The sequence below is a fragment of the Loxodonta africana genome, chromosome 11, assembly GCF_030014295.1.
Source record: "Loxodonta africana isolate mLoxAfr1 chromosome 11, mLoxAfr1.hap2, whole genome shotgun sequence".
Classification (NCBI taxonomy): domain Eukaryota; kingdom Metazoa; phylum Chordata; class Mammalia; order Proboscidea; family Elephantidae; genus Loxodonta; species Loxodonta africana.
The window spans coordinates 94,879,867-95,024,045 of NC_087352.1; the positions used below are offsets into that span (position 1 = coordinate 94,879,867).

Below are 144,179 nucleotides of genomic sequence, written 5' to 3' on the forward strand. Positions count from 1 at the left end.
CACTAAAAATAAAAAAAGATTGCTACATTTGGATATTAAAAACTAGAATTTCTGTTCACCAAAAGTCACCATAAAAAGAATGAGAATACAAACCACTGTATGGGAAAAGATATCTGTAACACATAGAGCCATCAATGAACTACAATCTGAATTACATGCAGAATCCCTACAAACGAATAAGAAAAAGACCAACGAATCCAATAGAAAAAAATGGGCAAAAGTTTGAACAGGTCCTTCAGGAAAGAGGAAATCAAAATATCAAAATGCGGCTTGTGTCTAAGGCAGAGAGCAGATCGTGTTGAAGACGAATGGGCGGCAACAGCAGAGCCAAAATCAGAGCCAGCACCTGAGGAGAGAGGTTTCCAAGAGGAAATGTAACTTCATACATCACCACCCCTGAAAGCAGAGGCTGATCCAACCGCAGAGATGGCAGCTGAGTCATTGCCCTTCTCTTCCAGGACCCTGTCCAGCTGAGAGCTGGAAGCCTAGAATGGGGAAGGGTTTGCGGTGGATAAAAAGAAAGGGTCTCAGCTTGTATATAGAGACTGTGCATTTATTTCATACCACCCATATCCATTAAAGTGACTTCCTATGGGAAAAAAAATACATCAAAAAACTATGAAAAGGTGCTGATCTCATTAGTAATCCAGAAAACGTAAGTTAAAACCATATTGAGATACCATCATACATCCACAAGATTAGCAAAAATTATAAAGTTTAACAGTATCAAATGCCCACAAAGAACAGGAATTCTCATACACTGCTGTGGGCATACCGTGGCAGCTTTGGTGGAAATCGTTCAGCATTCTCTAATAAAATTGAGGAAATTCATAAACTACAACCCAGCAGTTCCACAGAAAAACTTTTACTTGTGTCCCAGGATAACAAGAATGTGCATGCTGGCATCGTTCAAATATCCAAAACCTGGAAAGGATCTAAATATACAACTGCAGTAGAATGTATTTTTTATTGTATATTTTTATATAATTGCGGTATTTTCATATAGCAATGAAAATTGACAAGTTACATCTACTAACAACATAACAACATGGATGAATTACTCACAGTGTTAAGTTAAAAAGCAAAGCACAGAATATATATATATATATAGAATGGTTCCATTAATATGAAGTTCAAAAACAGGTATAATTATAAGCTATATTGTTTAGGAATACATGCAGAAGTGGTTAAAAAAATTAAAAAGCAAATAATAATAATGACAAAATCAGGAGAGTGGTTACCTTTGGGGTGAAGAGGGGTTTATATATGGAAGTCAAAATGCAGAGGTGGTGCGAATTGGGAGCTCCTGAGTGCTGACTGCATCCTGTATCTTAGCCTGGATGGTGGTTACACAGTGTTCATTTTATAATTATTCTTTAAACTTTTATGTATATATGAATATTGCAGGGAGAGAGGAACACCCTCAAAAATATATATATGGAGATAAACTTTGCTTTTTCAAATTGCATAAACTAACGCCCTCTCAACTTTCTTCCCCCTCAGGATTCTGAAATGCTCTCCTATTGGAGAACCAAGGGAATAACGTTTAGGGCTGTAGAGTTCCTCCTAGAGCCACTAGATGTGGCAGCAAGTGTGCTCTGGCCATCACTCCTGCCCCGCAGATCAGTACTGGAGGGAGAACAGTGGAAAACTTAGAAAACATTCGGATTGAACAAATCCACTCACTCATTTACATGACTGAGATCTGGTCAGTGTTTTGCCTGAGATCCAAAGCCCTATAACTTTTCCAATCTGTTCTTCTCAAAAACATATTTCTATGGGTGGCGAAAACAGTTGGGTGCTCTACTCCTAGCCAAAAGTTTGGTGGTTCAAACCCACTCAGAGATGCCTCAGAAGACAGGCCTGGTAATCTGCCCGAAAACCCTATATGGCTTTTCTACTCTGCACATATGGTGTCACCATGAATCGGAATCTACTCGACAGCAGCTACGTAACAACAATATTGGTGATCACACACCAGAAACAATCCTTAAAAATGTATTAATGCTAATAAAATATTAGAAAGCTTTTTAAGGGAGACCATGTAATACTTTCAGAGATAAACTTTTAACAGCTTTAATGAGATATAATACACATACCATAAAATTCACTCATTTAAAGTATATGATTCAATGTGGGTTTTTTTTCATAATTTATTTTTGTTGTTGTTGAGAGTATACACCGCAGAACATAATACCAGTTCAACAATTTCTACATATACAATTCGGTGACATTAATTATGTTCTTGGAATTGTACAACCATTCTTATCCTCCTTTTCCAAGTTGTTCCTCCTTCATTAACATGAACTCACTACCCCCTACCTTTCCTATCTTTCGAGTTGTTCTTGTCAATATGATCCCATAATAATAGATCTTAAAAGAGCACAGTGCTCAAGGCAGACATCCATTACTATTAAGCTATTGTTTAGTTTTAAGACTTAAGGGGATATTTTCAGCTTAAGGTTTAAAGATTATCTCAGCAATGGTTTCAGGGGTTCATCCAGCTTCCATAGCTCCAGAAAGACTGGATCCTATGGGAATTTGAAATCCTCTTCTACATTTCCCCCTTTTACTCAAAGATCCTCCTATAGCATCCTTGATCAAAATGTTCAGTAATGTTAATGAGAAGCTAGTTTGTTCTGTAAACCTTCATCTAAAGTATAATAATAATAGTAATAAAGATTAGACAAGCTATAAAACAGAAAATAATACACCTGAGGAGTGTGCCTACCAGTTCAACCTGATACACGAGACGCCAATGGGCAGCTCCTGTCTGGAGACAGAATGAAAAGGCAGGAAGGAACAGGAACTGGTTGAATAGACACAGGGAACCAGGGATGGAAAGGGGGAGTGTGCTGTCACATTGTGGGGATTGCAACTAATGTAACAAAACAATGTGTATAAATTTCTATATGAGAAATTAACTTAAACCGTAAACTTTCACCTAAAGCACAATAAAAAAGGGAAAAAAAAACTGTTCAGTAATAGTAGCCAGGTATCACCCAGTTCTGATTTTATGGCAAAGGAGGCAGTTGTTCATGGAGGCAGCGAGCCACACATTCCGTATCATCCTTCTATTCCTGGCGCTCCTTCTTCCTCTGTGGCTCCAGGTGAATGGAGACTGATTGAATACAATTCAGTGTTTTTTTAATATGTTCACAGAGTTGTGCGATCATCTCCACAACCTAGCTGAGAACATTTTCATCACCCCAGTTTGTAATTGCTCCTCATGCCCACCCCCAAACCTAGGCAAACACTAATCTACTTTCTGATTTTCAGAATTAAAATGAATGCATTTGGTTTAACTACTAAACTAATTTCTAATGTGAAGACTTGAAGTTGCCCAAAGTCTAGCCTCCTGAAAATAATTTGCTGATTTAGCTGATAGTTTTCTGTTTGGGGGCTTTGTTTGACCAGTACCGTCTTGATGAACTGTCCTCTTACTGAGCAGCTCCAAAGCCATGTGCTTTATCTGAAATGGTCTCGCCTTACCCAGAAAGGCACGCACAACATCTAACAGGGTGTGAGGACAAAAAAACACTGTGTGTGGGTCTTTGTGGAACACATCCATTCTTTTATAACCTTCTGAATGGTGATCAAACTGGGCAGTTATAAAATCATGAGCAATATAAAGTCTAGAGGGAGATTTCTATGGAGAGTAAAGCCTGCTCCAGGCAGAGGACAGAAGCACCTTCTTCTTAGGAGAGAGCACAGGTACAGATCCTGCCCGGAACCCCCGGGAGGTGGAGGGGAGCAGGCTTCCTTAGGCATACACTTTAGGCAAAGATTCAAGGACTCACCACTTTGGTTTTTGCGCTTTGCATATTCTGTGTGTGGTGGCTCTATTTTGCCCTCTGGAAGCCTCTGTGGAAGGCCATTATTTTTGTCTTTTAGGACTGGGAGGGGAGTCTCTGGGTGGCCCTAAAGGTTAAGGGCTAGTTTGGTGGTTAGAATCCAGCCAGAGGGCCCTGGGAAGTCAAAGCTAGCAAATAACTCGAAGGCAACCAGTTAGGACTGGGGGGAGGAGCATTCAGTGAGAGCCGCCCGGGTCTCTACAGTCTTTTGATTACGTTACGTTGTTGCTCTTGAGCTACCTTTAGGTGCATAAAGCCAGGAATAAAATGTAATATATGACCAAACCTTCCCTTTTTTAAAGAACCCTAGTGGGGCAGTAGTTAAAGTGCTCAGCTGCTAACCCGCTCCTCAGGTGACAGATATGGCAGTTGGCTTCCCTAAAACTTACCAAAACCCTTTGCCCCCTTGCCGTTGAGTCGATTCCCACTCATAGCGACTCTACAGGACGGAGTAGAACTGCCCCATAGAGTTTCCAAGGAGTTGGTGGTGGATTCGGACTTAAGACCTTTCGGTTGCGGCGGAGCTCTTAACCACTGCGCACCAGAACTCCCCCTGAAGATTACAACCTTGGAAACACTATGGGGCAGGTCTCCATCCTGTAGGGTCGCTGTGAGTCAGAATCGACTCTATGCCAACAGGTTTGGGGTTTTTTGTTTGTTTGTTTGTTTCGCCAGAATTTGAATTAAAAAGGAAGAAGGATTATTCTCCATCTCCCCGTTTCACCTATTCTTTTGCACAGTCTTTATGATGACTTTGGAGGACAGCTTGATTCTCTAAAATATTAAACCATTTCTGTGGGAAAAAAAAGTTTTTTTTGTTCTCCATGTAAGAAAGATGCGACTTAAAGTCTGTGTGATATGAGTGTGCCACAGCGTGCAGTATAGCCTTGAGAAAATGACACGGCAGAAACTGAAGCCCAGACGTGCCAAGCTGTGCCCTTTGAAATTCCGAGGCTCGCCCAGCCCTTTGGTTTCCTGGAATACTTTCATGACAGCGTCAGAGGAAAAAGCCTGCGGCGGCCACTACTGCTGAGCCGGGTTTACACCGCATCTGCCATTAGGGGGCAGACGCCAGCGAGCGGCTCACAGGCAGACGGGGGCTGTGCACATGCGCAGTGACAAGGACAGAGTGCCCGGGCGCACCCGGGGCTGGCTGCCGCCTCTCAGATCTTGTGCACAAACGCACGGCTCATACGCGACTCACAGACACCCAGGCGGTGGCTCAGACTTCCCAGCAGCCGGACAGGAGTTACTTCATGTGTCATGTGTGGGGTGGGGCCGTGGAGATCGGGGAAAGTCTGAAAAGCACCGGCATTTCATTAATCTCATCTCAAATGGTGTCACTCACCCAGAAAGGTCCTAAATGTGCCTTACTTCCGCTTCTGGAGTGGGTGGAATGTGGTGGCAGCTGTCCGAGTGATAAGAAGGAGGAAAAGTCCCTGATCCAGCTGACCTGTGGAAGGAATGCAGGCTAGGACAGCAGACATACCTGCCGGACGCCCCTGCTGGATGCCCACGCAGCTCAAAAAGTTGCACTAGGTGTGAAACAGTGAGAAGTGTTCATTTTATGAATGGCTTTTCCTTTCACAGAGCCCTAGTGGCGCGGTGGTTGAGAGCTAGGGCTGCTAATCAAAAGGTCAGCTGTTCAAATCCACCAGCTGCTTCTTGGAAACCCTATGGGGCAGTTCTCCGTCCTATAGGGTCTCTATGAGTCGGGATTGACTCCACCTCAACGGGTTTGGTTTTGGTTTTCTTATTTTTCACGGAGTCCCTGAGTGAGGCAAACAGTTTGCTCACAACTACTAACCAAAAAGTTGGTGGTTATAACACACCCAGCAGCACCCCGGAAGAAAGGCTTGGCAATCTGCCTCCTCTTCAGAGTTTACATCCAAGAAAACCCTATGGGGCAGTTCTACTCTGTAACACATGAGGTCACCACGAGTCCAGTCAAGTCAAGGAGCTCGGATTTTTGTTTTCCGTTTTCACAGAGCGTTGTGCCTTGAAGAACCTCATGGAGAAATGTTAGCAGAACTTATATATGTGAATCTTTATGGTTTGGCCAATCTGTAGCCTGGATACAGGAGATTAATATTATGGCGGGTACAAATAGAAATAGCTCTTGATTGCAATTGATAACATCAAATGCAATTAATAACAATAGCATTAAACATTTACTTTGTTGGAGGACCTACACTAGGACTTTTACGAATATTATTTAATCCTCTCAACAACTCTTACTGGAGAGATATGTCCTGCATGCCCATTTTACAGATGAAGACATCAAGACTCAGGGAGATTAAGCACCCAATATCACCCAGCTATGGCTGCTAACCAAAAGGTTGGCAGTTTGAACCCACCAGGCGCTCCTTGGAAACTCTATGGGGCAGTTCTACTCTGTCCTATAGGGTCACTATGAGTCAGAATCAACTCAGCGGCAATGGGTTTGGCTGTTTTTTAATCGCCCAGCTAATATGTTGCAAATCCAGGGCTCAAATCAATGTCTATTGGATTCCAAAGCTTTTAAGCTGTGGCTGAAAGAGATAACCTCAGTCCTCTTTTCAAAACTTTATACTTTCAACTAGAAAGTCGAAGACTGCCTCAGGCAGGTAAGGAGTTGGGAAAAGGTGAGAGGAAATAACCAGTCATTCTGCCTGCCCCAGGCTGAGACTGGTGTACATGACAGGGCAGGTGCACTGTCATCATGATCCTGGAACATTCCTTGTCTCTACCACAGGAACGGGCTATGAGAATGGAGTGGGGACTGAGAAATAGTGTGAGGACTTGTGGATTCAGCCCATGGAAGCTGAATTCTGGGCTCCTCACCTCCCTTATTCCCCCGGCAGAGCCCATCTTTGGGAGGATAACTTTGCCCATCTTTCCAGATTCCAAGCCAAGCATGAATCATGAAATAACCAGTTTAACTGTAGATTCAATAGGAGCACATGCGCCTCTAACGCACACATACCGTACACTTACATGAAAGGGTCTACAGGTACCCTTTGCTTGTGAAGAGCCAGCCCAGGTCACCTTATTTTTATGATGAAACTTAATGCCTCAGAATCCCCTGGAGGGTTTTTAAAACCAGATGACTAGGCTGCATTCCAGAGTTCGAGATCCTGTAGGTAAGGGGTGGGGCCCAGAATTTGCCCCACCAGTTCCCAGGTGATTCTGACACTGCTAGTTGGGAGAACACACTCTGAGAACCACTTTAAGGGATGGAAGCTCTGACTTAATCTCTTAGTTATTTGGGGGCACTTATTCATTGCCTATTTTAGCAGTTGTTATCAATATTGTTCAACCTTATAGAGGTGCAGTGAGTTTCTCTTCATATATGGCCTTTCTGGCCCTAGGTTTATAATTCTGCCAAAAATAATCAGTTGGACTGCAGCCTGCCCTGCAATTTGTCTATTTTGCACGTAGCTTGCAGGGATTGGTCAGGCTACTATGTAAATAGGGTGTGTAAAACTACCCAGTAGGATTAAGTAACCTTGCAGGACTTGGTCAGTTACTATGCAGATTAAATGCCTATGGCCTATCAAGGGGATTGGTCAGTTCCTGGTCCTGGTGGGAGGACCACGACTTGAAATTGACATGTAGTAGGATCAAGATGCAAACGTTGGAAACAAAAAAGGATCAGTAGTTGGAAAATATGGCCTTGGTGATAGAAACAATGCCAGATCAAATTATAGAATTTTGCAAGTCCGATGACCTAGTCATTGGAAATACCTTTTTTCAGCAACATAAATGGCTACTACACACGTGGACCTCACCAGATAGAACACACAGGAATCAAGTCAACTACATCTATGGAAAGAGAAGCCAGAGAAGCTCAATATCTTCAGTCAGAACAAGGCCAGGGGCCAGCTGCAGAACAGACCATATATTGCTCATATGCAAGTTCAAGTTGAAGCTAAAGAAGAATTAGAACAAGTCCATGAGAGCCAAAGCACAACCTTGAGTATATCTCACTTGAATTTAGAGACCATCTCAAGAATTTTTTTTTTTTTTTTCAAGAATAGATTTGACACACTGAACACTAAGGGCCAAAGATCATACAAGTTGTGGGATGACATCAAGGACATCGTACATGAAGAAAGCAAAAGGTCATTAAATAGACAGGAAAGAAAGAAGAGACCAAAATGGATGTCAGAAGAGACTCTGAAATTTGCTCTTGAATGTAAAGTAGCTAAAGCAAATGGAAGAAATGATGAAGTAAGAGAGTTTTAAAGTCAGGAAAGGTATGCGTCAGAGTTGTATTTTTTCATCATACTTATTCAATCTATAAGCTGAGCAAATAATCCGAGAACCTGGTCTATGTAAAGAAGAATGTGGCATCAGGACTGGAGGAAGAGTGATTGACAATCTGCAATATGCGGATGACACAACCTTGCTTGCTGAAAGTGAAGAGGACTTGAAGCACTTAACTGATGAAGGCCGAAGACTACAGCCTTCAGTATGGATTGCACCTCAACCCAAAACAAAAATCATCACAACTGGATCAATAAGCAACATCATGATAAATGGAGAAAATACTGAAGTTGTCAAGTATTTCTTCTTACTTGTATCCACAATCAACTTCCATGGAAGCAGCAGTCAAGAAATCAAAAGACACATTGCATTGGGCAAATCTGCAAAAGACCTCTTTAAAGTGTTAAAAAGCAAAGCTGTCATCTTGAAGACTAACATGTACCTGACCCAAGGCATGGTACTTTCAATTGCCTCATGTGCATGCTAAAGCTGGGCAATGAATAAGGAAGACCAATGAAGAATTAATGAATTTGAATTGTGGTATTGGTGAAGATTATTGAATATAGCATGGACTGCCATAAGAACGAACAAATCTATCTTAAAAGTACAGCCAGAATGCTCCTTAGAAGTGAGAATAGTGAGACTTTGTCTCATCTATTTTGCTTTTGTGTTTGTTCATTTTTGGTTTTATTCATTTGGTAAAATTTTATAGAGCAAATTAGTTTCTCGTTCAATAGTTTGCTGTTCCATGACATTGACTTCATTCCCCACTGTGTGTCAGCTCTTTCCTCTTTTCTGCCCTACGTTCTCCATTTCCTTTCATCCTGATTTTCTACCCCTTCCTGCCTTCTCGTCTTTGCTTTTGGGCAAATGTTGACATTTTTGCTCTCATATAATTGATTGTCCTAAGGAGCGTGTTCCTCTAGGGTGTTATTGTTTATTTTATGGGCCTGTCTATGGTTTGGCTGACAGATGGTCTCCGGGAATGGCTTTAGTTCCAGTTCAGAAGGGTAACTTAGGCCCATAGTCTTGGGATGTCTCATGTACTTTGGACATGTTACCAGGAGGGACCATTACCTGTAAAAGGACATCATGCTTGGTAAAGTAGAGGGTCAGCAAAAAAGAGGAAAACCCTCAACAAGATAGATTGACATGGTGGCTGCAACAATGGGCTCAAACATAGCAACGATTGTGAGGATGGCTTAGGATCAGGCAGTGTTTTGTTCCATTGTACATAGGATCACTAGGAGTTGGATCCAACTCGACAGCACCTAAAAACAATAGAATTACTTAAGGGTCAATCCCACAGAGATTGGGGGAGACCTCGCTACCATCAAGAAGAGTCTGGAGCGGAAGGCATGTCTTGGACCTAGGATCCCTGCACTGAGAACTTCCTAGACATAGGAGAGAGACAGTTGTAAAAGGGGTGACTGCAAGAAATGGCAGGCAACCAGAGCAGAGCCCAGTGACAGAGAAATAGCAGCAGCAGTATGCAGCAGGAATCAGCTGGATCACTTCCCTGTTTAATCTCTTTTATATCTCAAAAGAGATTGACTCAAAATACACCCTAAACTTGCCTCATTAACCTAACATACATAAACTGATCATTATTAACATAACCTAGTCCTGCCTCATTAATATAACGAACACAACCCATTCAAAAATGGGATTATAACCACAGGCGCAAGACAGCTGCAGTGGTTTACCGACCCATGGAGTAAGAGAGAGCTGAGTGCCTTCAGGCAGGAAGCTTGCTGGCTGATTGGGGTGCCTCTGGGCACTTGGCAGAGCTAAAGAGCTGCAATACTTGTCAAGCAGAGTAGAGCCAAGAGAAGGCCTGATGAAAATAAGGCCTGCCTGCGGGCACAGCTGAAAACAAGCTGAGAGCTGTCTTGGTTGGAAGCTGTCCTGATTGAAGAACTGTATCTTGTCTTCTGAGTTGTATCCTGTTACTTCCAAGTTGATCCTGTTCTCCAATTGTTGTAGCCTGTTACTTCCCTGATAAACCACATAATCATGATTATGGTCGTTGAATTCAGTGTGGCCACTGCAACAAATTATCAAACCCAGCAGAGAAGTAGAGAGTGCTGTGGGGATGACGGCTGGTGTCGAAAATGGTGAAAAACTTGGAAAGTGAAGGTTATGTCTGACCTCCACCTCACAGAAATTAGCGTTGGGCCAGTCCTGATTCTCATGCCTCCTGCTGGATATAGATAAGGTGTGAAGCCAGTAGGCTATTGTCTTAGTCATCTAGTGCTGCTATAAAAGAAACACCACAAGTGGATGGCTTTAACAAACAGAAATTTATTCTCTCACAGTTTAGGAAGCTAGCTGTCTGAATTCAAAATGCCGGCCCATGGGGAAGGCTTTCTGTCTTTGTTGGTTCTGGAGGAAGGACCTTGTCTCTTCAGCTTCTGCCTCCTGGTTTCTTGAAGATCTCCATGTGTCTTGGCATCTATCTTCCCCCATCTCTGCTGGATCACTGCCTTGTTTAGTCTCTTTTATATCTCAAAAGAGAGTGACTCAAAGTACACTGTAATCCTGTCTCATTAACACAACATACATAAACTAATCGTTATTAACATAACCTAATCCTGCCTCATTAATATAACTAGCACAGCCTATTCAAAAACGGGATTATAACCACAGGCATTGGTTAGGATTTACAACACATATTTTTGGGGGACACAATTCAATTCATAGCAGTTACACTTACCATCTGCATTGGTTTCCTACTGCTGCTGTAACAAGTTACCACAAGTTTAATGGCTTAAAAACAACACAAATCACAGTTCTGGAGGTCGGAAATTCTAAAATGGGTAAACAGAGCTGGACCCCTTTGTGGAGAATAAGAGGGAATGCGGTTAATGAAGTACTTGACCCTAAGAGCCTCTTAGACCCGTGCCCCAAAACACCTACTAAGTCTTCCCACTACTTTTTAGACTTTCTAGAGTGTAGAGCTTTGGTCCCTCCCCTTCTGAGTCAGAGCTTTCAAGTCCCTCACTCAGCTTGCTGACAGTCAACACTCACCCTGGGCTCACCCACCAGCACCAACTTCCAAACCTGCCAGCAGGCAACTTGTGAAAGAGGCAGAAAGAGGAAATTGTATTAAAAGATGTATTGGTTTCCCAAGGGTGCCGCAACAAAGGACCACAAGCTGGGTTGTTTAAAATAGCAGAAATGTATTCTTTCACAGTTCTGGAGGCTACAAGTCTGAAATCAAGGTGTGGACAGGGCCATGGTCTCTTTGAAGTTTCTAGAGGAGAGTCTGTTCCGTGCCTTTCTCTTAGCTTCTTGTGGTGCAGGCAATCCTTGGTATTCTTTGCCTTGTACAAGCATCACACCAACCTCTGCCTTTGTTGTAACATAGCATTCTGTCTGTCTCTGTGTGTCTGTCTCTGTGTGTCTCTTCTCATAAGGATACCAGTTATATTGGATCAGGGCCCACCCTATTCCAGTATGACTTCATCTTAATAGTGACATCTGCAAAGACTCTATTTTGAAATAAGGTGACATTCACAGGTACTTGGGGTTAGGACTTCAGCATAGCTTCTTGGGGATACAATTCAACCCTCAACAAAAGCCTTTCCTGCTCTTTGAGATTTTTGGTTATTACTGTCAGAACTTTTCTGACCTCGAGCCTCGCCTCAAGGCAGTGAAAATTTGTGTTGGTGGGCTAGGACTCCAAGAGACTCAAAGGTTCACTCCCAGGCTCTCCCTGTTTAACAGGTGGGCTAGGCCACAATTAGGGTGGATGGGGGCTGGGGGAGCTGAGACATTACTTTTAAAAGTGTGAACCTTTTGGTTAGTGTCTTAGGTAGGGATGGGAAGAAGGCAGAGAAGGTCAATGGAGCTTTGTACCCAGTCTTAGTCTGTGAAAGTAAACAGCAGTGTTTAAGGTCTGAGGTAATTCCTGCAGAAGGTTTTTGTTTGGTACATAATTCACAGCTAGTCCCAGAAATTCCACAAGGTCAATACACACCCTTGACACAGAGGAAACAAAAGAGCAGACAGTGCTTGCTTGTGTTTGGCGCTCTTGGAAAGGACTGTAGGATAGAAAATGATTTCATTCTGAAGGCGTGGCTCTGATAGTGAAGTCAAACAGCCCACAAGTTGAAACAAACCAAACAGCCTTATCTTATTCCTGGTTCATGGGTTCCTCTCTCTTCAAAGCCCTTTAGACACAGAACGCTGTGAATGGTAATTGTGAGAGTAACTACCACTCCAAAGTCCTTCCTTGAGCATGTTGTGTCTTTGACTTGCCAGTGCTGGACTCTCTGACACCTTCCTTGATAAACAGCCCCTACTCTCCGGGCAAACTCACTAACCATCATAGGTTGCGAATACATATATAGGAAGAAAAATAAAAGTGCTGTCAAGCAACAGTGAAAGATCAGGCCTACCTAGGTTTGAATTCCATTTCTGGCACTCACTAATTTTGGGGCAAGGTTCTGTTTATTTCTAGGTAACAAACCACCCTCAAAACTTAGTATCTTAAAGCAACAGTGACCCTTTGGAAAAAAAAAAAATTATTGTGATAAAAGATATCTAACAAAATATTTCCCATTTTAACTATGTTTAAGTGTACCATTCAATGACATTACATTCATCATGTTATGCACCCATCACACTATCCACTTCCAAATGGTCTTCACCACCTTCAACAGAACAGCAGCACCTATTAAGCAATATCTTCCCACGCATCCCCGTCCCACTTGCTCACAGCCCCTGGCAACCACTCAAAAAACTTTTAACTCTATATGTTTGCCTGTTCTAGGTATTTCATGTAAGTGGAGTCGTACAATATTTGTCCTTTTATGTTTGACTTGTTTCATGCAGCATAATGTTTTCCAGGATTATCCATGTGGTAGCATGTATCAGAACTTCATTTCTCTTAATGTATTGCTGAATAATATTCCATTGTATGGATATACCACATTTTATTTACCCCTTCATCTGTTGACGGACACCTGGGGTTTTCTACTTCTGGCTATTCTGAACAGCGCTGCAATGAACACTGGTGTATATGTACCTGTTTGAGTCCCTGCTTTAAGTCTTTTGGGTGTATACTGAGGAATGGAATTACTATAGTAATTCTGTTTAACTTTTTCAATAATCACCAAATTTTCTACAGTGGTTGTACCATTTTACATTCCCAGCTGCCATGGATAAGTTTCCAATTTCTCCACATCCTCACCATCACTTGTTATTTTCTGTTTTTCTGATAATAGCCATCCTAGTTGGTGTAAAAAAAGCCCTGGTGGTGCAAAGGTTAAGGGCTTGACTACTAACCAAAAGGTCCGAGGTTGGAACCCACCAGCCACTCAGTGGGAGAAAAGACAGGAGAGAAAAAGCTATCTACTGCCTTAAAGATTTCAGCCTAGGAAACACTATGGGGCTGTTCTATTCTGTCCTATAGGTTCCTTATGAGTTGGAATCAACTCAAGGGCACATAACAACAGAAACAAAAGTTGGTGTAAAATTGTATCTCATTGTGGTTTTGATTTGCATTTCCCTAGTGACTGATGAAACTGGAGCCGTGGTGGCGCAGTGGTTAAGAGCTCAGTTGCTAACCAAAAGGTCAGCAGTTTGAATCCACCAGCCACTCCTTAGAAACCATGTGAGGCAGTTCTACTCTGTCCTGTACGGTTCCTAAGAGTCAGAGTTGATTCCACAGCAACGGGTTTGGTTTTTGGTTTAGTGACTGATGCTGTTGACCATCTTTTCTTGTACCTATTTGTCCATTTTCATATCTTCTTTGAAGAAGTGTCTATTCAAGTCCTTTGCCCATTTTTAAACTGGTTTTTTGCCTTTTTGCTGTTGAGTTGTAGGAGTTCTTTATACATTCTAAATACTAAACCCTTATCAGGTATTGTTCCCAAACATTTTCTCCCATTCTGTAGATCATCTCTTTGTTAATAAAGTCCTTTGATGCACAAAAGTTTTTAATTTTGATGAAATACAATTTATCTATTTTGTTATTGCTTGTGCTTTTGGTATCATATCTAAAAATTCATTGTCAAAAACTAAATCCCAAAGTTTTGCCTCTATGTTTTCTTCCAAGAGCTTTATTCTTTTAGTTCTTACAGTTAGATTATTGATTACATTTTCAGTTACTTTTCATGTATGGTATGATATATGGGCCTAACTTCATTCCTTTGCATGTGGAGATTCAGTTGTGCCAGGACCATTTATTAAAGAGACTATTCTTTCCTCATTAGGTGAACTTGGCAACCTTGTTGAAAATCAATTGACCATAGATGTATGTGTTTATTTCTGGACTTTCAGTTCTATTCCATTGATCTATGTATCTGCCCTTATACTAGTTTTGATTACTGTAGCTTTATAGTGTGTTTTGAAATCAGAAGTATGAGTTTTCCTACTTTCTTCTTTTTTGAGATGACAGCAATCATTTGATTACTTCTCAGTTTCTATAGATCAGGAATTTGAGAATAGCTCAGCTGGGTAGTTCTGGTTCGGGGTCTCTCATGAGGTTACAGTCAGGTAGAAGGCTGAAGCAGCTAGGCACTGGCTGGGTATCTCTCTCTTCATGCCAGTCTCAATGCTTCTTCATGTGCTAATCTGGGCTGCCTTACAATATGGCAGCCTCAGCATGGCTGGGCTGCTTACATGGTGACCTGGAGCTACAAAGAAGCAACACTTCCAGCCAGTAAGGTAGAATGTAGATCACATTTTCTGATCTAGCCTTGAAGATCATACAGTGTCACTTCACATACCAATTACAAAGCTCTCCAGATTCAAGGGAGAGGAATTAGATTTCACATCCTGATGGAGAGTGGCGAAGTACTAGAGCAGTGGTCAGCAAACTATGACCCTCAGCCAAAGTCCAACTCACCCCTGGAACACAACTATGTCCCATCATTTACATATGGCTGCTGCAGAGCTATCAACAGCAGAGTTTGAGTAGCTGGGCAGAGACTGCATGGCCCACAAAGCCTAAAATATTTACTGAATGGATCTTCACTGAAAACATTTGCTGACCCCTGTTCTAGAAGAACATGTGGGATAGAAGACACTGTTATAGCCACCTTTGGAAAATATAATGAGCCACAGGCAGGTTATCTCTCTAAACTTTACTTCCACCTCCAGCTGCATAAAATGGAATAACAGTCACATGTATAAAATACTTAGGACAATTTCATGCCTATAACAGCTGAAGAATAAACAATTCAGTTCTCTCGTTTCCAAGCTTAACTATGATTAGAGTTCCACAGAAAGGTGTTACCACTGTGGGTCTGTCAGCAGTGTTTGAAATTCTCAATTTTAGAAACTCCTTGAAATTAAGACATAGCTTACAGAGGCCCCTACACTCTTATCTACTTTGCAATGGTGTCCAAGGCTGACTGTGCCTCAGACAAAGCAATGAAAAATGCTGTGTTGGCCTACCTTATCAGTCGGCTCCCTCTTCCTTATTGCCCAAACTTGCTATCCCTACTCTATCCCCAGCACAGCTGCCAAGATTTCCCCGAAATTTTTTTCTCTCCTCACCTGGATGCTTCCATTGCCAAACCTCTGGCAACTCCCTGAGATTATCTGCCTTTGATCCAGGTTTCCTCCCTACTGGAAATTCCACTGGGGTCATACTGGAGCCAGGGCTATAGTGGAGCCTCTGAACTCTTTCTTTTTATTTGTTTATTTTAATTTTATTATGGTTTAGGTGAATATTTACAGATTAGTTTTTCATTCAAAAATTTACATACAAATTATTTTGTGACATTGGTTGCAATCCCCACAATATGTCAACACTCTTTCCCTTTCTACCCCAGATTCCCTATGTCCATTCATCCAGTTTTCCTCTCCCTTCCTGCCTTCTCATCTTGCCTTTGGGCAGGAATTTCCCATTTGGTCTCATATACTTGAATGAACTAAGAAGCACTTTCCTCACATGTGTTATTTTTTGTTTTATAGGTCTGTCAAATCTTTGGCTGAAAGGTGGACTTTGGAAGTGGTTACAGTTCTGAGTTAGCAGGATATTTGGGGGCCATAGTCTCGGGCATTCCTCCAGTCCCTGTGAGACCAGTAAGTCTGGTCTCTTTTTATGATTTTGAATTTTGTTCTACATTTTCTCCTGCTTTGTCTGGCACCCTCTATTGTGATCCTTGTCAGAGCAGTAAGCAGTAGTAGCCGGGCACTATCTAGTTTTTCTGGGCTAAGGCTAGTGAAGGATGTGGCTCATGTGGTCCTTTAGTCCTTTGGACTAATAGTTTCCTCATGTCTTTGGTTTTCTTCATTCTCCTTTGCTCCAGACGGGATGGAACCAAAAGATGTATCTTAGAGGGCCACTTGCAAGCTTTTAAGACCCCAGACGCTACTCACCAAAGTAGATGTAGAACATTTTCTTTATAAACTATATCATGCCAATTAACCTAGATGTCTCCCGAGATCATGGTCTTCAGCCCTCAGTCCCAGCAACTCAGTCTCTCAAGGTGTTTGGATGTGTCTAGGAAGCTTCTATGACTTTGCCTTGGTCAAGTTGTGCTGACTTCCCCTATATTGTGTGTTGTCTTTCCCTTCACCAAAGTTGACACCTGTCTACTACCTAGTTAGTGATTTCTCCTCCTTACCCATTCTTTCCCTCATTACCATCAAAGATTTTTTTTCTGTGTGTAAACCTTTTCTTGGGTTTTTGTAGTAGTGGTCTCATACAGTATTTGTCCTCTTGTGATCGACTTATTTCACTCAGCATAATGCCCTCCAGATTCATCCATGTTGTAAGATGTTTCCCGGATTCATCATTGTTCTTTATCATTGCATAGTATTCCATTGTGCATATACCACAATTTGTTAATCCATTCATCGTTGATGGGTGCTTAGGTTGTTTCCATCTTTTTGCTATTGTAAATAACCCTGCAATAAACATGGCTGTGCATATGTCTAGTCACGTGATGGCTCTTATTTCTCCAGGGTATATTCCTAGGAGTGGGAATGCTGAATCCTGTGGTATTTCTATTTCTAGCTTTTTAAGGAGGTGCCATGTCATTTTTTATAGTGGCTGTACCATTTTACATTCCTACCGGCAGTGCATGAGAATTCCAGCCTCCCCATGAACTCTTTCTTTTTAGGAGCAAGAAAACAGAGACCCCCAACTAGCAGCTACTGTGCTAATGTTACACCTTCAAATCCCAACTTTTCTACTTATTTACTCAAATACTACCAAAATTATCAACTTCATTTATGTATCTTTTAAAAAATATATTTTCTGTTTCCTCTCTCCAAATTATGTTTGACTCCAACCACTTCTAAAAACTACTTAGGGTTACCCTAATCTATGTTGCTTTTTAATGTAGCTATTTGTCACCATGTTATTTTTATATGCAACGTTATGAGTGTTTTGGGAGGGTTGGGGAGGGGAAGTGTGCAATTTGGTGATTAGAGACCGTTCCTTTTAGCCCATATTAACTTTTACAGTATTTTCTTCCTATTTAGCCTAAAGGTGCAGTTGTATGCAAATTTTATAAAACATTTTGTGGTATTCCCAGAGCCCCAACTCAGTATCACCCAAAGGCCAACTCAATTTATGTTGCTCCAGGGAGAGTTGTGGTTTGGAGAAATTATTCGTCTGTCTCCAAAAAGGTAACAACTCTTATTGCTGCCGCACTGCTGTTTCTCACATTTGCATAGCACTTGGCGATTCACAGAAGACTTTCACACACACTACCTGTTCACTGTAACAATCCTCTTACTGTTAGCATGCCGCTAGGAGTCGTAATCGACTCGACGGCAGTGGGTTTGTTTACCATCCCATTCCAGAGATTTTTATAAAATGAAGCATAGAACAGTGTTAAAAGTTAACTTTTCCACATTATTAAATTTGTGTAAGAACTCATAAGTTTTATTTTTCAATTTATGAATTGGGAACAACAGGTCTAGATGTCAGACAAGTTCGGAAGCGCAGCGCAAAGCAGAAGGGTTTTTGTAAGCATGGACGCACCGGAACAAGGAAGCTATAACGGGCACGTTTCTGATTGGCAGGTGGCCATTTTCTTTCCTTATTTGGGATTAAGGGGGAATTCTGAACTAGGTTAAATTGAGCAGGCAAGTCCTGATTGGCTAGTCCTGGTTTCCTTTTTTTGGAGAGTTAGTTGATTGACTTGGGTTCCCATTCCTGGGAACCTCAGGCATTTACAGGGAATACAAACCAGCTAGGTTTCTGTTTGCTGACCTGGGACTTGGCGTAACTGACTGCATTTTGGGCCTGGTATAGTCAAGTAAACAATAGTTAAGTGCCTTGTTCTAGGTCATAAAAAAAAAAACCAATTTACTGATGTGGAATTCCAAGCTTTTTCGACTGATACGATCATCATTCATTCCAAAACTATTTTTGGGGAACCTACTTCCTAAGTCTACTAGGTTCTGGGCCCTTAAACCAACATCGTTTCCTCTGCTCCCTTCTTCATAATGCCAACCTTCTTCCCTGAGAAATGTTGTTTATTTTTTATCCAATATTATGGATAAAATAAGGTGCTACCAACATCTCACTTAAATTCACAATTTTTTTTCAACAACATACTTCCTGATTGAATCCCTCTTATGTTTTTTTTAAAAAAAAAACCAAACCCATTGCTGTCAAGTTAATTCTGACTCGTAGCGACCCTATAGGACAGAGTAGAACTGCCCCGTAAGGTTTCCAAGGAGTGCCTGGTGCATTCGAACTGCCGACCTTTTGGTTAGCAGCCGTAGCTCTTAACCGCTACAGCACCAGGGTTTTCCCTCTTATGTTAGCAATAGAAAATGAACCGAAAATACAGATTTTGAGATATATTTAGTGGAAACGTTTTGGTTGTTTTGCTTATTTGTATCTCAGGTAAACAGCTGGGGAATAACTAAAAACAAAAATGCATATGAGATGATTAATATTTCAGAGTAACTTTTATGACTGTCCTATAGGGTCGCTATGTGTCAGAATGAACTCGATGGCAATGGGTTTGGTACGGGTTTTTTATGACTGATATGATAAATTCAAAGGTTATATGAAAACAGAATTCTGATTGTGTACATAACAGGAGCACCATTAGTGAATAAACTGAACAGCAGCTTTAGCCTGAGATCCAATTTGTTTCAAATACGGGTTGAGCACCCACCACCCGCCTGGCGCTAAACTAGATAATTGTGACATCTGGTTGCCATAGAGATTGGATGGTATAACTTGACCACCATCGTGTGGAAGTATAGCTTCAAATTTTCTCAGGCCTTTTCCAGAGGACCATGGATACACCTGGCTTAGGAGCTGCTCAGACAAGATGCAGACTTCCTTTCTGAAATTGTAGTGGATGCCGTTATTGCTATGGTAGTTACTGTGTGCTATTTACTGAGCATTTACTGTGTGTCGGGTAATATACTGAACATTTCCCATATTATTCCTTTTTATCCTCCCAACAACCCTAAAAAGGAAGGTGTTATTATCCCCCTTTGACAGAGGGAAAAAACTGATGTTTAAAGAGATTAAGCAATCTTCCGTAGGTAAAAACCAAAAAACCTGTTGCTGTTGATTCCAACTCATGGTGACCCCATTTGTGACAGAGTAAAACTGCTCCATTGGGTTTTCTTGGCTTTAATTTTTATAGAAGGAGATCACCAGGCTTTTCGTCCACAGCACTGCTGAGTGGGCTTGAACCCCCAGCCTCTTAGGTTAGTAGTCCAGCTCAAATTGTTTGTGCCACCTAGGACCCTTCCCTAGGTAAAACACTTTTAAATCAAGGTATGTCTCCAAAGCATACATGTATACTTAAACATGAGCAATATTGCCTCCCAGGCAAAGTTAATGTTTATTTGACTGATAGATTTTAAATAATTCAAGTGGATAATTTTAGTGCTAGTGTCATATCCTGGTACATAGTAAGCTAGGGAAGTCTAATTGACAGACTTTAAGAGGGGTTTGGAGATGGTCTTTGATTTTAAATTCTCAAGGACTTAAGCAGAGTGAGTTGGTCCCATTCAGATCTTGGCCTTCAACAACCCTCTCTAGCTGGAAATCATTAGTGCTGACTGTGGAGCCAAAGCGTCCCTGGTAGCACAGTGGTTAAGAGCTCAGCTGCTAACCAAAAGGTCAGCATTTTGAATCCACCAACCACCCTTTGGAAACCCTATGGGGCAGCTCTACTGTGAGTAGAGCTATGAGTCAGAATCGACTCGATGGCAACGGTTGTTTTTTTTTTTCTTTTGGTTTATGGAGCCAAAGGGAAACATACTTGCAAGCTTGCATTTTTCTTTTGTCTCTTCTGAACTGAAGGGTGATATAGAGGGTGTGAAAGAAGCTTGAAGCTACCGATAAGGATCCATCCTAAAAGACATCAAAAGTTCGAGGGAATTTCTAAATTTTCCAGGGTACAGCCAGGCAAAGGCTGAGCCATTCTTGCTGTAAGGTTTAAGGGGGAGGGGCATGCAATGACAAAGACAAGGGAAGGGTGTCTTGGAAGAGACTCCATTGGCTGTGATGATGGGGGAGGGCAAAGCCTACCAACTCCAGTGGGGGCATCCAGAGTCAGGGCCATGGAGAGCAGGGTGAGGTGGAGCACCACAAACTACTTGGAGAGCAGGGTGAGGTAGAGCACCACAAACCACATGGAGAGCAGGGTGAGGTGGAGCACCTCAAACTACTAAGGACTGGTTGTAGAACAGAAGGGGACGACACAGCTCCCCACCCTCAGGAAATGCTGTTAGCTTATAAACGATGAAGCACATTCAATTTCCTTCTCTGGTACAAATGGTTAACACACTCCACTCGGCTGGTGACCAAAAGGTTGGACATTTCTCAGAAGAGAGGCCTGGTGCTCTACTTCTAAAAAATCAGCCATTGAAAACCCTGAGGAGCATAGTTCTGTTCTGGCACACAGAGTCACCATGAGTCAGAATCAACTCGATGGCAACTGTTTGTTTTTTTTTAAATGTATCTCCTCATATCAGTGGGGGCTACAGAACTCTGCTCTAAGCTGGGTGGCCAAGCAGACCTCTCTAAAAGATGATGTATGAGTTGAGACCAAATGACAAGATGAACTTTTAGTATTAAACACTAGAGAGAGGCATCTTAAATGTGTATACACACACACACACACGTATCATTTGTGTAGTGTTGCGCATGTTGTAGAGACCCAAACATCTTAAAAGTAGATAATTTCCCGCCTCAGGTAAATCCCCTCAAAGATTATTCAAGATTGTTTTGAATAATATTGTGAGCGTTGTTGTATCAAATAATGTAGGAAGAAAATGAAAAAAGAGCATACTTCCTGTATGTCAGAATGTAAGTGCCCTGCTTTATCATCTTACACCATATTAACTTCATCTGTCTCATTTGTTAAAACACAGTCATATTAAGCCAATAACAGAAATTGATTGAAGTTTGTTTAATATATGATTTGCAAATCAGGGTAACATTTCAACTAGGGAATCAAAAATGTTCCAAAGATTAAAGAACTTTCCAAAGATTCTTATACCCCATGTTATCCACATTGCCATGGAAACAGGGCTAAAACAGCTCATTTATACAATAACAATTTACCCTAAAACACAACATCCAGTGAGACCTTGGAATTTCTGTTTCTTGAAACTGACTGCACATAGATAATTCTTCAAAATAGCCCAATGCCTACGGCAAATTGGTGTTTCTAAGCTACTTACTAGGTTATTGTTTGACTTGAAGGTGACTTTTAGGAGCCTTGGTGGTGTAGTGGTTAAGCCCTCTGCTGATTAACCATAAGGGCTGGCTGTTCAAACCCACCAGCTGCTCGAGGGAAGAAAGATGGCAGTCTGCTTCTGTAAAGATTACAGCCTTGGAAACCCTATAGGGCAGTACTATTCTGTGAGTCAGAATGGACTCAACAGCAATGGGTTTGGTTTTGGTTTTTAGGAAATCAGTTTTCTCAAGGCTCAAGGTTCAAAAGATCACAGGGCAATGGCCTGGGTGGGTCCCCCCAGCTCCATGGACTCTAGAAATCTGGATCCCGGGAGAATTAAAACTCTGTTTCTCACATTGCACTACAAAATACATTTTATCCTAATTCAGTAGATGAGGAAACTGGGGATAAGAGAATTTAATAGTCTACAGTCATGTAGCTTATAACTGGCAGGTCAGGATTTGAACCTAGGTCTAGGCGACTTGAAGGCTCTGCTTTTCTAGTTGTCATGTTACACGTTACCTCTGAAGGGAGTGGGTCAAGGAGGCTGAGAACCTCTTTATAATGGAAAAAATTTGGTTTAGTGATATCTGGTATAGTAGAATTTTCCATATAAAATAATTTAATTCAACAACAAATAGAGTAGTAAGCAAAGATTTATTTTTGTGCTCTTGGCCAAGAGCATTATTGGGGGATCACAACAAGGAAGAACTCCATAGGTGGTACAAATGGTTGACAGGCTTGGTTGCTAACCGAAAGACTGGAGGTGTGAGTCCACCCGGAAGCACCTCAGAAGAAAAGCCTGGAGACCTACTTCTGAAACACCAGCTATTAAAAACCTTGTGGAACACAGTTCTACCCTGACACACATGAGGTCACCACGCGTCAAAGTCGACTCAACAGCATCTGGTTTTATAACAAGCAACGTGTGATGGAACTGACTTCAAGGCAATGGGTTTGGAATAGAACAGAAAGGAAGTGAATCCTGACGAATGAACACAAATTCTCCAAGCAGGCAAGGACACATGGAGAGCATTTGTGATGTCAGTGTGTAAGTGTTAAGGCAACTAACCAAGCAAATAAAAATGTAAAAATAAAATAGAAGTGACTTACACGACAAAGGCATTTATTTCTCAAATAATAGTGCGTCCAGAGGTAGGGCACCCAATTAATTTATCAAAGCCGTATTCTTTCTGTCCTTCGATCTGCCATCCTCAATGTAGACGTGACTTCCTAGGCGGATGCCACTGTGGTCCCCAGATGGAAGCCACAGCTCCAGACATCACTTGCAGATGGCAGTGTCCAGAAGAAAAAGGATGTCCCTGACTTGTGTTGCTTTTAAGTAGTGAGGTTAACCTTCCCAGAGGCATTTCTGTGGGATTCCCTTCTCATCTCAATGTCTTGTAGACCACAGACGATCAAGATTCAGCTCTAAGTCAAGGGAGGGGCCCAGCCTCCCCTAGCAACCATGGCTGCTTGGAAAATGTGAACAGCATTAGGGTCCTATGAGTAAGGAAGGCTGAGAGGATGCTTATTAGAAAGCAAGCAACAGTGTTCACCACAGGCATAAAGGTATGCAACAAGATGGTATGTTCTAGAAATGATAAAAAGTTAAGTATGAAAATGTCAAGGGAAGCTAATAAAATATGTTACAGCCAGGTGGCCAAGGAGTTATATGATAATTTTTGGCTGTGCCTTAAGGGTCAGTGTTCCTTAAGCAAAAAGACAGTGAAATATCAAACAATGTTATGAGTTATTTATTATTCTTATTCTTTTTCAAATATGGTAATCATAGAAAAATTTCTTCAAAAAAATTGTCAAAACAAGAAAAAATACACAGCGACATATAAAAACCCACCCAGTGCCACTGAGTCGAATCTGACTCATAGCGACCCTATAGAACAGAGTAGAACTGCCCCATAGAGTTTCCAAGGAGCGCCTGGCAGATTTGAACTGCCGACCCTTTGGTTAGCAGCTGTAGCACTTAACCACTACACCACCAGGGTTTCCCAGTGACACATAAATTATGTAATTTTATTTTTACCATATGTATATGTCAGCGACATATACATATGGTAAAAATAAAATTACATAATTTATTCAGGTGTCATAACAGTGAAGAAATAGTAGTGTATCTAAGTTTTGTTCTGACATTTGTGCCTTCTTTGATGATTACAAAAGTAAGCATTTTTTTTTTAATAGCAAATTCAGAGAAGCCCCAAGAGTAAAGTAAAAATCACCCATAACCCCATCACCTGGCTATAACCACTGACGTCTAATGTTGGATCCTCATGCACATAGTAGTTTTGCATAGAGTTCCAGTAGTTAAGTGAAGTAACTTTTTTAATTTGTAAGCGTGCACTTGAAAGTCAATTTCTTCTGATACCTAAATTTTCTGCCAAACAAAGGCAAGCTACTGCTAGCCTACAAAGAGGGAGAAAGGCAACAAACAAAGCAAACATGCCAAACCCATTGCCATAGAGTCGATTCTGACTCATAGCGACCCTGCAGAACACAGCAGAACTGCCCCCATAGGGTTTCCAAGGAGTGGCTGGTGCGGTCGAACTGCTGACCTTTTGGTTATCAGCCAAGGTCTTAACCACTGTGCAACCAGGGCTCCAAAGCAAACATACAGTGGCTTATAAATCATGCAGAATACAACATAATACCAAAACCGTTGCCAAGTCAATTTTGATTCATAGCTACCCTACAGGACATAGTAGAACTTCCCCATAGGGTTTCCAAGGCTATAACCTTTGAAATGAAACCCTGGTGGCATAGTGGTTAAGAGCTACAGCTGCTAAATAAAAGGTTGGCAGTTCAAATCCACCAGGCGCTCCTTGGAAACTCTATGGGGCAGTTCTACTCTGTCCTATAGGGTCACTATGAGTCGGAACAAATTAATCTTTATGTGACCCAGACTGCCATATCTTGCTCCCACTGACCTTTCAGTTAGCAGCCAAGCACTTAACCACTGCGCCACCAGGGTTCCTTACAACATAATACATTAGGGGAAAAATAAGTAGCATCGCCTTTTGTTTTTTTCTCCCAAAGATGGTGTATTTCTGTTTGTTGACGTTCTATTTTATTGAGCAGGTGATCTAAACCCAAACACTGTAACACAAGTAAATAACGCACAAATCTATCTTTGACAATAGGGAATTCTTTAGTGTGCTCTGGCACCAGGGAAGGATCGGGAAGGTTTACAAAAGCTGAGGCCAAATTTCATCCCTTGAGCTGCAGCTTTCTTCTTGAGAGCCCTTACTGGTCAAATCACTAGACATCAGTACTACAAGGCCTTAGGATGTCCTCATTGATGGCACCTTCAAGAAGGTTGTGTTGTCTGCCTACTTCAAGCATCCAGGACGTGCAAAATTATTAATTTTACACTTTAAATTTTAGAAAGGAAATCTGAATATCTCTCCATCTAGTAACAAACAACAGGGGTACTGTTTAAAAATGTTTGAACTTGATTATGGATTTCTTTAAAGTTGCCCTTAAAAAAAAATTCTAGTGACCACTAAAAGGCTGTTTAACCTTTACAAAGTCACTTGAATTCTCTGGTGCTTAAAAGGAGAAAGTTCAAGTCTGGGATCACAGAGTGATGGACTGGAAAGGACCTTAGAGATCACTGAGTTCCACCCCTTCTTTACATATGAAGGACCTGAGAGTAACCAGCCAGAGGTCCAAAAGCTCCTTCCAAGTTTTATTACTTGGGTTTTTAAGAGGCAAAGTCCAGTGAAATTTGAAAGTTAATTAGGTCATGTTTGAAAACCAAATGAAAAGGAGATATTGACGTGAAAACTAAAGCTTTGAGAAATAGAGATACTTTATAATAGTTATCCAAATTGGTTTCCCAAAAGGAAATTGAGCTGTGTAAGATGTGGAACATTCTATCAACAATATCCATCCAACAAACATTAACTGAATGCCCACTTGGTGCCAGGAGCTGTGCTAGGTAAATATAAATTAACTTCGAAACAGAATGACAAGATCTCATAGAGTTTAAAGTCTGTTAGGGAACTAGGCAGATAATTATAATGACCGGACAGTGCTTTCTCAGGTAAAAAGTGCAGGGTTCTAATGAGAACTAGGAGAGGCATCTAGGACATCCCAAAATCTTTCCTGGAAGAGGTGACACCAAAGCTGATACCTGAAGGAGAAAGGGGAGAAAAGAACATTTCTAGAGGAAACTGCAAGTGCAAAGGCCAAAGAGGGGAGGGAACCTGATGGTTTGAATAACCAAAAAGTAAGGGTGGGCCCATGTTGTAGCAAGGAGGGAGGACGTGGAGGTAGAATCATGAGAGCTGAAAGGTGGGCAGGAACCAAGTTGTTCAGAATCTCCTAAGCCCCAGATGCCAGGCTTTATCCTAAGGGCAGACACTGACAGTCAGGTGAAGAGTGACACGATCTGCTTGTTCATGTTTTCAACTCTTGCTCTGGAGGTATACAATAGCTTGGAAGCAGGGGCCAGATTAGACCCAGTGAGACCAATTAGAGAAGTATTCCTCAAAATAGTTTGACAAAATATGCTTTACCTACTGCTTTGTATACACACAGACCCGGACACACACAAATGAAAACAATTTTCAAGAAACAATACTTTTCCTTCATAGCTGCACTGATATTTTCAATTTAATCGATTTCCCTTTTTTAAAACTGAAACGACAGGACCCACCTCAATTGATTTTCCAACCCATTAAGTCGTAAGCTCCAGCTTGAGAAACTGAGTTAGGAAGTTGCTGTGATACTCCAGGGAGGAGGTAATAATAGTTGGATCTAAGGAAGCAGACATGTGAATAGGAGGGAGTGGGGTGATTCCAGAGGTATTTAAAAGATGGGAAAGAAAAACCGAACGAGTTAAGGGCAAGGCCCAGAGTTTTGGCTTGAACATTGGATAGATAAAGGGAGGTAGTTTGCTCAGATGGGCAACATTAGTTGGAAGACCTGTTGGAGGGTAAGGGCAAGGAGAATTTGAGACATGCACAGTTCTTGGAGACACAAATCTGCCCTTCATTTGGAGCAGATCTTTAGGAAAACCCTTCTAAGGTCTGCATTACATAACTTCAGAAAGTGTTCACGGTTTACCGAAGAGGTAGCAAAGTGGGGTGGATGGGGAGGAGGGCTGGTCGAGAGGAGAAAGCCATGAATGGAGCGGAGGGGACCCTGCTGTGCCCTCCATTTCTCCTTGGGAAGAAGTGCAGTCAAACGACAAATCCCCAGGAAACAAACAACAGGTGCCAGAGACTCACCTGGCCCTTTGCTGTGACTGCTGAACAGGCTATTGTAAGGCTGGGAATGTGTTATGTTGTTAAGTAGAGTCTTGGCTTTTCATTTAGAAGACACATTGGCAAGAGTTAGCTTCGTTACACCCAAAGTTCGAGTCCAATTTAGAATCCACAATCACTAGTACTGGAATTTCTTAACAGGCATTTCTTTGGCATGTCTGATAAAAGTGGAAATACCATTAACTTTATTCTGTATGCAAGCTTGACAGCATCTAGTCAAAGAAACTTTTTTCCTTCTTCTTTTCATAGCTTCCAGGGTCCCAATCCTTCTCTTTCTAAATCTTTTATTTTACAAAACAATAAGGAGTGGTGGTAGCCTGTTGCTAGTCGAACATTTTGAACAATAGGTGTTTCTGAGCCGGGTTTACTGAAATGGTCTTGTCTGTGTCCTGGGGGAGATTGTAAATGAGATGTCAACAGGAGCTCTTTTGTGTGTCTGGCATTCATCCCGAAAGGGAGGAATTTCCTTACTGTGCTAGTATTTAGAGTAGATTTGTTGCTGCTTTTGCTAAAATTTTTTACCCAACTGCCTGAGCTAACAGCAAAGAATGAGTCAGTCGGTGTGATTTCAACTTCCTTCCCTCCTTAGCAAAGCAATGACTCAGTCATTTACATTTAGAAAGGAAGGCTCCTAAGAAGATTTCTGGGATTTTCATCAGCATGAGCCTCTTTTCTGGGCCGTCACGTGGGCCTGAGCTGTCAGCAGTCTTGTTAACCCGGCTGCAGGACGGCTAGCCGGCTTGTTTTTCTCACTCCCGGAAAACTTCTTGCTGTTTTGCTCCCTTTTTTAAATCTGAGAGAGACAATCACAATTTCCTGCCTTTTTCCTTTTTTCCTCCCGCCTCCTTTTTTTGTAAATGACAGGCAATTTCAGTTTACTCAGTTACTGTGAGCTAGCTGAGGTTTGAAGAACTCCACCCTTAGAAGATAAGGCCTCGGTTTTATGGCCTCCCAGCCAGGTGCCCAAGGGTGACAAGAAGTGCCTTTATCTGGAGACCTGACAAGGTTATCAGCACTGCAAATGAGCTGAGCCTTTGAGCGGCAGCCATCAAAATGCTGTCCTTCCCCTGTGATCCATTTTCCAACTCTTTATTGGTAATTTATTTCCATCCAAAGAGTAGCTCAGTTGAGCTCAGGTTTCTGCAAGCTTTTCTGCATTCCTGCACGTTAGCATACTACTTTTGTGTTCTATTCTGAGGACAGGCAGAAACATAACAATCATAATTAGCACCGATGTAAACTGCAACCATGAGCCAACTCCATACCATGAGCATGAGATTTCAATCACTACCCCAAACTTACATCACAGAGAGTGTTTTAACACCCTCTGGCTTGTTAGATTGAGAGTGTTTCATGGAGGGTAAATGCAATATAATTTTATATGGTCACTTTCTCAGAGTCAATACTTAATAAAATCTTTGACCTATGAATACAGAAATAAAGTCAAATGTTATTGCCTTTACTTTCTATGGTTCTTTTTGAAAATAAGAATTTAATCCACACCAGGAGGCAATACAGTGTTTGTTTTAGATCATTAAAATTTCTACTCCTTGAACTACTTATGTGTGCAGTGTATATATATATACATATATGTAATATATCCCAACATTACTTTATTCCTTAATTCAAGCTATGTTACATGGATTATCTCAGTTATCTCTTGGGTTTGCAATGTAGTATAAATACTGCCTTTTTCCGAAAATGATTTTCAAACTATATGCACTAGGTCATGCTTTCATGAATGAAGAGTGCCACTGCCGATAAACATTTAGACAAGGCCCCTGAGCTGCATTAAATCAGCTGGCACTCAGCCTGGTTTAGCATGGAGTCACCCTCTTCTCAGGTGTTCCAGTAACAAATGACGGTAGGCCCGAAGGTAAAGGAGATTGGTTTTGTTTATGTTGCTGTCTGTGAAGTCCTGCCTGTAGTATGAGGATAAACCAAAAAAACTCAGTGCAGTCAAGTTGATTCCGACTCAGTAATAATCTGTAAGATCAGCGATCTGTAGGATACAGTAGAACTGCCCCATAGGGTTTCCAAGGCTGTAATCTTTATGGAAGCAGACTGCCACATCGGTCGCCTCTGGAGTGGCTGGTGGGTTCAAACCACTAACCTTTGGATTAGCAGCCAAGGGCTTAACCATTGTGCCACCAGAGCTCCTTAGCCTGAGGATAGGGGATGGGAAAGGTGAGGATTGGAAAGAGAACGATGAAAACAGATGAGTTTAAGACACACACACACACACACACACACACACACACGCAACTTCTTCAGACTACCCTATTCTGTAATTTATATAGACATCATTCCACAGTGTGGACAGGGGCAGTTAAAAGCCCCCTTATCCCTCGTATTGAAGTCCCTGGGTGGTGGTGCAAACGGTTAATGAACTTGGCTGCAAAACAAAAGGTTGGAGGTTCAAGTCCACCCAGAGGCGCCTTGGAAGAAAGGCCCGGTGATCTACTTCCAAAAAAATCAGCCATTTAAACCCCACGGAGTACAGCTCTACCCTGACACACATGGGGTTGCCAAGAGTCCATGTCAACTCGATAGCAACTGGTAGCATCCCTGTGACTATAAAAACCAAAAAAAGGATGTTTCTGAGTACAGTATGTGAAACATATGCTGAGTGATAAACCAAAGAACACACTAACTCTAAGTCACTCCACAAAGGAAAGACGATGTCAGAAGTATATTCAATCTAATCTTGGAGTCCTCTTTTCCTTAACCCTTCCATGGGTCAGGAGCCCTGGTGGCACAGTGGTTAAGAGCTCAGGCTGCTAACCAAAAGGTTGACAGTTTGAGTCCGCCAACTGTTCCTTGGAAACCTTATGGGGCAGTTCCACTCTGTCCTACAGGGTCACTGTGAGTCGGAATTGACTCCATGGCGATGGGTTTGGTCTTTTCAGTGGGTTTTCATGGGACAATTATTTCCTGTTTGGAATTTTTTGGTGATGCCGTGTTTTATCACTAATGGAATGAATGCTGAATCATTGTTGGTAGTTTTTTTATTATTCGAAAAAATGGACAGCACATCCCACATGCAGGACGTATTGGTCCCATGGCCCAGGAAGTACATCACACTTCCTGGTTACACTTGAGCCATAAAATAACGTACTCAACTTTCAAAAAAATACACAGAAAATACTCAATAAACATTGCACTTGCTGCACGTAATTATTATCAGTTGGATTTAGAATGGGCTATATCAGTACCATGTTCCATGAAGCACATCACGCTTGTGGGACATATTGGTTCCATGGCCCAGAAAGCGCATCACAAACGGTTTTCATCCTAAAAATAACTCACTTACTTGGATATTTTCACATGCTGGTAGCAGCACCTTTCCAACAACACAAAGGAAATAGTACACATGCTTACAAATCTTATCTGGCTGTACCGAAACTAAAAGATACAAAAGTTTCACATAATCACTCCTCCAGGAAGCATCCGGGAAGCATCCCCCTCATACAAATGGCTCTCAACACTCAAATGTGGTGCAGACCAACTTCCTTGTTCTTAAGGCAGTTGCACTAGTATCTGCCATGATCCCAGAATGTACTAAAGTGGCTCAAATGCCTGCCAATCAACCTCAGGGAGGGGGAATGTAACCTTGGCATATGTGTTCCAGAGGCCATGTATACCAACAATGCCAAGCCCGCCACCAACCATAAGCCCACCCTTCACTGGTGAGTCTGGCTGGGATAACAGCTCCCCGATCTGTGATGGTTCTGCAGGAGGAAGTCAAGGGTGGGACCTCCTACCTCTCCAAGGCGTCTGCCAGTGTAGGTGGGGCAACATTCCTGGATCCATAATTCTGAAAGCCATTAGCCAAAACCTGATCTTAGAACTATTTGCACTATGAGGATTCTACCTTTCCCTGCAGGCACAGTCAAGTACTTAAGGGAAGGGTGTTGCTCTAGACCTTGCTAGGGGTATCCTTCAAATTAACACTCTACAATCCAAAAAGTTCTGAATTGCAGACATATCTGGCCCAAAAAGTTTCACAATAGGGCTTAAGGACCCAGACATTGTTCTCACAGGGGCTCAAAGGAGGATCACAAGGAACGAAGCCCTTTCAAAGATAAATGAGAAGGCAGAGCGTGCATACAGCCCAGGTCCAATACTGACTCCAATGTTGGGAGAACCTGGGCAACCTGAGCTCTTGAGCCTCAGTTTCATCTGTATTTGTTGTTAGGTGCCTTTGAGTCAGCGCCGATTCATAGCGACTCTGTACAACAGAATGAAACACCGCCTGGTCCCGTGCCATCTTCACAATCATTGCTATGTTTCAGCCAGTTGTTGCAGCCACTGTGTCAGTCCATCTTGTCGAGGGTCTTCCTCCTCTTTACTGACCCTTCACCTTACCAAGCATGATGTCCTTTTCCAAGGACTGATACCTCCCGGTAACCTGTCCAAAGTAACTAAGACAAAGTCTCACCATCCTTGCTTCTAAGGAGCACTCTGGCTGCATTTCTTCTAAGACAGCCTTCTTCGTTCTTCTGGCAGCCCGCGGTATATTCAATATTCTTTGCCAACACCATAATACAAAGGCATCAATTTTTCTTTGGTCTTCCTTATTCATTGTGCCGCTTTCCCATGCATATGAGGCGGTTGAAAATATGACTTGGGTCAAGTGCACCTTAGTTCTCAAAGTGACATCTTTGCTTTTCAACACTTTAAAGATATCTTTTGCAGCAAATTTTCCCAATGCAATACATCATTTGATTTCTTGACTGCTGCTTCCATGGGCGTTGATCCATCTGTAGTAGTGACATCATCACCTCTTTGAGAAGTTGTTGTAAGAATGTAATGAGACTATCATAAAGGGTCAGTTGAGCACCAATTGAGATGTTTCAACAAACAAATGCAGCACTGGAAGTGCCCACTCATCTATGCCAAGAAATTTGGAAGACAGCTACCTGGCCAACCAACTGGAAAAGATCCATATTTATGCTTATTTCCAAGAAAGGTGATCCAACTGAATGCAGAAATTATCAAACAATATCATTAATATCACACGCAAGTAAAATTTTGGTGAAGATCATTCAAAAGTGGCTGTAGCAGTATATCAACAGGGCACTGCCAGAAATTCAAGCCAGATTTAGAAGAGGATGCAGAACCAGGGGTATATTGTTGATGTCAGGTGGATCTTGGCTAAAAGCAGAGAATACCAGAAAGATGTTTACCTGTGTTTTATTGACTACACTAAGGCATTAAATTGTGCGAATCATAACAAATTATGGATAACATTGTGGAGAATGGGAATTCCAGAACACTTGTGCTCATAAGGAATCTGTACATGGATCAAAAGGCAGTCGTTCAAACAGAACAAGGGGATACTGCACAGTTTAAAAGTCAGAAAAAGTGTGTGTCAGGGTTGTACCCTTTCACCATACCTATTCAATCTGTATGTTGAGCAAATAATCTGAGACGCTGGACTCTATGAAGAACAGGGCATCAGGAGTGAAGGAAAACTCATTAACAGCCTGCAATATGCAGATAACACAACCTTGCTTGCAGAAAGTGAAGAGGACTTGAAGCACTTAGTGATAAAGATCAAAGACCACAGCCTTCGGAGTGGACTGCACCTTAACATAAAGAAAACAAAAATCCTCAAAACTTGACCAATAAGCAACATCATGGTAAATGGAGAAAAGATTAAGGTTGTCAACGATTTCATTTTACTTGGATCCACAATCAACACCCATGAGGCAGCAGTCAAGAAATCAAAAGACGCATTGCATTGGGTAAATCTGCTGCAAAGGACCTCTTTAAAGTGTTGAAAAGCAAAGATGTCACCTTGAGGACTAAGGTGCACCTGACCCAAGCCATGATGTTGTCAACTGCCTCATATGCATGGGCAAGCTGAAAAATGAATAAGGAAGTCCAAAGAAGAATTGACGCCTTTGAATTGTGGTGTTGGTGAAGAATACCGAACACACCATGGACTGCCAAAAGAACAAACAAATCTGTCTTGGAAGAAGTACAATCAGAATGCTCCTTGGACATGTAGTCAGGAGGAATCAGTCCCTGGAGAAGGACATTATGCTTGGTAAAGTAGAGGGTCATCGAAACACAGAAAGACCCTCAATGAGATGGACTGACACGCTGGCTGCAACAGTGGTCTCAAGCATAGGAACAATTGTGAGGATGGCATAGGAACGGCCAGTGTTTCCACCAGCTGCTCCTTGGAAACCCTATGGGACAGTTCTACTCTGTCCTTAAAGGTCACTATCAGTCGGAATCAACTCCACGGCAATAGATTTGGTTTTTGGAAGAGGCTGGTGCCCTTTCTGGGTCAGGTGGACTGGCTTAAACAGTATTCCACAGGCTAACCCAGAGAAGTTTTCTGTGAAAAAGGAGGTATCAGGGAGGAAGGAGGAAAAGAGTAGGGTAAATAATTAACTACACAGGTCAGGGCCCTGGTGGCCTCCCCCATGCCTGCTCTGCAGACCCAGGTAATTATTTCTCATCTGGCCGAAGCCAACAGGAAGGAATGGGGGATGCATTTTCTGTTTTCTGGACTTCCCCACACATCCTGTTTCCCAGCTTTGGGGGTCTGTGTTTGCCTTGTGCAAAAGCTTCTGCTCCAGGTCAAGTCCTTATCCCAAGTCCCTCTGTCCAGAGGCTAGCAACTGTGGGCTGCTTTTGTACAAAATCTGCCCAGAGAGGTAGCCAGTGAGCAGAGGATACTGAGAAATCCTGACTGAGGTTTCATAGTCTGAACACTCATGAGATGTGACCTGTCTTCGTATTATACACAGGCCACTCAAGCGCACGCACACACACACACAAACAAAAACAAAAAACCAGTTGTTGTGGAGTCAGTTCTGACTCATGGTGACCCCTTGTGCGTCAGAATAGAGCTGTACTCCACAGGGTTTTCAATGGCTGATTTTTTCAAAGCAGATTGCCAGATGTTTCTTTCAAGGTGCTTCTGGGTGGATTTGAACCACCAACCTTTTGGTTAGTAGCCAAGCACATCAACTGTTTGCACCACAGGGACTCCACTCACTGAACTGCCAAGATCTGACACCCTGCTCCTATCTAGAAGCTATCAGCTGCTGCATAGAGCCTCAGGGTTGAGTATACTTGGATTTTACTTTGTTTACCAGCCACACAGCCACATAGCAGGGGAGTCCTCGTTGCATGTTAGGTTGGGCAGGATGATTCCATTCCAGATTTCTCCTTATATTCCAGGCTCCAAGGTCCTATTTTAAGTAAGACCAGGAGGCAAATAAAGTTCCTTGGCCCTCAGATGTCCTTCTAAGGTTTACATCCTGTGTAAACAGAGGACAGCATAAGAAGTCAAAGAATACTAAAAGTAAAACAAAGTAAGAAGAAGACAAGCAACTGCATCAGCCATCACGGCCCCTCACCCAGCCTCTTGCCTAGCACCTCTGGATAAAGCCAAGCAGAAAGAATGGAAGGAATTAGGTGGACAATCCTTGGGTCCAACTGGTTTCAGCTGGAATTATGTTGGGAGTTGACCTACCAACTCCATGTCACAAGATGACCAATCATAATTTTGCCAGCACCTGGCCAGTACTGAACAGAAGTGGGCACTGGTGATCAGAGATGATACTGTGACATCCAAGGTCCCAGAGAATGGCTTTGCTGAGGCACTCATCGTACTCACCTGGCAACCTCCCTTTCCTGATGGTTAGCCCTGCTTCTTTTTCTCCAGGAAGTCTTCTCATCCCTGTTAATTCCTTGATGTAACAAGTACTTACCAAGGCACTGCCATTCACTGTTCTCAGCACTGCAGTGACATCTGTGAATAAAACAGACAATACCTAGTCTTGTGATTCTTATATCCTTAATTCCTTTCTCTCAGTCTGATCAGGAAAAGAAAAAAAAAAAACTCATGTAACAGAGAATATAAGAAAGTATTGCTGACAAGTGACATCTGACAAGAAATGAAAGCTGAAGAATTTCCTTCCTCACTCTTGCTACCATCCGCACCCCAGGGCCCCTGTGCATGCACTGGTCTGCCCTAGCCTGAGGTGTTAGTAGACCAGCTGCCCAAACAGGAAACCTTATATAATTCTGTAACCCTGACCTTGGGCCCTGAATCATTCCCTCCTATAAATGGTCCATTCAACCCAGGAAGATCTGCAGACCCAGTGGGGACACATTTTGAAAGACACACTCAGTACATGTGTTGAAAAAAATCTCTTGGTCCAAGAGGAAGTGAAATATCTGATTCAGTGGTAGAACTCAATTCATAAAGTAATGGAACAAATGGAAATTTAACCCTAACAGATGAAACTGCCAGGGCAGTCACTGTGTACATGGATGACTCAGAGCACCTGTCGGAAAGGCCAGGAAAAAGAGCCGTGAAATCCTGATTGCATTCCCAACTGGAAGCAACACCCCGCCTTGCAAATTCGTAAACATCCTGACTTCCCCATTTGTGCCTTATTTCTATGAGTGGTGATTCACGTTACCCGCTGGTCAAATGATTCTTACTCAGAGCCTTAGGTTTTTTTTTTTTTATCTTTAATATTAAACGGTCTAGGCAAACACTAGCCAAATGTCTGACTACTTTCAAGACGCTCCTTTGAAATGACCGAATTCAGGAAACAACTAGTTTTACTTATGGTAACCCTTAATTTCTAATATTATTTAACTTGCTGCCAAGCTTCATTAAAAGTCCACATTAGAAGTTTTAACCCTCAGCCCTGGACTTGGGCCTTCTAAAATGACCTTCCCCCAAACGTCATTTAATTTCCTTTAATTTAGTTAATTAATGGAACTTTCTGAAGAAAGAGTTCCTTTGATCTGTACCTCTTCCATACTTCCCAGTTAACATTTTCCAGAGGGAGAAAGAACAGATACCCTGGCACTGGCTGGAGCTACTGGGCAGCTCACCACTGAAGTCACTCCTCCAAAGCAGAAACAGTGGGTATGATGGAGCACCCGAGAGAAGGAAGGATGGTTAAAAACACCTCTTTGGCATTTTCATGGGTGTTTGCCCCACACAGAGATAAAAGTGTTGAGGTGGAACTTCAAGGCCTGTTCTGCGGGGAGCTGGGCCTGCAGGCTGGAAATCCTTCCTGATTGGAAGCCATCCTGGAGAACTGGAAATACTTCTGGCCTGAGTGGAAGTTTTCAGGATACAAAGTACAAATTCATATAAAAATGGAAAATACAAGCCCCGCCCAGCAGGACTCTTGAGTTTCTGGGCTATGAATCCTCAACTGGGCTATGAATTCTCACTGACTGAGATGTGAAGAGGAAGACTGGATGAAAATGATTACCAGGGCTCTTGCTTTTCAATGTAGCCTTAACAACAAATATTACCCTAGCTGCTGCTGAAAAACAATAGTGATCCCCAACCCCTATGCCAGATATTTCACTCTGCAGGTACAGTAAAATTTTTGTTAAGGTGATAAATTAAAAAGCACGACGTTTTGAGTCTTGTCTTTCATTCCTTATATTTTTGGAGGGAGACAAGTCCAGAAAGGATGCCCGCCCCTTTGCTTTGACTTACGTTGCAGCAAGGTGCATCGGTGATGATCCAAGTTTGGCCACCAGGGGGCCCTCAGGAGTAGGATTGCCAGCAGCAATACTTTGTTTTCTCAGACTTTTTGGTGGGGAGGGCGGAGGATGGGTGCGGGGGTGGGGACAGAGAGGCAGCTGGCCTGAAAAAAAAAAAAAGAAAGAAAAATCCATTTGTTTTCTGAAATGATGCCACTTGCTATTGTATAAGCCAAAGGTTGCCATGTTATCTGTTGCCAGGTTCCTGAGAGTGCTTGGAGAAAATGTGGACGCGAGAGGTGGCGCGCAAAGTCCTTCAGCTGGGCGGTCGCGATGTCTTTTGACCGGTCGGCGCTGACATTTTGAGCAGCTGTTGCGGCTGGCCGGACATGGTCGGTTGTAGTGCTAACAGGGGAGTGGCTGCGCCTTACATCATTTCCAGGCATGCAGTGCCTGGGGCGGGCTGGCTGGCTGGCTTTCTTTTTTTTGTGACTGACTTTCTGATCCCTCCTCCCTGGATTTGTACAGTGCACGCACTGTGCGAAGCAGCCTCACCTCAGGAAGCCCAAGTTTTGTAGGAACTTGTTAAAAACGACTTGAGTGCCTTAAAAAAAAAAAAAAAAGTTGTGACGCTGAACAGACCTTTGCATTCTTCCTCGCTTCTGAGAACAGTGTTGTGTTTGATTCGCAGCGTAGCCACGGCTCTGAGAGATCTGGCCTCAGACGCGCGGCTGCTATCGGTGACTAGATCTCTCGCCCAGACAGGCCCGGGCACGGTGTTTGTCTGGCATTAGGAAGTGTCTGGAATACTAGCAGTTACCAACTGGCGAGTCTTAGGGCGACAAGAATTATTACAGCCCCCGCCCTCTCTGCCCGCATTCCCTCTCCGTCTCCACAAGCTCGCACCAGCCTGCTTTTTTCTGCTTCGACTCAGGGAAGTTTGGCTAGTTCACTTCGTTGTCTCCATGGCGATGGCTTTTAGTAGAAATTATTCTCATTGCCTCCTCCTTTAAGCCAAAAGTAACCTGGACAGGGCCGCATTAAGGCGTGTGAGGGCTCTAAACATTCGTGATCTCTGGTGCCCCCTCTGCATACTCACGCATGGAATGGGATGTGTGAGTTATATATAAACCCAAAATAAAACAAAACAACCCCGTTGCCATGGAGTCGTTTCCACTCATCGTAACCCTATAGGGCAGAATAGAACTGCCCCATAGGGTTTCCAAGGAGCAGATGGCGGATTTGAACTGCTGACCTTTTGGTTAGCAGCCTGAGCACCTAACCACTATATATATGTGTATGTGTGTGTATATATATATATACACGTATATATGTGTGTGGAAACCCTGGTGGCATAGTGGTTAAGGGCTACGGCTGCTAACCAAAGGGTCGGCAGTTCGAATCTGCCAGGCGCTTCTTGGAAACTCTGTGGGGCAGTTCTACTCTGTCCTGTAGGGTCGCTATGAGTCGGGATCGACTGGATGGCGCTGGGTTTGTTTTTTTTATTTTATATGTGTGTGTGTGTGTCTTAGCTATCTACGGTGTAACTTCTTTTTAAATTCGACTATATTTGTGATTGAAGGCTAAAGTGGCATATGCCATTTTAGAAGAATGAGATGAACTGGATTATAAAAATTTTAGTGGATGTGGGATACTAAGATTTTTATACCACATTTTCTATCAAAAGAATATTCCATGTATTCTATAACAAAGAAAATGAGTCGGTGAGCTTAGTCGTTTCAACAATCATTGAAAAATTCTGTTGATCGCCCACAGCGAAAAATTGCCTTTCACCAGTTTTGCTTTAAATGGCTCCTACTTCAGTTCTGATGCTTGTTTCATAACAAACGCTATAATTATAAATGAGCTAACAAACAGATGTCGTAAAAGAAAATTTAATGATCAGAAAACATTACAGCAAATTACTATATTTTATTTTTAGGTAGATCTTTCATCTCTAACATGTTATAATTAAAACATTTCTTTTTATTCTTTGCTCTTACAAATTCTTCAATGATTTCTCACAATTAAGCTGCAGAACAATATCTACTTCCATACATAATAAGGATAATAAATTGAGTCTTTCCTGAATCATTGTTGTATGCTGAAGGTTTTTGAGTCTCTTTAGGGATGAAAATGAGTGTTCTGTTGTGCAGTTTGTGATCATTAAAGTTAGGAATACATGTAAAGCAATTTAAACATTGGGAAGTGTGCATTATATTTTATATCTTCTATGATGGAATCATGCATGTCTACAGGAGTAAACTTTGTCTAACCTGAATCTATAAACTTAGTTCTTATGTAATAATGAAGTAGTCTCACATCTCCGTAAAGGTTTGTATTTAAGTCATCTGGCTAAGCCTGCACTAATTTCTTGGATGCCTTCATGTATTCTTCATCAGGTGTATTCACATTGCTTAAGAAGGAAAATCTATTTGAAAGAACTTCATACACTTTCATCCTTCTTTTTATGCAAGATTCAAGTGTGCCAATGATGGTGTAGTACATGGTTATACGAATTGATCTCTGGCACTCAACGGTACTTCTAGAGCACTTCCATCCTTTGCTTGTTTCTTTCTAATACTTCTGTGATGGTAAACTGCTTGATAATCAGTATTTGGCAGTATTTGTTGTGTTGTATTATCAGAATTTTCACAATGTTCTCTGTTAATGGCTGATAGAGATCTGTGCATGTTTTTAAGTTTACTTCTGAATCTTGGAGAATTCGACTTGTTTGATAAAAATGCTGCAATATATTATTCCACATAACCAACATAAATATATACTCTAGTGTTCACAGGAAACCCTGGTGGCATAGTGGTTAAGTGCTATGGCTGCTAACCAAAGGGTCGGCAGTTCACAACCCTCAGGCGCTCCTTGGAAACTCTATGGGGCAGTTCTACTCTGTCGTATGGGGTCGCTCTGAGTCAGAATCGACTCGACAGCACTGGGTTGGTTAAGTTAGTGTTTGCATTTTGTCGGCAATGTTTTCACCTTCTCTTTTGCTTTCTTCTTGTGTCTGGTCTTCAGAAATGTTTTCTAAGTCATCTGGAATATGAGTGTATGATTTCAGTATTGCACTCGTTGCTACAGCGTGCGCTTCCCAAAGTGTTTTAGAAAGATATTTTAATACTCGATCATAGCCTAAATATGTTTTAAGAATGGCCCTTGGTGAGTAGAGGTGACAAAAAATGTGTGCAGTAACTGAACGGTAGAAAAAAATCAACTGCTTCTGGACAATAATCTACTGTACTGTGTCCTACAGCACATGGTATGTAAATGACATATTAATTACATTCTAAATTTTTCTGTCACATGCCTTCTTAATGCCCTGACATATTGGCAGCATTGTCATAGGACTGGCTTCTGCACTTAGAAAAATCAATTTTGCAAACTTCACATAAATAGTGAAGTACTTGACCTGCAATTTCTTCACCAGAATGACTTTTTAAACTAGTAAATGTGATAAATTGCTCAACAGGTTTTCCATCTGTTGGAGATACATATCTTAAAACAATACTTAGCTAATATGTATGGGAAAGATCAGGAGTGGAATCTACAGAAAAATCGAGATACTGAGCTATACTTATTTCACTGAAAATAGTTGAGTGAACTCTATAACCACTACGCCACCAGGGTTTCCATCACTTATTAAGTTTATTAATTCTTTGCATGTTGTTTTAGACATATACGAGGGGTTGCCCTTTCCTGTGTTACCATATTTTGAGATGTGACCTGCTAAAAATGGATCCAACTGAGGAACAAGTTCAAGTAAACCCCCAAAATTTCCATTTTGTGGAGACCCAAACATTTCATTTCTTCCTTGAAAAGATAGTCCATGTTCAAGGATTGTTATAATGACAGCAACAATGTGTTCCAAAACAGCTTTCCAGTACTGACATTCTTCATTAATTTGTGCTTCCAGTTCATAAGCTAATCCAAAACCATGTCTTCGGTTTAAATATGACAACATATAGTCTCTGCGAATTGAACTGTTTTCATATTTATCAATCATATTCAAGTTGGGCCAATTGCTAAATACATCCATAGCAAAATGAGAATTAAATGATTTAGGACTGAATAGTTTGCACACAAAACAATATGCAGAGTTGACCGATGGAGAATACAGTAGCCACTACCTCTTATAATTTTCACCATTAGCTTTGCACCCTAGAAAAATGTATTCTGGCTACAGAGCCTAATTTGTTTACCAGCCAGAAATTTTCAACACAAATTTTCAAACGGTCCACTATGATGTTGACAATCACTTGGCCCTCTTTTGATCCAATAATTTACATCAGTAGAAGAAAAATTATCCCATAAAGCCAGATCTGTATTTCTGTAATTTATGGGGTCTGCAGATGCGACAATTTCAGATTCTAAAATAGTTTCACTTTCTAAACCATTATTATTTTTTTTACTACAGCAAGGAATGGATGCTATGTATTGCTATTAGTAATTTCAGCACTAGCAGTGCTAGTACAGTGATTTGCACCCATTACACTCAAGTATTCAACAGAAGAAATCTCTTCTGATTCATATGTTTTAAAAAGGAAGTTAATTTTGGAATTGTCCTCAGGGATTCACAAATCCTTCTTATTTTCTGTGAGCTTTTGTTTTTCCATTCCACTTAGTTGTTGCTGCTTCATTTTACCTGGATAAAAAATTATATCACTTTTTAAATTTGGTTCTACTGTAGCAAATAAATTTGAATAGTTAAAATAAAATGTATAAAAGAAGTAAAATTTATAAAATAAAATTTACATTCAAATTTGGATGTTGACACAAAAATTTATATTTGAAAATTAGGAAATAAAAAAAAATTGGTTTGCAGCATGTAATTTCGTTTTTCAGATCTGAGATAGTAAGAGAAATAGTGCTTCCAAGGCAGATGGAAATAATTTCATTCCTTGGTCACACAATGTTTGCTGACAGGCCCTTTGAAGATCTCCTTAAGTGTTTTTCATCTTGAAATAATACTTAAAATCTTGTGATCCTGCATCCTCACAGTTCATCATACTAATGCTGACACCCGACGGGGCAAGAGTGATCACAAAAAGTATGGTACAAATACAAGGGTATGCTAAATCTGAAGACTTGGTTTGGTTCACTTTGTGCAGGACCAGATACGTCATGAGTCATGCCATTATGGTGCCGCTGGCACGTTCTTATGTGGTTGATGAATGAGGACTGAGTGTGAGGTTATACCTAATCAGTCCAACATGGAAAGGAAAATACAATTGTTATCATATACAAAATTTATAAGATGGTATCAATTTCATTTAGTGCCCTGACAGGTTCCTTCCACTGTGGCACTCGCTTTTCCTTTGGTCCTGCCTGCTTGCCGTCTATGGGCCTTTGCTTTAGACAGCTAGTGCCCCTGTTTCGTTGGTGCCTTAAGCACGTGATTTACCTTGCTTATTGGGTAATCCATCCCTGGGGAGAAAAGGTCAGAGAATATCCCTGAGCCTCTCACAAGTGTCGCAGAGAGCCCATGGTTGAAGCCCATCATGTGCTCTGATTGCTGCCTTAGTTCACTCAGTTTCTGGGACTCTCAGGACTGAGGACAGTAGGGCACAGACCAGTGAGTGCCCAACTTTGGGTAGCCTGTAAATATTAAGATGTAAATATTTTGAAACAAATTGGTGATTTTTGCATGTGTATTTTATTTTGTTGAGTTCCTCCTTTTCTGTAATGTTTTTTAAAGCTGCAGCTGGTGCACCCCTTATTGACTACTGCAAATTAATTAATTCATCAAACCTTTGACAAGTTCTGCAGGTTGCAAAATACTGTGCTGGGAGCAGTTTCCTGGCAGTTTTTCCTGGAAAGCACTAAGCTTTACTGGACAAGGTGTGTAAATGGAAAGTTTAATGGGGGAATGAACATAGGTCATCTGGGTAACGAAAAGAGACGTGATTGGGAGCCGTGAATACTCTTAACACTACTGCTTACTAGCTGCATGACTCAGGGAAGTCGGTTCCTTACTCTGAGGTATAATGAGATCTTCTTCCTAAATGAGACCGTGTTTATTAAATTCTTAACACGGTGTCCAGTACAGAGTAAGGATTCGCTCTCTGTGATTATGATTATCTCTTGGCATGTCAAGGGCCTGGACTAATTTTTCATCTTGTCATCTTTGTTGTCACCCTTGTTTGTGCTTTTATCCAGCGGAGGACTCTGGGTGGATCCCTGATTTGTCTCACATTTGGTGGGGGAGTCCAGCCTGCATAGCACATCACCATGTGAAGCACCATCCCCACAATTCATTGTAAGTCCAGGAACTCTGGACCTACTCGACTAGAATATGAGGCAGCAAACTTGCCTCTTAACAATTCTGTCCTCTGCAGTGCCAAAACGTTTTCTGAGGCTGCCAGAACATCTGTCATTGCTACCAAACAGTCCTGCAGATAACTCTTGACTCTTTTCTTCAGCTATTTAGCACCACTCTCAATGGGACCCCACTTCCCAAACTCTTTTCTAGATTTCTCCCATATTCATAAACTCATAGATCCTCCAGTTTGAAAGGGATGCTAAGTCACCTGGCTCGGCCACCCATTAGATGTTTATATAATTTCTGTAACTTCCCAGGCAGACAATCAGCTAGCTGTGCTTGAACACCTCCAGGGACTGAGAAATCACTACCTAGTAAAAAAAAAAAAAAAAAAAAAATAGGGTCCCCATATTCCAGCTAAATTCTAGAATTAGAGAATTAGAATTTACGTCTGTCTGAGCTTACAGAACAAGTCCTTTCTTACCATCCTCTATGGAGTTGCTCTTCAAATAACTAAAAACCCTCTCTTCTCCTTCTCTTTCAAAGTAAACATCCTCTCTCCTTAAACCACCCTCATAAGAAATGTTTTTTCTCTCCTCTGAGCGCCCTGCTATTTCCTCTTCCTGAGCAGTGCTCGGGATGAAACCTAGCACCACTATCACTTCCACTGTCCTTTGCACCACACTTTGTCACATATTCCTTCTTGTTAGTTGTCGTCAAGTCATCTCCAACTCATGGTGACCAATGTACAACAGGACAAAACTTTGCCTGGTCCTGCATCATCTTCACAGTCGTTGGCAGGTTTAAGTCTGTTGTTGTGGCCACTGTGTATCTTGAGTGCTGTCCAACTTAGGGGGCTCATCTTCCATCACTGTATCAGACGATGTTCTGTTGTAATCATAGGATTTTCACTGGCTGATTTTTGGATCTCTCTTTCTAGCCTGTCTTAGTCTGTCCATCACAAGTGACCCTGCTGGTATTTTAAATACTGATGGCATATCTTCCAGCATCATAGCAAAATGCGAGCCACCACAGTATGACAGACAGACAGACAGGTGGTGGTACTCAAACATGCCTGTTTAGAAATAGGGAACCTACCTGCCATTAAAATCACAAATCCAATCTTTCCCATCCTCTATTTGTGCAGTAGTCTCTGATGTCCCAAGGTCAGGACCTGCCACATTTCTTTTTTTCTTTGGCCTGTTCACATCATTTTGCTTTCTGAAGGAGACTGTGGCTTCAAATTACCTCTCTAATATATTCTTAATCTCACTCTTCTTTGATTTGCCAGTATTCCATACCAGTGCTTCTCAAACTATCTCTGGTAAAGGACCAGATTGGTTTGTCTTATGTCCAATCTGTCACAGAGCAATACTTTGGTAAAATGAAATAAAAATGAATTCTTAAAAAAGGGAAATTAAAAAAAAAAAAAAGATATACAAAAAACAAGCTAAGAGCTTTCTTTTTACACAAGCCCAGAGTTTTCTTTTTTATTAGATTCAACAGACTTACAAAATACTCCGTACAAGTTTCTAAAAGCTTATTCTCAATTTTCATAGTAAATCTTACTGTGCACCGTATTAGATAGTTCGTGAGCCAGCACCATTCGCAGACTACACTTTGAACAACACTGCCCTGTACACAGTGGGGAAATCCTGGTGGCATTGTGGTTGAGAGCTACACCTGCTAACCAAAAGGTCGGCAGTTCAAATCCAGGCACTCCTTGGAAACTCTGTCAGGGAGTTTTACTCTGTCCTTTAGGGTCACTATGAGTCAGAATCAACCATGGCAGCGGGTTTGGTTAGGTTTTTTTTTTTTTTTTTGGTACACAGTGATGTGCTGGAAATGCTTAACTGGCTTTCAAGGGGGAAACCTACTCATTTATAGCATCTGCCAATTTCTATGGTTTACATACTCCCACCAAGGCCAGTTTCAAGCTAACAACTAAATGTCATTGTACGTGGCTATAGTGAGTTGATAGGAGCCACCTTCAGCATTACCACTGTTCCTCTCATTAGATTTTAAAATCTTCTTTTTAATTAACAACTTCTTTTTGAGAGCATGTTAAACTGTGGTTCACCTGTGCCAGATCACCCACATCAGGAGAACTTTGCCCTCAGCAGAAACTTGACAGTGGGCAAGGGCAGCCCCTGTCTCCAGTGATCTTCAGCCCCCTAAGATCAGACCATTTGATACAACTCAAAGGAAATCCGAGGTCACTTTGGTCATGCTTTCTGCCTGGAAAAAGCCTGTGTTTTCTGAAGGCTGGTCAAATCTCACCTTGCTTTGTGGTTAATAACAATTTAGGATTACATGCTTACACCAAAAAAAGTGTTTTTTGACAATTGTACAATTTATATACAGAGGTTGGCACTCTTTTGATGTCATACTGTGTTTTTTATTTATAGTTCCTTACAGACCCCTGGTGCAATGGTTAAGAGCTATGGCTACTAACCAAAAGGTCTGCAGTTGGAATCCACCAGCTGCTTCCTGGAAACCCTATGGGGCAGTTCTACTCTGTCCTATAGGGTTGCTATAGGTTGGAATCGACTCAATGGCAGTAGGTTTTGGGGTTTTGGGGGGAGGGGAGTGGGGGAAGTATGGGCTTGTTTTCTCAGATTTGAAAGAATTTCTAAAATTCAGTAACCAGGAACTGCTAAATTATTTCTCAACATAGCTTTATGTTATGTGATCCATCAGCCAGCCACTTATTGTTAGGTACCATCGAGTCGATTTTAACTCATAACAACCACATGTGACAGAATGGGACTGTCCCAAAGGGCTTTTTTGGCTGTAATCTTTATGGAAGCAGATCACCAGGTGTTTCTCCCACAGGGCAGCTGGGTGGATTCAAACTGCCAACCTTTTGGTCAGCAGCCAAGCACTTAACCATTGAGCCACCAGGGCTCTTTAACTTAGGCAGTAATAACTTAAATAAGAAGATACAAAAAGTGAGTTTAATCCCACATCTGTTTTGTGGCCACCTGACATATGTATGCTGTCAGTCACGGAGGGGGAAGAAGAGTCTAGGTATTTTCCAGAAAACCTTCACCACTACAGGAAAAAAAAAAATCCTGAGGCTTATAACTAGCATCATCCTTCTATGCAAATCTAGACAATATTTAATAGTCAGCTAGAAGCTAAAATGATAGGGACTTGTTTGTTCTCATTTGTTTTCTCTAAAATTTCTTAACTCAAATGTAAAAATCAACCTTTGGTCTTTCTGCTTTCTCTAATATCATCTGAATGAAAATGATGTCATTGAAACCTGGCCTTCAGGTTTTGCTGACTCTTCTTATAAATGGATGAGAGTCCTGTTGGCTAACTTTGAGCTGAGGTAGTATATCAGGATTCAGAGAAGGGGGAAAAATCATTTTACACCCTCTCCTCGTTAATCAACATGGTTAGGTTCCAAAGACCAGGTTGTTATATGAAATCGGTATTATGCAAAAATGGAGGATGACCACATCAGATTGCAAAAATGGAGGATGACTACGTCATTACCTAATTGCGAAACTACATCATTACATCACCTCCAAACCACTGAGAATTGTGGCCCAGCCAAGTGGATACATAACCTTAAACATCAAAGACAATGTTACTCTCACCTCACACCTAAGCATTTGTTACTGTTTGTTACTGCCAGGCGTATGTCATTAATGTACAAAATAGTTGGATAGTACATTTTTTACTATTGTTGTAAATGCGAAATGTCACATAGTGAGATAGTCAATAAGTGAGGAGAAGATGTATGTGGTGTATTATAAATGAACAAATAAACATATCAGGACAAAAGAAAGCAGCAATCATGATTAAAATACATCTTTTCTCTTTTTAGGAAACCCTGGTGGCATAGTGGTTAAGAACTATGGCTGCTAACCAAAAGGTTGGCAGTTTGAATCCACCAGGCGCTCCTTGGAAACCCTGTGGGGTAGTTCTACTCTGTCCTACAGGGTCGCTATGAGTTGGAATCGACTCGAAGGCAATGTTTTTTTTCTTTCTTTCTTTCTTTTTCAAGTTCCCCTTGAATAAAAGGAACCCTTGCATTTCTAATTCTTTTTTTAATTGTGGTAAAAATATACACACAAAAACATTCACCAATACAACAACTTCCACATTTACAAGTCAATGGCATTGATTACATTTTTCATGTTGTGCCACCATTATCACTATCCTTTTCCAAAATATTCCACCACCATTAACATAAACTCAACACCCCCTCAACGAAAGCTCTCCTTTTCCCTCTCCCTCCCACCTCTGGTAACCATTAATAACCTTTGGTTTCTATATATTTGCTTTATTTCATATAAGTGAATCATACAGTATTTGTCCTTTTGCAAGTGACTTATTTTGCTCAGCATAATGTTTTCAAGGTTCATTCATGTTGGGGCATACATCAGGATGTCATTTCTCCTTAGAGCTGAGTGATATTCTGCAGTATGGATATACCACATTTTACTTGTCCATTCATCTATTGATGGACATTTTGGTTGCTTCTACATTTTGGCTATTGTGAAACTGCTGCAATGAACATTGGTATACAGGCTTCTGCTTGCATTCCTGCCTTTACCTCTCTGGGTATATACCTAGGACCAAAACCAAAAATCAAACCTATTGCCATCGAGTTGATTCCAACTCATAGTGACCCTATAGGACAGAGTAGAAATGTCCCATAGAGCTTCCAAGGAGTGCCTGGTGGATTTGAACTGCCAACCTTTTGGTTAGCAGCTGTGGCACTTAACCACTATGCCACCAGGGTTTCCTAGGATTGGACTACCTTATTCAAAGTAGGACAAGCTCAAATTCTTATCTCTTTGAGTCTTGAGGCTGGGGCAGTCTGTTGGGGAAGCCATATCCCCAGTATTCTCCCTGTGCAATCTAGCACTGGTTGCTGTGTTTATGCTGGAAGACTTCTCTGATCACAGTACCCAGAGTTTTCCTTATCGATACCGAAGAGTAGCTGTCAACAATTGCCATGTGGCTCCAAATTGTGGTTGGCCCTGAGAGTGTACAGACCTCATAGTCAAGAGGCTGTGGTTCCCAAGCTCAGTTATGGCACTGGAAATAATGTGACACCCCCACCACCCCTATTTCACACTTACCACACGACCTCTGAGTTTTTACTGTAATCATAGCAAATGAAAGTACATTATTTGGCTGCAGTGTCCAGTTTTGATTATCCACACTGGAAGAGGAAGACAGGGGTAGCTAACAACAAGTAGTAAATAATTGAGAAGATCATACATTTGATGTTGGGCTATGTTGTTAATTTCTTTGGAATATGAGTACGCTAAATGTTATAAGAATCCATTTTGAACAAAACAGTGACTTGTCTTAGGGGAGGTTATAAAACTCTCTAGTGTCCTTAGAATAGAACAGACAGATAGATTCTATCCTAATTGTTGCTCACTCTTCCCTCTCACCCACTCTGGGCCTTCAGATGAATGACTGAACATTATCCCAAGCAGGGCTATCATCATTCAAGCCTTTCTGGGAACAAGAAGGTAGCTCTACAGTGGCTAAGGTGCATGAAACTAGATGGAGTGAGGTAGAACATCAACACTGTGCATGTTTACATTACTTAGTCAACCAGAGGCTTAACCGTGGCCTCGTGGAAAGAACATGACACTGGACTGCAGAAAGGTAGACCTGCTCCTGACTCTGCTCCTCACAGGCACTGCAACCATGGACTGGTCACATGGCCTCTTTGGCCCCTTAGCTAAAAAATGAGCAGTTGGACTGCTTGTGGCTAAACTGTTCAGACGTTATGTTTCATGCAGTGAGCTCACAAGGAAGTTCTTCCTGGGATTATCCACTGCCAATCATCCATCCCAGGTAATTGAAAGGTGCCTAAATTTATATGATTTGTTTTATGCCCCCCTTCTAGAGTACAGAGCCCTGATGGGGCAGTGGTTAATAGCTCACCAGCTAACGAAAAGGTCAGCTGTTTGAATCCACCAGCCTCTCCTTGGAAACCCTATGAGGCAGTTCTACTCTTCCTATAGTGTAGCTATGAGTCAGAATTGATTTGACAGCAATGGGCTTGGGCTTGGGCTCTAAAGTGCATATAACAGTGTAATTCTCAGACAGTCCCTGGGAAGTAGCCAAACATTACTGTCCTTCTCTGTTTTTTGGCTAAGGAAATCGCTCTGAATCACAGGGTAGTGGGATGGCAGAACAACATACTAAAATCCTTGTGTTTATTGCTCATTATGGCATGTTTCCTTTGAGTGGCTCCAGGAGGCATCTTAAATATTGAAATACCAATTTAATTCATTGTGGTGGCCTGAGTGGCAGCTAGAATCAATGGCAACAACTTGGGATGAAGTGACCAGGTCTAGCTGGTTTGAAATAACAACCATGATGCCAGCTATGAGTGGAAAAGTCATGGAGAGTGTAGGTATGGGTGTGGGGTGGGGAGGGAGGAAGTGACAGAAACACAATGATTAGTATTGTTTAAGAAGACTAAACAAAAGTTATTAGAAAACCAGTTAAGAAATAGGTTTTTTTACTGGTAGGAATTCCCACTAGGAAACTTAATTCCTTTTTGATCTTTGTTTTCCTAAACTGTGCACCACAAATGGAAAACAAATATGTAACATTTTTTCAAGCTGCTCAGTGTTATAATCAGACCGTTGGAGGGAAGAGCTACCAGGCTGCTTCAGCCAGAGGCTCAGTGAGGCTCATGGCTCCATTGCACGTCCCCAAAAAGGAGGACTCAGCCAGTAGCTACAGGCCCTTGACCAGATCCCTAGTTGCCTGGGATGAAAGTACCTCAGGCAGCGGTAGGCTCCTGCAGACCAACCACCCAAAGACCAATTTACAAAGCAGAATGTAATTTCATTTTTACGTTTCCTCTCAGTGGGTAGTTATGCTCAGAACCAAAAGAAAAAATTCAGATCAAAAGTTTACATAAAATTTTGGCAAAGGATATTGGTGATGGTAGCACAACATGGCTAACGTGTACTTGATCTCACTAAATTGTACACGTGAAAAATGTTGAATTGGCAAATGCTGTGTTATCTATATCTTTACGACACACACACACACAAAATTCTATGCAGTAAGCAGCTACACAGAAAAAGAAAAAAAAAAAAAAAAACAGAGAGAAAGAGAAGCAAAAAGGACCTCGGTGTTAATACAAGTGAGTCCCACAGGCCATGGTAGCAAACTGTGTTGTGTCTTCTACTCCTGGCACAAGCTCCCCAGGCACCTCATACGTGTTAGGATCAGAACCCACATATTCACAATCTCTTTTCTCTCCCCTCTTCTTTTTTCATTGTTTATTATGAACCACCAGAATCTTCTTTAACAGGATGCTTTGTTTAACCTTAGCTGTATTTGACGTGTTTTTGAGAAGGGAGGAACTACCGTAGTTTATATATCAGCTCTCAGGGCACCCTGTTGTCTGGGAAGATTTCTACAGATGTCTTTTTATGTTGATTCATATTGATTTTCATTTCAGAAATCTCCATTTCAAAAGTTGATGTTTTCCAGTCTGTTTTCCTTCAATTTTGTGGTGGGTTACCTTATCCACTGGCCATTGCTGTCAAATCATTATTACTCATAGTGACCCTGTAGGACAGAGCAGAACTGCCCTACAGGGTTTCCAAGGCTGTAAATCTTTACAGAAGCAGGCTGCGGCCGGTAGGTTCTAACTGCCAACCTTTCGTTTAGCAGCCGAGCACTTTAGCCACTGCATCACCAGGTCTCCTTTTGGTCACCTCATAGGCAGCCCATTTCTTCCCCTTCCGGGGATCCCGTTTAGTCTGTCAATGGCTTTGTTTTAACGTTAAATGTCTGAGTGTTCTGTGTGCCCCAGTGCCTAATGAATGTCAGTGCCAGTATCAGAAATGACAACCCACACCAAAATCACAGTGTCTTTGTTTTCACTGTCTTCCAGTGTCATCTTGCATTACAACATATAAGAAGACACCACCTCCAGTCCCACCCAGAACTACCACGAAACCTTTCATTTCTATCACAGCCCAGAGTAGCACAGAGTCTGCCCAGGATGCCTACATGGACGGACAGGGCCAGCGAGGCGACATGATCAGCCAGTCTGGACTCAGCAACTCCACGGAGAGCCTAGACAGTATGAAGGCTCTCACAGCTGCCATCGAAGCTGCAAATGCCCAGATCCATGGCCCTGCGAGTCAGCACATGGGCAACAACACGGCCACCGTCACCACCACCACCACCATAGCCACCGTCACTACAGAGGACAGGAAGAAGGATCACTTTAAGAAAAACAGATGCCTCTCTATTGGGATACAGGTAACAAAGCTTCTCTTTTTGTCCTTGAAATAGGACCTGCAAACTAAGAAATGTAACGCTCATATTTTAAAGAATATTTGCTATCTTAACATTTTGAATGCTATAGCTATGTTTGAAGCCTTGGTGGCACAGTGGTTAAGCATTTGGCTGCTACCCAAAAAGGTCAGCAGTTCAAATTCACCAGGCGCTCCTTGGAAACCCTTTGTGTCATTTCTACTCTGTCCTACAGAGTCGCTATGATTCAACGGCAATGGGTATAGCTATGTGTAGGTTTTCAAGTAATGGGCTCTGGACTCCCTATGATGTTAAATATGATAAAAGTGATAAAGGTATTGTGTTTGTAGATTTTACTAATGACCATTACTTTTGTCCTCTGAATTGAATGTGTGACTCAAACTACAGGATAATTAAACAAAGATAGACACACTCAAACGTACAAAAAAAAAATCTTGCTGCCTTTGAGTCGATTCTAACTCATGGTGACCCCATGTGCTGCAGAGTAGAACTGTGCTCCATACACTTTTAATGGCTGTGATCTTTGGGAAGTAAATCTCCAGACTTTTCTTCCAAGACGCCTCTGGGTGGACTCGAACTGCCAACCTTTTGGTTAGTAGTCGAGCGCTTAACCGTTGGTGCCACCCAGGGATTCCTAATCAAACATAAAGTGACCTCACTTCCTAATGTATATTTTGATCCTCAAAAAGGGAGTGTAGATCCAAGAATAACCCGGGTCACCAGGTTGCATTACAATATGTTCATCACTGTTGTATCACAATGTTGAGAACAAAAATGTGAATTATTTCTCACAGATGTGGGAGGGAGGGAGAGCAAGACCAAAGTAGCTGATAGTGTGGAGCTCACATCACAGCATCACCAGGGAAGAATGTGCATCGGTCTCAGTGCAATTCTTGGCTATTTAATCATGCGTTTCATAAAAATGGTGGACAACCCAGCAGGCTCTCAGCTGAGGTCACTGTTTTCTGCTTCTCAAAGATAAGGTCAGACTGATTCTGCCTTGTTACTGCATCCGTTCCGCTTGGCTTGCCCCTCTAGAAGCTTCCTTCTCTCAGTGGAGAAGTCATTCTTTTTCTCCACTCCTGTTGCGCCGTATCCTTCTGAAAGTGTCCTTTGAATAATAACTGCCCAACTTAGTGTCCAGTAAACGTATCGGCACTGAAACACCTATAAGGCACATCTAAAAGCCAGGCATGTGGCACGTTCTCACAACGATGATGTATTTTCATGTCATCAGTCAGTTCTGCACAGTCTACTTTTAAAGGGCAGTTAAACTTTCTCTGGTAGCATGGGTCAAGTGCTTTTTTGTAACCTGCAGGTTACCGTAGCACAAGTTGGCAAGTTTCCTAAAAGGACTCGCAGCACTAGTGCTTGTGAGGAAATGCCGTGGCATGAAGCAAGGTCCCAAAGTCAGTCCCCAATTAAAAGTCTCCCTGGCTTTCCACTGGAAATTCCTGGGATTTTGAGGAGTGAGGAAAAGCAGAGCGCAGTTCTCTGTGTCATCCTCGACAATTGCTTAGTTTCTCTGAGCCTCAGTTTCCTCAGGGGATTGTTCTGAGAATTGAGTTAAAAAAAAAATCTAGTTTTCTATGTGGCACATAGTTGATAGCAATGTTCGTTTTCTTCTACTTCTTTAATGTTCATTTTATTGTTTTCCTACTTTATTTAATGTTATTTTTCAATAGGCAATACACTCACAGAGCCCTGGTTAAAAGCTCGGCTTCTAACCACAAGGTCAGCAGTTGAAATCCACCAGCCAGCTCCTTGGGAACCCTGTGGGGCAGTTCTAAGCTGTCATATAGGATCACTGTGAGTCAGAATTGACTTGACAGCAATGTATTTGGTTTGGTTTTTAACACATTTCCATAGTTCAACATTCAAAAGTTATAAAAAGATGTACAGAGACAAGCCTCCATCCTATTCTTACTCAAGAGCCAGTCAGTTCTCCCAGGAAGAAATCAATATATAAGCAGTTTTGGCGACACGATACAGAGATATTTTGTGCATATTTAAGCAAATGGATAGCTTATGTATTCCCTTTTTTTAAAACACAGACATTAACATATACCTCACGCTATTCTGCATGGTGCTTTTTTACTTTATCTTTTGGAGATAATGGTTTATTACTCTTACAGTTCATTTTATTTAAAAGCATCTGTATATTTATCCTAATCATCTTCCAGGCTATACTGGTTGGCCTTATAGGCTACTCTCCAAATAACTCTTACTCAGAATAAATCATTAATACATATGAAATCCAATTTATATTTTTATTATTTTCTCCTAGTTAGAACTACTCTGAAATCCACATATAATATTGAGGAGAAAAGTTTCGCTTTAGAAATTATTCCCCTTCTGGAATATTTGGTTATTTTAGTGAGCTACAAAACTGCTCTTACTCCTCCAATCATTGTCATTGCTATATAAATTATCTAGGAGTGCTGAGTGCTTTTAACGAACCCTGGTGGCTCAATGGTTAAGCCCTCGGCTGCTAACTGGAAGGTTGGTGGTTTGAATCCACCCGGTGGCTTTGAGGGAGAAATGCTCCCATAAAGAAGAAATAAATAAAGAAAGAAAGAAGACAGCCTAGAAAATCCTATGGAGCAGTTCTACCCTGTCACATGGGGAGGCTGTGTACACAACAGCACACAACAAAAACAGTAACAATTGAGTGCCTTTAAGTGCTCAGCTACTAACCCAAAGGCTGGCAGTTCAAATCTACCCAGAGGTGCCTTGGAAGTAAGCCTGGAGATCTATTTCTGAAAGATCACAGCTGCGAAAACCCTATGGAGCACAGTTCTCTGACACACATGGGGTTGCCATGAGTCAGAACCGACTCTATGGCAACTGTTTTTTTGTTTTAACTGGGTGTTTTATATGATTCTTTCATTTAACCGCTACAACAACCCAATGGCATAACCCAAAAAACCAAACCCATTGTCATCGAGTCAATTCCGACTCATAGCAACCCTACAGGACAGAGTAGAACTGCCCCATAGAGTTTCCAAGGAGCGTTTGGTGGATTTGAACTGCTGACCTTTTTGATTATCACCTGTAGCTCTTAACTACTACACCACCATGGGCGTTATTATTATTTCTACTGTATAGATGAGAACACAGAGAAGTTGAATAACTTGCCCAAGGTTGTACCTAGATGTCTCACATGACATTATGTTGCTTGCTTTGTGAGGAAAATAAGTAAGTAAAAACTGAAGATGCAAAATGTTAATCAAATTTCATTTACAGTTTGTAATCTCATTTAAATTAATCTCTAATTCCAATAATACATAATACTATGTGCTTTACCCTCCCTTTACCTCTTTGGGCCAGAGTTTCTGAGTCTTTCCAATGCTTTTAATGTAATTCATGCGTAACAGTCAGTATCACAACCATTATACTTTGTAACCTGTGTGAACTTAAACCAATTAATGTCTGTGCCTCCGTTTCCTCACCTGGAAAACGAGGATAATAATAGTACCTACTTCATAGGGTACTTTATAGTTTGTGCTAAGAATTGATTGATTATAATATATGTAAGGCACTAAGTACAGTGCTGAAAAATAAAAAACAAAGGAAATTCATTCCTGTTGAGTCAATTCTGACTCATAAAGATCCTGTAGGGCAGAGTAGAACTGCCCCCATAGAGTTCCCAAGGCTGTAAAGCTTTATGGAGGCAGACTGCCTCATCTTTTTCCCACAGAGCAGCTGGTAGATTCAAACTGCCAACCTTTCAGTTGGCAGCCAAGCGCGTTAACCACTGCACCACCAGGGCTCCTGCTAGCATAACTAACTCAACAAATATTAGATTTAGTTGTTATTATTATTATCTTCCTTTAAAATCACAGTTACCCAAATACACTGAAATTTTATCACCTGACATGAACTTCCTCAATTTTTTTTTTTCAGGACAGAGATTTATTGTCCTGTAATTAAAAAAAATTTTTTTTGAAAGGCACTTTATAAATTTAAGTAGATTACCTTAGATGCTGTATAAAAGAGATGACATTTGTCATTATTTGGGTGTAAATAAAGGACTAAAATCACAAAGATGAATTTAAATGCAATGACTAAAGCTCAGACAATGATAACACGTTGATACAAATAAGCTGACAGTCTGCAGAGGTGGGGCGAGGGTGGAACACTGAGAGCACAATGCCCAGAGGTGCCCTACTTCCATCCCCGTTCTCATGACACTTGCTTTCTTTCTCCTTTTCCCTATGCGTTGAGGATCCTAGTTCTTAAGGGAAGTATCTATCATGAATGTTGTGAAAAATGTTTCACTGGCTAACTTCAGTACTGCCCCATAGTATAAGGCTGTGGCATCCTATTTTGCTAGTGATACCAGGGGGCTTACATCCTAAGTATTTTCAATTTATATGAGTGTAGGTTTGTACTTGACAGCTAACCTAAATGTTGGCAGTTCAAACTCACCCAGCAGTACCGCAGAAAAAATCCTGGCAATCTGCTTCCATGAAGATGACAACCAAGAAAACTCTACGGATCAGCTTTGCTCTGTAACGCATGAGGTTGCCATGAGTCAGAATTGACTTGATGATGACTAACAACAATAACAAACCATACTGGGTCAGTTAGAATCCGTTCAGGAAGACAGGGATGCATGTTAGTTTTTCACACAGAGGCAGTTTAACAGACAAGAGTTAAAAAAAAAATTTTTTTTTTTTTTTACAAGAGTGGCTCTCCAGATATTGGAAGGCTGAGAGAGGAACAAGGGATGATGCAGTGAACAGTGACCACTCTTAGAACTAGGGAACAAAAAGGAAAAAGCTGGGCTGCCAGAACCTAGGAGCTCTAAAGGAGCCCTTAGGTGGGGCAAATGGTTAACAAACTCGGCTGCTAACACAAAGGTTGGAGGTTTGAGTCCACCCAGAGATGCCTCAGAAGAAAGGCCAGCCTATCTACTTCTAAAAAAATCAGCCATTGAAAACCCTATGGAGTTCGTTTCTGCTCTGACATACATGGGGCTGCCCTGAGTCAGGCTCAGCTCAAAAGCAACTGGTTGGGAGCTCTAAAGAAAGGCCGGTACACATGCACCTGGATCTCTGGGATCTCTGGAGGGCACTCAGACCTACAAGTGGGCTTGGTCCACTGCAGCTGGTACCCCTGAGGGTTGCAGTGTAGCTGGCATGTGGACTGTGGAAAGGGGCTGGAAGCTAAAGCCCTATCTGCCCTCTGAAAGATACCAACAGAAGGTGGAAACAAAAAGGAAGTCCCTTTCCTCTTCCCACCTTCCATTGTTGGAACAGGCCTGGGAGCCAGCCAGTGCCACAGAGCAGACAGACAAATGATGGGCTTGGAGCTACTGGACAGTAAGTAAATCACCAGAACAAGGCCCAACCCGTGGCTGTCGAATCGAATTCCACTCATAGCCACCTAAAGAACAGAGTAGAACTGCTCCATAGGGTTTCCAAGGCTGTATATCTTTGTGGAAGCAGACTGCCACATCTTTCTCCTGCAGAGCAGCCAGTGGGTTGAACCGCCAACCTTTCGGTTAGCAGCCGAGCACTTAACCATTTTGCCACCAGGCCTCCTTTAGAACAAGGCACTTTCTCCAATACATGAATCAGTTTTAAAATATGTGTTAAAAAAACATCCAATGAGTGGGATGAATGTGCAGTCTTGGCTCCCATGGGAGCATCTCACTCAATAAGTATAATCCTAGAATATGTAAAGAGACATATTTTTATATAATATGGTCCCAAAGCTTAAGCCAGCAAAGTTATCTGATTTTTCTCTGGTGTCCTAGCGCTGAGAGTGGTCTTGAGGGAACTGGTTGCTTTGGATCTAGAGCAAAGTAATATGTCTTTCTACTAAAAATCAGAGTCCCTGGGTAGTGCAAACTGTTAAACACGTGAGTACTAACTGAAAGGTGGGACGTCCAAACACACTGAGAGGCACCTCAGAAGAAAGGCCTGGCGACCTGCTTCTGAAAGGTCACAGCCTCAAAAACCCTATGGAGCAGTTCTACTCTAAAATACATGCGGTCGCCATGAGTGAGGTGCAACAGCAACTATTTTATACAGATATTGGAAGTCTGAGAGAACAATAAAGGGATGATGTAGTTTTTGTTTATTTTTTTAATACTAAAATTCATGGACAATATTAAGGACAATTTTTTTTCCCTTAAAATTACAAAATAATTAATATATGAACAAGGTTTTATTGTAACAGATTCATATAATATACAAGTATACAAAGCAAAGTAATTAAAGTTCCCCTTCATCCTACCTCCAACTCCTATGCTCCTCCCCAACAGTGGTCACTGGCAATAGCTCGTTACATGGTCTTTTACTTTTTCAAGAGTAATTTCGACTAAGGATGAGTTTTATATACTAGCTTTAGACCCTAATTCCTTCACTTCCAGATGTTAGATTGTGACTTCCCTCTGTTGTTATTTAACTCATGTAGCAAAACAGCCTAAAAGAACTTTAAACTTAGTCCTTCATATTATGTAAAATAATAATTGCTTTCTCGTTCTTTGAATTAAAAATGAAAGAAAGAAAATTAAGTTGTTATTTGAGATTGTACTCCTAAGATTTAATTATTTATTGCCTATAATTCTTGCGTAAGTATATAGAGAGAACCAAAAGGTTGGCAGTTCAAATCCACGAGCCGCTCCTTGGAAACCCTATGTGCCAGTTCTGTGAGTTGGAATCAACTTGATGGCAATAGGTTTGGTTTTTAGTTTGGGGTATGTGAAAAAGTAAGTCCAATTCCAAATGGCAAAACATACCTTTGACAAGTTGAAAGAACTGTTTTAGAACAATACAAACCAGATGAATTATTAATATGCTTTGAAAGAGGACTTTGAGAAATAAAAGGGTCACATTACCTCTGATTTGTCATCGACTGACTTAAAACAGTAAGGGGAAACTGTGGAGATAGTACTAGATACGTTAGGGCTTTGTAAACTTTGTTTTGTTGCCCTTGCAATCAGCATCAGCACATGCTTGGAAAGAGATTGTTTTGGGGGAATTATCTCAAGTCAAAACTAATGAGCCTACAGAGCTGATTTTATTGGATTCCAAAAGGAAGAAATAGTTACAGTCACGTTTTCCAACCATCATGCATTAAAACTAGAAATTAACAATAGACAGATAACCAAATCTTCTAAATAACATCTGGATTAAAGAGAAAATTAGAGATTATTATGAAACAAATGATATAAATTGTCACCATGGGCTGTGGCCACAGCTATGATCTGAGAACAACTCTGAGTCCTATGTTCTTTCATAATAAAGCAAGAAATATTAAAATATAAACTAAACATTCAATTCATAAAATTAGGAAAAGAGAAATAAATTAAAAGGAAGGAATTACTAATGATGAAAGTAGAAATAAAAGCATTAAAAAGCAAAATAGAACAATAGCAACAACTAAAGTAGCCTTGGCTTTATAAGGAATGTGAAAATTACCCTGACACTCCTGTTGTTTAAATAAACAGTCAGTAAAAGTATTTATGTAGCCAACAAAAGGATTGAGGTAGAGCTATATTTAGTGACATGCTAAAATGTCCACAAGATAGCAGTGTTACTGAACAGAACGAATCGCAGAAAGCACATATGTACTAGTGAAACCTGTGAGAGCCAGAACTCGACGGGACTGCCTTGTTTTTCCAAGTCTCACAAGATTTCCATCTTTGACAGGATGTAGTCTTACCACTTTTCTATCACTCATTTTAGTGGGAAATATTTGAGTTTTCCTTGTCTGACAGGTTTCCACATTGCAAAGGTTCCAGCTTTCACAGGTTTTACTGTATAATCTCACTTGTGTAAACTGAATATTGATAGTCATTTGTGTGTATGTTTATATGTATATATGTGTGTATATATATAGATATATATATAGTTGTTGCTAATTGCTGTCGAGTCAATTCCAACTCATGGTGATCCCAAGTGTGCACAGTAGAAATATACTACACAGAGTTTTCAAGGCTGTGATCTTTTGAGAAGCAGATTGCCAGGTCTTACTTCCAAGGCATCTCTGTGTGGATTTGAACCACAAACCTTTTAGTAAGTGGTCTAGCACTTACATTTCTGCCACTTTGGGAATATATAATGTAGACAGCAAAAGTCCGTCAAGAATCAGTCAATTCTTTGATGCATATTTGCCCCCCACCCCATCTCTATGTATGTATATACAAAGATATATGCATACATAGGGGAGAGGGGACCAATCCCTGGAGAAGGACATCATGCTTGGTAAAGTAGAGGATAAGCAAAAAAGAGGAAGACCCTGCAGGAGATGGACTGACACAGTGGCTTCGACAATGAGTTCAAACATAGCAATAATTGTGAGGATGGCGCAGGACGGGGCAGTGTTTCATTCTGTTGTACATGGGGTCGCTATGAGTTGGAACAGACTCAACAGCACCTAACAATAATGGGGCGGGGGTGGCAAATATGCATCAAAGGATTGACCGATTCTTGGGGAACTTTTGCTTTCTACATTATATATTTCTGTATTTTAATTTTATATAACAGACATTGACTTGCTTTTATATTTAGAAAAAAATTGTTAAATACATAGAAAATAAAGGAATAAAGCCAATTTCTCTGATTTTTCCTAAGAATTACTCTAAAGTTGGGTTGGACCTATTCTGTTACAAGGTGTCCAATTAGAAATGGACACATTTTCTATATGAGCTTCTATATATACATAGTATTCAGAAACTACAAAGTGATATTCAAAGTCAATTTCTTAGTACAAGACAATATAGTTTATTTTAATAAACTTAAACCTCCCAAAGTAAAATGGCACTAATATCAACAATTCTAACTACGATAAGTGAATTTCTTTCCTCCTTTTATATTTGGTAATCTGCAAACTCAAAACCTCCAATGACATGTTTCCATGCAGTGCCCCCTTCTCGTGCATCACCACCTCCTCATGCCGTGCTCATAGGTACGTGCACACTCGCAACTCACAGAGGAATCACAGACATTACCAGGCACTTTGTCGGTGACAAAACTGCGTTTCACCGCGGCCAACAGAGTCAAAGAGCATGCTCATGAGGTGGTAATAGGTCTCATCAAAATGGAAAATCTTGAACAAGAAGCTAGAAATCACAAAGCATTCCAGGAATATTCCAGATGTTTCTAATGACATGTGACTTGTTTTTCAAGCAAGGTGACTAAAATGGAGTGCCTCCATTTATTTAATTATTTCTCCAGGTTGACGATGCTGAAGAACCTGACAAAACAGGGGAGAATAAAGTGCCCAGTAAGTTCCAGTCCATAGGAGTGCAAGTAGAAGAAGAGAAGTGGTGAGTCCACCTGCATTCCTCCTCTTTAGTCTCCATGTTTGCCAAGAACAGGACAAGTATTTTCCCCGTGGTAAACCTACGCATTTCAATATTTTCCACTCATTGACTTTTTGGAGCTTTTAGAGGGTAAGCTTGACTCAATATTATCTAATTCCCTCTTACATTTTAGTGGTAGAGACTTATACGTTAGCTAATTCCTTCCTATACTCTAGTGGTGGAGCTAAGTTTTAGCTAGACTAAGACAGTAGACTGCGTGTCACAGACACAAAAGCTGTGTGCAGTACTCTTGAATTGCCAAACTCTTCCTCTTCAAAAACCCTCCTCATTTCAGACTGTAGACTTCTTATGGGTAGAGGGCTTGTCCTAGTTTTATTTCTATCACTAGTGTCTGGTATTTAGTATGTGCTCAATGAATGGTGAATGAATGAATGAATGTAGATGAGGAAAAAGAGAAGACTCCTGCCCTCCCCTTTCCCATCACTATCCCGAATCACCAGTTCTTTAGATTGCTGGTGGCACAGTGGTTGAGAGCTATGGCTGCTAACAAAATGTCAGCAGTTCAAATCCACAAGCTGTTCCTTAGAAACCCTATAGTTTAGAGTTTTAGTATGTGAAATTTAGGGTCTCATCACAGAATCCAGGAGCTAGAAGGAACTTCTGAGGTCAGTACTTTCACTTTATAAATGAGAACTTGATCCAGAGAGGTGTGAGAGTTAATCCAACTGTGAGCTCCTTCATAGGTGTAACTATATCTTATTGGTAATAGTGTCCCCAGCCTCCAGCACCGTGCTTTGCGCGTACTAAGTATTCAGTTTACATTGACTAAATGACGTAAAACTGGAGTTGTGGTAGGAGAAAGAGTGCTAGATTGTAAGCTGGGGTATCATTCAGCTTTGCCACTAACTTTCTGTGTGTTCACTAGCAGGAATGATTTGAATGTTCATTCATCCATCCATGATCTGCCATCTATCCATTTAATAAATATTTATGTAATGACTTCTGTATACAAAGCTACATGTGGCATAAACTGAAAAGCTGAACGGAAGTATCTCATCAGTTCATGGAAGGAGGGTCGCCTGAGCCCTATTTTAGAGCCTCCTGGTATTGGCACTGCACTGGCATCTAAGAGATTTTAAATATAATTTAAACTTATACATGTATATGTGTGTATGTGTATACATATACACATACATATTTTTAATTACATTTAAAACCTCTCGATTAAAATATACATTGTATATTACATATATATGTTTAAATTACATAAATATATACTATATTGTTGACTCGAGGGCACTGGGTACTGGGGTTTTATGACAATAGTTAACAATAGTTAAACATCTATCCATATCCATTGACCCAGTGATCACATTTATGGGGCTATCCTGAATTGAATCATTCAATGAAAGGGAAATAATTCTGGGACATTTAATTGTAAAAACAAAACTTAATTCTCAAACATCAAAAACTAAGGGAACACTTTTCTAAATTTCAGTACATCGTCAACATAGCACAATTCTGACCCATAGCGACCCTATAGGGCAGAGTAGGACTGCCCCATAGGATTTCCTGGTGGATTCGAACTGCCGACCTTTTGGTTAGCAGCCGTAGCTCTTAACCACTACACCACCATGTTTCCCAACATAAAATACTATACAGCTATTAAATATTTGAAAAGAAGATGCAGAAACATGGGGAAATGCTCAGTATACAATGTTTATTGAAAAAAGTTGAATATATAATGCTCATGTTCAGTATCCACACAGATAGACAAGGACTGAGTGACTCTTCTTTTATTCGAAAACATTTACTTACTGTATTTCTTCAAGTTTTAACAATCATTGTTTTCAAGCGAACCCTTGTGGCACATGCTCCTTTAATTTGATGTTTTAGAGATTTTTTGAACATGTACATTTGTTAGACATGAGAGATCCATAGTAAAAAAAACATGTCCCTCCTTCTTTCCCACCATCACTTGTTTCCTCAGTGATATAGTGGTGAAGAGCATGGCTTCTGGAGCAAGATTACCGAGATTCAAATCCTGGCTCTCCACATACTAACCTTGAACAAATTACTGAGTATCTTTACGCCTTGGTTTCCTTATAGGTACCAAGTGTTCCCCTTAGAGTGCTGTCTTGCATGTGCTGTTTCATGTATGTAAAACTTCTAGAACAAGATCTGACACATGGGAAGCACTGTATAAGTGCTTCCTAGTCTATCATGTACCCTATTAGAATCTCTCTAAAGCCTGACATTTTAAGAAAGCAATTTTATCACTTTTTTTCAAAAGTAAGTCATCTCAATCTTTTATTTTACTTCAAACATTTCTTGTTCTGTCAATTAGTCTATCTTACCAAATTCATGTCCCGATACTTGTCTAGCTGAAAAAAAAAAAAAAAGGATGATAATGGGTTATTTGAACATACCTAACAGCAACTCCAAAACTTCAAATGCCATGTTATTAAAAAGTTGAACATTTAATGAATTATTAAAGTTTGTAGGATGATGAGTAATTTATTTAAAATTCACCCCCCCCTTCCAAAAAAGAGTTGGGAGACCATTGGTGCTTAACTTTCTAAAACATATCCTTTCCTCAAAGGACACTTTATAGTTAATCACAGTAAAATAAATAAGCATTTAAATTGATGTAATGATTGTTTTGAACCTTGCCAAACAAAATGCATTGTCAAACAAGCTCAGCCTGGATTACTTGTATCTTCTGTCTCTATAATTCTTTGTATAATTTTGCTAGGCGTTAATTCATTTAGATAGGATCTTAAAAAGCATATTTGGGCAGATGAGATTACCCCCTGACAGCAGCTGGAGGATTTTTTTTTTTTTTAATTACCTGGAGATAAAGATGAGACTGCTGATGTTTTCACACTGGATGGCCAATAGCCATTTCTTTCTTCCTTCTCCAAATAAACAGACTGATAAAAGACAGCAGCCTAACAAAAAGTGAGAGAAAGAACCAAAATAGAGCCAGAGAAAGAAAGAGATAGTACAAAGAGAGGAAGATTAAAAGACTTTGCAAAAGGTCAAGAGACTCATTATCTCCTTTTGACTCTATCACAGTTTAAGAACCGAGGTAACACAGCAAAGTCCACTTAACTGCTTTATCTAGAAGAGGTAGACTTGTAAATTTGGGGTGCTCTTTGGTGTTCCGAATTAAAACAAAAGGAATAAGTTAATAACCCATTAGTGAGAAATACAATGCACCCAGTAACCAGTCTGCTGCAAGAAAAAGGACTCAAAACAGAGCATTACAAATCTTCCTGGTGCATTTGCATGTAATGCAATATACAATGATGATAACCGCGCACATCCACTCTCCAGGGCTGTCTTCTGGTGCGATCCTTACACAGAGAAATACTGTTTAAAGGCCACTGGTTTACATGTTAGGGCAGAGCCGGGCCAGAGGTAGTGAAAGAATGTGTGGATTTGAAATTAAGACTGCTTCCCTTAAGCCAATGAAGGAAAGTGTCATCTTCATAGAACATCAGCTATCTTCCCCCAATTCCTGCTTTACAGGCTGGTTAGTGGCACTTTTCTACAGAATCCACCAGCATATTTTTGCTGATATGCAGAACTGATCTTAGCCCAGCAGGCAAATCTTGCTTCCCTCCCCCACCTCAGGAACACATACCTCCACCCATGTTCTCTAAACTAATGCCTTCAAGTCCCCATGCTGTCTCATCCTTTCCACCAGTCCCCAAGAATGTGGAGATCCTCTTCCCGCCTGAAGGTGATAATTACCAAATCTAGTAAAGCAATCCTTTCTGTTTATAAGGGAGCTAAGAGTCTCCCAGGGTTCTATCCTTTCCTTCTAAGGAATAATTGTATTTTAACAGTGGCCTCAAACTAGACTTTCTTGTATTAGCCCACGAGTGATTCTAAGACCTAAGATGGACTCTAAGAGGAAGAATATTATTTTTTTCATTATAAAAGTAATATGTAATTTATTTGGGGGAAAACATTTAGCAGCACGTTAACATTTTATAATTCTCTGGTGGGCTTTAGAGTAATCGAGACTATATATATGTATACGGAAACTCTGGTGACATAATGGTTAAAAGCTATGGCTGCTAACCAAAAGGTTGGCAGTTCGAATCCACCAGGTGCTCCTTGGAAACTCTATGGGGCAGTTCTACTCTGTCCTATAGGGTAGCTATATTTCATTTTATATATATAGATATATATATACTTTAATTGACTATATACATATATGTGTGTATATATATGGTAATTGACTATATATATAGTTGTTGTTGTTAGGTGCAGTCGAGTAGATTTTTGATTCATATCAACCCAACCCAATATGACAGAGTAGAACTGCCCATAGGGTTTTCTAAGGTGTAATCTTTACTGGAGCAGATCGCCACATCTTTTCTCCAAAGAAGCCACTGGGTGGGTTTGAGCCACCAACCTTTCAGTTGGCAGCTGAGCACTTAATCATTGCATCACCGGGGCTCTCTATCTCTTTATGTATGTGTGTATATATGAAGAGAGCCTTGGTTACACAGTGGTTAAAGTGCTCAGCTGTTAACTGAATGGTCAGCAGTTAGAACCCACCAGCCACTCCGCAGAAGAAAGATGTGGCAATCAGCTTCCATAAATATTACAACCTTGGAAACCCCATGGGGAGTCCTACTCTGTTCTATAGGGTCCCTATGAGTGGAATCAGCTCGACAACAATGGGTTTATATATACACATATATGCATTATATATGCATACATATACATATATATGTGTGTGAATACATACATATACATATATATTTATTCTTTATATTATCTACTTTATCTACAATGATCATGATTATGGAATAATACAGTTCATTAATATTAAAAATAAGAGTATTTTATTTTATTTTTATAATTTAAAAGATGCAAATGATTTTATTTGTTTTTACTGTATTTTAGATGAAGGTTTATAGAACTGTTCTCATTAAACAGTTAATACACCTATTGTTTTATGACATTGGTTAACAACTCCAGGACATGTCAACACTCTGCCTTCTTGACCTTGAATTCCCTATTACCAGCTTTCTTGTCCCCTCCTACCTTCTAGTTCTTGCCCCTGGGCTGGTGTGCCCCTTTAGTCTCATTTTGTTTTATGGGCCTGTCTAATCTTTGGCTTAAGGGTAAACCTCAGGAGTGACTTCATTACTGAGCTATAAGGGTGTCTGGAGGCCATACTCTTGAAGTTTCTCCAGTCTCTTTCAGGCCCGTAAGTCTGGTCTTTTTTTGTGAGTTAGAATCTTGTTCCACATTTTTCTCCAGCTTTGTCCGATACCCGCTATTGTGATCCCTGTCAGAACAGTCAGTGGTGGAAAAATAAGATAATTTTTATATAGCAAAAATTATTTATAAAGTATAAAAAAAAAACTTTTTATAGGAAGTATAAATTAAAAAAAAAAATCACCCATAATCCCATCCATTAGCCATTAACTAATAAATGGCTATATTTTTACCCATTCTTTTTTCATGAACATCTTAAAAACCATTGAAATCATCTTATGTATAAAATTTTGTAAACGTTATTATCATCTAACATCATAGCAAAAGCTTTCTCTGTATTATTAAAAATGTAAAACACATACCTCTTTTAATGACTGCAAAATATTTAAGTATATGAATGTCTCAGGCTAGGTTCTAGAGAAGCAAAACCAGTGAAATGTCTATATAGAGAGAGAGATAGAGAGAGGAAGAGCGAGATTTATAGCAAGGAAATGGCTCACAGAGTCATAAAGGCTGGAAAGTCCCAAGTCCATGGTTCAGGCTGGAGGCTTCTCCTGACTCATGTAGCTGCAGAAGCTGATGAACCCAAGATTGGCAGGTCAGACAGCAGGCTTCTGGGTCACAGGCTGTTGAGGCTGAAAAATCCCAAGATTGGCAGGTAAGCTGCTAGCTCAAGTACCAAGAACAAGAGGTCAGGTGAACAGCAGCCAGCTACAGGATCCAGAGTAAGCAAAAGCCTGCTGGTCTTGCCAGAAAGTCCACCTATGTTGTATATAGGCCACACCACCAAGGAAACTCCCTTTCAGCTGATTTGCTACTCACAGCAGATCCCATCATGGAGGTTATCACATTATATCAGATCTCATCATGGAGGTGATCACATCATTATATGACTGCAAAACTACATCATAACTGCCAAACCACTGAGAATCATGGCCCAGCCAAGTTGACACGCAACCTTAATGATTACAATGGATAAACAGGAGAGAACTTGATTATAGCTCTCTATTATTGTATATCTATGTCATTCTAGATGAATTTCTGGTTAAAGATAGTAAAAAATATATATATACACATCCATCTTTGAGACTTTCTGAAACTTCCCTAATACAATAGTAAAAGGATTTTTTGTTTTTTGTTTTGACATAAACTTCCAAGGGCAAAGAGAATAGAAAAGAAAAAAAAAAGGCAAAATTAAAAAGTTGGAAAGTAGATGGACAAGTGATAAGTGACTTAGCTGACAAGAGAAAGTTGAATGTAAAGCCAGTAGTGCAGAAATCCAAATGCAATTCAATTTTCGTTTCAGAACCCACACTAGACTTAAGGATTGGCAGCACTGGGCACCTCTGAAAGTGTGGATGGTGATGAATTTACAAAGCCAAGTGACAGCCCTTCCCCATTCTGGCAGAAGACTCTAGCTTATCTTGTTTAGAAGGAAAATCAAAGGGTCTCTGGTCACAGCACAGTTTAGGGCAGGTTTGCTGTACTGAAAACAAGGGAATAAGTGAAAAGTTACAAATGACATGTTGTTGAGGTGTTGAAGTATTTTATAGATTTTAAAGATTAGACCTTTATTGGACATGTGGTAGCCAAAATTTTTTTCCAAGTCTGTAGGTTCTCTTTTTACTGTTTTGGTGAAGTCCTCATTTTTAGGAACTCTTAGTTATCTAGTTTATTTTCTGGCGTTTGTGTGTTTTTAGTTATTTGTTATGCCATGTATTAGGTCCCCTAGTGTTGTCTCTATTTTTGCTTCCATGATCTTTATACTTTTAGGTTTTATATTTAGTTCTTGGACATGTTGTCAGGAGGGATGGGTCCCTGGAGAAGGACATCATGCTTGGCAGAGTACAGGGTCAGCAGAAAAGAGGAAGACCCTCAACAAGGTGGATTGACACACTGGCTGCAACAATGAGCTCAAGCATAACAACGATTGTGAGGATGGCGCAGGACCAGGCAGTGTTCTGTTCTGTTGTACATAGGGTCGATATGAGTCGGAACCGACTCGACAGCACCTAACAACAACAATTTAGTTCTTTACCTAGGTTGGTATCCTGCTGATGTTGTCCTGTGTCCTAGACTCAGGTTGTTGTCCGATGTTATTTGTTCTCTAGCTGAAGGACTCCCTTTAGTGTTTCTTTTCAGTTTGGTACTAATTTCTTTAATTTCTGTTTATCTGGAAGTGTCCTAATTTCACCAGCATATTTGAGAGAGAGTTTTGCAGGATATATTATTCTTTGTTGCAGTTTTTTTCTTTCAAGGTTTTATATATATGTCAGCCCATTGCCTTCTTGCCTGCATAGTGTCTGCTGTGTAGTCAAAGCTTAGTGTTCATTGTTTCCTCTTTGTGACTTTTTATTTTTCTCAAGCTTCTCTTAGGATTCTTTCTTTGTCTTTGGTTTTGGCAAGTGTGATTACAATATGTCTTAGTGACTTTCTTTTGGGGCCTATCCTACATGGGGTTTGTTGAGTTTCTTGGGTGGTCAGCTTTTCATCTTTTGTGATATTTTGGGAAGTTTTCTACCAGGAAACCTTCAACAATCTTCTCTGTGTTTTCCATTTTCTCTCCCTATTCTGGAACTCCAATCACATACAAATTTTGTTCTTGATAGTGTCCCACATAATTCTTAGGTTTTCTTCATTCTTTTCTTTGATTTTTTCTCAAACAAAATGGTGTTCATGGGTTTGTCTTCAATTTTGCTGATTCTGTCTTCCATTGTTTCAAATTTGCTCCAAAAATTTATTGAGTTGTCCATTTCTGAAACTTTGTTTTTTATATTTTGAATTTCTAGTTGTTTTTTGTATGATTTCTAATTGTTTTATTTTGACATTTTGTTCTGGTGTTATTTTCCTGATTCTTCTATTGCTATCTCTGTGTTTTTCTTGATTTTGGCTATGTTTTTGTTGGTTGTCTGTGTTTTCCATGATTTTGTGCATTTTTTTCCTTGGTTTTGTCTGTGTTTTCCTTGATCTCTTTCCTAATCTCTTGGAAAGTCCTAAATATTCATCTTTTGGAGTCCATTTCGGGTAGTTCCAATGCCTTGTCTTCTACTGGAAGGTTGTCTAATTCTTTATTTTGGTCATTTGCCAGAGCCATCCTGTCCTGCTTTTTGATGTGTTTTGATATTGTCTGCTGTCTCTAAGACACTAAGGTATTATTTTCTTTATTTATTGATTGTGTGTTTGTTTTGTCCTGGTTTTTTGTTTTGTTTAGATATGTCAGGATGGGTGGGCTGGGCATGCTTTGCTGTTTGCTCGTCTGTGGACCCAAGAGCTCTCATCACCTTGTCCAGGTGATCTCCTGCTATGTCCCAGGCATTGTGAGAGCTGCTGGGAGTTGAAGATGATTAAGGCAAGAACAATTTCTCCCCTCAGAGGGCACATTCTTTAGTAAGAAAAGGAGGTACACAGACTGTCATCAGATACTACCAGAGGTACCTGATACAAAAATGGGCGGGGTTTCAGAAGCATCAAGAAGCCACACTGAATTCAGGCTGAGGGGGAGGCATTTCACAAAGACTTCTGGGAGGTGAGGTCCCAGCTGAGGCTTGAGGGCAAGACCATGTTTTAAACTAGATGGACTGATCTGAATAAAAAAAGATGGTACTAATTTGAATGGTTTTGTAAATTTTTAAAAGCATGTATAGAGGGCTTTGATTTCCAAACTCTGTTTTAGCAGTTCGATCTAAAATTATTTTAAAAATTAATAATTTTAATATTTAAAATAATTTGGACTTTCCACTAATTCATATATGTCACTGGCTTTTAAACTGTGTTCTTAGAAATCTGAGGGTTTTTTGGATGTGGGGGGTGAGGGAATGGGGAAGGTCGTCAGGGACCTTAGCTGGGGGAGGGGAGGGGAGAAGAGGCTCAGCAAACAGGACTCTGGGCCCCCATCTCTCCTACGACCTGTAACAGCTTCACTGCTCTTCCTGTTGTGTTTATTGGCATTTGGTGTAATTTTTTTTAATTAGAAAAGGAATTCTGATGTTAAAATACGTTTCACACTACAGAGGTAGCCACTCCCCAGTGAAGAAGGTTTCACTGCATACTCGCCTTCTAAGACTAGTCAGCTCCTTTGGGTACCTTAAAGCAAAGCACCAAAACTACCCTCGCCCCTAGTTAGGTTGGCTATTCTGCAACCAAGGCCCTCGCACCTCACCCCAGGGAGCGGCCTCACAGACATCTGCCAAAATGAAGACATAGAGCTGAGGAAACTCATTGCTACTCTCACAAAAAAGTCCTCAAGAAGTAAGGGCTTATTAATGGTGTGTCAGTGGGACTTCTGGGTATAGAGAGAGTGAATTATTTTTATTTAGAACAAATCTTGTTACAACAAATAGTGTTACAATTAAATATCTTCCCATGGAAGATGTTTGTAAGTCCTGTTTCTACATCATTGTTTTAAGTAACATCTGAAATACAATCTAGAACAACAAATGGTTGGGCAATTCCTTGATGCTCTTTATTTTGGGACTTGACCAGTAGTGTACATTTCAAAATACAAATATGCTTCTCTTCCATCCCAGATGCAGGGTGAGAACCTGGTTTTCTGGCAAGATTTTCATCTTTCCAATATATGTGGTCGTATCAAAAATGCATTGATTTATGTTTATAGCTCCTTTTTTTCTCAAATTCTTTTATTTTCTGAGTATAAAGCAATTATCCTCCTGCATCATTATAAATCTGGGGGGAAGCAGATCTAATCTCAGATCGGAAGGCCAATAAAAAGAAAACATCAGATGAACAGCTTGCCTGGGTCCCACTGGAAAACAAGACCTGAGAACCCAAATAATTGACTAGGAATCTGAAAGGTAGCTCGTTCTGTTGAGCAGATGCGTAAGATGCTGTTTCTCCTTACCACTTGCTGTTGAGTCTGACTCATAGCAACCCTATAGGGCAGAGTAGAACTGCCTCATATGGTTTCCAAGGCTGTAATATTTACGGAAGCAGACTGCCACATCTTCCGCATGCAAAGCAGCTATTGGGTTCAAGCCACTGACTTTTCGGTTAGCAGCCAAGCACTTAAGCACTGTGCCACTAGGGCTCCTTAGACACTGACATTTTCCCTGGGAAAGTTATAATAAACTCTGGGTATGCCCCCCAAGTCCAGGAGGGCAGGGAATCAGCAAGCAGGATGATTCTGCTTCACTGTACAGTGGTTTGGCGAGGTGTCTGAGCACATACTAGGTGGGTACTATCTGCCTCCTAATGATGGTCTAACAGTGTGGGAGCATTCACAACCCCTCACCATTTGGGCGGAGGTGTCTCACAGGCAGTGGTATGGGCTTGCTTCCCACTGTTAGGCAGGTCGTTGAGTTGCAGGAGGGGAACGGCAGGGCAGGCCGGTGTGGTGGCAGGCCTAAGCACCAGTGGCACTCTAGCTGCAGTAGGGGCTGGTGGGATGTGTGGGGAGGTGGCCTGGAGAGCTAGGGTGGAGTCAGAAAGAAAAGAGAGAAGAAAGAGAAAGAAAATATGGCAGCATAGTGGGAGCTAATGGGTGGAGGGGAGGCAGACCCTAGTGTCAGTGGGAAGGCAGGAAGGTGGCATACAGAGCTAGGTCGGAAAGAGAAAGTAAAATAAGGAAAGAAAAGAAAAAAAATTGTGGCACAGTGTAGGCCTTTGAGTAGGGGAAGGGTGGACCTGGGGGCTAGTGGAAAGGGAGGGGCAGTGGCTTACCTAGACTAGGTAGGAGGAAGAAAGAAAATAAGAGAAAAAGAATAGTGGCACAGCAGGAGCCAGAGGATAAAGACTGGGCAGACCCGGGGTGGCAGCAGGAAGGGAAGGGAGATGGTGTATGGGGCTAGGTGGGAGGGAGACAGAAAAGACAGGAAAGAAAGAAAAAAAAAAAGAGGAAAAAAAATGCTGATATGCCAGGAGCCAGGGGATCAGGGTGGGACAGACCTGGGGTAGTGGCAGGAAGGTGGGAGAGGTGGCATACAGGGCTAATGTAACCGGACGAAGGTTCTTGTCCTGTCCTATTAGCTGACCAAAATAAGACGGATGCCACACCACCAGTTGCAAGGGAACAGAAAGTAGAAATTTATTGTCTGCACAGACAAGGAGCAGTGTGGGGTCTAGCGAACATAAGGCCATGTGCTCGCTGTCTGAGGGGGTTGGGGAACTTTTTATTTCCAATGGCATCTAGGGGTTGGGTTTGGTGCCCAGAACTCTCCGCCCTCAGCCCTCGCATGCCCACATTTGGAGGTCCAGATGTTGAGTCATGTTGGTGATGTTTAGGTCCAAGGATAGACTGAGGACACAGCTCTTCAGGTCCTGTGCATACACCAAAATCTTGGTTCACACATGCGCAGGATTCTGGTACCAGATTCAAACTGTGGTTACGGCCACAGCGCGGTCGGGCCAAACTGTAGTTAGAAGCTGTGACTTGGCGAGCTGTGAGAGGGACGGGGAACCTCGGTGGAGAGTGAGGAAGTCTTGGCAGAGGCTTCTCTAGGTGGGAAGGAGTAACGAAAGGAAGACAGAAAGAATAAATGGCAGCATGGTGGGTTCTGGCAGGTGGGTGCAGGGTGAAATCTGAGGCTAGTGGGAAGAGAGGGAATGTGCCGTACAGGGCTAGGTGTGAGGGAGAACGAAAACAAGAAAAAAACAATTGCAGTGTGGCAGAACAGTGAGTGGGGGTGAGGCAGACCTGGGGTCCAGCAGGAAGTGCAGGGTATATGGGGCTATGTTGGAAGAAGAATAAATACAAAGTAAAAGAAAGAAGTAAAAGCTGCATGGCTGGAGGAGAGGTGGTTGGCCCAAGGGAGGGAGTGCTCTATTGTAGACCCTGGCAATGGGGGCTGCCTGGATGGGGGCGGGGGGGTGGAACTACTCATCAGAAAGTTGAGGGGTGGAAAAGCCTATTTATCTGGTTACTGGGTGATTTGTCTCCTGTTGGGAGCCCTGTGAAGTTGCCGTCCCATACTCCCTGTCTGGGGTCATTGCTGGCTGTGTTTCAAGATGGCCACACTGTGCCATGTTATTTGGCAGGGGACCTCCACTCTGTATCTCTCCTCATTGTCTGTTTTCTGTCAGTTTCTTCATCCAGTCAGTATTTGATCTAGTTCTTTATCCCTTCATTTGATGCTTAGGGTTCCAGGATTGGCATTTGTATCTGTTTTACTTAGTTTTTCAGGTTTTTACTGCACAGGGACAGCGTGGTACATCTGTCTAGGGTGCCATGTTGGCCCCACCCTCCACAAATGACATGTTGGGAACTCCACCCCAAGCGTACTTTTTTAAAAAAAAAAAGTTTTAGTAAAAATGTATGTAACAAAACGTTTGCTAATTCAGCATTTTTTACGCTTACAACTCAGTGACATTGGTTTTGTTCATAACATTATACAATATCACCACTGTCCTTTCCAAATGATTCTACCACCATTAACAGAACCTCAGTGCCCCCTGAGCTAAGATTCTTCCTTTTCTCCTCCCTCCCACCCGTGGTAACCACTAATAAATTTTTGGTCTCTTTTTTTTTTTTTATACATTTGCCAGAAACCCTGGTGGCGTAGTGGTTAAGTGCTATAGCTGCTAACCAAAGGCTTGGCAGTTCCAATCCGCCAGGCGCTCCTTGGAAACTCTACGGGGAAGTTCTGCTCTGTCCTGTAGGGTCTCTATGAGTCGGAATCGACTCGATGGCACTGGGTTTGGTTTTTTGGTATATATTTGCCTATTCTAGATATTTCATGTAAGTAGGATCATATAACATTTGTCCTTTTGTGACTGATTTATTTCACTCAGCATAATGTCTTAAAAACATTATCCAATTCATTGGTATAAAGTTGTTCATAATATTCCTTTAATATTCTAATATCTTTAGAATTTGTAGTGATGTCACCTCCCTCATTCTTCATATTGGTGATAGGTGTCTTCCCTGCACACCCCCCAGCACCAATCAGTCTGGCTAGAGGGTTATTAATTTTATTAATCTTTTCAAAGAACAAACTTTTAATTTCATCAGTGGTTTCTATTGTTTTTCTGTTTTATATTTCATTGATTTCTGCTCTATATATTGTTTTCTCTATTCTGTTAACCATGGGCCATATTTGCTCTTTTGTTTTCCGTTTCTTAAGGTAGAAGCTGAGCATTGATTTGAGACGTTTATTCTTTTCTACTACTGGTGTCTAATGCTATATATTATCCTCTTAGTACTGCTTTAACTACATTCCCTAAATTTTGATATATTGTGTTTTCATTTTCATTCAGTTCAAAATACTTTCTAACTTCTCTTTTAATTTGTTCTTTAATCCATAGTTACTTAGAAGTGTGTTATCTAATATGATGGTTAAGGTTGGGTGTCAACTTGGCTGGCCAAGATTCTCAGTGGTTTGGAAGTTATGATGTAGTTTGGTAGCTATGTAATGATGTAATCCCCTCCATAATGTGTTCTAATATAATCACCTCCATGACGAGATCTCTTTTGAGCAACCAGTCAGTTGAAAGGGAGTCTGCTTGAGGGTATGGCCTGCATCCAATACAGGTGGAGTTTCTGGTAAAACTCTTCGGCTTTTGCTTGCTCTGGATCCTGTAGCTGGCTCCTGTTCACCTGACCTCTGGTTCTTGGGACTTGAGCTAGCAGCTTATCTACTGCTCTTGGGTTTGCCAGCCCCTGCAGTTACATGAGTCAGGAGAAGCCTCCAGCTTGACCCAAGAATTTGGAACTTTTCAGCCTCTACAACCACGTGAGCCATTTCCTTGATATAAATCTCTCCACCTATATGTTTATATGCTTCCCTGGTTTTGCTTCTCTAGAGAATCCAGCCTAAGACATCTAGTTTCCCAGTCTTTTAGAATTTTAAAAATATTTTTCAGCTATTGATTTCTATTTAATTTCAACATGGTCAGACAACATACTTTGTCTTATATCCTCTAAAAAAAAGTTCTTTGAAATCTGTTTTATGCTCCAAAATATAGTCAATCTTGATAAATGTTCTGTGAGTACTTTAAAAAGATGTGTGTTCTGCTGTTTCTGAGTGGAATGTTCTATAAATGTCAATTAAAAAAAAATAGAGCAGGTTAATTGTTGAATTCTTCTGTATTCTTTCTGATTTTCTGTTTACATGCTCTATCAGGTACTGAGAGAATGATGGTGAAATCTCTGACTGTAATCGGAATTTGTCTGTTTCTCCTTGTAGTTCTGTCAGATTGTGCTTCATGTATTTTGAAACTCTCTTCTTGGATGCATAAATATTTAGGATTCTTATGTTTTCCTGATTAATTAACCCCTTTATTATTAGTAATACCCCTCTTTCTTCCTGATAACATTCTTTGTTTTGAAATCTACCTTACGTGACAATATAGCCATTCCATCTTGTTTTCAATAATGTTAGCATGGTACATCATTTTCATTCTTTTACTTTTAAACTACCTGTGTCTTTATATTTAAAATGGGTTTCTTGTAGGCAGCATATATTTGAGTCTTGCTTTTGAATCCCATTTTACAACCTCTGCGTTTTAATGGGGGTACCTAGACTATTTACATTTAATGTAACTATTGACGTGCTTGGGTTTAAGTAGGCCATCTTACTATTTTTCTTTTACTTGTATCTCGTCTTCTATTTTTTTCTTCTTTGTTTTGGATTAATTGAATATTTTTTTATGATTCCATTTTATTTCCTTTGTTGGCTTATTAGCCAAAACTCTTCATTGTATTTCTTCCTATCTTTGTTTTTAGTGGTTCCGTTAGGTTCCTTTAATTTATCGCAATCTACTTTGAAATAGAATTGTATCACTTCATGGATAAGACTGTTTCATCAGTATTTCTTCGCTTACATTTCTCCACTCCCAGCCTTTGTGCTATTTTAATCAAGCAATTTACTTCTACATATGTTATAAACTCCACAATATAGTGTTATTATTTTTGCTTTAAACAGCCAAATATCATTTTTACTGTTGTTTCAATTCATAGCAACTCCATGTGACAGAGTAGAATGGCCCCTTAGGGCTTTCTTGGCTGTAGTCTTTACAGAAACAGATCGCCAGGTCTTTCTCTCAGAGAGAGGCTGGTTGGGTTTGAACCACCAACCTTTTGGTTAGCAGCTGAGCACTTACCTGTTGTTTCGTATATTTTGTCACTTTTTTTGGTTGTTGCAGGTAGGAGAGTAAATCCAGCCCTTCTTGTTCTACCTTGGCCAGAAGCAGAAGTTGTCCGTATAGGTTTTTATTTGGCCCATAGCCAGGTCAAGCCCTGTATTTAGTACCACTCTCTGGTTTGGAATGCACTAGAAAAATACCAGAGCCAAGGGAAAAAAAATAGAGCATTCCAGCCAAAGATGAAAGTAGCTTTACCTTTCTAGCTCTAAAATAAAAAGTTGGATGCAATCAGCATCAGTAAACTCTTTTAGGTCTAAGTTCTCTGGTTCAGTGTCCTGGCAGTGTCTCCTTAGTTTTAGAGTGGCATTATGTATAATTGGTGACACTTCTTTGAGGTCTACTTGTCTCCTGGGCCTTTTCTTGCTGCTAATTGTCACATTTCTCTGGTTGCTGTACTTCCATCCTAATCTCTAGTTCAGAGGAAAATCAGCCAGAAACAAGAGAAGCTATGGACAAGTATGTGGTGCAAGTTCTAGCCTCCAGCCGTGTTCCAACTCAGCTGCCTTTCATAAAAATAGAAAGATATTTGTAATGTATTTTGGTATAATTTATAAAGTAATAAACTTTGTTCTTCACAACTGAGAGTGTTAAGGGGAGATAGAAGTTTTGAAAACGTAAACTTCTTGTTTATTTATTGAAATTGTCAAAAGATCTGTCTTTAGTGGCTGTATAGAGAAGCTACTTATCTCACAGCATTTTTCTAGGAAGAGAACTCCAGAAAGTTATTTTTATGGTACATATATGTTTAATGTGTACCTATGTCTTTGTAAACTAGTTCTTAACTGACTGGGATCTTTATCTAGAGATCATCCAAGCAGGAGTCAATGTTGCTACAAGGACTATTTGCCTTCAGCCTCCGGAGAATTAGAGAAAAATTTCCTAGAATAAATGGGTGGCAAACCACTTTGTGGTCTCTTTTTCTTCCTCACCAACTCTCTTCATACACATTGTTCCTCTGTTAAACAGGTGAATTCGGATAACAGTGAATGTCTAGAGTACGGTTCATGTGTTAGGAGGTGTGTGTATGCAAAGGGAAAGCCAGGAAACTTTCATTTATGTTGGTGGGATAAGTATGGGAACAGGTAAATATTGTGAGGATTTGCATAAAAGCCTCTGGTCTCTCTCTCTCCTTTTTAATTGTGGCAAAAATAAATATAATAAAACATTTGCCAAGTCAACAAAAATTCCGTGTTTATGTGTACAGTTCAATGACATTGATTACATCCATCATGTTATGCAACCTTTACCACTATCCGTTTCCAAATTATTCTACCACCATTAACAGAAATGCAGTGTCCTCTAAGCAATGACTCCCCTTCCCCCCGCCCCCCGCATCCCTGGTAATCACTAGTAGGGTTTGATCTCTATATATTTGCCCTTTTCATGTAAGTGAGATCATACAATATTTATCTTTTTGTGACTGTCATCTCACCAAGCGTAACGTTTTCAAGGTTCACCTATGTTGTAGCATGTATCAGAACTTCATTTCTCTTGATGGCCGAGTGGTATTCCGTTGTCTGTATATACCACATTTTGTTTATCCATTTATCTGTTGTTAGTAGACATTTAGGTTGTTTCCACCATTTAGCTATTGTGAGTAGTGCTGCAGTGAACATTGGTGTACAGGTAAGCCTCTGGTTTTTCTTATCGCCAGTCGATATACTGTAGCCACGTCCTTCTTTCCTCTTATACTTTTTACACATTAAGCAATAATACTCAGGTTCCCAGGGTACACTTAATGCTAAGGAGGAAATTCTGGCATCAAAGTATGCTTGTGAGTGACCCCTGCCATTCCCGCAGGCCTGTGACTGCACAGATGGAGTCATAAGTGTTGACGGAAAACGTTGCTAATCTATTATGAGAGCTGCTACCCGTTTCTAGAAATGAATGCATCAGTAAATAGAATATTAAGTTTTTGTTTTTTACCAGAATTAGCTCTACTGCCTTTTGCATTTCCATAAGTAACCCAATTCTGACTTTTTAAAAATCTCTTTTGCTTCACACATTAAAACTGTGGCTTCGTGACTGGGTGGAACAAGCAAGTGAACAAATAGCATTGTTTCTCTTTTAGCACAATGTCAACTACTATGAAGAACCTCTCTTGATCAGAAGTCCCTTAAATATGTAAACATTTGGGCTTTTAGTGATTTGTGTCTTTTCACCCAAGCAGGATGTTAAAACAAAAAGCCAAAATCAAGACAGCATCTTCTGATAGCCAGTTTAGTTACCACAGACTTGGAACGGGCTTTGGCGGTCAAAAACATCCCCTTCTTGCCAGCCCAGAAACCTTGAATCAACCCCACTCCTCACAATTTCCTTCGACTACCACATAGCCTAGTACCCATCCTTAAGAGTATACTTGGCAGATAGTTTCTTTTCTTTGCCAGGTTAACAATGCCATGACCTAGTCAAATAGTTCTTTATAGTACACCTGAGTTTTAAAGGTGTGGCATTCATGCACTTCAAATCTCAAAAGCATGAAACTTGGCATAATTCCTGATACTTTTCTTCCTCCTTCCTTCCTTCCTTCCTTCCTTCCTTCCTTCCTTCCTTCCTTCCTTCCTTCCTTCCTTCCTTCCTTCCTTCCTTCCTTCCTTCCTTCCTTCCTTCCTTCCTTCCTTCCTTCCTTCCTTCCTTCCCTTCTTTTCTCTCTCTCCATCCCTCCTCTCTTTCTTTCTTTCCTTCTTTCTCTCTCTTACTTTCTTTTTTCCTTCGTTCCTCCCTTTCTTTTTTCTTTCTCTTTCTTCTTTCCTTTCTTCCCTCCCTCCTTCCCTCTTTTCTTTTTCTTTCCTTTCCCCTTCCTTCTTTCTTTTCCCTTTCTTGCCCTTCAGTTTCCCTTTTACTTCCTTCTTTTTCCACCTTTTTATATTTTTTGCAAGTAAATTTAGCTTACAGAAAGAAAATTGACCACCTGACTCGCAAATCTAAAAATCTATGTCCAAAAGTGAAACTCAGTAAAAAATAGTTGTTAGTGAGACCTCTCAGGTTTTTGTTAGTTACCTCAGGGTCAGTAGCCAAGGAGTGTGACCTAAAGCTCAAGTTGCTGAGGTAAAGCAGTTCCTTCTGTGGCACTTTCAGTTCCAGGGTGTTTTGTGGAGACTCCCAGACAAGGTTCCTATAAACAACAGCCCCTCAAGGATGTTAGCACCTGCCCAGTGGCATGCTGGGACCCCTCAGAAGTTATCAGATAGCAACAAGCCCACTGCCTTTTTTCCATCTCCCCCCTTTCTTTTATTTGACACATGCATTACAATTATTTAGAGTAGAGAAAAACTTTATGGAAAAAATCAATTCTATCTTCCTTTGCTTAATAAGATTTCCAAGCAAGACAAAAATGAGCATGGAAAATTTAAAATATCCAATGAATGCTTGTTTTGAGATAGCTTTAAAATCTGTTGATGGGACAATGCTAACCACATGCAAAAAGAGTTCCTTCCAACTGAACTTTAGAACAAGGGTTATATTTCTCCATGTACTATTCTAATTTGGAAGTTGATCTGACAAGAAAGAGTCAGCCTCTTTTTTAGGACAATTTTATTCTTGATCTCAGCCTCCCCTACGCCTTTCTTTTGACCTATCTTTTATTTTATATAATGAGACATCTTGGGTTTTATATCAGCTAAAGAGTGCCATTTCATGAAATGCCAAGATGGTTGCACTTTTGAAGGGTAGCATTTTCAGATCCCACATGTATTCAACCTTGACTGAGATTTAGTGGAAAATGTCTAACGGATCCTATAAAGAAGGAACAGCATGGGGCTACTGTTGCCCATTTTGAAACTCGATTTAGCCCTGAAAAGCATCCGTCATGAAAATGAGAGGGACAAAGACGGTAACCAGAGACGACAGCATTCTGCGGCAGAGGAGCTGAATCAGGCTCCCTGAAACACGTTGATGACTGGGGTCTTACACAGCAGAGATTTGCAGTTCCAAAGCATGTGTGTTACAAGGACACTGGCTGGGCTTAGGTTGCGTCCACGACTCACTGTGTTTAACAGCAGCCCATCATTTATGTAGACAAGAGCAGGGCAGGAAGCCTCAGAGGTAACAGGCAGCATGGGAATTGAGCCTCAGCAATTTGCCACCTATGTGTGGATTTGTAATCTGCTCTACAGAAAAGTGGGAAAGAGAGGTTGAAAATCCTCTAATTAGAAATAGAAACTTGTTTCATAGAAGGAACACAAAGCCACAGCAGAGGGGAATGCTAGCAAGTGACTTCATGCTCGCTGTTTAGAACAGACCAGGTATTGTGTTCCATACTGGTCCATCCAGTCTTTGGTTTCATGGTTTTCTGCTCCTGAGGCCAGAATATTGGCTGCTGCTTTTCAGAAGTTGTAATCATTACACACTGTGCCTGTAGGGTATGAAGGGTGAAGAGGCTTCTGGACTAGAAATTGTAGCTTCAGAAACAGCAAGCCACTGAGTCTAGCTTTTCAGTTTATACCATCAACCCTCAAGGGATATATATATTTTTAAATACAGAAACTTATCTAGTAGCCGATTCTATGTTCTTATCAACATTTAAAAACAGCAATAACAACTCGATTGTACCCTTCACCCAGAAGGAACTTTTCACATGAAAGACATAAAATGGTTTGTAGAGCAGAACATTCTTTGAAAGCACTGGGGGAAGAAAGCACTTGCTTAAGGAACTTAATTGATAGAAACACGGCAGCTTGGACAGGGTTGCCTGAGTTCAAAGGCACCGCTTTTAATCCCAAACCATTTTAATTTTACTTAACTTTTATTTCTTTCTGGGTGACTAAACTGGAAACTTCTATTAATCTACTGCCAAGTCATTTTTCTTAAGAGGGTGGATACATTTACAAGATCCATAGCCAGGAGCCGCCTGTCAGGAATGTTGGCAGTACGGTTTTGTGTAGATAAAACAGAGGCACAGGAAAGCAGGTCATTCTGTTTTCCATGCGGAGCAGAATCTGTCTTTGGCAAGTTTGCTCCAGTAGAAAACAGTAAGCGCTGAGCACTCCTCTAAGTTTTGAAATGTGATGCCTCTGGCAGTACATGGTCTTGGAAAGTGGTGCTTTATGTTTTTATAGTTGGGATTTCTTGTCAGTAGAAGAGCCAGAATGTCAACAGTTGCAAGGCAAGGCATCCCATTAATACAGATTCAGCTGGAGAGAAAGCTCAGCTTCAGGAGGTGACATTTAATGTTTGGGGGATGAACAGGAAGAATGCTGAAACAGCCTATGGCAGCCAAGAAATTAGTGGTTGTTTGAAGAACCATTTCAGTGTCATTGCTCATACAAGAGACCTGTAACATTGCTTTCAGACTTTCACACTACATGATTTATTTGGGGGCAGGGACCCATTTGAGAGTTAAGGAACTTACAACAGTGACTAGATATAATACCTTCCACAGAAATGATTTATTAAAAACAGCAAATAGTTAAGTGGGCCAGTTTTGGCCAGTCTGCCTTTATTAAGTGAATGGCCAGAATCACAGCCTATTTGATCATTTTGACTATCCTAATAGCAAAGACACTTGAGTCCCTGAGTGGCACGTTCAGCTACGCTTGACTACTACCTGAAAGGTTGGTGGCGAACCCACTCAGAGGCATCTTGGAAGAAAGGACTGGTGATGTGCTTGCAAAAAATCACAGCCATGAAAACCCTATGGAGAGCAGTTCTACTCCGCACACATGGGGTCAGCATGAATCAAAATCGACTCAATGGTTTTTTAGGTCGTTTTAATAACAGGTACAGATCAATACTTCAGCCACTTTTATTCTTGATATTTCTCCTCTGGGGGAAAAAAGTGGATTTATTGAGATGGCTATACTCTCTCCTTTTTGTTACTCCCAGTCTGTCAACCATCTTGGAAATAACTACTTGCCTATATTGTTCTGGCCATTCTTTTTTTTTTTTTTTTGATGGACCAGAGTATTACTTTTAATTGACTTTAATACAGTGATCCAGGATACTTAAGAAAAAGATATAGAAACTGGTATATTAAATGTATGGACATTGCTTAGTGCACTATCCTTTAAGGCTCGTGCTATTTAATGAGACATTAACTGAAACATCAACTGGCAAGTGAACCATGTTAAATTAGCAAAATCAGGAGATAGTCAAGAAAATGAAATTTCCCCCTTTGGTAGATGAATGTGAACACTAAGCACTTACAGGAAAAAATGACTGTTTTTTGCTGAAGGGTTGGGAGAGGTTCTATTGGGTGGTAGAATTTGAGCCGGATATGGAGGTTTGAGGTTGGATAGATGGATGGATGGATGGATGGGTGCGTGGGTGGATTGACTGGTGGATGAGTAGATGGATAGAATACGGACAGAGAGAAAAGAAGAAGGAAGAGGACCCTGAGGTTTTCTTAGGGGCTGCTCATCGAGCCAGAAAGGCGATGTCCTGAAGAAAGGAAAGTAAGATTAACAGACGAGAAAGGAAATGAAAAGTTACCTTCCACAATGCCTCCAGCCATCAAGTTAAGGCAGAAAAAAATGTCTGAGCATCCGCCTTCTTTATCCCTACAACTCTGGCTTGTCAGTTTTAACCTGTAGCTTCTAGGCCTATAACACAGAACAGTTAGAAAGGAAAAAAGCTGTCTGGCAAGAAGAAGGCAGGTGAAGGCTGTCTTTGTTATTTCGGCTTCTTGGTGAGTTCTGGAAGCACAGAAGTGTGTCCAGCTCTGCGAGATGTACAAAGCAAGGTAACTCACATGGCTGCTGTCTGCAGCAGATTTATAGGACTTAAGTTCTGTCATTTTTCTGCCTGCCCCGGGGACCAGGGAAGCTTTTTGTTTTTTTAATCACCTCAGGCTCACACTTTCCCTCAACCTTTTTCTAAGAAAGAATTTACTGCTTCTGTGTTCTTCCCTATCTGGCCCACCTTCCTTGTATGGATCAACCAGAGTGTATCAGGTCCTTTCGTTGAGCAGCACTGATCGTGTTAGTATCCATGTACAATATGCTCACATTGAGTCTGTTAACAGGTTGTCTTTTATCACCTCGGTAGGAAGACTGTGAGGAGGAAAATCAAAGGCAGGGAAGTACAGTATTCAAGAACTCTAGACCTGTAAGCTGATTTTTGCGCTAAAGGCTTTGTACCATGTTATAATGATGATCAATATGATCAAAAAACAGGTGAACCCTTTCCAGGGAAAGGAGTTGTGATTTTAAGAGAAGCCTAATGAAACCTTAGTTTGCTTTTAGGAAGTCTTATTTGGTAAGAACTGCTCTTAGGAAAATGTGGTTATGTAGGAGTTTTGGGGTTTTTTTGTTGTTGTTGTCTTTTTTTCGTCCATTTCTCGAAAAATTAAACAGACTAAGATAAATTTGATTACTTCCTTACCCATTATCATCCTGAATTTTAGGATTCAGGCCACCTCAGATTTGGGGAGGAAGTTGGACATTGGACATTATGTATACTGGCTTGGATAACTATACACTTTGTTCCACCGCTAAAATTTCTTTAGACATGCTTGCAAAGCCTCCATATTGAACAAAGACACATTTGTGTTCTTTGTATCAGAGCTAGCATGATCAATATGTGTCATCAAGGGCCTACCTCCAGCATACTGAGGAGATGAGACCCCTCATGGTCACACCCAAGGTACAAAGAATGTAGTTTCGCTTTAAGAAGTATCCCTAAGCTAAATCTCCTTTCTCTATTCTCCCAAGCTTCCGCAGGTTCACTCGATCCAACAGTGTGACCACAGCAGTACAGGCCGACCTGGACTTCCATGATAATCTGGAAAATTCCCTGGAATCTATAGAGGACAATTCATGTCCCAACCCAATGGCCAGACAGTTTTCCCGGGATGCCAGCACCTCAACAGTTAGCATTCAGGGCTCAGGAAACCACTACCACGCCTGTGCAGCAGACGATGACTTTGACACAGATTTCGACCCCTCTATTCTGCCTCCCCCGGATCCTTGGATTGACTCTATCACTGAAGATCCTCTTGAGGCTGTTCAAAGGTCAGTGTGTCACCGAGATGGCCACTGGTTTCTAAAGCTTCTTCAGGCAGAGCGAGACCGCATGGAAGGGTGGTGCCAGCAGATGGAGAGAGAAGAACGGGACAACAACCTGCCAGAGGACAGTAAGTAATGGCGCTGGCACCGCTGCGCCCATGGCTCGGGCTGGGGGTAACTTTGTGTTTTTAAACTTCGTTGTTATCTTCCCTGTCAGATTTACTTGTGTAGCCTTGCGATTTCTCACCCCAAATTGGAACTTGTAGAAAAGCTAGGCAGTTCCAGCTAGCCGTCTGAATGCCTGGTGTTGCTCAATACAAAGACACCGACTGGACAGTCGTAACACCTCCCTTAGCTCTAGATGGGAATACAAAGCTCAGCTTGGAGCTAGTCTCATGTTCCTACCATAGTTCCTCTTCCCCAGATGCTCCTGAAATACTGCTGATACTCAGGAAATTACAAATGATTCTAACTAGCTTCAAGGTACAGAGATACGTGTGTATCAGGCATTTAAAATATTTATGGTTTTGTCACTTTCATTGACATACGGTAGTAAGACAAGGCTAATATGTAGAGACCAGCAGAGGCCCATCCAAACCAAAAACCAAACCCAGTGCTGTGGAGTAGATTCCGACTCATAGCGACCCTATAGGACAGAGTAGAACTGCCCCCATAGAGTTTCCAAGGAGCGCCTGGAGGATTCGAACTGCCGACCCTTTGGTTAGCAGCCGTAGCACTTAACCATTACGCCACCAGGGTTTCCACACAGGCCCATACTTGCTTATATTCTCAAGCCTGGTGAGCATGCACTTTCTCTTTTAGGTTTTTGGGGAGGCCAGGGGTTGTCTAGAGAAATAGATTCAATAGGGTATGTAGAGAGAAGGAGAGAATGAGTTTTATTTTCAGGCATTGGCTTTATGATTGTGGGGGCTGGCCAGCTGAAAACCCATAGGACAGGAGGCAGACTAGAAACTTCAGCAGGATGCGTATGTCATACTCTTGAGATAGAATCCCTTCTCTCTGTGAAATCTCATTATTTTTGCTAGGGCCTTCAACCAATTGGATGAGGCTCCTCACATTATCAAGGGTAATTTTTACTTAGACTCAACTGGTTGTAAATGTTAATCCCATCTACAAAATACCTTCACAGCAACATCTGGACTAGTGTTTGATCAAACAACTGGGCACCATAGCCTAGCCCAGTTGGCATATAAAATTAACCATCACAGGGGGCAAACCTTCAGCCATTAAAGTAATTAACACAAATTCCAATTCAATGCATTAAAATAAATGATCTTTTCGAGGCCTTGTATACCATTGTGTTCAAACATTGCCTTCAAATAGCAATTCTTACTGATAACTAACAACAACAAAAAAAACAGATTATCTCAATTCTGAATCAAGTTTTAACACATTTTCAATAATCTCAAAATTGGAATATAGTTTATAATCAGTGTGTACTTTAATGTTCCCCCCCTCAAAAAAAAAAAAAACATTATTAAAGTGATAGTGAATCTTCTAATTGATGGTATATTTGAATCAAAGAAATAGTGGTAGGCATTAGAGCTTGCCTTCGCAGCTGTATGGGAACTGCCTAGAAAAGTATTGCCATGATGTGGCTCTTTCGACCCATTTGTATAACTACTATGTAACTTTGTATCACGAAAATTTACAAACATGAACAAAAAATAGAGAGTTTAATAGAATGAACCTCCACATGCCCAATCACACAGCTTCAACGATTGGCCAGTCTTATTTTTCACTTTCCCCCATTTCTGGCTGTTATTTGTGCCAGAGTATTTTAAAGACAGCTAAGGCATTGTGTCGTTTCACTGTGCAACTCACACTCAGGACATTTTCAAAAATATAACTAGCATGTACTATTGTCTCTAACAACAACAACAACAATTTCTCAATAATTAGACCTACAGCCTACTATACATCTTGTTAAAAAGACTTCACTAAAATAGACCAAACAAGTTGTGTCCAGGAGCAGTGAGCCTTTCCATAAAGGATGTGTTTTTTATGAAAATTAAGCCTGAAAAACAGGAGTTAGCAGGTTATGGGATTTCCTCTTCATGTCCACCGTCCACACACAGCTCCTTCTATGCTTACTCCTGCTTGAACTCTAGCAAACGGCCAACTGGTTTATTTGTTGCCTTTATGAGCAGCTTGGAAAATTAATAAATGTGTATCTGTAAATTTCCTTTTGCTCTTTCATATTTTGAGTGCAAACAACTTAGCATTGTAAATTTCCCTGACATTTCCTCCTACCTGTTAGTCCCATGGTGGACCCTAGTGGCACAGTGGTTAAGAACTCAGCTGCTAACCCAAAGGGCGGCAGTTCGAACCCAGCAGCCACTCTTTGGAGACCTCATGGGCAGTTCTACTCTGTCCTATAGGGTTGCTATGAGTCAGAATCCACTCGATAGTGACGGGTTTGGTTTTTTTTTTTTTTGGTTGGTTCCACAGCAGAATGAGCTGTATGTCTTGGTAACAGGTGAATGAAGCCCACTGGGCAGCAGGGGTGGTGTTGGTTGGGCCAGTCAATTAGAAAATCTTAGGAGTGGCATCTTCTTATTCTCCTTTCACCTGTGGGTGTACCCAGTGTTTATTAGTTCTTAAGTGCTCAGCTGCTAACCCCAAGGTCAGCGGTTTGAACCCACCAGCTGCCCCGCAGGAGAAAGATGTGTCAGTCTGCTTCCATAAAGATTACAGCTTTGGAAACCCTGTGATGCAGTTCTACTGTGCCCTGTAGGGTCGCTATGAGTCAGACTTGACTCGACAGCAAGTGGTAAGGAGAAACAGCATCTTACGTGGCTGCTCAACAGAACGAGCTACCTTTCAGATTTCTAGTCAATTATTTGGGTTCTCAAGTCTTGTTTTCCAGTGGGACCCAGGGAAGCTGCTCATATGACATTTTCTTTTCATTGGCCTTCCGATCCGAGATTAGATCTGCTTATCCCCAGCTTTATAATGATGCAGGAGGATAATTGCTTTATAGAGACTCAGAGAATAAAGGATTTGAGAAAAAAGGAGCTGTAAACATAAGTCAATGTATTTTGATACAACCACACATATTGGAAAGATGAAAATCTTGCCAGAAAACCAGGTTCTCATCCTGCATCTGGGATGGAAGAGAAGCATATTTGTATTTTGAAATGTACACTACTGGTCAAGTCCCAAAATAAAGAGCATCAAGGAACTGCCCTGCCATTTGTTGTTCTAGATCGTATTTCAGATGTTGCTTAAAACAATGATGTAGAAACAGGACTTACAAACATCTTCCATGGGAAGATATTTAATTGTAACACTATTTGTTGTAACAAGATTGGTTCTAAATAAAAATAATTTACTCTGTACACAGAAGTCCCACTGACACACCATTAATAAGCCCTTACTTCTTGAGGACTTTTTTGTGAGAGTAGCAATGAGTTTCCTCAGCTCTGCGTCTTCATTTTGGCAGATGTCTGTGAGGCCGCTCCCTGGGGTGAGGTGCGAGGGCCTTGGTTGCAGAATAGCCAACCTAACTAGGGGCGAGGGTAGTTTTGGTGCTTTGCTTTAAGGTACCCAAAGGAGCTGACTAGTCTTAGAAGGCGAGTATGCAGTGAAACCTTCTTCACTGGGGAGTGGCTACCTCTGTAGTGTGAAACGTATTTTAACATCAGAATTCCTTTTCTAATTAAAAAAAATTACACCAAATGCCAATAAACACAACAGGAAGAGCAGTGAAGCTGTTACAGGTCGTAGGAGAGATGGGGGCCCAGAGTCCTGTTTGCTGAGCCTCTTCTCCCCTCCCCTCCCCCAGCTAAGGTCCCTGACGACCTTCCCCACTCCCTAACCCCCCACACCCAAAAAACCCTCAGATTTCTAAGAACACAGTTTAAAAGCCAGTGACATATATGAATTAGTGAAAAGTCTAAATTATTTTAAATATTAAAATTATTAATTTTTGAAATAATTTTAGATCAAACTGCTAAAAGAGTTTGGGGATCAATGCCCTTTATACATGCTTTTAAAATTTACAAAAACCATTCAAATTAATACCATCTTATTCAGATCATCTTATTGCCCTCAAGCCTCAGCTGGGACCTCACCTCCCAGAAGTCTTTGTGAAATGCCTCCCCCTCAGCCTGAATTCAGTGTGGCTCCTTGATGCTTCTGAAACCCTGTCCATTTTCGTATCAGGTACCTCTGGTAGTATTTGATGACAGTCTGTGTACCTCCTTTTCTTACTAAAGTATGTGCCCTCAGAGGGCAGAAATCGTTCCTGCCGTCATCATCTTCAACTCCCAGCACCTCTCACAATGCCTGGTGCATAGTAGGGGATCAGTGAGTATGTAGTGAGTCCTTGTCTTAGGCCGGGTTTTCTAGAGAAACAAAACCATATATATACATATATATATTTATATATCATGGAGCAGTGGTTAAGAGCTCGGCAGCTAACCAAAAGGTCAGCAGTTCGAATCTACCAACCGCTCCTTGGAAACCCTATGGGACAGTTCTACTCTATATATAGAGTCACTATGAGTTGGAATTGACTCAACAGCAACAGGTTTGGTTTTGGTTCTAAATGTATACATATACATATATAAACACACACATATATACACATACACATATATACATATATATGTATTGTGTGTGTGTGTATATTATATATATGTATTTTGTATGTATATATAGAGAGAGAGGTTTACATCAAGGAAATGGCTCACACAGTTATAGAGGCTGGAAGATCCCAAGTCCGTGGGTCAGGCATCAGGCTGGAGGCTTCTACTGATTTATGGAGCTGCAGGGGTCAGACAGCAGTCTGCTGGCTCAAGGCTGTGAAGGCTGATGAATACAGGATTGGCGCATAAGATGGCAAGCTGCTGGCTCAAGTCCCAAGACCTGGAGCCAAATGCAGGATCCAGAGCAGAGAAAAGCCAGCAAGCTTTGCCAGAAACCCCACATATATTGGATGCAGGCCACACCCCCAGGGAAACTCCCTTTCCACTAAGTGGCTGCTCATAGCATATCCCATCATGAAAGAGATTACATTATATCAGATCTCGTCGTGGAGGTGACTGTATCATTCCATAACTGCCAAACTACATCATAACTGCCAAACTGCTGAGAATCATGGCCCAGCCAAGTTGACACAGAACATTAACTATCGCAGTCCTCAAAATAATTTGGAAATTCTGTCTCACAAAATTATTTTTCTTAGCAATACCTTTCTTCCTAAGTAGCTAAACAATACTCAATAAATAGTATTGTCTATACATCTTTTTTTTTTTTTTATATATATATATATATATATACATCTATTGTTGCTGAAAGCTGGTATGGGCACTCACTTGTGAGGGGATAAGCTCTTGCACTCACTGAAGGTACCATATTTTTTACGCAAATAAGAGACATTATATGTTTTTGCCAACTGCACAACCTCCTTGTACATTATTTTCCTAAGTGTGCTCTGAGCGTTATATGCGTGGGTGTGTTATTTGCAAAAATATGTATGAGACTTGGCAGAGAGAGATGAACACCTACCAGAGATAGGGTAGAAAGGATTTCTGTGCTGCTCAGTTGAACACTGTAGATGAGCCCCATGTGCCCCTCCCAGCGCTGAGACAATTCCATTCCACAAACGATTGAACGCTTTCTAAATTTTTCATTCTCTGGGAAATGCAGAATAGGAGCTTCAATCTATTAGTTTTCAGTCTATTAGGATTCCAAAATTCTAAACAGCACAGAGATAAACGATTATGCCTGGGTCAAAGAGTCACCCATCTCAAAGGAGTCCAATACAAATCAGTGAGGATCTGGCCATAAAGCAGGAGCAGGGACAATATAAGTACATGAAAGAATATTTATCTTGTCCTCAGACTGTGGTCTAGAGACTTTGACAGGTGGCATTTTATTTGCCTTCAGAACAGTTCTCTGGCAGTATCTTGTCCAAGGTCACAGAACACAGAAGTGTCTGATAGAACAGATACAACATGAAAAACGTCTGAAGAGATAATTATACTTTGTGTGTTGCTTGGCACTGTCCTCTGTAAAACGCTCCATACGCATCTGTGTCTGATTCCTTGGCAGCCATAGTTCTCTTCTGATGACCAGCCCTGGAGTTGCAGAGGGCCTTTGTTTTCCTAGTTCTCTGATTTAACCTTTTCTTTTTTTATAAGAGCGGTAGTAAGAAAGAGAGACCAATCCTGTTTCACAGCCATAGACAATTTCTAAGTAACTAGAATATTTTTATTTTTAATCTGTGTGCACCCAGAAAAAAATAGCTTGGATATATAGGTCAAGCACGGATCCATCTTCTCTTAGCCAAGCCCCCTTCTGTGTTCTTAAGGTCTTATACAAGGGGAGCTACACGAGGGAGGTGACTTCTTCACAAAGATCTGGTCTTTAAAGCCATCATGGAAAGATTAATAGGATAGAGTTAGAGAAAGGGAGATTCTAATAATACTTGCTCGCTTTTTTTATGTGGGGTACCAAAATTGTCTCAAATTTGAATAAGTACAAATGTTTGGAAAAGAACTCGTTTGCTCTATGGTAACTCAGAGTACAAATTTTGGGCATGAAGGTGGTTGTAATTATCTTTCTCTACTGAACCAGTCGATTCCAACTCATCGCAACCCCATGTATGTCAGAATAGAACTGTGTTCCATAGGATTTTCAGTGGCCAATTTTTCAGAAGTAGATTGCCAAGCCTTTCTTCCAAAGTGCCTCTGGGTGGATTCAACCTCTAACCTTTTGGTTAGCAGCTGAGCATGTCCACCTATTTCTCTATCAAAAACCAAGCCCATTGCCATTGAGTCTATTCCAACTCATAGCTCCCTATAGGATAGAGTAGAACTGCTCCATAGGGTTTCCAAAGAGCAGCTGCTGGATTCAAACTGCCAACCTCTTGGTTAGCAGCTGAGCTCTTAACCGCTATGCCGCCAGGGCTTCATTTCTCTATTAGAGAGTTGAAAAGAGTCAGTCTGCTTTTAAATAATTACTCAGTTATCAATTATTTTATGGTGCCATTATACTACTTCTGAAAGCTGCTTCCTAAGGATATTGTTTTGGCATTCTAGGGGCTGGAAAACACTTTCCTAGGTTACCCGAAACTGAGTAAGGGTGGGTAACAAAGGGCCAGCGGAACACAAGCAATACTGGTAGCCTAGTAACCCCAAGCTATCTTTTGAAAAGTATAACTAGAAACTCCTTGGGTGTGTGGAGCTATTATTTTACCTGATAAAACAAAAGCAGAGCAAAGACTTTAGCTCTTGCTTTAAACCTTCAGCCCTCACTTCGATAGTTTGTTTCTGGCTTGATAACAAAATAAGGAGAATCTTCAGCGAGCGGGGGTTCCTCCAAACCACAGCAGCTGACGGCGCGCTTGTTCTCTCAGCACTCTATGTAAAATGATACAGGCTTTTCCCAGACAATGGGGCTCTTGTGTGAAACAGCTGTCTCAGGAGATGGCTCAGTGCTATTTGACAGGGGCTTGTATGTTACATAGATACGTCTGGTGTTATCTAACCAGGAATGAAACTACCAGATGGGACTGAACGCTTCGAACCCGGAATGCAGCCGGCCGCTGAGGCGGGGGGAAAGGGGAGGCTAGGGTTTCAATTACCTGCGTATTGTACTTGGAAATCTACCTTTGTCTCCTGAATGGTGGGCAACTTATATGTGGAATTTTCAGGCTTTATCTGAAGCTAACTGATAAACCTAGAGCGTGTACGGGAGGCAGACTGATTCCACTTTAACTTTGCCCAGTAATAGATTCCAAGTCAGAGAAACTTGGCCTGGGGCCCCCCAAGCCCTGCGCGCCTTGACAGCCAATGTGGGCTGTAATGCAACCTGCCCTGGGGCTTGTGTGGGTTCAGGTTTGCTTACGGAAGCTGTGCACGGCCATTCCTGTGAGGGGCTATCAGCGCAATCTCTGCCCAGTCTTGCCTTTGGTGCGTTTCTGCAGCCCGTGAAATTCTGGGTGCAGATAAGGCAGCAGGCTGTACCTCTGGCATTCCCGAGCCCGGCTGGATGTCCGAGTGGGGAGTGTAGGGCGCATCCTAGCTCTGTTCTGGGTTGGTCTCATCTTACTTTTGATGTGAACTTTCAAAAGAAACGTCCTGCCCCCCCCCACGCCCACCCACCCACCCACACACACGCACACGCACACTGCCTAGTCCCTCTTTAAGAGCTGGCCAACCTGAAATTAAGTGACCACAGAGGAGGTGGCGATGGAAAGGAACTCGTGTGTGCGGTGTGCTGGGGTTTACCCTTCTTGAGCGCTCAGTTCACTTTACTTTGGGTGGCGCTGGGCACAGGAGGAGCACGTTGGTGCTGGGAGGGCGTCAGGGAACATCTTCAGCCTTGTCCTTTGGCTGGGATGTGAGGGAGAGATATGGCAAGCTGAGGGCAGAACCAGGCCTGGAAACATGGCCTGTCCTCAGACCCCTGGTGTTTCCAAACGGCCTCTAATAACACCTGTTGGTCATGTTTTCCAACAGTTATTCCTGTGGCATAGAATTAACTTCAAACCCAGCACCCACCCTTTCCGAGGGAAATGTAAACTAATTTCATTTCATTCAACTTTCAAGGGCTTAAAAACTGTATTTATCTGTGTGATGTATAAAAAAAAGAAAGAAGGAAAAAAATCTGTTGCCATCAAGTCAATTCTGATTTATGGCAATTGCATGAGTAGAACTACTCCATAGGATTTTCTTTTTAATCTTTATGGAAGCAGATCACCAGGCCTCTCTTCTGAAGTGCTGATGGGTGGGATCAAGCCGCTAGTAGTAGCCGAGTGCAAACTGTTAGCAGCACACAGGGATGCCGCGTGAGCATGATGTTTCTATTTCATGGCTGGTGTCGGTTGAGATATGGATCAGAAACATAACCATCTTTTATGACAAGGAATCCTGGCGGGTTATGGGCTGGGGGAAAAAAAAAAAACAAACACCAAAATTAGCTGAGTTTTTGAAAATTGTTCTTTAAAAACAAAATGTTTTTCTCCATGTTTTAGTTCTGTAGAGTTCTGGTTTTAGCGTATGGGAAATTTTTTACTTGAGAATTCTATTCTCTCTTCATTAGTTTCAGCTCCTTAAAAAAAAAAGGCCACTGGTTAAAGGCAGAACAGCCACTGTTTGTCAGGAATGAAATGTATCTGTGTCTGCTCCTTGGACCTTTTGTTGACAGCAGCTCTGGATCACAAATGTGCTGGAGAGGCAGCTGGGCAGGAGGCTGGAGACATTCTTTTCCACAAGGACACACTCGTAAATAAGAATGTGTTCCACATGGGTCATCCCAGCTCGGTGAAATCGCAGAAATTTAGGCTGACAAGTCTACATGACTTTGAAGTAAGTGGGTGGACCCACTTTTTTTTAATTCCTTTTTTCTCTTTTACCCTAAAGTTTACAACATTAAAAAGAAAAAAGTCAGATGAGTAAAAGGAAGCCAAAACTTGAAGATAAGGAAGTTTAATTCACCCATATACCAGTTTAGTTTATCTCAGATGACTTGGCACTTCCAGCCCAGCCAATACAACCAGCATTATAGATGGAAACCCAAGAGGAATATTATCCCAGCTAAAACTATACTGTGAAATGTTAACATGCTCAGCTGCTAACTGAAAGGTTGGAGGTTCAAGTCCACCCAGAGGCTCCTCAGAAGAAAGCCGTGGGGATCTACTTCAGGAAAATCAGCCACTGAAAACCCCATGGAGCACAGTTGTCTTCTAACACATATGGGGTCACACCATGAGTTGGAATCAACTTGACAGAGGCTGGTAAAAGACTATATTAGCTAACTAGACAAGTTTATAACTTAAAAGGGGCTCTAGATGCAGTAAAATTTAAAAGAATCCAAATGGTTAAGGCCTGGAATGTTGTCGTTAATTAATTTTTCTGGTTAACATAGAGTTTTGTAGCTGACTCAGCTAATTTCAAAATATATTCCTTCAACAAGGTGCTAGGGTTACACAGACATAATCCATGCCATCAAAGAGTTCATGTTGTGGTTGGAAAGACAGACATAAACCCATCATGCTGGGAAGACTGTGGAAAGGCAGAGACGGAGCCATGCGTGGAAGTCTGAGGAGTGAGGAGGGGAGAAGAGAGAGGTCAGGACAGCTTTCTGGAGGAGGCGAGGAGAGCTGAATCTGAAGAGATGAGAAGGGGGAGGGACTAGTCCAGGGACCCAGGGGGAGAGACTTCCTGACAACCTGGCGTAGTGTGCAGCAGGAACAGAGACACTGAGGAGTGGAACAGCACAGGGAGTTGGGAAACTGGAAACCTGGAGCACTTACAGAGTGAGCCAAGGTAAGACTGGGCAGGTGGACCTTCCCTAAAGCCACTGGAGGCAGTTTCAGGCTTATCCCATGGATGATAAGAGACCATGAAAAAGTTTTAAGTGTGGGAATTATATGAAATAAGAAAACTCTCTAGTTCCCTTAATAAAACCAAACCTCCAAGGTGGGCAAGGGAGGGAGAGTATTCATACTGTGGGGGAGGGGGCCTAAGCCTTGGAGCCCTAATTAAACCAACAGAGGAATCCTGAGGGGAAAACGCCTTTGTGGAGACAAGCGGTGCCCAGTGGGTATGTATGCTACTCTGAAGCTGTGTGGTTGGTACACAGTGGAGTTACACATTTGAGAAACCTAAATGTATGAAAAAGTAGTTGAAACTAGGAGAGTGGATGAGCTTACTCAGGGAAATAGGAAAGTGGGTAGAAAAGTGGCTCCAGGACTGAATTTTGTGTTCCACATTTAAAAGCCAGAGTGAGAGGGAAGTCCATAAAGAACAGAGAAGTAAGTTCCAGAGAGAAACAAAGTGAAGCAGGGAGTGTGCTGCGTCAGAAGCAGCAGAGAGGTCCAGGAAGGCAAGAAGGGTGGGGGAAAGCCAGATGCAGTGAATAGAGGAACACACGGAGGTTGAGGAAGTTGAGGGAGAACAGGCATTCTACACTTTGGGGAATTTGGGGTTTCAGAGGGAGAATTTTATATTAGCTGGAAGGGATCATGAGGCTGGGAAGGAATTTTTTCCCTCAGAATGGGAGAGACTCAAGGATGCTTGTAGGCATCTCACTAGCAGAGAGGCAGAGACTGCAGAGAGAGGGACTAACCCAGGGAACCAGGTCTCAGAGGCGCCTGGAGAGAATCAGGCATGGACACAGGTGGATGGGAAGTACAGATGTAAAAATGGGATGGTGGTCCCTCTAATTTTACAAAGCGGAAGGAGAATCTAGACCAACAGCTCAAGGCTAATTCCTGTGAGGTGGAGGTCAGACTTGCCTCTTCTCTCCACCATTCTTACCAATTCTGATACCAACCATCCCTCCCAAGTCACTCTCTACCTCTCTGCTGAGTTCAAAAATTCATTGCAATGGCCACACAGAACTCACAGACCATACTCATAGTAATAGAGTATATTAGGGAAGTAACAGGTTATAATTCAAGTTCAGGCATGCTCAGGATAGACTTCTTCAATCAGGACAGCCTCTTCTCAGCCATGCCCACAGGCACACCTCTCTCAGGCCTTTGGCCTCTGTTCAGCTCCGGCAAGTGTTATAAAGCTCTTTTACCTCTGCCAATAAGTGCTCTGAGGCACCCTACTCCACCAGCAAGCCTCCTGCCCAAAGGTGCTCAGCTTTCTCACTCCGTGGGCCGGGCCGTCTCCTGCTGGTCTCCTGCCTTGCTACCGTTTCTCTGCTGTCGCTTCTCACAGTCTTCAGTGTTACAGCTCTCTCTCAGTCTCCTGGTTCCGGGAGCTTCTCAGTGCAGGGATCCCAGGTCCAAAGGATGCTCTCTGCTCCTGGCTCTTCTTCCTTGATGGTGGTGAGATCCTCTCCTCCTACGTCTGGGATGGCTTATTTTAAGCTTAGCAGGATCGCAAAACTGGCCAATCCCCTAGGTGGGCCACAATTACCTTATTTGCACAGTCCCACTCAGTCACTTAGGTGGGAGTTACAAGACCATGGCGAGAAAGGCCACACAAAAATGATCCATCACACCACAGTAGACGTAGAAAAGTCTTTAGGGTGGGGGCAGTTAGGGAGACTTAAGGGACTGTGTAGGGGAGTAAGTAAATATTAGGAGAGAAAAAGCATTGAGAGTATTCATGCCTAATTCCTTCTGTTTTCTTCATCTTGTAGGAGGCAAGGTTATTGTTGAAGTTGAGGGAATAGTGGTTGACTTCAGAGTGAATAAAAGTCAGGAAATGAGGATCAGAGGGAGGTCACCTAAAATATCTTGAAGGAGTAACAGGCAGCAATGAAAGATCGGCTGGGTTTGGAGACCACGGGTTGGTTTGTAGAGGCACTAGACCACACTGTTAAGTGCCATGTAGAACAGGGTGGGAATACAGCTCAACAGGCTGGCAGAGTTTATCTGGCATACTCTTTGTACTAGAAGATAGACTTTGTTTTTCAGGAGAAACTGCTGCTAGTGAGGAGCGTTCTGACACTTCATTTTGCAGGCAGTCTGTTTTCTGTGCAAGATTCCAGCTGGGTGGTCTGGTGTTTAGCATTGGCTAAGCATCTGCTTCCCTCTGTGCATCTTTATTACCCTTACTGTTGACCATCATTCTAGCACTGATATGTGGGGGGAATCTGAACCAGACTATACGAAACCAAAACCAAACCCATTGCCATTGAGTTGATTCTGACTATCAAACTTGAAACCAAACCCCTTGCTGTCGAGTCAATTCCAACTCGTAACGACCCTATAGGACAGAGTAGAACTGCCCCATACTGCTGGCCTTTTGGTTAGCAACTAGGCTCTTAACCACTGCTCCTCCAGGGCTCCCGGCTATACCAAGAGGTACAAAAATCTGGGCCCCTGAATAATTTTTATGGATTTTTTTATACATACAGACAAGAGACATTATTCACCCACTCACTGACACTTGTGAGAAACTGCCTGAATAAATGCCACCAAAAATGGGGATATTCAATCAGATTACACTACTGGGGAAAGAGGTCCTCGTGTGAAGTTTAGTGGGAGAAATAATTCCCTGTGAGAGATTATGCCACCTTTTAGTTTCCCAGATGAATGTCCAAGAACTAAAGAATGCAGATAGGATCTATATAATTCCTGCTGCATTCTAGTAATTTACATATATTGTTTTATTAATCAACAATCTTATGAAGATAATGTCATGTCCATATGACAGATGAAGAAAACTGAGTCTGAGGGTATAATAAACTCTCCCAAGATCCTTTGCTGCTAAGTGGTGAAGCTGCTCTTTCCTGATTCCAACACCTCTGCTCTTTCTGGTCACCACAGCACCACTGAGAAGCTGTGTGACCTCAGGGGAGATCACTGTAGTCTGATCCCAAATTTTCTCAAATGAAATGACAATGTCTGCCCTGCCTCCCAGAATCTTATGAGGCTCAGATTAGATAAGCATATGAAAGTGCTTTGAAATCCAGGGTGATAATAATCTAAGTAGGCAGATTTTGCAAAGGCAACAGTGATGGCCTTCCAGTAAGTAGCTCTCCCTGGCTTTGGCAGTGAACTAACCCAGACCTTTCCTGTCTACTACCAGCTCTCCCTAAATGTCTCTTGTGGAGTGAGAGGCTCCTAGAATGATAAGAGGGGGAGTTAATGATGAGGCACCCACTTCGTCAACAGAAGGAACTCAGTTCAACAGCATTTCATGGTGTTGTTTTATACTTCCACTGAGCGAGAGACTAAAAAAGAGTTGGGAAGGAAAAGGGAAGGAAGGAAGTGGTCTAAAAAAAAATCACTGTCTGGGTGCCAGTGAGGCGCCTAGGGAGACTAGGCTTACCTATATGAAAAGAATGGCACAGCAAAACAAGGCCTATTATATGATTAAGTATTACACAAATAGATGGGATAAGCCATGGTTAAATAGTGTGCCTGGGGAATACCACACAGATAATTATTCTGAAAGATGCTGTAAAGGGGGATGGATGGTAAAAATCTGTCAGTCACATTTGGGTTGAACAATTGGAAAGGCTGCAAGGACACCACTGTATGAAGCACACCCTCCTCCTGGGCTGAGGGTGTTAAGGGGGGCCTTAACCCCCACTCTAGCTTTCAGAGGAAGTCTGTGGCTTAAGGACATGGGCTCTGCTAGTCTGACTGCCCCATCTAAAGCTCTTTCTTTTACACTCAAGAATGCCCTTAGTTGTTACCTTTCTAGGGCCAGAGAAGAGACTTTAATGAACTTATGGATGGGACTGGAATAGGCATTGTCTAGTCCAGCCTACCTCTAGGGAGGGAGAGGGTGGGAGTGGCAATCATCTACTTGATCTGTAGGGCTTCAATTCTTTGGAAACAGAGAGAGAAAAAAAGAAAACACAACCAGAAGCAAATCTGATAAAATGAACATTTGTTTCTTTTCAGGGAGAGTACATACATGGGTGTTTGCTTCATTGCCCTTTGTAGTTTCATGTACAGTCATGCCCTGCGTAACGTCCATTTGGGCAACATCCGACTGTTTGGGCAGCATCTGACCCCATATACATCCATGGGGACCTGGGTTACGAACATCCAACTTAGGAATCAACCCCCATAAAGCCTATTATATTAAAATTTTGAGGTACATACAATGGTTTGTAATGACAGAAGGGCACTACTTTGTGATGCACATCATAACATTAGTATCATCATTATTTTTATCGCATTATTATGTTGAAGATGTAGTGTATCTGAAGTGTCTCTTTAATGTTTTTACACAGAGAAAGGTAAAGTACACTATATACTAAGACAAACATTTGACTAACTGATGTTAGATATGAACCGTACCTGTTTTGACTTACAAATTTGACTTAAAGACAGTCTTAGGAACAGAAATTGTTTGTAATCTGGGGACTGCCTGGAAATAATATGGTGTTCATACAATATATAAATCACGTAACGTCTTATTTCACAGAACGTATCGTAGACCTTAAGCAATTCATGACTGTATTTTAATTTTTTTCCAAATTAAAAGAAAGTGGCATTATTAAGTAGTAATTTCTAAAACAAGGGGCCCTGGTGGCACAGTGGTTAAGCATTTGGCTGTTAACCAAAAGGTCGACAGTTTGAATCCACTAGGCCTCCTTGGAAACCCTATGAGGCAGTTCTACTCTGTCCTTCAGGGTCACTATGAGTCGGAATTGACTCGACAGCAACAGATTTGGTTTTGGCTTTCTAAAACAAACTGGTTAGTCCAGATCCTATTTTCATACTATAACCACATTTTTTGTTTGTTTTCCATTTTTTGGGAGAGGGTGACCAAGAACACTGAATGTTCTCTAACCATCATTTAAAGAGTTCACTACCCCTTAAAATGTTCAGGAGTTCGGCGGTGCAGTGGTTAAGAGCTTGGCTGTGAACCAAAAGGTCAGCAGTTCAAATCCACCAGCCACTCCTTGGAGACCCTATGGGGCAGTTCTACTCTGTCCTATAAGGTCACTATGAGTCGGAATCGACTCAATGGCAATGGGATTTTTTTTTTAAAATATATTCAATCAAGGTCAGCCCCATCTGCCCCAATACCAATAGTTAAACAAACCCCAAACATTTATATCTATGTTTGGATGTCTGATATCAGCCTTTCCCACTACCCCCCATGGGAATGTAAACTCCATGAAGACAGGACTTCATCTTGCTTATCACTGTATCGTGTCCATCTAGCAGAGTGCCTGGCATGTAGTATGCCCTTTATAAATACTTGTTGAATGGATGAATAAATTCCCAGAGTCCCAAGCACTGTCCCTGCTCCATGAAAACATATTGGAAAGCTTGCCTTGCCTACCAGTTCCCCCACAGATCCCACGAGTCCTTTCAGGTTCCTTTGGTTTCTCAGCCCTGGCTTTGAAGGCCAGGCCAGCCCACCAAGGTTAAATAGTAAATGCAAGGCTAGCCCTGGAAGAAATGCGCTGCATCTTGGGCTCTTCCAGAACTTTCTGACACCAGCTTGGGCTGTTCCCTATGCATGGGGAAAGTCCACACTTGCTACCTGTATATTCACGATTGGGGCCTGACCTTTCTTTTACCTAGCATCCCTGAGAGAAGTATTTTTCTTTCCGTCCTGCTGAAGGTTGGCATTGAATGTTTTAGAGTAGTATCAAAATGACATTAAGATGCTTCTTTCTTCTTTACCAGATATCAGCCTTTTCCTTTCTACTCTTTACTTCCACTGGTATTTAGCTTTTACTATTTATTAATTTCTTACTTTCTCAAGGCATATGTGACAAATACAAAATTTATTTTTAGGAGAAAAAAGTTATTTCATACACCAAGTGAGTGTCTAATGGAAACAAAAAACAAGAAAAGTTTTTAGTACCCAGAAGGGAAAGTATGGAGGGCAAGGAAACAGCAGCTGTTGTCTGCCTGTTTCATGGTCCCACTCTAGGCCCAAATTGTCATCTTGCCGCCCTGCGCCTAGGAAGATCATCACTGGGGCACTGGAAAAGCAAGCAACCTGGAGCCAGTAGGGAATTTCCATCCAAGGAACATAGTGGTGAAAGCCTGGGAAAGAAGAGCCACAGCTCTACACTGGATATTTTTGCTCCAAACCTCGGGGTCTTGCCAAATCAGGCTGAATGAAGAAGGATATCCCTTGTTTTGCTTTCCAGAAAACATCCAAGTTAGCTCCTACCTAATACGGCTGGGTGTGGCCCAGATGATTGATTGTTTGAAGCAGTACTTTCTCCTCAGTTGAGAATCACCATCTTACTCAGCCACTCTTATTATGGCAGTCTGTTATATAGCTCGGTAATACCTGGGTAATTGAGAATCATTAGCTCAAAACTGAGGAGTCCCCGGGTGGTGCAAATGGTTAAGCGCTCGACCATTAACTGAAAGGTTGATGGTTCAAACCCACTCAGAGGCAACCTTGGAAGACAGGCCTGGTGATCTGCTTCTGAAAGGTCACAGCCCTAAACGCTCTGTGGAGTATGGTTCTTCTCTACACACATCGGGTTGCCATTAGTCAGAATCAACTGGATGGCAACAGATACAGGTAGCTCAAGGTTGTGAGGTCTATCAAATTAGCTTGAGTTTCTAGGATAGTTCCCAAGAGCTATGGAATCCCAGCCAGCAAATTGGAGAGCGAGGTACCCTAGATCTAAGCTCCCATGATTCATTCTGAGATTTGCTGATGTCACAATCCTGCCCTTCAGCAAGATAATTCGTACAGATTTCCACAAACCTCAGAGTTTGCCTCTAGCCACATGCTCACTTAGGAAGTGCCTGCTTGATCTACCTTCTCAGATCTGAGACAGATTATCCAAAAAACATACCTGTCCCAGGTAACCAGGACGTCTGGTCACCTTTAGATAATCCAGACTTTGTTTTTCCCTCTTCTCTTCTGACCATGCCAAATGGGGCTCTCACAGTTGACATACCCATAGAAGAAGTATATTTTTCTGATCCTAGGTAATAAAGGGAAACCGTGGTGGCGTCGTGGTTAAGTGCTACGGCTGCTAACCAAAGGGTTGGCAATTTGAATCCGCCAGGAACTCCTTGGAAACTCTATGGGGCAGTTCTACTTTGTCCTATAGGGTTGCTATGAGTCGGAATCGACTCGACGGCACTGGGTTTGGTTTTTTTTTTTTTTTTAGGTAATAAAGGTCATTTACTGAGTACTTACTATGTATCAGACAGTGTCCTAAGAAATTCGCATACCTTAACTCATTTAATCTTCACAACAACCTTTAAATAGGCACACCTGGCCCCATTTTACAGATGAGAAAACAGAGAGGTTAAGTGACTTGTCCAAGGCCATTTCTGTTAAGTGTTGGAGCCTGGATTCATAGCTTAACTACTATTATCTCCTGTGTCTCAGTATGCTCTCCTTTCTGCTTTGGGGATGCTGAGAAAGAAAGAGAGGTGACCTCACAAATGGATCCCCAAAGATTTTTAAAGCAGATTGGAAACAAAGGTGAAAATTTAGGTCTGAGAAATTGTTCCCAGGCGGCTGTCATGGGGGAATTCCTTAATACTAGTGAGTGGGTAAATTGGTTTCCATTTCTGCAGTTCAGCTATTTGGACTGACTGGTGACATATTAGAGAGTTCATAAACGCCTTGAGTTACACTTGTGGAAGAGCTGAAATAGCTGAGTAGCTCCTAGGTATGATGTATATCACAAACCATTATCTAGCCTGACAGTTTTAAACAAACAGAGAAGTCAATAACTAGAAAACCATGGGCCAAAGATGAAGTTTCTTTTTCCTTTGTGTTCTTGCCACCAGACTTTGTGAGGAATGAGATCGAGGAACAGTAAACCGGTTGCCATCTAGTTGACTTTGACTCATGGTGATCTCAGGTGTGTCAGAGTAGAACTGTGCTCCACAGGGTTTCCAGTGGCTGATTTTTTGGAAGTAGATCACCAAGCCTTTCTTTTGAAGTGCCTCTGTGAACTCTAACCTCCAACCTTTCGGTTAGCAGCTGAGCATGTTAACCATTTGCACCACTCTGGGACTCTGAGGTAGAAAAAAACCAAATCAAATCAAACCCATTGCTGTGCAGTCAATTCTGACTCATGGCAACCCCATGTGTTGCAGAATAGAACTGCTCCATGGGGCTTTCAAGGCTATGACTTTTTGGAAGCAAATTGCCAAGCTTTTCTTCTGAGGTGCCTCTGGGTGGTTTTGAACCGTCAACCTTTCCATTAGTAGCCCAGCACTTAACCATTTGTGCCACCCAGGGACTCTAAGGTAGACAAAGATGGATCAAATTCCACTGTGACTCCCAGGCTCTGTAAATTCAGAACAAGATTGCTTATGTCCTATAATGCACTTCTCCATGAAGATTTCAAAATGAAGCAGTGTCCTTCTGAAAAGCCTTCCTCTGGAGTTTTCTCTCTGGGCAGGGAAGGTGCAAGCGCTGCAGCTCTTCCCTTCCTTCCTGACAGTCAGGCATGTTGAGAACTGCCTGGTGGCAGGGCTCCAGCAGCGGCAGCTGTCTCCAGGTCCTCACAGTGGTGTACTGAGAGCCTTTGCTAACAAAGCCGGCTCAGGGAAGCTCTGGCGGAGGGATGGCGCCCCGCCCCATCTGAGCACACCTGTCACTTGAAAGGTTCCCTCCTGGACTGCACAGGTGACAAGAGGTAGCTTGCAAAGGGGAGTATTTTCAGCACAGTGCATAGGGAATTAAACCTGTATTAACAATAACAGGTCTGTGGAGGGTAAAAGCTAAGACGGTGCTGGCGTTCCCTAGGCAACAGGCTGAAAATGTTCACTCCTTAGGAAATCATTCAACTCGCACAGCTTTTTCCTGACAGCTCCAGTGGCTGAGCTCCGGAAAAATGATGGAGGATGTGGATGGGACATGGTGAGTGCCAAGAGATCCCCCTCCAAGTTAGGGTTGTTTTCTTGGTTACTGTTCTCATGTTTGGGTTCAGATTAGAAAGCCAACCCGGCACACCATGATTGCAGACTCTATCAATCCATAACTATACTGGTAAACACTTGAAATTCATCTCTGCAGTAAAACAAAGAGGGGAAAGTTGTTTGCCTCTTCTCTTGGTAACATCCAGTGCTGTGGTGGAAAAAGTCATTACTCCCAAGAAATATGCATGATGACCTGTTTTTTCCGAGTTGTTTTATTAACCTAAGAACCTCTGTTACATAGACCAATGGAGTAAAAACCGTGGTTGGGCTCTGTGTGTGTGTGTGTGCGCGCGCGCGTGTGTCCATGTGAGCACTCACGCTCTTTTCCCTAATTATTGCAACATAACTTCCTCTTTGCTTTACCAGACTAAATCTCAACAGTGAGGCATAGTGTGTAAACTTCTTGTATGTTTGCTCTTTTCAGTTCTAGGGAAAATCCGAACCGCAGTGGGCAGTGCCCAACTTCTCATGGCCCAGAAATTCTACCAGTTCAGAGAACTGTGTGAAGAAAACCTGGTATGTAACATTCCCCAGTACTACAATTTCTCTGCTAGTACCATGTGAAGAAAGTGCCATCAAGACTGGCCCAGCTAAAGTAAAACTGACTTGGAATCAGGTCAAAGCCGGTTGGGATCTCTCACCTGGAATAGAGAGTTTTCTGATGAATCTTATTTCCTGCTTTTCTTAAAATTAACAATATTTATTTCATACTTATCTAAGAAGAAAAGAAAAGCAAGCTGAAATTCCATTTCCTGCTTTTTTGTAACTAAAAATTTTCCATTTTTTGACTTTCACTTGACATCCCTGATTTTATTGTTCTCATCAAAAGATGAAACAGCCTGATATTTCAAAAAATAATATTACCAAAAACATTTTTTTGGATAGTGATTTTCTTTCTAAAATAGTAGTCAGTGACCGTGCCCCAGAGTACTCAGTTTCAACTCCACAGCCAGAGGCGGGGGGCATCACAAAGTGGAGGCTTGATCTCCCTGAGACAGAAAAATAATTCATCCTTCTGAGATGGAGAGATATATACATGCACACACACAAAAACTATCAACAATAACATTTTTTAAATTGTGTACAAACTAAATGAGAAAGAGCTTCCTCACATTCGCCCCCCCCCCACCTTTTTTAATTGCTACTGTCTCTACCAATGTGATTCCACCAGAACACCTTTAAAGCCCAATCATTGTTCTAGCTGAATATACAACCAAGAGTAAGAAAAGCAACTTATTTTGTGGAAATTGAAAACATGATTCTTTGCCATCTAATTGACCCAAAGTATGATTTTTAGAGCTTAACCACTTCCTTTTGCTAAAGACAACAGAGACTGAAAGGGGTTTATCTGGACAGGGCTCAACCACAAGGAAATATAAAACATGGCAGAAGTTGTTGCTCGTCATCCCTCTTTTCCAGGCTTTTCTTTTCGTAACCTCCCTTTGGGGCTACCCCTCTACCCATCTATAGTTTGTTTTCCCCTCCATCAACAAAAATTACCTGACACTTCTTCCACCTTCTCAGAAGTTCTATTCCGGATTATGAGATAATTTATATTACTAAGTTTAGTGATCGGTGAATTCGATTCAACAAATATTTTATTGAGCTTCAGCTATGTGCCAGGTACAGAATTCCTGCTAATTTACAAACTTGCAAATGTGGTACAGATCCTAAGTAACACAACTATTCATTCTCCTTTAAATGCAAGAAAACTCAAATAAAGCCATATTTCTCAATGGCCACTAGGTCCATCTGGAGGCCAGCACGTACACACCACAGGGCAAGCACAGCACACTTTGCTTAAAACATTTATATATAATCAGCAAGTGTATTATGAAGTAGAATGCAAACACGGTGCAGATTTTAAAGATGAAATTCCTAATGAAATTTTTAGAAGAATTTGCAGATTTGTAGGAACTGTTAACCTTGTTGGAAACCCTGGTGGCATAGTGGTTAAGTGCTACAGCTGCTAACCAAAGGGTCAGCAGTTCGAATCCACCAGGCGCTCCTTGGAAACTCTGTGGAGCAGTTCTACTCTGTCCTATAGGGTCACTATGAGTCGGAATCGACTCGACGGCACTGGGTTTGGTTTTGATTAACCTTGTTGAAGTGGGCCTTTTGATATTTCCCAGGATTTGGGTTTGCGTTCCTAGGCCACTAGAGGAACTTAGGTAGCAAGATGTGCACAGCACTGTTAGAGGACCACCAAGGCAGAGCCACCCTAGGGAGGGCCACTGATGCTGGCCAAACCTTGCTCCAGACACCATGCTAACAGCTTTTAGATTTATGATCTGATTAAACCGTCAAAACAACGCTGTGGAGTGATAGTGACCTTATTTTTACAATGATTTTACAGATGAGGAAAATGGGAATTGAAAGGCAAAGTAACTTGGCCAAGACCAAGACCACATGGCAAAAGGCAGAACCAAGGTTCAAATCCAAGACTGGCCTCCCAATCCCTGTTAATCCAATCCAGGATTTGAGTTCCACTCCTCACCCTCCTAGAGAAGACAGCTCTGAGTCAGCTCCAGCCCTCACTTCAGCAGGAATGAAGGCAGCCTGGTAGTGAGTGGCTCTCTTCGGTCAACAGAGGCATAAAAGTAGCCCTGATCGATTTAGTATAACATCGGTCAGAACACAGACCCAGCTCTCCTTCCTTGAGTTCTTACCCTGAAGAGGAGGAAGATAATAGCTCTTTACTGTTAAGCCAGTTACACAATTCTCAGGCTTAGAATAGATAGATGACAGTTGGCTTTTTCCAGCAAAACTAAACCAAGACCCAGCTCTCCTCATCCTTCCACACCCACCCCCCAACCTCTGATCACCAAGAAGACTTTCTTTAGATGAAGGGGCCTGCTACTGCTGCTTCTTGTGCCACACGACAGATGTCACGTGGCACACTGATTCTGAGGTTGGCTCTTTCTCCCTCAGTTCCCTCATCCATCCTCTTAATAACATGGGTGCAATGAGATTCTTACTGAGAAGGGAATCAATTGCCCATGATACAGAATTAAACAAACCCTCTGGACTCATTGAGCTATCATTTCATGCATTGATGCACTGAAACAATTTAGCAAATGGGGCTGGTGACATCTGAGCAGTTTAGTTTTTAGTTACCAATAAGATAAGGACAAATATATTGGAAGTCCATTTGAGAGGTATGTTGTCAAGCTATTATCTGTCTATTCTGAATCTAGAGATTGAGAAACTTTTTTTAGTTTAATAAGTGAAAATACTACAGAAGAAACCCTCTAGTTAATTCTAATCATAAGAACAGATTTCATCCTGAAGCAAGCACTTATGAACTTCAGAATTTACTTCTTCCAGTAAATTTCAGAGCTATGGGTATTTTTAGAATTATAAGTTTATAAATACATCTTCATTTGTGTTTATTTTGAAGCCAGACCAATAACACTAGCCCATCGTGGGACAAAAAGTTCTTGCCAGCCTATTAACATCGATAGTCACCGACCTTGTGCTTTCTGAAACTCTGATATCTGTTTCTATTAGGGGCTAGTTTTAAAAGTACAAACAAGTCTCAGATGACTATGTGCCATGAGGTTCCACAGTCAATCCAGTGGTCTGGAATTCCAGAAGTAACCAAAATTGACCCAGCTGGGAACCCCTGACTTATGGAGACTCTTCCCTATACCACCTAGGGTGCCTTTAGCTACTGTTGCAGGCACTTTCAGGCTATTTGTGTTTTTTCTGCCTTGACTCATACAAACGAGCAGTTCACACTTTCTAGCACTTGTCAGGGATATGTGGGTGGGAGTAAAGAAAGTCAATTCTTAAGCACTGGAGAATATTTAATATTATCTAGCAAATGTGTCATTACAGACATATATACGTATAGCTTGTGTTCTAGCACTTGATATGTTATGGTCAATTTAAAACAATTTAAGTTTCAAATGTTTTTGTCAATGCAGTCATATGATAAAATGGCTTCTTATATTGTAACATCTTAATTATTAGGCACATAATACTTGGAAAATCCAGTTATTTTATTACTCTTCATCATTTATTTACCCTAGTATTTGATTCGAACCAAACCTGTTGCCTTCAAGCTAATTCCTACTCACAGCCACCCTATAGGACACAGTAGAACTGCTTCACAGGGCTTGCAAATCTGTCATTTTTATGGAAGCAGACTGCCATGTCTTCCTCCCAAGGAGCAGCTGGTGGATTCGAACCGCGGAACTATCGGTTAGCAGCAGAGCGCTTGACCATTGCGCCACTAGGGTCACCATAGGGTCACTGTGAGTCGGAATTGACTCCTCAGCAACAGGTTTTGGTTATTTCCCTCAACGTGAGTATGAAAACTAATCTTAGTTTGGATTTCTTCTTTGTTCTCTGAATAAGTTGGGTGGCATGGAGTCGAATACAAACTCTAACAATGCTATACAGCATTTTTTTTAAAGACGGTATTTCCACTTAAATACAGTGTTTTTAAGTGCATCATGGGTAGTAGATGACAAATTGTGGAATTTTCCCAATTGTTTAGACCCTCCCAGAACACAATGACGGATGTTGTAATACAACAGAAGTTTTATAACCTTGACATTTGAGAATCACTGACTCAAAGTGGATGGGTGTGTAAAATTTCCATTTGTAGCCTTCCTTTTTATCTACTGTCTGAAATCCAAAAAGCACTCATCCTCCTCATATTCTCTGAAATACTGAAAATACCACTTTGGTACTTCGCCTCTGTCACAGATTGCCTCTAAAGCATGACCGTTTTTCTTTCTCTTGTACAGAACCCCAGTGCTCATCCAAGGCCCACCTCCCAGGATTTGGCGGGGTTTTGGGACATGCTGCAGTTGTCCATCGAAAATATTAGTATGAAATTTGATGAACTTCATCAGTTAAAGGCCAATAATTGGAAACAGATGGATCCTCTTGACAAGAAGGTAGAACAATGTAGATTTTGTATGGTTCATTTAAAAACCTGCACAAACACTGGACAGTATAAATAGGCTTCTGCATTCAGTCCTGCGGTTTACAATGTGAAATGGAGCTGATATCATATCAATTTCATTGTAATGACAATGTTGACATAGTAATCATTTGGGAAATTATCTGTAATATGTTTCAGGCATATTTTTAAAGAGAAACCATGTCTTTGTGTATCAGAAAATGGGAATGTGGCTTTTTTTTGTTAATTAAACTTTAAGTTAAACCATTTTAGTCACTGGAAGGACTGCCTCCATTTTGCTTTTTAAACTAAAATAAATGACATCTTCAATGCATGATGACAGAGAGCAAGAGTTCAACTTTCTTGCAGCCCTAGGTTGTGCTTCCGAGAGAAGTAGGAAGCCCTGAAAAATAGCTGACTTTGATAATCACTTCATAAATATAGTAATAAAGAAATCACTGTTGTTCAAGTCTAAAATTATACAACCTGGAGTTTCACCGTAATCATAAATGTTGGGATTTTTTTTTTTTTCCAGAAGAGTTTTACTTTTTGTTGATTTGCCTTGGGGAAAATTGCTCACTGGGTTCCTCATACAACAGCTTAGAAATAAAGACTTAAATCCTTTAATTTGTAAACTGTAATTTTCACATTTGACTATGGTGGTCACACCAGGCTCAAACAGGTATCCAGTGTTCCCTCCCTGGGCTGGCCTGTCATGCATGACTTTTTTAACCCTTTGCTTTCTTATGGCCTGAGATCAAAGTTTCATGAAAATCAACTTCTAAAAACCAGGAACACCTATTCCCTTGGTGACCCTGCCCCTTTCAAGTCTTCTCACCTATCAGAGAGCAAACAGTAACCCAACCCATCCTGCGGCTGCCCACCAGGGTATTAGGGTTCTTGGGTCATTGGGTTCCCAGGAGAAATCTAGTCCCAAGAACAGACAGTCCATAGAGGGCAGGAGGGCAACGCTCTTATCAGAGTCCCCAGCTCCAAGTTCATCACCATCAGACTGGGGATTTTAGTGTTAAGCGTGAACGTACCATTGATGTCTGTGTGTTGTCTCACTTGCAAAGCCAACACTTGCACCCAGTGTCGTTTTCTCTAAACTGTGTTTCAAATTCTCTGCTAAATAAGCTTTTAAGCTGGTCTTATTTAAGAAAACATGACAGATGTACACACACACTGGTAATTTAGGTTTCAGAGCTGAATTTCATGATTTCTCATTCATTGATTTAAATAAAAAAGACAATATAATGTAGAACAAGGAAGGAAAATATGACTAGAAAATTTCCAGTATTCATACTTTAAAAAATATCCACTGTAATCCAACAGTGAAGATTTCTTAAATGTCCCAAAGAAGTGATGCTATGTAATCTATTGATATTTGCACAGTATGGTATCAGTTGATTCCTAAATTTTTATACAGTTTATCTATGAAGTCCCTGGGTGGTGCTAATAGTTAAGTGCTGCACTAGTAGCTGAAAGGTTCAAGTCCACCCAGAGGCATGGCTGAACATCACAGCCATTGAAAACCCTATGGAGCACACAGTTCTACTGTGACACACACGGGTCGCCACTGGTCAGAATAGACTCGAAGACAACTGGTTTTTGGCTTTTGGTCTATGATCAGAGCTTTTCAAACCCCCATGAAGCTGAGAGGAAACAAATGAACAAAAACACTCTGAGTTGGTGGAATGGTGTTCTGTACTCTGTGCTCCCCTTTTTTCTCCCTCAGGCCACGCAGACTCCATCTTAACCGGAAATGGCAGAGTCGTGAGTTTAACTAGGCACTTGGCCCTCTCACCAAAGAGGAGCTGCTGTGATGAGCTGAAGTGTTGGCATATAATATGCCCTTTGAAAAGTCATAGAATCCATGTCTTAGGACAATTTTCACTTTTAGAGTTATGAGAAGTTGAGCGTACTTTATTTAAAATGAAAACATCAAATTTACATGGACCTTTTCGCAGCCTGAGAAGTCAACATCCTTTTCCTAAAAATCTTTCGTGGTTTAGATTCCCTTTCCCGCTGCACTTTTTTTCCTGCCAAGGTGATGAATGGCTTTTGTTTTTTCACTGACATTTAAAATATCTAATCATCTTAGAGTTTGCCGCTGTTAAGAGGATGACCTCTCTCAGTTCTGTGTTATGTTTTCGTGGCACAGTTTCTTCCCCGTGATTGGAATTGCCTTTGGGGCACCACGCTCATCCCGAGGTCCCTAAGGATGTGTGAGGAGCCATCTTGGAAGACTCCACTCCCAAGTGTAGGAAATATTAGCGTCCTCCCTCTCCCGGACACTGTACAGCACATTGCTTGTGTGTTTGTGTGTGGTGTGCAAAAGGGTATATACTTCACTGTGCATCAACAAATCTGAGGAACACAGCCGTTTACTCTTACAATCTCTTCTACTCTTTTGGTTACTTAGGTCGAGGGGAGGGGAACCAGGGTGGGCCCGGGAAAGAGGGTGGTGATGTTAAACTCTGAACTAAGCTTGCACCCACAATGGCCTCCTTAGAGGGGATGCAGAGTTCTAGGATGCTGCTGTGGCTGCTCTCCTTGCCCATCTCTGGCACCAGGAAGAGTCTGGAGTCTCCAGAGAGAAGCACACTCAATGTGCTGGGAGCGGCGGCCTTTCCGCTGGGGGGCCTTTTAAATACCCACATCCTTACCTTGGAGAGAACTAGTTCTGCAATCCAGCCTTACCCGTGGCCTTAAGCTTTCCGATACTTTTTTTTCCCCCTGCATCTTTTGAATACCCAAGCCAGAATAATGAAGAAAAAAAAAAAAACTTTTTACAGTGTGCAGATAAGAACTAACCGCCCTTAGGGCTTAAAAAAAAAAAAAAATGTGTGTTCTAACTACTGACCTATCCAGTTTTTCCCAAGCTTGTCCTGAGAAGCTGTGTAATGTCCTGAACCTTCTGCTTTGATCAGGAGAGAAGGGTCCCTCCTCCAGTGCCAAAGAAGCCGGCGAAGGGCCCCGCGCCGCTGATCCGGGAGCGCTCGCTGGAGAGCTCGCAGCGCCAGGAGGCCCGCAAGCGCCTGATGGCTGCCAAGCGCGCCGCGTCCGTCCGCCAGAACTCGGCCACCGAGAGCGCGGAGAGCATCGAGATCTACATCCCTGAGGCGCAGACCCGGCTCTGAGGCCTGTACCCGCAGCCCCGTCCCGTCCCGTCCCGTCACCACCGAGTGTCTGTCCTCCTCTCTCCTCCTCCTCCCCTTTCTCAGCCCTCCGCCTCTCCCCTCTGCCCCTTCCGAGACCATGTGTCAATGAGCTCGGTGACGTCCACCGTTGTGGTATAGTTGTCAGTTTTGCAGGAGCTGTCCTCCAGTCACCCCTGCCCCGGGACATGTTCGCCCATATTCTTCACGGAGCTTTGACCCTTGTCCTGATGCTGTCGCCCTGCCTCATACACGACCCTTTTTTTTTCTTGGCAAAACCAAACACACCTGTATAGAAACGGCACCTTAGGTCCCGCGCCATCCTCAGTTCTCTAAAGCTAGTCTGTTCTAGAGCTCAGCAATATCAAACCATAGGGTGTTTCAGCAATCCAGTATCACAGGGTGATCCTCTGGGACTCTACCGTCTTCCACATGAGGAAACTAGGGCTCGGATTCCCTTTTTTCCCCTAAATGGCTATTGTTTTTCAAAGCAGATGGAGCACTTTGTTTCCAACCTCAGAAATCACACCATCTCACCGGAAATAAGGATTGACACACAGAGAGTTCAATAAGACGGCTCGGGGATGGGGGTCTGGGCCGTGTAGTTTGAAGGGGGCTGCAGGGGCTGACATCTCCAGGGATTCCTGCACCACTCACAGTTGCACGGCCTGCGTCACTGTTGTTTTATCAATCACAGCTTCAAACGTTCAATCAGCAGAAGATTGTCAATTCGATCTTTCAGGGAAATCAATCTATTCTGAAAGGCAATAAAAAGACGGAAAAGGACACATTGTTGGTTTCAGACAACACTTAGGGATTTTTTTTTTTTGTCCTGTTATTAAGAACAAGGAGCCCTGGTGGCGCAGTGGCTAAAGCGCTTGGCTGCGAACCTAAAGGTCAGCGGTACTAACGCACCAACTGCTCCAAGGGAGATAGGTGCAGCAGCCTGCTTCCGTCAAGATTTACAGCTTTGGAAATCCTGCGGGACAGTTCTACTCTGTCCTCTAGGGTGGCTAGGAGTTGGAATTGATGCGAGGACAATGGGTTTTGAATTACTAAGAACACTTAGACCTGAAATGTTTTATCCACTTTTATTGTAACATGTGTATGTTGTGGTGGCAGTGGTTTTTAAAGGAGAAAGCCTTGGTTCCATTAATTTGTTAAGTGTCCAGCATGGTGGGGCTACCCGATTAGGCGTTAGTAAGTGCACAGTGCACGTCTGCTTGTGAATGCCGTAAATGGCAGCAAGGCTGTTTTCAGAGAGAAGTTTGGGTTTTCCTATCATCCTTTTGAATGCTACACATCTGTCTATTTTAACCCAGTAGTTTGTGTTTCAGACATATTTTCTACTTTAGTTTCCTCTTTCTACTTACTATATAGAATCTGTCGTATCATTCCTCACCTATCAATAAGGATTTTGTCCTATGCCAAACAGATAAAAACAAGTTTTCTAACCCAATTAAAAAAAAAAAAATAGACAAGCTCATTCCAAAGAGCTGTTTCTGTCATCTTGAGATTCCCTTTAGCGAGAAAAGAAGGTTGACCTGCGGGATTCAGCAACCATGAGGAGGGAGGAAAGTCGGACTCAAAAACACTGAAAGACATCCAGGCTTTTGGCAGAGAATACAGCTTTGCAGTTTTGGTCAGGACTGATGGGCAGCGTGCCCTCTGCACCTAGCTGCGGTTCTTGTTAAACGCCCTTCCTTGTAGCAGTTTAAACATTTAGAATGTGGCAATCTTAAAGTGTCACTGGCGTTTTATGTCCAGCTCACACCCTAAACCATTAGAAATTACCGTGGAAAAATGAAAGACTTTTAAAACCATGCATAAAATACTCTTGCAACAGAGAAGCTTTTTAAAAATACACTCTCATAGCCAGGTGCTAATTTAATTTTATTCGTGAAATTAAGAGAGGCGATGGATTCTGGCAACAAATACCATCATGAACATGTAAAACCACTAGGGAATTCGCACCTCACAGAGCCATTGACGCTTTGAGCTATTTCTATAAACAGGGCACAAATGTTTACTGCTGTGGTTTACAAGAAAAGGGCTACTAACATTTTAAAACCAACCAACTTTTAACTAAGGAGAGCAAAGCACCTTGAGTGCTTTGTAAAATTGGAGCATGCAGAGATCTTGAGCTTCAAGTTTTTGCCAGTTTTTAAAAGAATACACCTTTTCTTTACCTTGTAGCAGCAATGAAAGGTCACACGATGTTTGCATCCAGTAACGCCGACTGCCACCTTGGGTAGCCTATGGTTGCGTTCAATACCGAAAATGACTTGGAACTCACAGGTTAACAGGAAGGAAGCGGCATCCATTTGGCGATTCACATTCACAACTGCAGCTCAGTGCCCTGAGGTAGAGCTAGGGTTTGGATTAAGAAATATATCGATAAAACAGTTGAAGATCATCCTACGATGTTTTCTTTGGAAACCGATTTAGCCCAGGATATTTTAAAGAGAGACAAGTGAAGGCCTATTTATCTTGGAATGGTATTTGTATATTCATATTTTTGGTAAGAATTTTAAATCTTTTAGCTGAATGACTACTTGTTCATATGTGAACAGGGCATCACGACCTTTGCCTTCCTTAATACAATTTAAATTGTACAAACACTTTATAAAAAGCTAATTCTTGATGTTAAAAAAAACATGGCCCCAAGCAATGCTGCTTGTTAACCACTTGACCCCTTAAACTAACATTCATGAGCATAACCTTTGTTACACTGTTCTTTTTGATGTAATTTGTAGTAATGTTTTTTAGTTCATAATGGAAAATGTATGTACCCTGGAAAATTATTTTGTTTAACTTTGGTATAAAGCTGTTGGGCATTTTCTTGGGGAGGGGGGATTACAAAAGAAAAGTTTGTCTCCCACATCAAAAAAAAAAAAAAAAATTCAAAGAAATTAAGTATTTATTATATTTTTTGCAGGTGTTTCCATACAACTCACATAACCTTTTTGTAAAGAGAGATGAAGAAATGGATTAAAGATTTTTAATATTTGAAATGGTAAATAGAACTAATTTATTTGTAATATATTTCTGTTATTTATAGATGTTTCCTTAATGTTTTACTGTGCGTTACCACTTTAATTTCAGCCTTATCCTTGTGAATTTACCATTTCTTTTTTAAAACGTCTAGATGCATATTTTAAATAACTGGAATGTAAATCACTAGCATATCTGAATTCCCAAATGTAATTTTTAAAAAATTATTTTGGTTTGGATAAAAAAAAAGATTCATTTGAAAGCCTTCAGATGGAGGGGTGGGGAACATTTTTATGGCTTTGTGAATTGGAATTTCATAGGCTTATTTACCTAGATTGTGTGTGGGCAAAAAAATAAATAACTGTAAATAGATGAATGTTTCCCATAATGTAAAAAGAAGAAATTAATAAAATAATTAATGCACCGCTTTCAGGTCTGTGTGTTTTCACTACTGAGTCCCACTTCTTCCAAAATATGGTGTCTTTTGTGGGGGGAGTAACTAAGTAATTATGAAGCATACGGTTCTAAGTTTCATTATAACAACATGTACGAAAGTCGTTGCTGAGAAGGTAGGTAGATCTTGCATCCTATACAAGGAGTTTAAAAACTGAAGAATGGGAAGTTCTTACATTCTGAGGATCAAATGCACATGTAAGTTTCAGGTCGGGAACAGCAAGTACTGCTTTGCAGTGAGGGTCGCTATATTTTATGAAAGAAGTCATTAACCTCTCAAACATGTGCAAATCTATGTGTATTTTCCCCTCTTCGGCTCCTTTGCATACATTCCATCAATTTTGTTTCCTACACAGCCCTCAAGGGCAAGGAGAGTCATAATGATGCTGTGTGATTTTCATTTCACCCGGCAGTGAAAGACTGTGTTCACTGAGGTTTGCTAACTTGCCCGATGTGACACAACTAAGTGACAGATTGGAGTCCGAAATCCAAGCCTCCATTCGGCTCCTTCTCCAGGTGCCGTCTCTATCATTCTTCCCGCATCTAAGATCAGTAATTGTCAATTTTGTCTGGGTTAAATCTAGGTTATATTTGTATAAATTTATGCACAAAAATACACATTTACCAAAAAAAAGATAAATTGGCATGTTTTATGATGTGGACTTGGGTTCATCTGCTGCCTGAAAAGGTCACAACTCCAAAACCGGGACCCATGTGCTTCCTCTCCCACTCCTCCAAGCTCCTCCAAGTTCTTGGGCAAACCCAGCCATGTATATGCGGCACACTTGGAAACTGTTAAGCTGAAAGGCCACTCTTTCTGATTTTTATACATAAGCAAGACCTGTGCCAGTCACCAAAATAACACAATGTCCTTTTGAAACTGCTTCAAAAGGGGAACGATCAAGTGACTGCATCCCTTGTGAGGTTACAAAGATCTCATTACTTTGGTTCAGGCACTGACTATTCGTGTCGTCTGAACCGTGATTATACCTCTTGCCTTTCCACAAACTAATTCTTATGCTTCGTCAGGGGCTCCTTAAGCATTTCCGCCAGTCCCCAAACGAAATGAGCTAGCTTCTGTATGTAGAAATCTGAATTTCTGTGAAGAAATTTCCCATATCCTTTCAGATTTTATAGAAATCGAACAAAATTGTTTGCTCTTAACATGATTTTCTTTTTATATCTTTGAAATCTACCCTTTGAAAATAGAAATTGATTTTGGTTTAAATAAATGACATATTAAAAAGCATGGTGTCTGTGTTCATTCTTGAATGCCATTGATACTAAAGAGTTCCGAAATTTACCGTGGGTTCACTCAATAGGCTGTTTGACTTTCAACTGCTAAACTAAGGATCAGCATCTTTTGCAGACAGAAACTAGTGAATGAGTCTGAAAGCCCTTTGTCGATCCTAACCCATTTACTAGTACAAGTTTAGGAAATAGATCTTAAATTTCCATCTAAGTCACTCTTTCCCATGAAGCAGAGGAGGACTGGTGTGCTACTTCTGGTCCTCAGGTTTTCCCGCGGGTTTGCTGCTGGCACAGGGATGCATCATCAGAAAATAGCTGCAGTGTGAGGCCCCAGGGTGAGTCCCATGTATCAGTTTAGCCAGCAAAGGGATTATTTCTCTTTGTCTTCCATGTAAATGAGCACAAGCCTGAACTTACAGAAAGCACCTGAAAGCAAGTGAGCATTTTAATAAACACAAGTCAAGCTCTGCCATGTACTGATGAAGCTGTTGTTATTTTTTGCAGCCAAATGTTTTTCACAAGTACTGATTAAGATTGCCGTTCTTCCTCCTCACACTTCTTGTCTGCCTTCTTGAAGAAGTAGATGCTGATTTTATCTGGAAACTTGATAGGTAAATCAGCGTCACTAGGAAGTTTCTGGAGCCCTAGTGGTGCACTCCTTAAGAACTCGGCTGCTAACCAAAAGGCTGGCAGTTCAAATCCACCAGCCACTCCTTGGAAATCCTATGAGGCAGTTCTACTCTGTCCTATAGGGTTGCTATGGGTTGGAATTGAGTCCACGGCGATGAGCTTGGTTTTGGGGTTGAGGAGCATCTATTGAGATCTCAATAAAGAGATTCTACGACAGAAAAACTCTCCCTTTCACTCTGAAAAAGCGTAAGGGAGAACCAAACAGATCCTCCCTTTTCTGTGAAAGAAAAGAAAAAACAGTTGCCAAGGAGTCCATTCCAACTAATGGTGACCCCGTGTGTGTCAGAGTAGAACTGTGCACCATAGGGCTTTCAATGGCTGATCTTTTGAAGGGCGTTTCTTTTGGGGTGCCTCTGAGTAGGCTCGAGTCTCCAACCTTTCCGTTAGCAGCCAAATCCTTTAACCATTTATACAACCCAGGACTCCTTCACTTCTGTTACATAGAGCGGAAATGCCTTCCTTGTATTGCCTCTACAGGGAGATTATATACAATAACTTCAGGTTTCTATAGTCTTAAATTCTGTGCTTTCACTGCTTCTGAAGGCCAAGTTTCTGCAGATAGAAGGTGTTCATGCGTAGCTACTAGTCTTCTGGGATTGGCACACACAGTCAGTAGTTGAGCCCTTTCTCTTTCTAGGGTTTTCAAATCCAAAGCCTACTAACAGTTCCAATTATGAGAACTGGAGGGGAAATGTCTAAAGAGTTAAACAACACTATGGGCAGTCACACAGCATATTTGAAGAAAGAGCTTTCCAGATTAAAATAAAAATATTCCAACTGAAAAGGGAGGGTCCATTTTGGAGATCTTTTGTCTTAGGGAATAACCTCTTGCTATAAAAAATGTTTATTTCTGTATGTGACATTTTGCAAAATACCAAGTTTGTCACATCATTTTCTTTCTAGAATAAGATCTAATATGCTTTACAACTTCAGCCCATACGATATCTGTCTATAATTCATAAGTGTGAGAAGAAGCAGATGGCAACGGCAGAACTTGAACAAAGGTGAGAAGTGGATAGATTAAATAATTTACCCTTAGCTCCCTTTCCAGTTTGGTCTCATTCAACACACTTATTGAGCACCCCCCTCACCCCAGCATGTTCAGGCAAGAGTTGGCCATTTCCCCTCTTGCCAGCCTGGCCTCTGGCTGGGACACTAACTAGGAAGTCTGGTGAGTTTCACTTGCAAACTGGAGGCTGGCAAAGGTGACAGAGCCACTCAAGGGCTCAGGAGTTGCTTCTTACATTATTAGTCAAACAAGGTAATGAGTATCGTGTGATCGAAAGAGAATCTTTCTCAAAGAACTGGCACTTTTTTATGTCTAGTCTCAAGTTGGTACACCAGGGATGCCTTAACTACAAGGTTGTTCAAAATAAAATCTATGAAATCTTACAGACAGTGAAAACTTGATGAACAGTTTGGAAAACTGGGAGAGTGAAAAGGCATTGGCACAGGAAAATGGGGATTTCCAAACAGAAGGAAAGTGCTAAGCACTTTGTAAACACTGGTGAAGTGGGAATAATTATTCAGATAATTCTGGAAAGAAAGAAAGTAAAACACCCTGCTCCTGAGGACCTAAGATCTTTAGGCCTTAGCCTATTGAGAATTTGTCAGGGGCTGAATTCATCATGTACATCGTTGTCAATGGCACTTCATTTTAAGACAGGTTATGAGGAGGTCAAGGACCAGCAATTCTTCTGGCAAAGACAACACATTAGAGTTGGGTTAAATATTCAACTGAGAGGACTTGGGTTAAATATTAAGGAAATGCTTACCTAAAGACAATATTAGATCTTGACTACCATGAGAAAAAGACAGACCTGTGACACCTGAGTGACCCTCACTGGGGAGAGCAGGTCCTTCATGGCTATCAGTATTTAAATGTGTTTATTAGATGGTAGATACAGATCTCTCATTCCTGTCGGCTTCAGCCCGAAATAAGGATTTGCCAGCGGGTTTCTGCGGTGACTTCCTATTTGCAAGCAGGGAGAAAGGAAAGGCAGACTCTCCATCAGAAACGATCGTTTTGATTATAATATTCTGGCTTGGGGTTGGTTAGGAAAGCCTTACCATAAGTATGAAACATTTACACATGTTTATAAACAGTCCCAACACTTCTTCTGAAAACCTGACAGGCCTCAACCTTGACATCAGTCTGGAAATCATGCCATGAGCCCCCTGTCTGCCATGTGAGGACACAAGAGGTGAGGGGCCCACAGTGTGGAGCCAGAGTGTATGCGTTGGTATCCCAGCTCCGCCACTTACTAACGGTGTCTTTTGGGACAAGTTACTCAGCCTCTCTGTGCCTCAATTTCCCCATCTGTAAAGTGAGGATGAAAATAGTACCAACCTCAGAGGCTTGTTACAAGGATGAGAAGAATTAATACATGTGAAGCTCTTAGGGCAGTGCCTGGCACAAAATGAGCACTCAACAAACGTGCATTATTATTATTACATGCTTGACATTGACCTAGAAACCACCATGTGGCCTGGCTATGTTGTTTTAAATGCATCCTGTAATTTAATCCTCATGCTAACCCTATGGGGTAGTCACTATAGGTGAGTTATAGAGAGATTGGGGAGCATCCCAAGGCCACTGGTGAGTGACAGAACTAGCATTTGAATCTAATCTGACTTTGGACCTTTTGCTCATATTTGCAATATGTACAAAACAAAGGAATTTATCTAATTCTTTTTTAGTGGAAAAAACTACACATATGAAATTTTCAAACAGAACAAGAGTATACAATGAAAATAAGCCTACTTTTCACTTCAGTTCTTTTCTGTTATAGTCTATATCTCTGAACAGTTTATTGTATATCCTTCCAAATTTTATATTCAAGTGTGTATATACACATATTTTAAAAAAGAAACATACTGTCTTAGCTTCTCAGTGCTGCTGTAACAGAAATACCACAAGTGGGTGGCTTTAACAAACAGAAATTTATTTTCTCACGGTTTAGGAGGCCAGAAGTTGGAATTCAGGGCACTGGCTCTAAGGGAAGGCTCACTTGGCCGGCTCTGGAGCAAAGTCCTTGTCTCTGTCAGCTTCGCTTCCTCAGTTCCTCGAAGATCTCCACAAGGCATCAGTCTCTCCCCATTTGTGCTTGCTTGCTTATGTGCCCAATCTGCTCCTTTTATATCCCAGAAGTGATGGCTTAAAACACAGCCTACACTGATATGTCCACATTAGCACAGTGAAGAAAACTGTATTCCCAAATGGGATTATATCCACAAGTAGAGGGGTTACGATTTACAACATAAGTTTTGGGGGGACACAATTCAATCCGCAACACATTACTATACACATTCTTTTAATCTTTGCTTGTACTTTTGAACTCTATGGTTCCGTTTCAGATATTACGACCCACCTTATTATCTGTCATGGCTCCATAGCATTCCGCTTTATGGATGAACCATAATACATTATCCAGTCCCTCTATTGATGGACATTTTCTATGACAAAAAATGCTGCAGAGAAAATCTTTTCCCAATGTATCTCCAGAACACGTAGAAGTATATCTATAGGTTATATTCTTATACAAAGGACAATTTTTTTTAATATTGCCAAGTAGTTTTCAAAAAAGGTTACCTTGATTTCTACTTCACCACGTGTGTGAGTTTTAGCCCCTATCTTTGCAAACAATAACAAAGCATTCATAAATTTAATTGGAAGGCATGCTAAAAAAAAAAAAAAAAAAAAAATCAGGCATCTTCCAATTGACTTTGACAAGGACTAAAACTAAACATCTCTAGAAATGTGAAGGTGGTTTTAATGCAATCTTTCACATAACTCCCAGAACAAAGATGCCAGAACTGAAGGAAGGAGTAAGCATAATGCTGGTCTGAGGCTTGGCACATCCAGGGATTCTGTTCTTTGGTCTTCCCTCAGATGACAGAGTTAGAACCATCTCCTGCGCAAGGTTAAGGTACCCCCCCATGGGGTACAAGCCAGGAGGGGAGCGCTGTGTGGGTGCTTTGACGGTGAGGAGGTTTATGCTGCAGGACATCAACTCCTATACAGGGTTGCTCTTTGTTTTCTTAGTGGTTTTTTTCTTTTAGTGAAACCCAACTTCTAAAAAAGACTCTAAGATGGCTAACAGAATTAAAATATAAAAGACTGTCAGGTGGAGCCAATGTGGTGCCCTAGACAGATACACCATGCTGTCCCTCTGCAGCAAAGACCCGAAAAACTAAGGAAAACAGATACAAACACCAATCCTGGAACCCCGAACATTAAATAAAGGGATAAAGAACTAGATCAAACACCAAATGGAAGAAGAAACCGATGAAAAGCAGAGAACGGGGAGAGATATGGAGTGGAGGTCCCCCGCCAACTAACATGGCACAGTGTGACTGTTTTGGAGTACAGCCAGCAACCACCCCAGACAGGAAGTATGGGAAGGCAACTTTATGGAGCTCCCAAAAGGAGACAGAGCATCTGGTAGCCAGAGAAACACACTTTGCCACCCCTCACCCTTATGATGAGTAGTAGCAAGAACCTCCCATCCCAGCGGCCCCCATCACTGGGGTCCACAATACAAGCCATCCCCTCCAGCCCCATCCCGTTCCCCCTCAACCCCCACCCCTGCCATGCAGCTTTTTTTTTTGTCTCTATCTTTCTTTCTTCCTTTTCTTTATCCCTTCCACCTAGCCCCATTCGCCATCTCCCCCCTTTCCTGTCAACTCCTACTGAACCACCACTTTTTTTCTTTCTTTTCTTCCTCCCTCCCTCCTAGCCCCGTACATCACCTCCTCCCTTCCCACCCAGTCCCACCTCACCACTGCAGCTAGAGAGCCAACGGCCTACTGCCACCTCAGGTCCACCCCACCCCCAGCCTCCAGCTTCCTCCATACCACCATTTTTTCTGGTTTGTTCTTTCTTTTATTTCTTTTCTTTCTCACTCCTGCCTAGCCTTGTGCATAACCTCCCCTCCCTTCCCACTGGTGCCCAGACCCACCCCACCTCTACTTGCTGGCCCCTACTGCACCACCAATTTTTTCCTTTCTTCTCTTTTTTCCTCCCACTTAGCACTATATAGCAGCTCTCCATCCCTACTCACTGGACTCTGCCAAGCCAATGCAGCTAGAGAGCCACTAGCCTGACATCACCCCAGATCTGCCCCATCCCCACCTCCCAGCTCCCACTACGCCATCATTTCTGTCTCTTTCTTTTTGTTCTTTTCTTTCTCCTTCGCACCTAGCCCTGTACACCATCTTCTCTCCCTTTCCACTGGCCGCTGGGTCTGCCCTGCCCACAATCACCAGCCCCAACTGCACCACCATTTTTTTCTTTTCTTCTCTATCTTCCTTTTCTTTCTCCCTCACATGTAGCCCTGTATGCCAGCTCCTCTCCTTCCTGCCCATCCCCACCACACTGCCACAGCTAGAGAACCACAGGTCCGCTGCCACTCCAGGTCCACACTGTCCCCACATGCCTGCTCCCGTTGTGCAACCATTTTTCTTTCTCCCTCCCACTTAGCTACATATGCCATTTCCCCTCCCTTCCCACTGGCCCCCAGATCCATCCCATCCCCATTCACCAGCCCCCACCATGCCACCATATTTTTTTGTCTCTTTTCCTTTCTTACTTTTCTTTCACACTCCCACTTAGTCCCATAAGCCATGTCCCCCCTTCCCCACCTGAAGTGCCACCATGACTGGAGTGTCACCAGGGCACTGACCCACCATTGCTGTGAGTCCACCCTGCTACCACCCACCAGCCACCACCACATGACCATTTCTTTTTTTTTTTTCCTTTTCCTTTCCTTCTTTTCTTTCTCCGTCCCACCTAAGGCCATAAGCCACATTTTCTCCTTCCAACAAGGCCCTGGGACTGCCTCACCCCAACCAGCCAGCTCCCGCTATGCTGTCCATTTTTTTCATTCTCTCTCTTTACTTTTCTTTCTCCCTCCCACCTAGCTGTGTACACCACCTCTCCCCTTTCCCACCAGCCCTGCTGCAGTGCCACTACTAGAGTGCCCCTGGTGCTCAGGCCCTCCATCATGCTGGGCCTGCACCATCCCTCCCCTCCCACCATTCCATTAGTGGCTGAATAGTAGGAAATAAGCCCATACCACTCCCCATCCAACACCCCTACCCATATGGTGAGTGGCTGTGAATGCTCCCACACAGCTGGACCAACATTGGGAGTCAACAGACCAATATTTAGGGTTCTCCAAGAGAAAAGAGATCAAGAAAAATACAGACAAAACCAAGGAAAAAAATACACAAAATCATGGGAAACAGACAAAACCAACAAAAAATAGCCAAAATCAAGGAAAACATAGACAAAACAATAGAGAAATTTAGGAAAATAATACAGGAACAAAATGTCAAAATAAAGAAACAATAAGAAATCAAATAAAAACAGCAACTAGAAATCCAAAAGATAAACAACTAAGTTTCAAAACAGATGGCTCAATAGGTTTTAGGAGCAAATTTGAAATAATGGAATCCAAAATCAGCAAGATTGAAGACAAATCCATGGATGCCACTTTGAGAGAAATCAGAGAAAAAAAAAATGTAGAAAATCTAAGAATTATGTGGGACATAATCAAGATAAAAAATTTGCGCATGATCAGTGTCATGGATTGAATTGTGTCCCCCCAAAATACGTATTAACTTAGTTAGGCCATGATTCCCAGTATTCCCTGGTTGTCCTCTACTTTGTGATTGTAATTTTAGGTTAAAGAGGTTAGGGTGGGATTGTAACACCCTTACCAGGCCGCATACCTGATCCAATGTAAATGGAGTTTCCCCGGAGTGTGGCCTGCACCACCTTCTATCTCTCAAGAGATAAAAGGAAAGGGAAGCAGGCAGAGTTGGGGACCTCATACAACCAAGAACGCAGCACCGGGAGCAGAGCACATCCTTTGGACCCAGGATCCCTGTGCCTGAAAAGCTCCTTAATCAGGGGAAGATTGAGGACAACGACTTTCCTCCAGAGCCAAGAGAGAGAGAAAACCTTTCACTGGAGCTGACGCCCTGAATTTGGACTTTTACCTACTTTACTGTGAGGAAATAAATTTCTCTTTGTTAAAGCCATCCACTTGTAGTACTTGTTATAGCAGCAATAGATGACTAAGAAAAATGGAGTTGCAGAACAGAGGGAGAAAATGGAAAACACACAGAAGGTTGTTAAAAATTTGCTGGCAGAAAAATTCCCAAATATCATTAAAGACAAAAAGCTGACCATCCAAGAAGCTCAATGAAATCCATATAGGATAGACCCCAAAAGAAAGTCACCAAGATATATTATAATCACACTTGCCAAAACCAAAGACAAAGAAAGAATTTCAAGAGTGGCTCAAGAAAAGTCATTACAAAGGGAAAAAAATAAGACTCAGCTCTGATTATTGGCAGAAACCATGCAAGCAAGAAGACAATGGGATGACAAATAAAAGACCTTGAAAGACAAAAACTGCCAACCAAGAATAATATTTCTTGCAAAACTCTCTCTCAAATACAATGACAAAATTAGGACATTTCCAGATAAACAGAAATTAAGGGAATTTGTAAAAACAAAACCAATCTTAAAAGAAATATTAAAGAGAGCCCTTTAGCTAAAGAAACAACAACAACCTGAGTGTAAGACACAGGATAGCATGAGCCAGGTACCAGCCTAGGTAAAGAACTTTATGTAATAAAACAAAGCTAAAAGATTTAAAACAAAGAACCAGAGACATCAAGCTAAATGATGACAATGTCAAAACTATAAAAGGGACAATAAATGGTATATGTATAGAACTTTCAAATGGAGAGGAAATCAAGGTGATATAAAGTAATAAAAGATTGATTCAAGCATAGGAATATAAGGGTAAAATTCAAGGTAACCACAAACAAAGTTAACAAACCTACTCATTAAAATAAAAAGGAAGAAAAACATAAAGACTCAGTAAACACAAATCTATAATAACAAAAGAAATGAAAATAAAATCGACAAATTAAAGGAGCCCAGCACAAGAACAAGGAACAAAGAATACATCAACACCAGAAAAAAAAAAAATATATATATATATATATAAAACAGCAATAAACTCATACCTATCAATAATTCAATAATTACACTGAGTGTAAGTAAGTGGCTTAAATGGACTCATAAAGAGACAGAGCGTGACAGAATGGATTAAAAAAAATCAATATGCTGTCTACAAAAGAAACACCTTAGCCACAAAGACATAAACAAACTAAAACTCCAAGGGTGGAAAATAATATATCAAGCTAACAGTAACCAAAAAAGTGCAGGAGTGACAATACTTATCTCAGATAAGATAGACTGTAAGGCAAAATCCACTATAAAAGACAAGAAAGGACATTATAGAATGATTAAAGGAACAATCCACCAAGAAGACATAGCCTTAATAAATATCTATACACCCAACAACAGTGCTCCAAAATACATAAAACAAACTCTAACAGCACTAAAAAGAGAAATAGACAGCTCCACGATAACAGTGGGAGACTTCAATACACCACTATTAGTAAAGGACAGAACATCTAGAAAGAAACTAAACAAAGATACAGAAGACCTAAAGGCCACAATCAACCAACCTGACCTTTGTCTTGGTTATTTAGAAATGCCACAAGTAGGTGGCTTTAACAAAGAGAAATTTATTCTCTCACAGTTTAGGAAGCTAGAAGTCCAAATTCAGGGCACAATCTCCAGGGTAAGGCTTTCTCTCTCTGTCAGCTCTGGGGGAAGGTCCTTGTAATCACTCTTCCCCTGGTCTAGGAGCTTCTCAGCAAAGGGACCCTGGGTCCAAAGGACACACCCTGCTCCTGGCTCTTTTTGCTTGGTGGTAGTAAGGCAATTCTCCTCTCTGCTTACTTCTCTCTTTTATATCTCAAAATAGATTGACTCACGATACAACCTAATCCTTTAGATTGTGTCCTGCCTTATCAATATAATTGCCTCTAATCCTGCCTCATTAACATTATAGAGGCTAGGATTTACAACACATACTATATTACATCAGATCACGAAATGGAGGACAACCACACAATACTAGAAATCATGGCCTAGCCAAGTTGACATACATTTTTGGGGGACACAATTCAATCCATAACAAACTCATAGACATATATAGGAGACTCCACCTAACAGTATCGAAGTATACATTCTTTTCCAACATACATGGAACATTCTCCAGAATAGACCACATTTTAGGCCACAAAGCAACCCTTAATAAAATCCAAAATATTGAAGTAATACAAAGCATTCTCTCTGATCACAATGCCATAAAAGTAGAAATCAATAACAGGAAGAGCAAGGAAAAAAATCAAATACATAGAAACTGAACAATACCTTGCTTAAAAAACAACTGGGTAATAGAAGAAATCAAAAGGGAACCAAAAAATTCCTAGAGTCAAATGAGAAAGAAAGCACATCATACCAAAACCTATGGGACACTGTAAAGGCAGTGCTCAGAGATCAATTTGTAGCAACAAATCCACAAATCAGAAAACAAAACAGGCCAAAATCAAAACGTTAGCCCTACAACTTGAAGAAATAGAAAGAGAACAGCAAAAGAAGCCAGCATGCACCAGAAGAAAGGAAATAATTATATTTAGAGCAGAAATAAATGAAATAAAAAAAAAAACACTGCCATCGAGTCAATTCCGACTCATAGCGACCCTATAGAACAAAGTAGAACAGCTCCATAGAGATAAATGAAATAGACAAGAGAAAAACAATAGAAAGAATCAACAAGACCAAAAGTTGGCTCTTTGAAAACATCAACAAAATCAACAAACTATTGGCCAAACTGACAAAAGAAAAACAGGAAAGGTAGCAAATTACCCAAATAAGAAATGAGATGTGCGACATTACAATAGACCCAACTGAAATAAAAAGGATCATAACAGAATTCTATGAAAAATTGTACTCCAACAAATTTGAGAACCTAGAGGAAATGGACAAATTTCTAGAATCCCACTACTTATCTAAAATAACACAGACTAAGGTAGAAAACCTAAAGAGGCCCATAACAAGATAAGAGATTGAAGAAGTAATTAAAAAAAAAAAAAAAAACCCTCAACAAAAAAAAGCCCAGGACCAAAAGGCTTCACTAGAGAATTCTACCAAATATTCGGAAAAGAGCTCACACCAATACTGTTGTCAGACCAAGTGAGTCCCTACCTGGTGTGCTGTAAAGCCAAGAGACAAGACACACTCAGTTTTGAGGAAAGAGAAAGTAGTTTATTGCAGAGCAGTAATGCAAGAAGCCAGGGGATTTGTTCAGATTCGACTCTCCAAACAGTGGTTAGGTTACAGTCTTTATTGGGATTCTAATCTAGGAAGTTATACATATTAATCAATTTTCTGGGAAATCCCATAGACAGGTAATTTGGGTACGGCTCAGCCAGCCTGCACGTGTGTGGTAGGCCAGATCTGATTCAGGCTGGTTCTTTTTTATCACTCTAGCCTTGGTTTCTTGAAATACTTGGTATTCTTCTGCAAAACAAGCTAACAAAGCGGTTAAGCATGGGCATGGCGGAAGTTAGATAAGAAACAGAAAATACACTGGGGTCATTGAGGCACAGGCCTCAGCTTCAACACTACTCAAACTATTTCAGAGCATAGAAAAGGAAGAAATACCCCAACTTCATTTCATTTCATGAAGCCAGCGTAATCCTGATACTAAAGCCAGGCAAAGACACCAAAATATAATAAAACAAAAATTATAGATCAATAAACCCCTCATAAAATAGGCATAAAAATTCTCAACAAAGTTCTAGCTAATAGAATTCAACAGCATATCAAAAAATAATACATGAACCCAATTAAAAAATACACAAAGGATATGAACAGGCACCTCACCAAAGAAGACATTCAGGAGGCTAGCAGATACATGAGGAAATGCTCACAATCATTAGCCATTAGAGAAATGCAAATAAAACCACAATGAGATACTATCTCACCCAAACAAGGTTGTGGAGAGACTGGAACACTTCTATACTGCTGATGGGAATGTAAAATGGTAGAAACACTTTGGAAATTGAAATAGAAGTTCCATACAATTCATACAATCCAGCAATCTCACTCCTTGGAATATATCCTAGAGAAATAAGAGCCGTCACATGAATCGATATATGCACACCCATGTTCATTGCAGCAGTGTTCTCAACAGCAAAAAGATGGAAACAACCTAGGTGCCCATCAACGGATGAATGGATAAACCAATTATGGTATATTCACACGATGGAATACTACACAATGATAAAGAACAATGATGAATCTGCAAAACATTTCACAACATGAGTGAATCTGGAAGGCATGATGCTGAGTGAAATTAGTCAGTCGCAAAAGGACAAATATTGTATGAGACCACTACTATAAGAACTCAAGAAAAGATTTAAACACCGAAGAAAACATTCTCTGATGGTTATGAGGCTGGGGAAGGAGGGAGAGGAGAATCCACTAACTAGTTAGTAGACAAGAATTATTTTAGGTGAAGGGAGGGGCAACACACAATACAGGGGAAGTCAGCACAACTGGACTAAAACAAAAGCTAAGAAGTTTCCTGAACACAACCAAACACTTTAAGGGACAGAGTAGCAGGGGCTGAGGTCTGGGGGCCATGGTTTCGAGGGGGACATCTAGGTCATTTGGCATAACAAAATTTATTAAGAACATGTTCTGCATCCCACTTCGGTGAGTGGCATCTGGAGTCTTAAAAACTTGCTAGCAGCCATCTAAGATGCATCAACTGGTCCCAACCCACCTGGAGCAAAGGAGAATGAAGAACACCAAAGACATGAGCAAAATAAGAGCCCAAGAGATGGAAAGGGTCACATAAACCAGAGACTTTACCAGCCTGAGATGAGAAGAACTAGATGGTGCCCAGCTACCATCAATGACTGCCCTGACAGGGAACACAACAGGGAGTCCCTGACAGAGCAGGAGAAAAGTGGGGTGCAGAACTCAAATTCTAGTAAAAAGACCAGGCTTAATGGTCTGACTGAGACTAGAAGAAGCCCAAAAGGCATGACCCCCGGGTGCTCTGTCAACCCAGAACTAAAACCATTCCTGAAGCCAACTCTTCAAAGATTAGACTGGACTATAAAACATAAAATAATACTCATGAAGAGTGTGATTCTTAGTTCAAGTAGATACATGAGACTAAATGGGCAGCTCCTGTCCAGAGGTGGGATGAGAAGGCAGAAAGGGATAGGAGCTGGCTGAATGAACACGGAAGCCCAGGGTAGAAAGGGAGAGTGTGCTGTCACATTATAGGGATTGCAACCTAGGGTCACATAACAATGTGTGTATAAATTTTTATATGAGAAACTAACTTAAACCGTAAAACTTCACCTAAAGCACAATAATAATAATAATACATGATGACCAAGTGGGATTCATACCAGGTATGCAAGGATGGTTTAACATTAGAAAATCAGTCAACATAATCCAGCACATACATAAAACAGAGGAAAAGAATCACATGATCATCTCAATCGATGCAGAAAAGACATTTGAATAAGTCCAACACCCATTCCTGACAAAAACTCTCAGCAAAATAGGAATAGAAGGGAAATTCTTCAACATAATAAAGGGTATTTATACAAAACCAACAGCCATCACTATTCTCAATGGAGAGAGACTGAAAGCATTCCCCTCAAGAACAGGAAGCAGACAAGAGTGCCCTTTGGCATCACTCTTATTCAACGTTGTACTAGATGTCCTAGCTAGAGCAGTAAGGCAACAAAAGGAAATAAAGGATGTTCAAACTGGTTAGGAAGAAGTAAAACTATCCCTATTCCCACATGATATGATCGTATACATAGAAAATTCCAAAGATTCCACAAGAAAGCTACTGGTACTAATAGAATGATTTAGCAAAGTGGTAGGATACAAGATCAACAGAAAAATCAGTTGGATTCCTCTGCACCAACAAAGAGAACTTTGAAAAAGAAATCGGGAAAACATTACCATTTACAATAGCCCCCCCAAAATAAAATACTTACGAATAAATATAACCAGGGATGTAAAAGACCTATACAAGGAACACTACAAAATACAACTGCAAAAAACAAGAGACCGACATGAATGGAAAAACATACCATGTTCATGGATAGGGAGACTCAACATTGTGAAAGTGTCAATCCTACCCAAAGTGATCTGTAGATACAACATAATCCGGATCCAAATACTAACAGCATTCTTTAAAGAGGTGGAAAAACTAATCACCAACTTTAGATGGAAAGGAAAGAGGTCTGGATAAGCAAAGCACTACTGAAGAAAAAGAACAAAGTAGGAAGCCTCTCGCTACCTGATCTCAGAACCTACTATACAGCTACAGTAGCCAAAACAGCCTGGTATCAGTACTATGACAGACACGTAGACCATGGAAGAGAATTGAGAATTCAGGTGTAAATCCATGCACCTATGGTCAGCTGCCCCCATGTGTCTGTCAGTTTGTCATACTGTGGGGGCTTGTGTGTTGCTGTGATGCTGGAAGCTATGCCACCAGTATTCAGATACCAGCAGGGTCACCCATGGAGGATGGGTTTCAGCTGAGCTTCCAGACTAAGACAGACTAGGAAGAAGGACCCAGCAGTCTACTCTTGAAAAGCATTAGCCAGTGAAAACCATATGAATAGCAGCAGAACATTGTCTGATATAGTGCTGGAGATGAGCCCCCTAGGTTGGAAGACACTCAAAAGATGACTGGGGAAGAGCTGCCTCCTCAAAGTAGAGTTGACCTTAATTAAGTGGATGAAGTAAAGCTTTCGGGACCTTCATTTGCTGATGTGGCACGACTCAAAATGAGAAGAAACAGCTGCAAATGTCCATTAATAACCAGAATCTGGAATGTACAAAGTATGAATCTAGGAAAATTGGAAATGGTCAAAAATGAAATGGAACGCATAAACATTGATATCCTAGGCATTAGTGAGCTGAAATGGACTGGTATTGGCCATTATGAATTGGACAATCATATAGTCTACTATGCTGGGAATGGCAACTCGAAGAGGAATGGTGTTGCATTCATCGTCAAAAAGAACGTTTCGAGATCTAACCTGAAGTACAACGCTGTCAGTGATAGGATAATACCCATATGCCTACAAGGAAGATCAGTTCATACGACTATTATTCAAATTTACATACCAACCACTAGGGCCAAAGATGAAGAAATAGAAGATTTTTATCAGCTGCGGCAGTCTGAAATTGATCGAACATGCAATCAGGATGCACTGATGATTACTGGCTTTTGGAATGCGAAAGTTGGAAACAAAGAAGAAGGATCAGTAGTTGGAAAATATGGCCTTGGTGATGGAAACAATGCCAGAGATCGAATGACAGAATTTTGCAAGACCAATGACTTCTTCATTGCAAGTACCTTCTTTCACCAACATAAACGGCGACAATACACATGGACCTTTGCAGATGGAACACACAGAAATCAAATTGACTACATCTGTGGAGAGAGACGATGGAAAAGCTCAATATCATCAGTCAGAACAAGGCCAGGGACCAACTGTGGAACAGACCATCAATTGCTCGTATGCAAATTCAAGCTGAAACTGAAGAAAATCAGAGCAAGTCCACGAGAGCCAAAATATGACCTTGAGTATATCCCACCTGAATTTATAGACCATCTCAAGAATAGATTTGACGCATTGAACACTAGTGGCCTAAGACCAGACAAGCTGTGGAATGACATCAAGGACATCATCCATGAAGAAAGCAAGAGGTCACTGAAAAGACAGGAAAGAAAGAAAAGACCAAGATGGGTGTCAGAGGAGACTCTGAAACTTGCTATTGAGAGTTGAGCAGCTAAAGCAAAAGGAAGAATTCATGAAGTAAAAGAACTGAACAGAAGATTTCAAAGGGCTTCTCGAGAGGACAAAATAAAGTATTATAATGACATGTGCAAAGAGCTGGAGATGGAAAACCAAAAGGGAAGAACACACTCGGTGTTTCCCAAGCTGAAAGAACTGAAGAAAAAATTCAAGCCTTGAGTTGCAATAGAAAGGATTCCATGGGGAAAATATTAGACGACGGAGGAAGCATCAAAAGAAGATGGAAGGAATAACTCAGTGCAAATACACAGTCATACCAAAAAGAATTAGTCGATATTCAACCATTTCAAGAGGTGGCATATGATCAGGAACCGATGGTACTGAAGGAAGAAGTCCAAGCTGCTCTGAAGGCATTGGCAAAAAACAAGGCTCCAGGAATTGATGGAATATCAATTGAGATGTTTCAACAAACAGATGCAGCGCTGGAGGTGCTCACTTGTCTATGCCAAGAAATATGGAAGACAGCTTCCTGGCCAACTGATTGGAGGAGATCCATATTTATGCCTATTCCCAAGAAAGGTGATCCAACCGAATGTGGAAATTATAGAACGATATCATTAATCTCACACGCAAGCAAAATTCTGTTGAAGATCATTCAAAAATGGCTGCAGCAATATATCGACAGGGAACTGCCAGAAATTCAGGCCGGTTTCAGACGAGGACATGGAACTAGGGATATCATTGCTGATGTCAGATGGATCCTGGCTGAAAGCAGAGAATACCAGAAGGATGTTTACCTGTGTTTTGTTGATTATGCAAAGGCATTTGGCTGTGTGGCTCATAACAAACTATGGATAACACTGCGAAGAATGGGAATTCCAGAACACTTAATTGTGCTCGTGAGGAACATTTACATAGATCAAGAGGCAGTTGTTCGAACAGAACAAGGGGATACTGATTGGTTTAAAGTCAGGAAAGGTGTGTGTCAGGGTTGTATTCTTTCACCATACCTATTTAATCTGTGTGCTGAACAAATAATCCCAGAAGCTGGACTATATGAAGAAGAACAGGGCATCAAGATTGGAGGAAGACTCATTAACAACCTGCATTATGCAGATGACACAACCTTGCTTGCTGAAAGTGAAGAGGACCTGAAGCACTTACTAATGAAGATCAAAGACCACAGCCTTTAGTATGGATTATGCCTCAACATAAAGAAAACAAAAATCCTCACAACTGGACCAATAAACCACATCATGATTAACAGAAAAAAGATTGAAGTTGTCAAGGATTTCATTTTACTTGGATCCACAATCAACAGCCATGGAAGCAGCAGTCAAGAAATCAAAAGACGCGTTGCATTGGGTAAATCTGCTGCAAAGGACCTCTTCAAAATGTTGAAGAGCAAAGATGTCACCCTGAAGACTAAGGTGTGCCTGACCCAAGCCATGGTATTTTCAGTCGCATCATATGCATGTGAAAGCTGGACAATGAATAAGGAAGACCAAAGAAGAGTTGACGCCTTTGAATTGTGGTGTTGGTGAAGAATAGTGCCAAAAGAACGAACAAATCTGTCTTAGAAGAAGTACAACCAGAATGCTCCTTAGAAGCAAGGATGGTGAGACTGCGTCTTACATACTTTGGGCTTGTTGTCAGGAGGGATCAGTCCCTGGAGAAGGACATCATGCTTGGCAGAGTACAGGGTCAGTGGAAAAGAGGAAGACCCTCAACGAGGTGGATTGACACAGCGGTTGCAACAATGAGCTCAAGCACAACAGCGATTGTAAGGATGGCGCAGGACCGGGCAGTGTTTCGTTCTGTTGTGCATAGGATCGCTATGAGTCGGAACCGACTCGACGGCACCTAACAACAAGAACAACATGGTCAGCTGATCTTTGACAAAGGACTAAAGTGCATTAACTGGGGAAAAGACAGTCTTCTTAACAGATGATGCTGGCAAAAGTGGATATCCATCCATAAAAAAATGAAACAGGGCCCATACCTCCTACCGTACACAAAAACTAACTCTAAATGTATCAAAGACCTAAATATAAAATCTAAACAATAAATATCATGGAAGAAAAAATAAGGTCAACATTAGAGGCCTTAATACATGACATAAATACAATACAAACCGTAACTAACAATGCACAGACACCAGAAGGTAAACTAGATAGCTGGGAGCTTCTAAAGTTTAAACACTTAAGTTCATCAAAAGATTTCACCAAAAGAGTAAAAAGAGAATCTATGGTCTGGGGGCGGGGGGAGGGGAGCGGAATTTGGCTACTACATATCTGACAAGCATCTAATCTCTAAAATCTATAAAATACTTCAACACCTTAACAACAAAACGACAAATAATCCAATTAAAAAAGGGGCAAAGAATATGAGTAGACACTTTACCAAAGAAAACATTCAGGGGGCTAACAGACAAGTGAGGAAATGCTCAAAATCATTAGCCGTCAGAGAAATGCAAATCAAAACAACAAGGAGATACCATCTCACCACAAAATTAATGGCACAATTCAAAAAAGCAGAAAGTAACAAATATTGGAGTGGGTGCGGGGAGATTGGAATTCTTATTCGCTGCTGGTGGGAATGTAAAATGGTGCAATCACTGTGAAAAATGATATGGGACCTCCTTAAAAAGCTAGAAATAGAAATACCATACGATCCAGCAATCCCACTCCTAGGAATATATCCAAGAGAAATAAGAGCTGTCACACGAATAGACATATGCACGCCCATGTTCACTTCAGCATTATTCACAACAGCACAAAAAAAAAAAAAAAAAAAATGGAAACGTCAGTGCCCATGAGATGAATGGATGAACAAATTATGGTACATGCACACGGTGGAATACTACTCAACGATAAAGAACAATGATGTATGTGGGAAACATCTCACAACATAGATGAATTTGGGGGGCTTTAGGCTGAGTGAAATAAGTCAATTACAAAAGGACAGATATTGTATGAAACCCTACTATAAAAACCCAAGAAAATGTCTACGCACAGAAAAAAAAAACAGCCTTTGATAGTTACCTGGGAGGGAAGGATTGAGTAAGTGAAATCACTAGATAGTGTTGTTGTTGGTAGGCACTGTTGATTTAATTTCGGCTTATAGCGACCCTATGTACAACAGAATGAAACACTACCAGGTCCCGTGCCATTGCCACAATCATCTCTATGTTTGAGCCCATTGTCGCAGCCATTGGGCCAATCCATCTCATTTAGGGTCTTCCTCTTTTTTGCTGACCCTCTCCTTTACCAACCATGATGTCCTTCTCCAGGGACTGGTTCCCCCTGATAACATGTCCAAAGTCTTACCATCCTTGCTTCTAATGACCATTCTGGCTGTACTTCTTCCAAGACAGATTTGTTCATTCTCTGGCAGTCCATGGTGTATTCAATATTCTTTGACAACACCGTAATTCGAAGGCATCAATTCTTGGTTGGTCTTCCTTATTTACTGTCCAGCTTTCACACGCATATGAGGCGATTGAAAACACCATGGCTTGGGTCAGGCGCACCTTAGTCCTTAAAGTGACATCTTTGCTTTTTAACACTTTAGATAGATCTCTTACAGCAAATTTGCCCAACACAATGCATCATCTGATTTCTTAACTGCTGCTTCCATGGACCTTGATTGTGAATCTAAGCAAAATGAAATCTTTGACAACTTCAGTCTTTTTTCTGTTTATCATGATTTGCTTATTGGTCCAGTTGCGAGGATTTTTGTTTTACATTGAGGTGTGATCTATACTGAAAGCTGTGGTCTTTGATCTTCATCAATAAGTGCTTCAAGTCCTCTTCACTTTCAGCAAGCAAGGTTGTGTCATCCTCATAGCACAAGTTATTAATGAGTCTTCCTCCAATCCTGATGCCCTATTCTTCATATAGTGCAGCTTCTGGGATTACTTGTTCAGCATACAGATTGAATAAGTATGGTGAAAGGATACAACTCTGATGCCTAATTGACTAGATAGTAGACAATTGTTAACTTTGGTGAAGGGAAAAGAACACACAATCTAGGGGAAGTCAGCACAACTCGACCAAGGCAAAGTCATAGAAGCTTCCTAGACACATCGAAACACCTTGAGGGACTGAGTTACTGGGGCCGAGGGCCCAGTTACTGGGACCATGGTCTTGGGGGATACCTAGGTCAACTGGTGTAACATAGTTCATAAAGATAATTTCCTACATTCTACTCTAACGAGTAGCATCTGTGGTGTCAAAAGCTTTTGAGTAGCCATCTAAGATACATCTATTGGCCCCATCCCGTCCAGAGCAAAGGAGAATGAAGAAAATTAAAGACACAAGGAAAATACTAATCCAAAGGGTGAATGAACCGCAGTCTCCACCAGCCTGAACTCAGAAGAACTAGATGGTGCCCAGCTACAAACACTGATCATTCTGACAGAGATCACAATAGAGTGTCCCCAACAGAGCAGGAGAAAACTGTAGAACAAAATTTAAATTCACAAAAAAAGGACCGGATTTACCAGTCTGACAGAGACTGGAGGAACCTCCCCTCCATACTATTGCCCCTGGACTCCCTTATAACTTAGTACTGAAGTCACTCCTGAAGTCCACTTTCCAGACAAAAATTAAACAAGCCTATAGATCAAACAGGAAACCCTGGTGGCAAGTAGTTAAGAGCTACAGGTTCTAACCAAAAGGTCAGCAGTTCAAATCCACCAGGCACTCCTTGGAAACTTTATGGGGCAGTTCTACTCTGTCCTATAGGGTCGCTATGAGTTGGAATCAACTCGAAAGCAACGGGTTTGGTTTTTATATAACAAACAATAACACACAGGAGGAACAAGCTTGTTAGTTCAATCAGGTATACGAGACCAAATGGGCAACACCTGCCCAAAAGCAAAGTCGAGAAGGCAGGGTAGGAAAACTGGATGAATAGACATGGGGAACACAGGGTGGAAAGGGAGCAAGTGTTGACACACTGTGGGGATTGCAGTGTCACGAAAAAATTTGTGTATAAAATTTTTAATGAGAAACTAGTTTGTGCTATAAACTTTCACCTAAATCTCAATAAAATTAAAAAATATATAGAAGAGTGAATGGCTTTTTTAAATTAAAAAGTAATAAAATAAAGGCAAAGAAAATTGGTAGGTAACTATCCCAAGCCACCAGGGGATTGAATACTAAATTTCTCTGTAGGCTTGATGGGATGGTAGCTAGGGCAAAGTGGCCACCATTTTTAAAGGTTGTCTTCATTCAGTCTGGGGACACCAAAACTTTAAATGCCCCTTCATTGATCAAAAGCTCCCAAAATGCTCTTGTGTAGCTCGCAGTCACACTCATGGCTTGCTGACCACAACGTTGACAAATGATCACAAGGAATAAAGTACAACTGTCCTGTCTTTAAAATCAACTCTCTTTTATTTAACTGGTTTGAGTGACTTGGTTCTTTTCAAAGAAATGATCCCCGGAACAAGACAGAGTTCGTGTTGGCATCCTCATTAAGTGAGATATCCTTTGGAGTTCAAGAATGTGGCCTTCCCTCTAGGAAGTTAACAAAATTGCAGGGAGTATTTTTTTTCCATTTTGTTTACTTTTCAAGCAGACCTCCTGACAAACCAGGAATCTTTGTTCTCCAGTTCAGACAGTGGCCATCTCCGAGCCTGGGACTTTCAAGACCTATTTGTGAGCAGGAACTCTTCATTTCCCAGAGGCATCCCTCTGTGACACTTGTGGGTGTGATACTTTCCGCCCTGCAGTCTCACCGGCCACTCCTGAGCTAATGGCCGGAAGACCTTGCTCTTCCCTTGGGGCCGAATGGCATTCATTCTGTGACATCCCAGTGCTTTTTAACAAATATTGCAGTGGTTCTCACTCAGTGTGGAAAAGCACACAAACGACTGAACGCAGCAGCCACCATTTTCTAAAGTCTGGTTAACATGTCAGCTGGAGAATTTACAACATTTCTCCTTTGTGACTGATTATTTCACTGAGCATAAGGTGTTTGAGGTTCTCCATGTTGCAGCATGGGTCAGATGTATATTTCTCTTTATGGCTGAGCAGTATTCCATTGTGTGTATGTACCACACTTTGGTTATCTATTCGTCCATTGATAGACACTGAGGTTGCTTCCACCTTTTGGCTATTGTGGATAGTGCTGCAATGAACATTGGTGCACATATGTCTGCTTGCACTGCTGCTTTCATGTCTCTTGGGTATGTACCTAGGAGTGTAATTGCTGGGTCATTTATATAGTAGTCCTGTGTTTAACTTTGTGGGAAACTGCCAAACTGTTTTCCACAGTGACTGAACATTTTGCATCCCCACCAGCAATGAATAAGGGTTCCAATTTCTTCACATCCTTTTCAACATTTGCTATTTTCCATTTTATTTTATCTTAGCCATCCTAGTGGGAGTGAAGTGATATCTCATTGCGGTTTTGATTCACATCTTTTGAATGACTAATAATGTTGAGCTTTTTTTCATGTGCTTGTTGGCCATTTGAATGTTTGGCGAAATTTCTGTTTAAGTCCCTTGCCCAATTTTGATTCTGTTAAGTTGTAGAAATTTTATATATATTTCAGATATTAGACCCTTGTCAGATACATGGTTCCTAAAGATATTTTCCCAATCTGTAGGTTGTTTCTTTATGCTTTTGATAAAGTCCTTTGAAGAACAAAACTATTTCGTTTTTATGGGATCCCATTTTTCTATTTTGTTTTTGCTGCTCATGGCTTTTGTTACAATATCTGATAATCCATCATTAAAAACTAGGCCCCACAGCTGCATCCCTGTGTTTTCTTCTAAGGGTTCTGTGGTTTTGGTTTTCACATTAAGGTCCTTGACCCATTTTGAATTGGTTTTTGTGTATGGTATAAGCCATGGGTCCTGATTCATTCTTCTACATCTGGAAATCCAATTTTCCCAGCATCATTTATTAAAGAAACTCTTGCTTTCTCATTGAATGGACTTAGCACCTTAGCTGGAAATCAGTTGACCGTAGATATATGGGTTTATTTCTGGACTTTCAATTCTATTCCCATTTGTTTATGTTATACTGGTACCAGACTGTTTTGATTACTGTAGCTATATAGTATGTTTTGAAATCAGAAAGTGTGAGTTCTCCTACTTTGTTCTTCTTCAAAATTGCTTTGGGTATTGAAGGCCTCTTGCTTTTCCACATAAAATCGAGGACTGGTTTTTCCATTCAACATTTTTTACATGTAAAATTCAGTGACATTGATTACATTAATCATGTTGTACAACCATAACCCATATGTATCCATTGCCAAATTTTCCATCAACACTAACAAATACTCAACGCTTCCCAAATAGCAGTCCCCCCTTTCTCCTTCCCTCCTACCCCTGGTAACAACTAATGTATTTTGGTCTCTATACATTTATAATAGCAGATATTTTTTAACTTTCATTTTGTTTCTTACACAAAGACCTGAAACCCTCTATCTTAGATTAGCTATTAAATCTAACAGACTTTTAACCAGTTGATCCAGTTACTTGTATTAGGCTGGGTTCTCTCGACGAGGAAAACCAGCGAAGTGTATAAAAACCCGTTGTTGTCGAGTCGATTCCAACTCATAGCAACCCTATAGGACAGAGTAGAAATGCCCCATAGGGTTTCCAAGGAGTGCCTGGTGGATTTGAACCGCTGACCCTTTGCTTAGCAGCTGAACTCTTAACCACTATGCCACCAGGGTTTCCAGTGAAGTCTCTATATAGAGAGAGAGAGAAAGAGAGGGAGAGAGAGGCTGGCAAGTCCAAAATCCACGAGTCAGGCATCAGGCTGGAGGCTTCTCCTGACTCACATGGTTGCAGGGGCTGATAAACTCAAAATCAGCTGGTCAGATAGCAGGCTGCTGGCTGATGGGGCTTTAGGAGCTGGCGAATCTCAAAATCTGCAGATTAGATGGCAAGCTGCTGGCTCATGTTCCAAGAACCAGAGGTCAGATGATGAGTCGGATGCAGGATCGAGAGAAAGAGTTTTGTCAGAATATCCACAGATGTATTGGATGCAGGCCACATCCCCAAGGAAACTACCCTTACATCAGATCATAAAATGGAAGATAATTACATAATACTGAGCATCAAGGCCTAGCCAAGTTGACACATAACATTAATCATCACACTTGTTATTCACATTTTCTGCACTGGTCGTGATGATTGGATGCCAAATCACTAATTTTTTCCAACATTTTTCTTTTTCAATTTTTATTGTGCTTTAAGTGAAAGTTTACAAATCAAGTCAGTCTCTCATACAAAAATTTGTATACACCTTCCTATATACTCCTAGTTGCTCTCCTTCTAATGAGACAGCACACTCCTTCTCTCCACCCTGTATTTACGTGTCCATTCAGCCAGCTTCTGTCCCCCTCTGCTTTCTCATCTCCCCTCCAGACAGGAGCTGCCCACATAGTCTCATGTGTCTCCTTGATCCAAGAAGCTCACTCCTCATCAGTATCATTTTCTATTTTATAGTACAGTCCAATCCCTGTCTGAATAGTTGGCTTTGGGAATGGTTCCTGTCTTGGGCTAACAGAAGGTTGGGGAACTATGTCCTCTGGGGTCGTTCTAGTCTCAGTCAGACCATTAAATCTGGTCTTTTTATGAGAATTTGGGGTCTGCATCCCACTGCTCTCCTGCTCCTTCAGAGATTCTCTGTTGTGTTCCCTGTCAGGGCAGTCACCGGTTGTAGCTGGGCACCATCTAGTTCTTCTGGTCTCTGGCTGATGTAGTCTCTGATTTATGTGGCCCTTTCTGTCTCTTGAGCTCATAATTACCTGATGTCTTTGGTGTTCTTCATTCTCCTTTGCTACAGGTGGGCTGAGACCGATTGATGCATTTTAGATGGCTCCTTGCTAGCATTTAAGACCCCAGACGCCACTCTCCAAAGTGGGATGCGGAATGTTTTCTTAATAGATTTTATTATGCCAGTTGACCTAGATGTCTCCTGAAACCTTGGTCCCCAAGCCCCCTCCCCTGCTTTGCTGGGCTTTGAAGCATTCTGTTTATTCAAGAAACTTCTTTGCTTTTGGTTTAGTCCATTTGTGCTGATCTCCCCTGTACTGTGTGTTGTCTTTCCCTTCACCTAAATTAGTTCTTATCTACTATCTAATTAGTGAATACCCCTCTCCCTCCCTCCATCCTCACTCTCATAACCATCAAAAAATATTTTCTTCTGTGTTTAAACTGTTTCTGGAGTTCTTATAATAGTGGTATCATACAATATTTGCCCTATTGCAGCTGATGAATTTCACTCAGCATAATGCCTTCCAGATTCTTCCATGTTATGAAATGTTTCAAAGATTCATCATTGTTCTTTATGGATGCGTAGTATTCCATTGTGTGAATATACCGTAATTTATTTATCCATTCATCCGTCGATGGGCACCTTGGTTGCTTCCATCTTTTTGCTATTGTAAACAATGCTGCAATGAACATGTGTGTACATATATCTGTTCGTGTAAAGGCTCTTATTTCTCTAGGATATATTCCAAAGAGTGGGATTGCTGGATTGTATGGTAGTTCCATTTCTAGGTTTTTAGGGAATCGCCAAATTGATTTCCAAAGTGGCTGTAACATTTTACATTCTCACCAGCAGTGTATAAGTGTTCCAGTCTCTCCACAACCTCTCCAACGTTTATTATTTTGTATTTTTTGGGTTAATGCCAGCCTTGTTGGAGTGAGATGAAATCTCATTGTAGTTTTGATTTGCATTTCTCTAATGACTAATGATCATGAGCATTTCCTCATGTGTCTGTTAGCTACCTGAATGTCTTCTTTAGTGAAGTGTCTGTTCATATCCTTTGCCCATTTTTTAATTGGGTTATTTGTCTTTTTGTTGTTGAGTTTTTGCAGTGTCATGTAGATTTTAGAGATCAGATGCTGATTGGAAATGTCATAACCAAAAACTTTTTCCCAGTCTGTAGGTAATCTTTTTACTCTTTTGGTGAAGTCTTTGTGTTTGTTTTTAGGGGCTCCCAGTTATCTAGTTTCTCTTCTGGTATTTGCATTGTCAGTAATGTTTCGTATATTTTTTATGCCATGGATTAGGGCTCCCAGCATTGTCCCTATTTTTGCTTCCGTGATCTTTATTGCTTCAGATTTTATATTTAGGTCTTTGATCCATTTTGAGTTAGTTTTTGTGCATGGTGTGAGGTATGGGTCCTGTTTCACGTTTTTGCAAATCGATATCCAGTTATCCCAGCACTATTTGTTAAAGAGGCTGTCTTTTTCTCATTTAACTGACTTTGGGCCTTTGTAAAATATCAGCTGCTCGTATGTGGATGGATTTATGTCTGGATTCTCAATTCTGTTCCATTGGTCTATGTGTCCGTTGTTGTACCAGTACTAGGCTGCTTTTGACTACCGTTTTAATAAGTTCTAAAATCAGATAGAGTGAGGCCTCCCACTTTGTTCTTCTTTTTCAGTAGTGCTTTACTTATCCAAGGCCTCTTTCCCTTCCATATGAAGTTGGTGATTTGTTTCTCCATCTCATTAAAAAATGTCATTGGGATTTGGGTTGGAATTGCATTGTATCTATAGATCGCTTTTGGTAGAATAGGCTTTTTTACAATGTTGACTCTTCCTATCCATGAGCAAGGTATGTTTTTCCACTTAAGTAGGTCTCTTTTGGTTTCTTGCAGTAGTGTCTTGTAGTTTTCTTTGTATAGGTCTTTTATGTCTCTGGTAAGATTTGTTCCTAAGTATTTTATCTTCTTGGGGGCTGCTGTAAATGGTATTGGTTTGCTGATTTCCTCTTCGATGTTCTTTTTATTGATGTAGAGGACTCCAACTGATTTTTGTATGTTTATCTTGTATCCTGATACTCTGCTGAACTATTCATTTCAGCAGTTTTCTTGAGGATTCCTCAGAGTTTTCTGTGTATAAGATCATGTTATCTGCAAATAGAGATACTTTATTTTTTTTATCTAGCCTAATTGCTCTGGCTAGGACTTCCAGCACAATGTTGAATAAGAGTGGTGATAAAAGGCATCTTTGTCTGGTTCCTGTTCTCAAGGGGTAATGCTTTCAGACTCTCTCCATTTGGAATGATGTTGGCTGTTGGCTTGGTATAAATGCCCTTTATTATGTTAGGGAATTTTCCTTCTATTCCTTTTTTGCTGAGAGTTTTATCATGAATGAGTGTTGAACTTTGTCAAATGCCTTTTCTGCATCAATTGATAAGATCATGTGGTTCTTGTCTTTTGTTTTATTTATATGATGGATTACATTAATCGTTTTTCTAATGTTGAACCATCCCTGCATACCTGGTATGAATCCCACTTGGTGATGGTAAATTCATTTTTGATATGTTATTGAATTCCGTTGGCTAGAATTTTGTTGAAGATTTTTGTGACTCAGTTCACAAGGGATATAAGCCTGTAATGTTCTTTTTTTGTGATGTCTTTATCTGGTTTTGGTATCAGGCATGTGCTGGCTTCATAGAATGAGTTTGGGAGTAGTCCATCATTTTCTATGCTCTGAAATACCTTTACTAGTAGTGGTGTTAATTCTTCTCTGAAAGTTTGGTAGAACTCTGCAGTGAAGCCGTCCGGGCCAGGGATTTTTTTTTGTCGGGAGTTTTTTAATTACCTTTCCAATCTCTTCTTTTGTTGTGGGTTTATTTAGTTGTTCTACCCCTGTTTGTGTCAATTTAGGTAGGTAGTGTGTTTCTAGAAATTCATCCATTTCTTCTAGGTTTTCAAGTTTGTTTTGTAGTTGTTTTCAAGTTTTTTTGTAGTAATCTGATATGTTTCTTTTAATTTTAGTTGGGTCTCTTGTGGTATCACCCATCTCATTTCTAATTTGGGTCATTTGCTTCCTCTCCTGCTTTTCTTTTGTCAGTTTGGCCAATGGTTTATCAATTTTGTTAATTTCTTCAAAGAACCAGCTTTTGGTCTTGTTAACTCTTTCAATTGTTTTTCTACTGTCTATTTCATTTAATTCTACTCTAATTTTTATTATTTGCTTTCTTCTGGTGGATAAGGGTTTCTTTTGTTGCTCTCCTTCTGTTTGTTCAAGTTGTAGGGATAATTCTTTGATTTTGGCCCTTTCTTCTTTTTGGATGTGTGCATTTAGTGATATAAATTGACCTCTAAGTGCTGCTTTACCTGTGTCCCAAAGGTTCTGATAGGAAGTGTTTTCATCCTCATTGGATTCTATGAATTTCTTTATTCCATCCTTAATGTCTTCTATAATCCGGTTGTTTTTGAGCGGGTTGCAAAATTTTTCAATGAAAAATTTCAAACATATAAGCAGACTGAAAAAATTTTACAGTGAGCCCATACTTGTATTTCAACTACCTAGATCCTACCATTGGCATTTTATTATAGTTACCTGATCACATTTCTATCCATCTATCTATTCCTGTATCCAGCCACTGATCCATGTTTTTTTAATGCATTTTAAAATAAATTGCAGTAAATACCATAGGTTTTCTTTCAGTAAACTTCCCTCTTAATATTTCAGCATACATATCAGTAACTATAGTTCGATGTTTGTTTATAATTTTTTAATCACTGAATTTCAACATTAAAAGACATGTTGAAAAGGAGCCCTGGTGGCACAACAGTTAAGCACTAAGCTGGTAACAGAAACAGTTGGCAGTTTGAACCCACTCAGTGGCTCCATGGGAGAAAGTCCTGGCAATCTGCTTCTGTAAAGATTACACCCAAGAAAACACTATAGGCAGTTCTATTCTGTCACATGAGGTCACTATGAGTAGAAACCAACTCAACAGCATTCAACAACATGGTTGATTCATGTTGACTCTGAAGGTAATGCTTCTATGTAAATATGCTTCAGTGTATTTACCTATATTTTAAAAAATCCAAGTGTTTGATGCACTGGCTGGATTTCTTACAAGCACAAAAGAAATGGTAGTGTTTGAAAAGGCACATTGGAGATCATCCAGTCTCACTTCCCTTGTTCTAAAGACATGGATACTGAGCTAGCACTTGCATTCTCTAAGTACGGCTGGAAAAGGCGCTAACTCTAAGAGTGATGATCC

The 144,179-nt window shown here is 41.2% G+C and overlaps 1 protein-coding gene and 1 long non-coding RNA gene across 2 annotated transcripts; one reads left to right on the forward strand and one right to left on the reverse strand.

Annotated features, from left to right (window-relative positions):
• Nucleotides 1–27,193: 27,193 nt before the first annotated feature.
• LOC135232871 (uncharacterized) lies at nt 27,194–37,779 on the reverse strand. Its single transcript, XR_010323485.1, has 2 exons — nt 36,521–37,779; nt 27,194–34,798 (listed from the first exon to the last, which is right to left on the reverse strand). It is a non-coding gene; the product is annotated as an uncharacterized LOC135232871 (long non-coding RNA).
• Nucleotides 37,780–50,800: 13,021 nt separating this feature from the next.
• LOC100659604 (disks large-associated protein 1) lies at nt 50,801–113,947 on the forward strand. The gene is made up of 6 exons (XM_023543961.2): nt 50,801–51,055; nt 60,262–60,353; nt 83,339–83,760; nt 103,384–103,475; nt 107,717–107,869; nt 110,808–113,947. Exons 1-6 carry the CDS (start codon nt 50,801–50,803, stop codon nt 111,015–111,017), a joined length of 1,224 nt encoding a protein of 407 aa, XP_023399729.2. The 3' UTR covers nt 111,018–113,947.
• The last annotated feature ends 30,232 nt before the right edge of the window (nt 113,948–144,179 follow it).

Bases quoted from the DNA above. Each gene is read 5' to 3' on its own strand.
- LOC100659604 (XM_023543961.2), top strand. From the start codon at position 50,801: ATGGACGGACAGGGCCAGCGAGGCGACATGATCAGCCAGTCTGGACTC. The intron at 83,761-103,383 runs GTAAGTAATGGC...TGCTCTTTTCAG, and splicing joins CAACAACCTGCCAGAGGACA to TTCTAGGGAAAATCCGAACC. The intron at 103,476-107,716 runs GTATGTAACATT...TCTCTTGTACAG, and splicing joins AACTGTGTGAAGAAAACCTG to AACCCCAGTGCTCATCCAAG.